The following is a 105,069-nucleotide window of genomic DNA, read 5'->3' as shown; positions in this document are numbered from 1 at the left end:
GGTTTGATTCCTAGTCAGGACACAAGCCCAGGTTGCGGGCTCAATCCCCGGTCAGGGGAGTGCAGGAGGCAGCCAATCAATGATGACTCTCTCATTGATGTTTCTCTCTCTCTCTCCCTTTTCCTTCCTCTCTCTGAAATCAATAAAGATATGTTAAAAATAAAAGTATGTGTCTATCATTTTACTTTTTATCCAACCCAGAGGTTTCCCCACTTTACTTCCTCCCACCTCCCTAATCTATCACTAATGGATTTCATGTAACCCACATGCGTCTCCTCTTTTGATTGTAAGGTATAAAATAAGGTGCAAAACTGCCATTATCAGGAGCATTATCTCAATTCATTAAAATTTTGCTTCCCAGAAACTGTTGACAGTTTGGCTCAAATAAACTCACAAAAATTCTTCCCAGGCTTGAATATTTCTTATCTTGACATTTATATAAGAAATATATTTCCATATTATACAAACAAAAGTGACATTTACTTTCTGTTGCTTGTAACTTTGTTACTTTTTACTTTACATATTTTTGAAGCTATGTAATCAGGTGGATGTAAGTTAAGAAATTTTATCTTTTTAATAAATTTTCTTTTATGATTAGAAAGTGGCCTTCTTTATTTGAAATACTACTTGATATCTATTTTGCCTGATTATAATACAAATAAACCATCTTTCTCTTAGTTTTACTGGTCATTGGTATGTTTTACCTTCACTTAATTTTTATCCATTCTGTCACATGCTACTATGCCTGCTTTATGACATGCAAAGTGCTGAAGCATGTTTATAATGCCTGCATTAGACTGTCTGGGCTACCATAACAATCATTAATGCCACAGACTAGGTGTATTAATAACAAAAATTTATTTCTCACACTTCTGGAGGCTGGAAGCCCAAAATCAAGGTGTCAGCAGGTTTGGTTTCTTCTGAGGACTCTTTCCTTGGATTGAAGATGGCCACCCTCTTGATGCTTCTTTACATGGTCATTCCTCTGTGTGTGCATACCACTGGTGGCTCTCTGTGTTCATTGCTGCTTAGTTGTGGACAGATCAGAGCTGCTTGTCTAGTCTGTTCTTTCGCACCAGTTTAGCAAGGTTTAGGATGTGGCTGTGTTCATTGGGTCTTCCATACAACAGACATGGGTGTGTGGACAACCATGTTTCTTAAGCTCATTTTTAATACCCCCAGAGAGTGAACATTCATGGGTCTGGTTCCTGATCTGTGAAATGTGGAATAGAGAATATGTTTTTTTCAGGCAGTTTTGGGGGAATGACTGTCTTAGGTCCATTCTTTTACTCAATCAGTGATAATTTTACAGATTTTTTTGATGTATGATCAGCATGCAATTAGCTATATATATTTAAATTGTGTAACTTGTTATGACATATGCAAACACCCATTATATTATAACCACTATAAGGATAATGAGCATATCAACTAACTACCCCCAAACTTCCTCATTCCCCTAATTCCTCACACTCCCTCTCGCATCCCCTCCACCATCTCCAGACAACCACTGATTTGCTTTCTGTTGCTATAAATCAGTATGCATGTTCTAGAGTTTTATATAAATGGAAGACAACAGTTCATGCTTTTTTCTTCCAGATTCTTTGATTCTGCATAATATTTTGAGATTCATCCATGTTGTTAAGCTTATCAATAGTTTGTTCTTTTTATTACAGAGTAGCACTCTATAATTCCTTTTTCCATTCACAAAGTGGTAGATGTTTAGTTGTTTCCTGTTTGGAGCTATTATGAATAAAGCTGCTACCAAGCTCATGTACAAGTCCTTGGGTGAACACATGCTTTCATTTCTCTTGGATAATCATCTAGGACTTGAAAGGATAGATTATATGGTAAACATAAGGTTAACTTTCTAAAAAGTCCCACACTGTTTTTCAAAGTGGTTGTATGATTTTACATTCTCATCCAACCAATTATTATTGAGGCTCTACTATGTTCCAGGCACTCTTCTAGATGCTGGGATATAGCATTGAACAAAGCAGACAAAGAGGCAAGTCCTCATTCAGAAGAGCTTGCGGAGGTCCCAAGGTTGGTCTCTGGGAAGAAATCTCTGAGATCGAATATAGTATACTGGATGTATATTACAGAGTTCCATAGGGATGAACACCCGTAGAATGGAGGAGAGACAAGTAGGTTTAGGCCAAGGGAAAAGTTAGTCTTTAATGCAGGCCTAGTGGTAGCTTTTGACCACCCTCTGTGGAGTTGTGGAGCTAAAATGTGCCACCAGATTTGCCAAGCATTTGGCTTAAGGGCCTGGGTCTTTATGTACTACCTCCATCAATGACAAAAACTACAGGAGAGCATGACTATGGGTGAGACAGCTCTCTGCAGCAGTAGCTACCCCTGAAACCACTGACAGCTGAAGGCTATCTGCTGATATCAATGACAACCGGGTGGGCAACTAGTCTTTCCTTGAAGGGGACATCTAGACAGCATGACTCTGCGTTCATCACAGTCTACATTTTGTTCTGATTGGATCTACTTCTCCACATACGTCCAGGGAGCAAATTCTCTAGGATCCAGGGGGTCTGTATTACATCAGGAAACTTAGAAGATTAAAGTGCCAGCCCATAACGCTGCAGCTGGTCTTGCAGCCACAACTAATATTCGTCTCTTTCTTCCACTATCCATTCTAGATGCCCTTCATCTTCAACTCCTAAGCCTGATGGTCATAATGGGTTACGAGTGGCATTATCTATAGTCTCATCCCTGGTCACCTTAACCTCCCATGGATTGGGTTTCTCCCTTGCCCTTTTGTTGTCAAATCTGGGTAGGGGTGTACCAAAAGGCACTCAAAGGATCAATTTGGAGTGAATTTTTTTTCTCCCTGTCCTCAATGTGTAATATCATCCGTTCCCTCTCCTGATGATCAGAGTCCATTACCTCTGCCAGGATGCTATCTCTTATTTCTAAAGGATGGTTGGTGGTTGATGAAGAACGAAGTGCAAAAGTGGCATTTGTAGCTTATAATTTAATATCCCAGAGTTCTAGGAACAGTGCACCCCAATATTTCCAACCTGGGCAAATGGAATGATGGCACATGTGGTCACTCCTGCTTACACCCTTATTTCTCAGACTCATGTATTATTCCCTTTGAGAACCAGAACCATACAAAAGTCTTTTACTCATGGTGTATACTGAGTCCTAGAGGATGACTTGCAATGCTACTAAAATATTGCCTCCAAACAGAACTACAACTGGGCCTTCAGGAGTCCATTACAATCCTTTCTTAGGCAGCAGTTTCTGGGTGGTACAAAATGCTATTTGACCACTGGATTCTGTGGTTATGGGTTCATTTCCACACATTGTTGCTGTAAAGCAGCTCTCCTCATCTGATATGATGTTTTTTGGGAATCCTCTGACAATGAGTCAAACACTCTGTACGCTCTCAGATAAAGGTCATGACTGAGGCCCTGCAGGCAAACAATTACCTGGAGTATGCGTATATTCCTCTCAAAAGATTGACCTTATCAGGGTGAAAAAGCCCAATCTATTCAATTAGTCCCCATATTTGGTGCTCAACATTAGTTTCTGTTGCTTAAATGTTGGCAATTCAACAGCAGCGAAGTTATATCCACTTAGATAACTCAAGGCTCATACTGTTAGGTCCAGACATAGCCTCCATCTCTCCTACATGGCCACTTTGTACATGTTCCCATCAATATGGATAAGTACAGATATAAAAGTGTATAGCCCAAGGACTTTGTGTAAACCCCTTCCAACAATCTGTAGATGAGCTCACGCTCCCAATAAAATTCTCTCTTTCCCTGGATTGAAACCAATGTGACATGCTTCCTGATGGAGCTTGCCACCATGAAGTGATTTAAGTTACCTTACAGGAAGGACATCTCTCTTGTCAGGTTGAAAAATAATTAGAGGAATTGAGAGGCGATTGAGTATATGCTTTGCTAGTACCCCTTTATTCTAAAGTTCTCTATCCTCTAATGAGGCAGTAGACAGTAAATCTTATACATGATGCCATGTGCATATGTTAGTAGAATGTTGGCTTTCTTTATATCCCAAAAACATCTCTCCAGGGAAATGTATGTGCACTTTATTCACATTCCAAACATAATTCCAAATATTTTAAGCCAAAGTGGTGAATAATTACAGGTACTTCAGATTGGTCAGATAGTTTGGGACCAGAAAGTTTTGTAGTTCCTTGGTCTGACTTCTCACTTGACCTTCTATATTGATGGCAGGCTTCTTGTCCCAAATACATTTGTATTAGAACTAGGCATTTCCCAATGGATATCCCCACCAAAGCCGAAACCTCCAAGAACTGTTCCAAACCTTGAAATGTATCTTTTACTTCTTTATATCTTTCTCTAACTCCTGTATATGCATATCCTTTTCTCTAGTGACATGATGAGCTTCATGAAGAATTCTGACAGGGATCTTAAAAGTTTTCATAACAATGTTCCATATGTTGATTGTAGTGGTTATATGTGTAAATGCATTTATCAAAACATCAAATTATAGACCTAAAATAGATGCATTATGAAACGTAAATTGTAGCTTAGTAAAGCTGATTATTAAGAGACTTTGCATCCCTTCCAAACTCTAGAGCTATGATCTGCTCTTATGTGTATTTTTCTGTTAAAATATTCTGTTAAGCTGTACAGTGGTTTTTTTGTTTGTGTTTGTTTTGTTTTTGCTATAACAAAGAATATTTTCAGCATCTCCAGAGATATGTACCCAACCACATGGCCCCACCAAGATTTTTCATAGGCTCCACAAACAACATGACCAAAAGAGAACTGTCAATTTCCTGGCATTGACCCAAACTAGCTCTCCATTCACTTCCCCATCTAATCAAACCACCCTCAACCTGCAGCAAAGATCCACGTTTCAAGAGACACTCATGATTCCTTTCTATTGTTCACCACAAATATGGACTTTGTCAGCAGGTTCAGTACTTCAAGGGCACATCTCACTTCAAACCACTCTCACCCATTCCATGGGTAAGATCCTGCTCCACGCCACAGTAACCTCTACACTCATGTCTATGGTAGACTCCTAACTTATCTCCTTGCACTTCATATTTCAATCTGTTCTCTAAAGAAGTCATTGAAAGTGAGTATTAATAAAGTAAATTATAATAACATACTTTTCTTTCTTAAAGCATTGCAATGGCTCCATCCTAATAAGAACAAAACCCAGAGTCCTTACCATGACCCACAGGCCCTCTGTGATCTGGTCCCTCCTACCACTATAACCTCATTATCTAACAATGTGCTCCCAGTGCACATTGGCATCCAACCTGCTTCCTAAACATGCCAGGCTTGTTCATACCTTAGGGTCCTTCTTCTTGATGTTCTCTCTGCCTAAAGAGCTCAGCGTCTATATCTCTACTCTGCTGACTACTTCTTTCTAATTATCAGATCAGAAAAACTTCTTCAGAAACTCTTCCCTGCCCTCCCCACCCTAGGCATTCTGTACCAAATTTCTCCATAATATTTTCTTAGTAGCACCTAACTCTTGAGTGTTATTAATTCTTCTAAAATGTAAGCTCTGTGTGAACCAGGATCTTGTCAGTCAGGTTCTGTGCTTTATCTCCAGTGCCTATCACTGCCTCTCATATCATTGGTAACCAATAACTATGTGTTGAATGAATGAGTGAATGAATGACATAGATTAAACATATGTATGCTAAACTGTGATGAGCCAGTCATAGTCTGGGGAAGGGGATTTGGAAGGATGGTGAAATGAGCTGGGGTATCACTGAAGCAGCAGTTTTGTTTGAACCCATGAAAATTGTGGGTGGAAAACTGGGTAGAAAGGACATGATAACTGAGGGTGTGCTTCTAGCTGCCTTGGGTGTACAAGTGTAGCATATATTCTATACTAATTCTCCTTCCTTCTTAATAAGAGAATCCCAAATTTATTTGGGACAATAAAGTTTCCAGTAGAAGTCCACACCTCCTTGCAGCTAGGTGTGGCCACATGACCAACTTTGCCCAATTTGCTGATTGCAGAAGTGTCATGCGGTAGTTCAAGGAAGGCAAGTAAAAGGGAGCTAAATTTCTCAGACCAATGTGTTTCTCACACCATTGCTTGTGGACTGAATTGTGTCCCACCCAAATTCATATGTCGAAGCTCTAACCTCCCATGCCTTGGAATGTGTCTGTGTGAAGATAAGGCCTTTAAAGAGGTGATTAAAAGGAGGCCATTAGGCTGGGCCCTAATCTCATCTGATTGGTGTCCTTTTAAGAGGAATTTAGCACACAAAGAAATGCCAGGAATGCATATGCCCAGAGGGATGACCATGTGAAGAAGATGTAAGAGGGCAGCCATCTGCAAGCCAAGGAGGGAGGCCTCAGAAGAAACCAAATCGTCAGACACCTGGATCTCAGACATCCAACCTCCAGAACGATGAGAAATAAATTTCTGTTGTTTAAGCCACTCAGTCTGTGCTGTCTTGTTATGGCAGACCCAGAAAACTAATACAGTATCAGGGATGGTTTTCAATTTTGACAGCTAATTGGAATCAACTGAGGAATGTTAAATATACTGACTACTGGACTTACCCCTAGAGATTCTGATTCAATTGGTTGAGTCTGGGCATTAGAAAGGATTCTAATGGATATCCAGTGTTGCAACCCACATGTCTAGGAGAATAGTTTTCTGGATCCTATAGAGCTGGATTTGAGTGATGAATCTGGCATCGCTTGCAAGATACTTTTCCTCCATGTCTTGCTCCTTTCATTGTTTTTTCCCCCAATACACATTCCCTTCTTTTTCTGCTCTATCTAGGTCCCCATAGATGGAACCAGAGATTCCCCTCATATTAGACCTGTTCCACATCCAAGATAAATCCTAATTCGAGACATGTTAAGCTCCACTTCTGCCTTCCCAGCTAGGAAAAGTGAGTCTCAAAAGGCCTCACACTCTTATTCTGCCTGTTAGCCTGAGCCAGCACAGCTCTCTAGAGCTACATCTGGCCACTTAATCCAATTTAAAATGGACCAAAAAACATGAGCCAACAACATACTGATGGTAAATAGGTACTTGAAAAGATATTCAACATCTTTAGCCATCATGGAAATTCAAATTAAAAACACAAAAAAACATTAAAGACATCTATCAGAATGGTTGAAACAATATGGACACCACCAAATATAGGCAAAGCTATGGATAGAATGTGAGTCACTCTTACATTGCTAGTGGGAATGCAAAATGGTATGGCACTCTACAAAACAATTTGGCAGTTTCTTTCAAAACTAAACATGCAATTACCATATTATACACCAATCACACAAAGTAAATTTACCCAGAGAAATGAAAATTTGTGCTCATGCAAAAACCTGTACATGAATGTTCCTAAAAATTTTATTCATAATAGTTAAAAAGTGAAAACAGCTCAGATGGCCTTCGACAGGTAAATGGTTAAACAAACCAGGGTACATGCATACCATGGTATACTACTCAGCAATAAAAAGGAACAAACTATTGATACACTTAACTTGGATGGCTCTCAGGGGAGTTATGCTGAGTGAAAGAAATCCTTTCCAAAAGGTTGCACACTAGAAGATTCCGTTTATGTGATATTTTAAAAATTACAAGTGTGAAAGAGGTTAGGATGTGGAGCCAGGGAGATGTGCTCTGGTATAAAGGGTAGCACAAGGGAAATTTGTGGTGATGGAACAGTTTTGTATTTTGTTTGTGGTGAGATTTATACAGAATCTACAGGGCTGGTAAAAGTACATGTAAAACTGGTGAAATCTCAGTAAGCTCTGTGGACTATACCAAGAGCCATTTCCTGGTTCGATATTGTACTATACTAATGCAAGATGTTGTCATTGGGAGGTGCGTGGAGGGTATATATGACCTCCTTGCACAACTTTTGAAACTTCTTTTAAATCAATAAATATTTTAAATTAAGAAGGTAAAAAACAACACAAGATTTGTGGTAAAAAATATTTAGGTACACAACACTCAAAAACTTCATCAGTGACACTAGAAACAAGACAAGAATCTAATAAAAAGGTTAGCATGGTTTTAGACCAGTGAAATGATTAAGAAATCCATAAATACTACAATGAATATGGCACTCTACTTGATAAAGGTGTTAAGTTTGTTTATAGAAGTGAGTGTCACAGCTTGTGAGTTACTCTAAGGTGATGGAGAGATTATCAGGGTACAGGGAGCAAAGCTTGGATTTTAAGGTAGTCCAGGAATGGAGTCCCTACTCTATAATTTTCAAGCACTGTGAAGCACTGTGATATAAATGCTAGAGACTGTCATGAACGAAGGAGAAGACTGGACCTTCTGGTCTTAGCCCCGTTGGCTCATGGTTGGGACAGGGGAAGAGCAATTGAAGACACAAAACATACAATGTGCAGCATAACTCTTTAATATGAAAATAAACAAGGATCATGAATGGGCAAAGTACAAACAACTGGCAGGCTTCAAGGTAAACTTTGGCTTCCTGGTCAGTCAGGCTCCAATCTTAGCCATGGATGTAGCCTCAAGTTGGAAGAGAGATACAGCAAATATGATGAGGGTGAAAAACAGAACACCTAAGGGCTCCTTTCTCGGGCTTTGTTTACAAGACCCCAGGTCACTAAATGAAGGCCTCCTCAGGGATCTTGCCCTTCATCTACAGAAAGTCAAGAGAGAACATTGGGAAGACAGTAGAGCAAGCAGTGCTGAGATTCATCCCCAGGCCACCTGACTTCTGTCCACCTAGCCTTGCTGAAAACCTGAGGACCGGTGTCCTTTCATCTCTGAATTCTCAGACTTCACTTTTTAATGAGTAAAGAATTTCAAGTTCTGGTATCATTTCGTCATTGTACTAAAAGCACCTGTGGTGGAGGAGGACCCATGACCTCTCTGAAGACCAAAGTGGAGACACTTTGACCACACAATGTCACTGCTAAATCTAGGCCACAGAAAGAGCTTCCAAATTTGCCAAGATGTATGCACTGGGATGACCAAGTGGCACTGCATGTAATGCTGAAAAAGCAATGAAAAGACAAATATCTATCAATAATAGCTTATGGCCTAATGGAATTCAACTGCTTAATATACAGACCTTAGCAGGAATAAGGTAGCTTAACATACTTAGAGTAAACTACGCTGGAGCTAATAATAAACAAAGGAAGTATCAAATAGTATGTACAGTACGAAAACTGGGTCTTACAATATATTTCAAATGTATTGGCATAAAATTAAGGTATTTTCACATGTGAACTTAATAAATAGATCTAAAATAATTACCTGCAAGTTCTCACTATTCAATCCTCCCAGCTCCCTCCTATCCCCATGCACACCCATCACTCACTTCTGAGACCACTAGAGGCTCATCTGCGACAGGCTGAAGGAAACCTGCACCATTTCCTGCTGCTCCTGAGAGAGGGTGGGCACTTGGGTGGAAAATTCACTCTGAGTCTCACTGGGGGTGGCATCCCTCAAACACAGCTCATCATTCACAATGAACATACTGGAAGGAAAATGAGCCCTCAGAAAACTGATGGATAGACAACCCCACACCCACAACAATGATCCTGCTTACACTGCCACTCAGCAAACAGATTCTTCCAACACCCCTTCTGTACCTGAGCCCCAGATTCCTTGACTGGTAGCTCTGCCACTCCCACAGACTCCACCCTTGGAGAGACTGTCTACCAGCTTCACTAGATTTGTACCTCAAACCCGCTTGCATTTACTCTATGAAACAGCCCAAGGGAGAGGGCAGTCTAATCCCATTTTCAGAGGAAAACATAGTGTCACAAAGAGGTCATGTTATTTCACTAAGAAATAAACCTAGTGAGAATTTGGGTCATGAAGAGGACCTAAAAGAAACCTGGAACACTTTCAATGTTCTAAACCCAGAGCTCATGTTCTTAACCCCTATGCAGGACTGTTTCTTGGATCAACCTGCTGGTTTCCCACAACACACTGAGAAAACCCCGAGGACATGCACTGCCACATTCCCACAGCCCTGAGCCCAGGCTGAGTTGCATGTTCCCACCCAGAGCGCAGCACTCACCTGGAATTGCTGGTAAAGGTAGCGATGAAGGTCCGGGTGAAGGCACGCACAGAACCCTGAGACCTTCCTTCCACTTCAACAACAACAAACAATACCACGTTGTAATCCCACATGCTTCACTCACTCACACAGCGTTCCCCAGTCAGGGTGGGACTCAATACTCATGCCAAGGGGACAACTGTTCCCTGGGAGTCAAGGTGTCGGGACTGGGGAGGGCAACCATAGGAGCAATCTGCTGCCACTGACAAGGACCCTACGATGTGCTGGGCCTTGGGACAACCACTTCACAAGTTCATTTGATTCATTTTTTACAGCTACCCGAGAGGTGAGCATTATTTAGCAAATAAGAAATATGAGAAGTTAGATAATGGGCCCAGGTTCGCATAGACAAGATCTGAGATGACAACCATCAAACCTCCCAGCCTCTGTCCCCAACGCCCTAGCTGTGCAGGGCTGACAAGCATAGATGCAGGTCAGACCAGGATGGTTTGGGGGCACACTGGAGGCAGGAGAACACAGAGGAAATAGTAAGGAAAGGGAAGAGATCGGGGAAGCTGAAAGTTCTGAAAGGGAACCCAGCCAGGAGGAGGGAGCAGTGGGACACCTGGGGAGGAGAGTCTATACACACTCACCTTCCTTGAATATCCCATTGACACAGAAGAAGAGCAAGCTTTTCTGAACAAAAAAAGACGATAGGTGCTCAGTCTCTACCTACACCTACAGCCACCTGTCTTTCTGGGCCCTACTCCAGGGAGGAAGTGGGTGCTCACCGACTGGAACCACATGTCCACCACAAAGGAGCTGAGGTCATGCTGTGTTTTGGGAAACACACAGAGGGAGCTCACAATGTTATGATTTGTACGTTTCAGCAGCTGAAAACGCAGGTCTGTGGAGGAAGGACAGCAAAGGTGAGGGTTGCCTCACCCTGGGCCCTATGACTGACCCTTCTTGCCCCTTTTCCCTGCCATATCTTTCCCATCCCACACGCACTGGGATCCTTGAGGTTCTTCATATTCCTGTTATCCTTGAAGTACTCAAACAAGCTGCTTCTAGGAGAAAACAAAAAAAACAAACAATAGATGTGGTGGTCCAGCCAGTGTGGTTGTTTCCGTGAGCTGACCAGTTTCTGCTGGGGAGACACAGGCTCCAGAATCAGAGTCTGAGCTGTGATACTCACGGGCCTGCATCGTCCGGAATGAAGGGTATGGTCAGGGAGAAGCAGGCCTCATCGTGATAAGCACCGAGGAGACTCTGTCTGTCTGTAGAGTCATAGATCAAGTAGTATCTGTGAGGAGACAATGAAGGCAGTCTATCTCTATGGACTGGACCTCAAAAGAGACTTGAGAAGTCTCAGGAGCATACCAGTGCTTGGGAGGCCCGGACTGTCCCAACGCCTCGCCATCCTGGTGGTCCCAGAGGTACTTACTGCTGCAGGAAATGCTGAACTTGAGTCTTCAGAACCTCAGAACCTTCACAGCTTTCCTGGAATCAAAGACATTTGAGACCATGTGGCTGATAAAACCTCCCTTACAATAGCCCAAGTATTGACCTTTCTTCCTCACCTTTATTAAGGGCTTTATTAAGTAGGGTCTGTCAATGTCAACAGTAATTGGTGGGGGTAAATCCTGGCCATCCTGGAGAAAGGAGAAATAAGTTAGCAGTATAGACCAGGGAGGTGGTCCTGGTTGACTAGGGGAAAGTTTGGGTCCAGGAGATGGTGAAAGTCAGAGTTCAAGGGTGAAAGCCCCCTGGAAATTCCATGGGCTAGATTCCAGTGGGTGTCTGCATCTTGAGGTCCTGGAAGTCTCTTGATTTTTCTTATTGTTGACTCTATTACAGGTATCCCCCATTTTCCCCACCTTTGTCTCCCTCTACCCTGTTCCAGTTATCACTAGGCCTTCACCACATTATTGTCCACATCCATGAATTATGCATACTGTTTGATGCAACTTTTGTGTATGTGTTTCTGTTTCTCTTTCCCTCCCTCCTTCTCTCCCTGTCTTTCTGTGTCTATGTGTGTGTGTGTACATTTTAAGAGATGTTATATTCATGTCTTTTTCAGAAGACCATGTCCTCCCAAATGAATAAGGCTCTGATGCAAACATGTCACCTTGGCAAGACACAAAGGGCTTGAGGGCAGGTGTGGAGATCATCAATGTTAGTAAGAGACAGTGATGAATAGAGGTACTTACCAAGCGTGACAACTCGGGGAAACATTTCCTGATGACACTGTCAAAATTCGAAAATAGAAAGAAGTGGTTGCTAGTTTAGGTTGCAATGCTTCCATTTACTTAAAACACTGATGGCATAAACAGAGACACGTGTTCTGCCCACCTAGCAGCCCCCTTTGCCTTACTCAGCCTCTGATTTCAAGAATTCTATGTCCAATTTGCTCCTCACCACTGACCATCTGCCAAATGGAATCTCTGAAACGCAACCTCCTCATCTCTCTCCACACCTCCACATTCATATTACCTCCCTTCTTCCCTCCCTGACCTTTTCCCTCCCTCTCTCTCCTCCCTCTCCCTCCTCCTGGTTAGCTTCCTCCTAGAGGGCCCTGACTCCTTCTCCAGACACAACATACGGATCCCAGACTGCCGGGCTTCTTCCCCCTCCCTGCCTCCCTTCCTTCCTCCAGGTCTCCACTGATATCTCCAAAGAGAAGAGGAAATGGGGTGGGGGCCCAGGGCTCTGTTACCTCACTGGGGGTCCAACATCCTGTCAGGAACCGGACATGCCCCAGGGATGGTTCGGAACACTTGGGCAGGGAGGTGAGTGAGGGATTAGGAGGCAGGGAAGGAAAGGAAGGGGAATGAAGACAGAAAGATAGTGAAGATAGCAGTGGAGATTAGGAAAACCTAAAAGAGTAGAGACAATGGAGAATGAGAAAAAAAATGTAAAGGGGAGAGAAAGCAGCTTTGCCATGGGGATGGGGACCAAACAAGAAAAGAGAAGAGATGGGACATGGCAACAGCCCTTTCCTTCATTTGCTCCTAGCTGGCCCTGGGTCTCCAGGTAGGAATGGAAAACATGTACCTGTTGGCCTAAGGGCCATAGGATGCTGGTTGAGCCTTTGTCACCTGTGAGACTCAATCTGAACTGGGCATGGGAAACACAGCAGCCAGGGGATCAGGAGACCTTCCCCAGAAGTTCTAAGGGTCCTCCCCAGCTCAGCTTGATGTTGGAGGGTCTGTGGTCCCCTCTTATGATCACTGCCTTCTCTCCTCATGGCCCCTATGCATCTGTGCCTGTCTTAGTTGGTTCCTTTTATGAGTAATCCTATCCATTTCAGGTTACCCAGGATCCTCTGAAGGACCAGGCAGATGATATGATGTTTGAAAGAAGGGGCAGTGCCCCTGAGAGGACTGTTCTCCCATCTACACAAGCCACTCTGCCCTCTTCCTTTCACTGATGCCTATAGAGGCCCTGTGCTCACTGCTGGTGGCTCACTTTGGGTGGCCACTCAGCAATCCCTGGGTTCTACCTAGAATGCCCCATCCCTGGTGTTGCACTAAAGAAACGGATGTCATGATGACAGCTACCTGGGGCCTGGGCCTTTGGCATCGGGCGAGAAAGTCCCCATGTCAACCTGGGACTCTAGGGAAGACCCTTTACAACCAAGGAAAAGAAAGTTCCTCCCAGAACAAGTTAGGGATACTCTGTATCCTCTCAGAAGCAGAAAAGATTGTCTCAGCATGATTCTGAGGTGGAGGATGTTTCTCAGTCCAGATCAGCAGTATCTGCCTCAAGGCTCAACACTCCTGGTCCTGGTTAGCTGGAGAGCCCTGCATCCTGGAGCACATTCTTGGTGGGCATGCTAGAGAAAACTAGATGCATAGTTGGAAACAAGACCCCAGATGATGAGAACAGGTGAGCAGGTCAGAGGAAGGGTAGGAGACATCTCAGCACAGGCAAGGGACACAGAGAAGAAAAGGTGGGGTTTCTAGAACTTTCAGAGGTCCAGGGCTGCCATTTTCTGCGGCAGGCACTATCATGGGTAGTTCAGGCTCCCAGGAGTCAAAGGACCCCAGGAAGGGTGACAGGGGTTCACACTGACCTTATGTAAGTAGACTCATCTGAGAAGGTATAGCACAAGGGATTATCTTCCAGCCATAGCTCTTCAAGCTTCAGGCCTTTGATCTTGCATAACTCCCAGGTAGAGTTAAGCTGATAAATATGGGGGGGGGGGGGGGAGACTGAAAAATAGTCCAAGGGAAAATGGACATCCAAGGCCCTGAACCCACAGCCTCCTGTCTCCCCGACTGGTACCTTCACATACCTCCTGTCATTACTCTGATGACCACTACCACCCACTCTCAACCCAACTTTGATCTGTCCCTCTTCCCACCTCATTTTTGGAGAGGTTCAGAATCTTGACTGCAGGGGCCATCTGTGTAATATCAGACAGACCATCCAGCTGGCACAGTCTGTTGTTGTGCAAGTTCAAGGAGAGCAGCTTTGGGAAAGAAGTTAGAGTGATGTTTACTATCTAGGTCGCTGGAGACAAATCTGCCCTCCATCCCATCTTTTCCACCCCCTACTATAACACCAGCACTGGGTCTAAAGCCTCACCTCAGGGAAATTCTTTCTGATGATGTGCAGGGTGGCAGCCATGCAGTTTCTTCTATTCAGGATTATATCAACATCATGGCCCACCAAGTCTTCAGAAAGCCGAGAGTAGGCAATTAGAAGACCGCAAGTGGTCTAGGACCAGCACCAAACCCTCCCTTGCCACCATCCCTAAGTCTCCCACCCAGGCAGAACCCTCTGCCTTTATCTGCCCTAGAATTACTACTGTCAACTGTACCTGGATCATAGCGGAGCAATTGGAGATCAAGAGCTTTCTGAGAGATATCATATCGTTTGCTCATGGCCAGCTGCAGAGGGAGATGGAGAGAGAGCTCTAAGGCTGTCGTTGTGACAGGGAAATCATGGCTGGAGGAGGAACAGGTGAGTCTCAGGGTCAAACATGTAACCTTGAGTCTGCATTACCTTTAGCTTTTCCATTTTTTCTGGCTCCAACTTATCCCGCACAGAGTAAGGTACAGCAGATGTATTGACAAAGAGAGCGATCTGAAGGAAAGAGAGGTGGGGTAAGCACCAGGAACTCTAGTCCTACAGGAAGGTGGCCAGTTCTGCCTGTCCTCCTGCCCAGAGACTAAGTACAGATAATGAAATCGACACACACCTTTCGGTTCTCCTTATCACAAATCTTATAGCTGACATCCTTCAATGCAGAGGCAGTGTTAGCATCCTGGACAAAGAACTGGGCCCTGTTTTTCACATAGTGAAACTACAGGGATTGAAGGCAACAACAATAATGTCAGAGGCCAATGACCCCATCTGAGCCAGGTCTCTTCCCCTTCCCTGTGTCCCCTCAACTGGCTTCACCATCCTCTCTTACATCCACTGGAGTGAAGGGGACACTGCAATGGCTCTGGATTGACTCCATTAGCCAATTCCTGTCATACTTTCTTCCACAGGCAACCTAAGGGTGAAATGAAGGGTACTGAAACAGGAGGGACACATGAAAGAAGGCTGGAGAACAGACCCAACACAGTGTTCTTTTCCTACCTTCTAATAAGCTTTAAAGGGCTTCTCAAAAGAGACCACTGGCATTATTTCTTATGTTTGTGCCAAATACGGAGTTCTTAAATCCATTATCTCTCCATTTAAAGCTCTCCTCCCAAAAATCAACTTAAGGGATTAGACATTTTCTTCCTTTTATAAAATTCCAGGATATCCTATCTAGGACACTACTTGCCCTTCTGAGAAGCTTTCCAGAGACCCGACCCCGCCCCCCCATCTCCCACACTCAGCTTGAGCCAAACAGACACCAGTGTGGACTTGCTCCATTTCCTTGGCTATAGTTTCACCTTTCCCTTAGACAGCCTCCTCTGTTTTCCATATAGTCAGCCTGTTTCCTTATATTGCTTCTCTGAATTTGCCCTTAGATGAATGATTAATAAAAGGGGCAGACTGTAAACTGTCCCCAGCAAAGTACCGAGTGTCTCTACATGAGACCAACATAGTCCACCTGAACTTTCTCTCCTGCACATTTCATACTTTTTTTCAGGACACTCACTGTGACCTTGAACCAACTCCCCAGGGATCGATCTTGTATGTTCTCCAGCATTTCACTCCTGAGATGTTTTCTATTACTCCACAGAGTAACATGGAGACCGCCTTCATTATGCCAATGCACTCTCCTCTTCTCATGTCCTATGGTATAGGGAGTGCTGCAGGGGAAAAGTGGAGAGAAAAAGGGTGGCCATGAATGTTAAGAAAGTCTTCTATATATCCTTGCATCTTTGACACCCAGACTACAATTAGGATTGTTCAACCATGATTTCACTTCTAGCATTCTTCAGTTTTCCAGCGAGACAAGAAAAAGCCCATTTGCATGGGCTGCTACATGCAAATCAGGCTTCTGGGTCACTTACTGTCTGACTTGGTACTTCTGCACTCCCCTCATCTCCACGTTTCCATCATCCTTCTGGAGGTGTGAAGGCTGAAGTTCATACCCACCATGTTGACGGCGGGTCCTCTTCCCAAAATTATCTCGAAAAGAACTCCCATCTTTCTTTGTTCCTTGAGGTGAGCTACCACCATCATTGTCCTCTGAAACAAGCAACAAAAATACAAGTTTGGAAACATGTCTGTGGCCACTTACCATGTACCACGCCTTAGGCTAACACCATGTGAGGGCAACAAAGTGCCAACCTGCTATAGAGACCAGTCCCACAAACCCCAAGAAGGAAACACCTCTGCCTGTCCAGATAGTAGAGCCTTATCTGACAGATGGTGCTAACAGGGGAAAAATCATGCAGGGTGAGGAAGGAGGATGGGAGAGGGGAGGAGAAGGAGGTCACTGTGTTGAACCCTTTAAAAATGGATCAGGATTTATAAAGAACAGAGATGTATGCATCCATGGGTTAGAGTGAACTCCAGCCATACATCAGGAAGTCATGTGAATCTTCTCTCTGTCAGGGCTCTCTAACAACCCCACCAATGCATGGGAAGCAACCTCTCTCATGCTTCCCAAACCCAGTCAGCCACCACACTGATTCCACTAACACTCAGCAAGCTGTGCTTCCTTTGCTGCTGCAGTACAAGCTTTAATGTCAGGTGGAACAGAAGTATTAGCCTCCTAAACTGTCTTCCTCCCACCTGCCATGTCCCCAAAAATACTCTATTTGAAACATCCAGAGCGAGCTTTCTCTTTGCCCACTGAAATGCCTTTGAGTTCAGGAGACAGCTCTTTCTAACCTCAGCTCTTTATAACAAGGGTCTGGACAACAAACTGGAATGATGTTTCCATTACCATTTCCAAATATCTAGGGATTCTTCTTTTCTCTTTCTATTATCGATTTCTAATTTGATCCCTCTATGGTCAGAGAACATACTCCATGTGATTTCAATTCTTTTTAAACTTGTGGAGGTTTGTTTGATGGCCCAGGAGATGACCTGTCTTGGTGAATGTTACATAGATACTAGAAAAATATTGTACTCTGCTGCTGTTAAGTGGAGTGTTCTATTTGTCACATAGATCCTGTTAGTTTATTGTGTTATTCAGATCTCCTATATGCTGATTTTCCCTGTAGTAATTCTATCATTTGCTGCGAGGGGCTGTGGAAGACCCCAACTATGGTTATGGACTTGGCTATTTCTCCTTTCAGCTCCATCAGTTTTTGCTTTGTGTACTACTTGGCTCTGTTGTTTGGTACATACATCCTTGGGATCATTATGTCTCCCTGGCAGATTGATTCTTTTATCACTATATATAATGCGGTCTCTTGTCTCTTAAGTTTCTTTGTTCTGACATCTACCTGATTGGAGATGTAGCCACAGGTATGCTCATAAAGTGTCTTGGTTATGTTGCACTGTTATTCACTCCTAGTTGTGTTGCTGCCTACCCTTCTCCCCACAAACACTCCTGTCAAGAATGTAATTCACCATGTGGAAGGATTTGGCAGTTTTTTGGAATCTATAGAAATGAGGTAGTCTCAGTTCTCTCTCCCATATGTAGATTCACTAAGAGTGTTTTATTTTTACCTCATTCAACTGAAACAGTGTACCAGCGAACAACACTAGTGGTTGGGAGTAGGGAAGATTACAGGAGTTAGACTGTTAGAAACCAGCTTCCTTTAGGGTGTAGTATTTAAGTTTTGCCAGGTTTGTGTGTTGTACATTTTTTACATTAATTACTCCATATTGCCTCAGGTCTACTTATGAGTAAAAATCCGTTCACTGCTGATTATTTCACGATGTATTGGTGATAACCAGGCCTCAGATGAACTCCTCTGAGGAGTCATTGCTGTCACTTTGTCGCCCGCTGTCTAGACAATCCTATAACTCACAGCCTTTAAGACCATCTATGTTTGGCACTGGAAGTAAAATTGAACATGGGTAGAGTGTCTGACCCAGAAATACCACTTGCTCAGTCCCCAAAACTTGGAGGGTGCCTGGAATGCTCTTTTTCTCTCACACTCCACATCCCATCAATCAGGAAATTTTCTAGGCCCCTCTCCCAAAGTATAACCAGAATCTAGCCACTTCTCACCGCCTCCATTACTACTGCCCTGGCCAAGACACCAACATCTATATCCTGGATTATACTTCCTTCCAACTAGTCCCTTTGCTTTCATCCTTGCCCCCTCACCATCTGTTTTCAACCCAGCAGCAGAGCGTAGGTCAAATCACTTTATTCTGCTGAAAACTGTATAACAATTGTTTTAGGCCCATCAACATGCTAAAAACCATGAGTTTATAATGCTAGTAAACAACGATAACAACAAAGAGGGACCTTACCAGTCACCTTTGGTGAATGCTAGGAAATCAACCCATTTTCATGAAAATCCATCAATGAGAGTAAAATATCAAATACTAAAGGGAGCAGTAAGGATATGTAGTCAACATATGGTTTATAGGAATAGCCAGAGTAATTTTTGAGAGCTGACATTACTTCAGCAATAACACTGCCAAGGAAAAAGTATAAAAGCAAGTTATCTAACAGCTTCAACAATTCTCAAAACCAACCAACTAAGCAAGTCAGGTGCATAAATAGGGCCAGAAACCTCCTCACTCATCAAGGTGATTCAGACACAGGAAATCTCAGGAATGGCCTTGTTTTGGGAATCTCAGGAGAGTCGGCATGTGGTAAAAGCCACAGAGGAACATACCCCCATACACATGCGTGCACATACACGCATACACACACACACGCACGCACACACACATGTCCACTTACTGAATATTTGCACCTCAGCACCATCCCTGTCTCACAGTCTTGCTGCCAGAAGGAAAAGTGTTAACAGGGGTATTATAAAGCAGCTAGTGCCTTTCACTTGGGATGTTTAAGCCAACTTTACTTCTTTCCAAATTACACTGAAAGCACCTGGAGAAATGCCTGTGACTTAAGCCTCATAAGCAACTTAGCTATTACTAGGTCAGGTACTTAGCACAATGTCTGGTGTTTAATAAAGGAATATGTGTTATTTGTATTCATTGTTACAAGTCCCGTGGAAAATGGAAAAGAAAACAGATGTTTGTATGGAAGAAGGTTCTGGTGTCAGATTTTAACATCTGACATGATTCAACACCCTTTCATAATTAAAAAAACACCCCTCCTCATACAAGGAATAGAGGGAAATATCACTAATCAACAGAGAAATGCAAATAAAAATCAAAATGTGATATCACCTAATACTCATTAGGATGGCTACTATAAAAACTAACAGAAAATAAATGTTGGCAAGGGTGTGAAGAAATTGGGACTCTTGTACACTGTTGGTGGGAACAAAAAATAGCATAGCCTCTATGGAAAACAGTATGGTGATTCCTAAAAATAAATAAAAAATAGAAATGCCCTATGACTCAACAATGCCAATTCTGGGTATATATACAAAAGAATTGCAAGTCGAATCTTAAAAAGATATATGCACATCTGTGTTCACAGCAGCACTATTCACAATATACAAGAGGCAGAAGCAACTAAAATGTCCATCCATGAATGAATGGATGAACAAATTATGGCAGATACATACAACAGAATTTTATTTTGCCTTTATAAAGGAAATCCTGTCACTGCTACAACATGGATGAACTAAGATGATTATGCCAAATAAAATAGACCAGAAACAAGACAAATACTCCATGCTTCCACTTATATCAAGTATCTAAAGTAGTCAAATTCATAGAAACAGACATTAGAATGGTGGGTATGATGGGCTGGGGGGAAAGGGGGTAATGGGGAGTTGCTGCAAAATGTTTCACAACAATGTGCATATACTGAACTGTACACTCAAAAATGGTTGTTAGTAAATTTTATGTTATTTTTTTACCATAATTTTTAAAAACTACAATACAGTATGACTATTCAGAAGGAAATATTAATGAACATTTATGTTTAGGTGTGTAAATACAAACATGAAGAAGTGAAGGAAAAGTAACACGTGATGTCAACTGTATTTATCAATGAGTAGTTGAAACGCAGAATATTTATACCTTCATGTCCAAGCTTTACTTGTATAAAAGGCTGGGTTGGGGTTTTGCAAGGTGCTTGGGGTGAAGCACTCACTATTCATATTGAGGTATTACACAGCATAACAGAAACAATTCATTACTGATAATCAGATCCACCTGTCTTCTCTCTGATTACACCACACTCCAAAAGGTTCCCAATTAATCTTTTCATCTCCCAGGTCCATTTAAAACTTAATTGGCTTTCTGTCACCATATATTAGTTTTGCCTGCTCTCGAATTTCATAAGAGTAACATTGTACGTCTTATATGCCTTTGTATCTGGCTTTTTAAGTCAGTATAGTGTTTCTGAGATCCATACATGTTCGTCTTTTTTATTGCTGAGTAATATCCCATTGTATTAATCTGTTTACCTTTGATAATGTTTTAATGAAGCTTCAGGAGGAAGTGAAAGTGGGTAGGTCTTTTATGTTCAGACCAGCCATCTTTCTTGAGCAGTCTTCTGTTCTTATATAATGGATATAATTTCTTCCTTTACCATTCCTTCATCTCTCTAGGGAAATATTATCTTAAGGCCTTTTTCAGCCTTTTCTACTTTTCTGTTCCTTCAGTGAAAATCATTTGATTTGTTGAGTTTGTTCTGTCCCTTCCATGCTTACCCTGGGCTGTGACTATCTCCTGCAAAGGAGGCTTCACAACTGAGTCAGCCCTGGGCTCATGGGTGCTTGGCTTTAATCCATACCTTGCTCTGGCTTCACCAGTAGATAAGTTTCCTCCCTGGCCCTACCACTGGTGACCCCTGTTTACCATTGTGTCTTCCCATTTTCTTTCTGTTTTATAAAGAGATTATTCCCTCTTTCTTACATGGGAATTATTCATGTTTCCTGGCACAGCTTGTATTTATAATTATGGGAATATTATATATTAATTATTGGAATATTATTTTCCAAAACCACAAGTGTAAAATTTTCAAATTAAGCATTATAACATGTTTGCACTTCCAACACTGAAATGTTTAATGTAGTTGTCAAACATATTCAAACAATTTAGCCACATGAGGAGACTGAAATCATCACTAGCATCAGTCTACACCCACAACAATTAAAGCAGAATGGGAGTCAGATGCTGGCAAACGCATTTTTAAACTCTCCGCGTTACTGCAGTGTGCAACCAAGGTTGAAAACCACTGTGTTAAAATATCAGTTTTTGGTTTATGCCTGCCAGAAGTTCCTAGGAATGGCTGCCACCTCATTTTGCTGACTTTCCACTGAGTGTTGTTTTGGGGCGCTAGTGACTGCAATAGCTTAGGTCAGGGACTGGCAAACTATGGCCCATGGGCCAAACCTGGCCTGTGGCCTGTTTTTGTGGAGCCTGTAAGATAAGAATAGTTTTACACGTTTGAATGGTTGAAAAATCAAAAGAATAATATTTCTTGAGAAAATTATTTGAAATTCAGACATTAGCACCCATACATAAACTTTTACTGAAATACAGCCATACTGTTTTTATTGCAGCTTTCACTCTATAATAGCAGAGTCGAGTAGTTACAAGAGAGACCAAATGACCCACAAGCCTCAAATATTTATGATCAGGCCCTTTCCAGAAGTTTGTTGAGCTCTAGCTTAGAACAAGTGTCCTTAAAGCAAGTGCACAGTAACTCTGGTAAATGACCGACAGTCCCTTTGGCAAAGCCCAGCAAGATTTATCCCTGTTACTTGTGACTTCATTATAGGGTCTTTCCTCAGTAGTCTTTCAAGGTGCTCTGGGTCAGGTGTGGGAACTGAGTAATGGACAGCCATTAGCCATCAAGGTGGCTAAAGTCACCAGGTCTAGAGTTTTATTTATTTATATTATGTTCTTCTGTTATTACAAAGAAATGTTTATGATTTGTTTATTGTTTACTAATCAAATTCAACTTTTGAGGATGTTCAGATATTCAAGATCCAAGGGATCTGTTCACTAATAAGCCACCTTCAAATGTTGCTGCAGCTCAAACCAGCATGACCACCTTTCCATCCTTGCTGCCTGTTAAGGTAAATAGCACTCACCTTGACCCGGGAGGTTAAGTGCTTCTACTTAGCCTGTGTCTCTAGGATTCCAACATCCCCGCTGAAATAAGGGGGCCATGTCAATGGCAGTATCTCCCATACCATTTCCTCTGTAGCCTACACAAGTCAGTCACTTCAGAACACTTCAAAGATGAAGATTTCCTTCTCATCAATATGTTTCTCAATGCTGTGGGGGAAAGGAGTGTCCTCTGAGTCCCTAACAGCAGCTGCTTGGTCCACTAACACACTGGCCTTAAAGACATTTCAATTCAAGTGCCTACAATTGATAAATTTTGCAACTGTTTAATCACTGAGTGCTATGGAACACCAATATATCATCTAATGTCAATTGGATCTTTAATCTCTTCACATCCACCTAGGACAGATAATCTGTTTTTAAATTCCCATTTCCTTTGGGACCCCTTAATTACAACCAATTTTGGGGTCAAGTACTCTATTAATCAATGTTCTCACTTGCTTATGACTGAGTTCATTCTAGCTATTTCATAAAAATAAGACATCTTTAATAAAATATATTACATAGCATACAGAAACACTATGAGGTCCAGGAAAGTGGGTTTAGATGCTGCACAGCCAGGGGAGGTCCAATCATGCTATGGGACTGTTATAGTTGAAACACCACTGCTGCCTGACTGCTATTTTACATATATAACAAAGACTGAATTCTAGAAACTCTGCTATAGCTGTCCCATAAAAAAACAGAGATTTCTTTCACCATACACAGCTGACCACATCATTGAGCCATATCTGGCTCCCATGTCATTCAGTTATCCCTCCAAATCTCAGGATGATGCATACGCTTCATACACAGAGATCTGTTGGGGACCCTATATGCAAGGAGCTCTAGTATATGCATGCACACACACAAGCATACACACACACAGACTCACTCACATAAGTCTCTATTTTTGTTTTAAGCTTTCCAGTCTCTAAAGTACAGGAAAGCATATGAGTGTTTACAAGTGTTGGAATACGTACCAAGTCAGCCAATTCACAGTGTATTTCACAGAACCTTTTTTTTGCTATTGTAAATGGTATATTCCCAGTGAAAATATTATTTTCTATTTGTTGCAATTATTTTGTATACATTAGTCTTCCATCCAATAAACTTGTTAAATGCTATTACTATATTTTTGTAAATTCTCCTGAGTTTTAGGTAAAGACAATTATACTTACAGTTTTGTTTCTTGTGACATTTATACAATTATTAATTTATGTATATATTTATTTTGCCTTATAGCAACGTCTAGGAGTTTCAGTTTAGATCTTGAGCAGAAGTGATTGTTTGTGAGTCATTTTTGCTGATTCTGATTTAAGATGGAATGCTTTGTCTTTCTCTGACTGATTCATTTCACTTGTATACCTGAAACCTATATAACTTTATTAACCAATGTCACCCTAAGAAACTCAGTAAAAAAGTAACAACTGCACCCTAGCTAGTTTGGTTCAGTGGTTAGAGCGTTGGCCTGCGGGCTAAAGGGTTCCAGGTTCGATTCTGGCCAAGGGCATGTATCTTGGTTGCAGGATCTATCCCCAGCCCTGGTCGGTGTGTGAGCCAGAGGCAACCAATTGATGTGTCTCTCTTACATGGATGTTTTCCCGCCCCCCCCCCCCTTCTGCTCTCTCTCTGAAAAGCAGTGGAAAAAATATACTCAAATGAGGATTAAAAAAAAAAAGTAACAACTACTAAACTACTAGGGATCTTTAATGAAAAAAATATATTAAAATAAATTAAGTTAGCAAAAGTCCTTCAAAATTTTAAATGGAATGCTTTGAATGTTTCCCTATTATATATGGCATTCATTGTGATTGTGGTGTTTTTTTAATACGTGTTATCAGTTTAAAGAAGTATTTTTGTATTCCTGGCATTAGCTGAGAGAGTTATTGGTGTTCTTGTTTAATCTTCATTGGTTGTTGAATTCTATGGTATGCCTTTTTCCCCAGAATCTTTGTGATAATCGCCCTTTTATTACTCCTTTATCTTATTAATGTGTTAAATTACATTATGGATCTCCTAACATTGCAAGTTTGGGATAAACACAATTTTGGTATGGTGTATTATCTGTTTTAGCCACTGCTACATTTAGTTTGCTATTATTTTATTTCTATTGTTTTGCATTTCTGTAACTAAGATTGGCCACTATTTATGTGATCTCATGCATTGCTTTTCAAGAATACAGTTAATATTAGTATTTTTATTTCTTCAATATAAAAATATTTTTCCTAGAATTCATCCATATAATATAAATTTTCAAATTATTACATCTTTACTGTAAGTGCAAGCAGGATGCCTTTTTCATTCAAAAGTGACTTATCTGTGCCTTCTAATTTTCTTGACCCATTATGCCAGAAGTTTATTTTCTTATATTTTGAAAGCACTAACATCTAGCACTTTATTCAATACTTTTATGTTATCAATTTCATTAATTTTTGCTCTCATTTTTATCATTTTTCCTTAACAATATGGAAAGATATGAGATTATTTTTATTAAGTACGAAACAAATGAACAGTCTTTCATCTACCATCGGGTTTTCTTTTATAACTTTTGTCCTTGAATATACATGGATATTCAAATGTGCAATACATATATTTACTTGAAAATGACATGTGGCTTACCAGTCCAAGGGATTCATGTCTATTCAATTCCACTGTTGGAGTATCAGATAAGAGAGATAGAATTGTAGTAAAAGAATTTCTATTATAAGTATATACAAACTTCATTTAAGAGGATAGCGTAAATGTACAAAGAAGAAGGAGTAGAAAGAGCACTTTGAAATATACACACACACACACATTTATCTGGAATATGATCTGTCACTTACTGCCTATGTGATTTTAAGCAACACCTAATGTCACTGAGCTTCAATTCAGTGGTGTGGTTGTCAGTAGTACTGTTTACCAAGTGTTTCCATTTCTCCACTTCCAGGCACCTAATAGAACTGCACTTCTTGACCCCATTTTTATGAGTGGGGTGGTGTATGTGACTAGTTAATGACAGTGGTTTGTGAGTGATATGTGTTATTTCTGTACTAGAACATACGGTTGTTGGTTTGAATCACTCCAGGGCCCTCTTTCCCTCAGGCACAGTGACAGACAATTTCTTAGATAGTGACTCCTCTGTCAGTTTGGGTCTCTGAGTCATTCTAATAACAAATGCTCAGACCCCCAGCATCCATCATCTTGTGATGAATGTGCACCTGCCATGGACATGTAGTATGAGTGAAGAATAAGCCACTGGCATTTGGGGATTGTCTATTACCATGGCATAACCCAGCCTTTTCTGTCTAATATACTTCATCTGTAAATTAAAATAGCACCCTCTCAGGATTTTTCTGAAAATTAAATAATTTATATGATGAAATTATCACAGTGCTTCACATAAAATAGAAACTAAAAAAATGGCAGCTATAATTATTAAATAATAACAGCTGGTTTTGCAAAGTGTGGAAAATTGGTAAAAAACGAGAGATGCATCTGCTCATCTTTACAGGTAAGTGTATCTTGCTCTAAGAGTGGGGCACTGTATTTGTTGCTATATATAAGACTTCCTAATGACTTGCACTTATGCACTTATTTCTTGTCATCATGATATCAGAAGGGTATGTAAAGAATGAACAAGTGGAAAGATTATGCACAAGAGAGACTAATGAAATAAGAAAAAATGAGTTAAAGAGAAATAAGTAGTTTCTTAATTAGAAGTATATATTATACATTGTTCTAGGTAAACACAGGTACAAGGTATTAATGTGGCAGAATTATTAGTTTGAACAGTGTCTCCTAAAATGTCTTCCACAGCACACTAGTATCTCAAATGATATGTGGAAAGGTGTTCCATTCCCATATAAGTTAAGGAAACTACCTGATTTAGGCTGAATATTTATGTTTCAACCTAACCTCTAACTTGATGATATCTGAAGATGTGGCTTTGGGAGCTGGTTAGGTCACATGGAGATGCCTCATGAATGGAATTAGTATCATTATAAAAGACACCCAGGGAGCTCCCTTGCTCTTTCTGCCATGTGAGGACACAGGAAGAAGACAGCCATTTGTGAACCAGGAAGTGGGCCCTCACCACACACTAACCCTGCCAGTGCCTTGATTTTGGACTCCTCAGCTTTCAGATCTGTGAGAAACAAGTATCTTTTGTTTATAAACCACCCAATCCATGATGTTTTGTTATAGCAGCCTGAACCAAGGAAGACACTACCCCTCTCCTTGATATATTAGCATATTAGCTTAAAAAATTCTACAATATGGAAATCCTTTTACCTTCATTTCTGTATGTCCCATATTCCTTTAGTGGAGGACCACATTTTTGTTGTTGCTGCCTCTCAGACATAGTGTCTCTTTGAAATAAACCTGGAAGTGCTGAAATGAGAGAAAAATAGATATAATAATAGCACAAGTGATAATATTCTTTAACCATCCATCAAACAATATTTAAATACCCATAAATGTAAACAATCCTTTACTTGTTGAATTTTACTCATTCAGTATCATCTACATGATGTTTATGAAATGCAAGTATCACATATAATTTCACTTAATATGTTTTCTTTTAAAAATTTATTATTGTTTCCCATATGAAGAAAAGTAGGGAGTTCCAAGGAGTGTAAGAAGCAATGGTTCAAAAACCAAAGCCAATAGTGTTTGTTTGGTTGGACTAGTTTAAACCATTTAGGGAACCCAAGCACAAAGACTATGGCAACTCGCCCCACATGCATTTTATTTATTTGTTCACTCATTCATTATTTTTTATCCTCACCTGAGGATATGTGCCCCTACTAGGGATCCAACCTGCAACCTAGGTATGTGCCCTGACTGGGAATTGAACCCACAACCCTTTGATGTATGGGACAACCCTCTAACTAACTGAGTGACACGGGCAGGGCCCACATGCATTTTAAAGAAACTACTGAGCAGCAAAGTAAATATAAGAAATAAATTCTGAATCGTCACATGAGGCTACTTTTATTGAAAAAACAACAAATTTCTTTTAAAAATTATTTCTCTTTTCTTCTCTCTCCCCTTCTCTCCTTCCCCCCCCCTCTCTCTCTCCCCCACTCTCTCAGCAAATAAGAGGCAGATATTAAAATTAGATTTGGAATATACACATTAACATCTAAGAGTTCTCTGGTGTCCTTAATAACACATGGTCAGAGGGGGACAGAGTAAGCCATCACACTGAACAGACAGTGAATGTGGCAGGGTGATAAGCAAAAGCAGGTTTTTAATTGGAAGTTTTCTTTGAACCAGAGATCATTTGATCTTCCCAAGAACCTTATAAAGCAGGTAGCATTATTATTCCCATTTTTCAGATGAGAAACTGAGTGCAAAGAGGTAAATTATTTGCCTGAAGTTGCACATCTGGTAAGTGTCAGAGTCAAGAAGACTGAAACTCGGGTCTGGCTAACTCTTAGCTACCACGAATGTTTCTTTTGTATAAATATTGAACGTGGAGCAAATGGCCACTTTCCACTTCTAAAAACCCTCATTCCTCAGTTTTATATGTACTCCCAGAGTATTCTCCAACTGCTTTCTTCTTTTATGTTGGAGCTACTTTTTAAAAAAATTTTTATTGTGAGAGTATTACAGATGTCCCCTTTTTCCCCCATTAACCCCCTCCTCGGGGTTCCCGCCCCCCACCCCAGTCCTTCACCATGGGAGAGCTACTTTTTGTTGCCCAAATGCTTCCAGTCACTGTGGAGAGAGGAGGGAAAGGGTGTAAGACTACAACGGAGAAAAAACGGGGAAGGGGTAACACAGTTGGTTTACTGCCCTCCCCTCAAGAATTTTGGCAAATTGAGAAATGAGGCCACGCAGTAGCTAATGATAATGACCCCTGCCACAGCTAGAACATCTCGCCCATTTTATTTTATATTATTTTACTTTTTAAATTTAATTTAATCTAATTTTTTCCGTCACCATTTATCCCCTCTATGCCCTCTTCCACCTCCACCTCTGCCCCAGATATCACCATACTGTTGTCCAAGTCCATGAGTTCTCTCTGTTTTTCTTTTTTGCTCAGTCTGTCCACCCTCACCCCCAACATCCACCCCCTACCAGAGCAGTCCGCCTGAAGAACAGGGCTTAGATGTGGGGACCGGAAGGGAATGGGAAGGGGAGGTCCTACCCAATTTCCTGGGCCCTGAGAGAAGTCCATAAACCCCTGTGGCGCCCTCTCTCACCGCCAATTCTCTGAGAAAACTTCTAGTACAGACTCGAGACCCTCCTACCCAGTGGCGCCCCCTCCTACCGAGCATGGACCCTCACTCACTGAGGCAGGATACGAATGGGTGGTATCTGAGCCAGTTTCATCAAAATTCCCTCTCAGCCAAGGCACGGACCACAGTTTTAAGGGTTTTCAGAATTTACAGGTCGGACTCCTCAAAAAGCTAAGCGGAGCTACAGCTGGGGAGTTACCACACACTTAAATGGCGGACATGACTACAGAGAGGTCATAAGACTGCCGGATCCATGTAAATGCGCAGGACCCTCATACACCACCGTAGCGGTTAACATGACTGACTACGGGATCCCCCTAACCCGCTGTTGTGGAGCCTTACCTGACTTGCACGACCTTTCGTGACAGGAGCCACAAAATGGAGAAATTGCGGGTTCGAAAGCCCTCAATCCTCGCGTGATTGAGAGAGCTGAGTCTCGCGTGATCATATGTGATCATAGCGTGGTACGTGGTCCTAGCGTGGTACGTGACCGTAGGATTTACATGACCCACAGTGATTGGGTAGCGGCCATGTTCAGACGAGTGCTGAGGCTTTGCCTGTCCTATGACGGTAGGAACCGCAGAGCTGCTGAGTTAAGAGTCTGCTGTCCTGTAGCCCACAATTTTCACATGATCGAAATGGCTGAGCCTGATGTGTGACCATAGGGGCATTCATGTCCATAGCATCCACTCAACCCTAAGAAGTTGTTCATTTATGTGATTTTGCGGGTTGAGGCTGCCACATGCCACTAACTAGTAAGGGCCACATGACAAGAAGAATTCACATGGTGGGCAGGGTTTTTAGGAGTCCACGATGCTCTAGTGACTTGAAGAGCTAGATCTACCTCATGACCATAGTGGCAACAGGTTCTGAGAGGACAGGTGAACTCAAGTGCTGACATGGCCAGTTCTAGGCCTGCTGCATTATTATAGTGTCCACATGATGGCAGCATCCACATGACCACAGGTTTAGGAACTCACAATGCTCACAAGCTGGGTCAGCTTCAAGAAAGTAAGGTACAATGACAGGGTTCTCCTGATCTGCATGTTTTGGGATTCCATTCTCTTCATGAGACCTGGAGATCTGAGATTGCTCACATTCTTGGGTACCCCAGTGATTGTGGTGCCTCTGAGTGACCTTCCTCAGCATACAAACTTGTACTTCACCTGCCCTTACCTGTTCTTTAATGTGCTAATTTTATGGCTATTTTCTAATACATGAAATTTAATATGTGAACTAATACCTGGCAGTGAAATAGGTCCTCCTAAGACCATAACCATCGCTACACTGTGGGGATTACTTCAAAAGACTAAGCCATGGGCAATGAAAGATAAACATGTGTCATATTAGAGAAAAACTTTAAAAGTTTATTCACCTTTAATGTCAATATCTTTGCATGTGAGAAATGTTTCTTACATTCATATTAGGTAAATATCAACAATGTTCTATATTAGTAAAAATGTTCTGTTTTAAAAATTATTTTACACAAAGTAAATAGCATTAAACCTAAAATTATATTAAGGGAGAAAAAGACTAAAAAGTTTTGGGTACAGGTATTGTTGGCTTAATTTCATGTGAGTTTAAAAGAAAATATATTTCTGGGTACACTTTATGACTTATACTGTTTCAAAGCTCTAAATGTTTTCTTTCCTTCAGCTCATTTTCAAATGCTTAGGGTAGTTTCCATTTACTTTGTGCCTGATTTTCTGGTGTGTTTGCATCCTACAAGTCTTGCCTTCCAAGGTGTTACTCTTTCCTTTAGAAGTTTATTTTGTTGTCATAATACTGTCTAGGATCACATATCTCTGGATTCTTCCCCCATCCACTACTACCTTTCTCTGGATTCTTTCCCCTTACCCTTATTCACAATGTGCCTGTTCAATTTGATTTTTGAAACTAGCAGTTTTCTTTTTGTTGTTCTGGGAGAAACTATATGCTTGATAATTCTGAAGCCCTCAAGGGCTAGTTCACTACAGCACTCTGATCTGTTGCTGATTTTGTGCAGTTTTTTTCTACTCACCGTTAATTCAGAAGCTGCATTGACTTTGCCTAATGTTTCAGTTACTTTCAAACCAATTTTTCCAGTTTGATCAACAAATAATGTTTCAGATTAGAGTGGTGGCAGTGATGATGAAAAGAATTGGAAATTAAGAGAAATATTTTGGTGAGAAGATCAAGGGGAATTGCTTATGGTCTAATGTAGGAGTGAAGAGGTGCTCCAAATGGTGTTTGGCTTGAGCAATTGAATAAACATTTTACAGAAATGGGAAAAACTAGAAGAATGATTGGTAATGGCAGAAGCAGGGGCTCTATTTGGTTATATTAAGTTTGAAGTATGTAAAGGATAGCAAGTGGATATATCAAAGAAATAGTCTTTGAACTGAGAGGGAAAAGTCTGTTTAGATGTCACTTTGGGAAGCCTTTCCTGAATGCCCACTTCCCATCCCTTTATGCTTGTTATCCTTGCTACCCACAGCATCCATCATCACTTCTATTGCAGACATTATCAAATTTACATCGCAATTTCCTGTTTATTGGTCAATTTTCTCTGTTAGTGACTATGAGCTGTTTGTGGAACAGAACCTCTGTTCTAATGTTTTTCTCAGGTTCTTTCCTGGCTCAATGCTGACAGTCACCCCTTATTTGTTCAATACATGCATATCACAAAGTAGTCAATTCACTTTTTTCTATAGCTCGTTATTAAAAATAATTTTCCAAATTCAGCCAAAATTTGCAGTCTATCTTCTATTCCTATAAAGCTAGATGCTATTAATTTACTTGTCTGAATACTGACTTCAGTAATTTGCCTTAGATCATATATGATCTTATGTCTGGATGAGTATACTCCTCTTTCAAACCAGGCATGCAATAAAATTCCCAACACTGTTTCTACTTGTAATATCTTAAATTATGTCTCCTCAAATATGTTTTTGTATTGTCTTCCATAGCTAAATGCAGGATTATATACTTATACTATAAAATTTCATCTTACTAGAGATTCAGCACTTAACTCCAGAAGTGGAGATCATTTCAGATCCTGCATATGTATTTAAATATCTTGACTTACACTTTTACCTCCAAGTGCTCAGATGCTGAAGTTGGGAGCAAAGCAAATGTGTCAAAGTGCCAGGTCTTTCTTCCCAGCTTCAAATAGAAAACAATACTTTCTGGTTAACAGAAAATGTGTTTTATGGTGGCTTAACAATGTTTTTTTTTCATCAAAATTTTTTGTCCTAAAATTTTTAAAAACCACTTTCTAGAGCAAGTCACTGGGGACTTCCTAATAAGGTAGTCAAGACCAAACCCTTATCCCTCCCTAACTTGCCAAACCACCCAATTAAAATGGTTTTAATGTTCAAAAATTGTATGATTTACCCAGTATTGATTAATATTGTGTGGCTAATTTTAATGACTCATTGATCTATTTAAGTTATTTCAAAAAGATCACAGTAATTTGGTATCTTAGTGAATATTCTTATAAGTTTTGAATTCCTAGCCTCCAGCTTAAACACAAAATGGACGTGTGCTAAATAATTTATCAATTCTAAAAATGCTTACAATTCAATTTACCTTGTCTCACGGTTTTGTTTTATGGTGTTTTGTGTGTGTGTGTGTGTGTGTGTGTGTGTGTGTGTGTGTGTGTGTGTGAAAAATAAAGTTGCTTTTTGGCATGTTCAGAAAAGAGAATTTGCCATTTTTTTTGTGGTTAATTGAGTCTATTTGTTTGACTCTGGTTCTTTTTTCCTCTTTTCCCCAGTACACTAGATGTGTTAAAAACAGGGAAAGTGATATTGTATCACTAAATAATCTTATACCAACAGTCTTGTGGAATAAAAGTTAATTTGTGGACCATTTAAATCCCTTTTAGATTATTCATTCTACCACATCTAAACCCAACCAATCATATTCTTCAGCTCATATTTACCATTGTATTCAAATCTCAGGCAAAACCAACTATTAAATGCCTTGCCTAAGTGTAGATACATCACCATCTAAATTTATTTACTTTTTGATAGGATTAACACATCAAGGCAATACGATAGCCTACTTTTTCCTGTTCCTGAGGACTTCATGTTGAATTTTGATGATATTCCCACAAGGTCACACAGAAACTTGATGGTAAAACTGAAACCAGAATCCTGAGATTTGGATTCCCAGGCTATTACTCCCTCTATACTATGGTAATACTCAAATGCCTACAGGAGGTGCTTATCATAAAAAAGGGAGCACTAGAGTAAAAAAGTAATCAAGATGAAACCCTTTAAAGGTAATGCACCCTCAAAGCCCTCTCCCAAGTATAAATTATCCCTTCTTCAATTTTAAGTATACAGTTAGTCATATTTCTCTAACAAAACTGAGCTCATCTGAATATCAGCTTCTACTAAGCAAGCCATAGGAGAAATAAAATCATTACAACTTTATAATGTGATCTCCTCAGAGGTGCAGACTGTTTAATTATTTCCTCTCTCTCAAAATAAAATCATCTTTTGGCTGGGAAATGATCATTTACATAAAACAATATGTAGAAATTAAAACACTTTAATATAATATAAACACTTCCAGAATATAGACTGATTTTGTATTGGTACTTTTAAAACTATATATCATCTAATGTTATTATAGACTGTTTCATTTTCCACCTTCAGAACTATAAAATACAAAAAATACACTGCAAATTAGATTTAATAAACAAAAAATCAGTCTAAATCTCTTCATACATTTTTCTTGGAGAAAATCAAGAAACAAACACACAACAACAAATACCACCAACACTAACACAAACCCAAACAAAGAATGGGTTTTTAATGCCTGGTAATCCTTTCACTTAAAATAAATTATCTCCCATTCGGTAAATAATTCATTATCACAGCAACCTGATGAGTAGAAACAGAGACAACTTCATGAAGGGAAACTACATTATATGTAAGAAATATGTAATGTCTCCCACTCTTTTTTTTTTAAAAGAAAATGAAGAAAAATAACGTGACAAAAAGGCATATTGAATACTTTTACTTCAATTGGTTTTGTTAGAGGTTAAAGTCACTGTCCACTTAGGAAAATTCAAATAACATGAATTTCATGAAACCAAACTATTCAATTTATTTCTTCAATTCAACCTTAAGGAAACAAAACTAAAAACTTCAAAATCCAAGAGTAGACTCATCCCAAGGAATGATTCTTTTGTCTTTTCTTCAGCAAGTTTCCTTTTCTCTTAAGTTCTTGTGTTCTTATCTTCTTCGTATGTTCTTTCTTAGAGACTAGATTTAGGCTTGTTTCTTCTTTTACTTCACTTTATTTCTATTTTTACACAAACTAAGCTTTCCTGAATCGACACTGACTATATCCACCTCTTTTTTTCTTTACTTAATGCTCATTTGTCTAAATAAATTTTCTTAACTGACTTCTTCAATTTATCTTTAGGTAAACAATATTAAAAGTTAATTCCTAGAACAGATTTATCCCAAAGCATTGACTCTTCTGTCTTTTCTTCAAAAGATTTACTTTTGTCTTATGCTCTTGTTTTCTTCTTATGTTCTTTCTCAGACTTGATTTAGGCTTGTTTGTTTCTTCTTTTAATTCAATTTTAATTTTTACATATACACAAAAGCTTTACTGAACTGACACTGATTGTATCCACCTCTTTTTTTCTTTACTGAATGTTTCTTTGCCTAAATCCTTATTCTTATGTATTCAATGTATCTTTGGGTAAATTAAACTAAAAGTTCAAAATCCAAGAATAGACTCATCCCAAAGCATTTCCTCTTCTGTCTTTTCTTCAACAGATTTCTTTTTCTCTTTCTTATGCTTACGTTCTTCTTTTGTAGAGGGTATACCATGGCTTTCTTTCTTTTTTCGGTGCTTAACCTTTCCTGAACTGACACTGACTTTATCTCCCTCTCTTTTCTTTTGTCGGATGTTCTTGTCCTTGTCTAGGTCCATATCCCCATTACTCTTTTTCTTCTTATGCTTGGACTGCTCTTTCTCTGGCTTTTCTTCACCTTCCTCCAGGTGCTTTCTCTTCTGATGTTTCTGTTTATGGTCTGCTTGAGGGTCACTGGTATTGTTTTCGGAGGAGAGGTCCTTGTAAACTTCAGATTCTACACTGTATAAGCCATAATTATTTTCTTGCTGACTAAGGCTTAGGGGTACTGGTTTTTCTGGGAAATAGTCTCTGGTGGGTTGACAATAGGTCATGGAGTCTAGTTTCTGTTTGCTGTCATGAGCTGGTAAGCAATGAGGTAACTGACTTTTCACTGCTTGTGAAATATTGTATGATTCTGGGTAGGTCTGGAAAGTCTCAAATGGGAGTCTTTGCTCAGACATTCTATGTCTGGGTCTGGAATCAACCATTTCTCTGTATTTATGGGTTTCTGTAGAGCTATCACTTACGTTTCTGAAACAAGTCTTTGGATGTAGTCCTCTGGCTTTCTGCACTTTGATGTAATCTTCAAGTTCATCTTGGAAAGAGTCATATGTCCTCTTTGAATAAGTTGGTAACCAATGATATAACTGGCTTTGCACTGGTGAAATATTATATGGTCGTTGGTAGGTATGGGAAGTCTGAACTGAAAATCTTTGCTCATATATTCTTTGTGTGGGTCCAGAATCAACTTCTCCGTACCCATGGCTTTCCACAGAGTCCTCTCTTATCTTTCTGAAACAAGTCTTTGGATGCAATCCTCTGGCTTTCTGCACTTTGATGTAATCTTCCAGTTCATCTTGGAAAGAGTCATATGTCTTCTTTGAATAAGCTGGTAGGTAATGAGGTAACTGGTTTTCCACTGTTTGCGACATTTTGTATGATTCTGGGTATGTCCAGAAAGTCTCATGGGGGTGTCTTTGTCCGCGTAGTCTACGTCTGGATCGGGAATCAACCACTTTTCTGTATGAACGGGTTTCCAAAGAACTCTCTTCCACCTTTCTGAAACAAGTCTTGGGTTCTGGTTCTATGACTTTTTGTGCTTTGATATAATCTGTACTTTCATCTTGGTAAGAGTCTTGTGTGTTCTTTGAATTCCTCACTAGATTGATGATAACAGATTCTCTGTAACAAAGACAATAGAAAGTTCTTGTTACTAGATTATTTTATTCTGAATATTTTCTGTGCTTTTAAAAAAATTAGTCTGAAAACAACAACAACAAAAGCCCAAACAAAATTTTAAAACCCACCTAAATATAAAAGCTATAAATCATAACATTTATGCCAAAAAGGAGCAGCAAGAATGGTCAGATATGTCCCAGATACTTCTCAACATTTTACACATAAAAACATTTTCAGGCCTGGGAAGATGGGTACAAAGAAGCAGACATATCTTACACTGTTATAGTACGTAAAATGAAGACATGCTGGGATGTGTGGGAAAGGACCAATAATATTTACTAACCATCAGAAGATAGTCTCATCTGAATATCACTTTGTTTTAAAAGTTTTAATTAGTCAGCTCCTGCATAAATCTTTTAAATGTGATGGCTATTTATTCTGGAACCCTTAGATTTTTTTAGAAGTCTAAATAAAGGTTAATTTGGTGAGTCGGACAATTTAGCTCCTAAGTATTCAGACTCAATAGTATAAATCTTTTCTACTAGAATAAAATAATGTAATATTATGCTTTGATTTAAAAGCAACAAGCCAATATACAATAGTTAAGTGCCCCTCTATCCTGCTGCCTAATTTATCCAGCCCTGAAACGTCTACTCAATCTTCTCCTCCTTAAAATAATAGAATAGAATGGAGTAAACCCTTATTGAACTCCTACTATGTTCCAAGCCAGGCACCTTACACATATTTTTATATTTAATTATAACCACTTTATATCAGAGCTGTCTAAAGTTACATACTTGATGGAAAGATAGACCTGGTATTCCAATCCAGGTTGCTTTAATAGCAAGACCTTTGTTATTAACCAACATACTTCATTGGAAGAACGATGACCAGATCACTGAATTCCTTGAATTAAGCCAAACTACCAAGGATTATTTGAATTTGTACCGTTAGCCACAGAATCATCCTTTAACATCTCTCCAAAGAAAAACAATGCTGTCTGGTAAGGAGGAGTGCCAGTTAGCCAGCTCTGCCAGTATACTATCATGGTTAGAGAACTTCCTGGGGGATGTTACAAGCATGAAATATGTTAAAAAAATACCACCAACCATATACAGGATTAACTCATAGGGAAATATATGCTTAGAAAATTTGTAAAATACATGTAAGGGTACTTGGCAGAATCCCTGGTCTTTGGTGTCACAGGAGCATTTTGGCAAAAAATACTTACTTAATTTGATGTTCACTTCCTTGCATATGGGACCGGAACACTTCTAATGACGTAAAGGTGATATTACAAATACGACAAACATAGGTTCTCGTACTAAATGCTGAAAAAACAGAGAGTTCAAGTTAAGAAGGTCAATATGGATACACTTCGACTCACATTCCAGGACAGGAATTCACTAGACATTATCTACTTGAACTTTCCCAATTTAAAGATAAGGCCCAGAGTGATCAAGTGACTTGGTCAAAGTTACAGAGCCAGTTAGTAATAGAGATAGCCTCTCAGAGTTCATGTCTCTTAATTTAAAGCCCAGAATTCTTTTTTAAAAAAATATATCGTTATTGATTTCAGAGAGAGGAAAGGAGAGGGAAAGAGAGAAACATCAATGATGAGAAACTGATTGATTGGCTGCCTCCTGCATGCCCCCTACTGGGGATCAAGCCCACAACCCGGGCATGTGCCCTGACCGGGAATCAAACCCAAGATCTCCTGGATCATAGGTTGATGCTCAACTGCTGAGCCACACTGGCTTGGCAAGCCCAGAATTCTTTACACGACACCACAATGCTTCTCTAACCTTGGCCTCTTTTCTAAAAATCTGTTGTCTGCCTGCTTATTGTTTCTATGTGTGAGTGCAGGAAGCACTTTAAATTTAGCACACCCAATGAACTATTGCCTCTTAACCCCTCAACCAACCTCTTTTTGTTTGTCCCTAATTCTTTACACCCAACCAAAACCTGAAACATCCCCAAAGATTCAAGACAAACTAAACCACATTTTCACTCTCTTACCTACATCCAACCAAAACCTAAAACATCCCTAAAGATTCAAGACAAACTAAACCACATTTTCACTCTCTTACCTGAAATCACTGTAGTACATTAGTTTACCAAAAGTACTTTCCACATATTTTAGAAAGGAGAGAGGTTTAGTGAGACCCACTCTCAGGACAAAAGCTGAAAGCAAAATTCTAAAACAAAACTACTAGTTACCACTTCAAAAGAGTTAAGAGCTGCAGTATAAGTATACTAGCTACCTCTCTATTATGCTACATAGGTAGAAATGTAAATGGGATAAATTTTTTATTTTCTTAATCTCATCATCCTTCCATTATCTCTTTGGTCAGAAGAAACAAGTTAATAAATTTCATAAGCCAAATAAGAATACAATTCTACCCTACAAAAGGCAATAAATTGGTGGCTGCAAAGATTTTAGGGTCAAGTAAGGTCATATTTTAAATGAAACAGCAACTTAATCATTTAAATGATGCTAAAATAATCATTACCAAGTTGATTGACCTTTCCCAATCAAAGGTTATTCATAGAAACAGGAAACTACTGTCATGGGGAAATAAAGATGCTGACTTTGAAGAACATGAGGACTCTGCTCACTCCTGACACATACTCTATAACAGGCCCAGGAGAGCTCAGCAGGTTATGCCAAAGTTTGAATGAGTGATTCCTCAAAACTATCCTCTCTCTCTGTACTCTGATTTTGTGTTTGCAAAGTTACTTTCTGATTATAATTTAGTTTCCCATATTACTTGATAGCAAAAAGAGGATACCCTGGATGATATTTTTTTAAACCCTGAGAATTGGAAATATATACAGGGTGGGGCAAAAGTGGGTTTACAGTTGTGAGTATGCAAAACAGAGATTTATTCTGGTATTATTATTTATTAATTGTTGTATTATTTTCCATATGAACAACTGAGGTATAATTAAAAATATAGATCTCCAGGCCCTTCCTCTGGAGAACATGATTTGCTGTGTCTGGAGCAGGAAATTTGTATTTTAATAATACCCCAGGATGTGGTTATCAGAGAATGTGTGAGAAAGGCACTCAGGGAATACTTTCCAGTTCCTTAGTTATTTATCAGCATCTTTCAAGTCTGTCTGTGGTTTGATGAGTCCCTGATTTGAGGCCGATGAGTTCTGAAGATTCTGGACTTCTTGCAAAGCTAAGGACTACATTCAGGACTCTTCATGCTCACAACAATGCTTTTCAGGAAATTATTACTATCCTTTTTGACAGGTGTGGAAATTAAGGCTCAGATTCGCTTGGCCAATACCATACATTTTGAGGGCATCCAAGTTATGCAAGATAAGCAGGAGTCCCAGTTTTCTGTATATCAGTGTTTCCCAATGCTAGTTACACATTAAAACCACATGGAGAACTTTAAAACTTTTCATGTTACAGTCCACATCAGACCCATGAAATCAGACTCTCTAAGAGTGGAACCAGGCTTTCTTATTTTTTGAAAGCATCCTAGATGATTTTTTGTGCAGCCATTGTTGAGCACTGCTATCCTAGATTATCGAGCCAATGATCTTCATTATGATTATAAACTCAGATTATATTTCAAAGGTTTTATATATTTGTTTAGTGCTTATAAAGTATAGGGTATATAATGTTTTCCTCAGTTCCTCCTTTGTTTCTTCAAAAATTACATCAGAAGATTATAATATAGATAATAGAAGAGTTTGGAGGAGCTGCCAGTCACAGATGAGATCCAGAGGTAGTTCTGAAACTGTGGTCTCATTACTATTAACTTAGCCATTGTCTTTTTCACACACTGATAATCCTTATCTTTTTGTAAGATATCAACATCTCAGAAAATAATATATAAAAATGGTGTAAACCCTTTGTGCGAAGATATAAAGCTTATTTATTAGCCCTGAGATCTAAATTCCTGGTCTATTACTCCTGGAACCTGCCTCCATGTCCATGTGTTTCTTATGCTCTCTATCCCCTTATCTGAACCTGCTCCTTGGCCCTGTCCAGCTTTCCTGTCCTCAGGCTTGTTTCTGACTACACCCAGAAACTCAAGTTTCTTTGCATCCTGTATCTTTCGGAATCTTCCATAACCACTTGTGGAGCCCACATTCCTCCTAACCACAGCCCAGTGTCATAACTCCCTTGATTAAGGTCTTTGTTTTCAAAGCATAGATTAGGGAAGTGCATGTCTTCATAGTCTAATATTGTGGTTCTCAATCTTGGCTCCATATTGTAATCATTTGGGGCATTAAAAAAGAGAAAACAAAACAGTAATATTTAGGTCCCAGGGATTCTAATTTAATTGATTTGAGGGATGGCCTGAGCACTGGGATTTCTAAAAGTTCCCTGCATTGTTCTAATATTTAGCCAAGGATGAGAAACATAGGCCTAATGTCTTAAATGGGGGAAAAGCAATTGAAAGTTATGTGTAAGCAAAAAATGCAACTCAATATGGGATTTAGCTTATGAAGAAAAATTTTAAAAATGTTCAGTTTACCTGTGTTTTTAATCTTATGACAGGAGAACAAAACATTTTTTAAAACTAACATTAGTTGAGGACCTATTCTATGATGGATATTGTATATAATGCTTCATTTCATGCTTTTTCAATCTTGTGAAGTAGCCCTATTTTCATTTTATATCTGAAGAATCTGAGTTGCAACTGGGCAAGTGACTTCAAACATGTCTCTGAATCTATGTTTATTCCTCTACATGACACTGCCTCTTGATAAACTATTAGCAAATATTAATTAAGCGAAAACTATATAGTCATTACCATATAAAGCACTGAGAAGGATATTGAAGAATAAAATATAATCCTTTGTCTCAAGGAGGCTAATTCAATTAAGGCATTATAGTTAACGCAATTGTCAATGAGCAGTAAAGCCTATGAGAAATCAGAAGAAGAGGATAATACCAAGAGCTAGAGCAGTGAGGGAAGTCGTAATGGATCCTGGAGGACAAAAAGGATCTGAAATGTAAGGAAATAAGATAAGGGCATTCCAGAGGATGAAAACAATATCAGGTATGGCAGAGACAGAAATGAGCATGATGTGTTGAATTCAAATAATCTGTTCAACAAACACTGAACACCAATGTGGCACTAAGCATTATACTAGATGCTAAGGATACAAGATGAATAAAATGAGCAGGTTGCTCACAAATCCAAGTCAGAAAAGATACATCAACAGAGGATTTCAATCTCATTTGGTAAAAGGTAAGAGAGGTATGCTTAATATGTACAGGAGCTCAAAAAAGCAGAGGCAATGAGAACAATATGGGAGACTGAAGAGGGCTACTGGAAGAAATGATGCCTTCGTTAAACTTGGAAGGATGAAAAATAGTTAACTTAATAAAGAGTTGAGTAGAGTACTGCAGGCAGAGGAAATAGCATTTAAAAAACAGATGTGGCACATATATGTATACAATGGAATACTACTCAGCTATAAGAAAAGATGAAATACTGCCATTTTCAACATGGATGGATCTTGAGAATATCATGCTAAGTGAAATAAGTCAGACAGAAAAAGTCAAGAACCATATATGATTTCACTCATATGTGGGATATAAAACTGGAAGGAACAAATGAACAAACAAGACAGATAAAAACTCATAGACAACAGGTGGTTACCAAAGGGAAGGGGGGTGGGGGTAGTGAAGGGTAAAGGGGGTCAAATATATGGTGACAGAAGGCAATTTAAATTTGGGTGGTAGGCACACAATGCAATATACAGATGATGTATCATAGAACTGTATACTTGAAACCAATGTCAGCCCAATAAATTCATTTTTAAACAGAAAAAAAGCACTGAAATGTCTGCAGGAACTTCTTAATATTTGGAATTGTTGTAGAAATAAATATAAGGGGATGAGATGGGAGAGGCAAAAGGCTGTCCGATCAAAGAGAGACTTGCATGCTATGGCAGGGAGCCTAGACTTTTTATTTTGTGCATTAGGAACCTTGAAGTGGTTTACGTAGAAATCTCTCCTCTAGCTACAATAGGAAGGATGAATTTGAAAGGAGCAAGCCTGAAAGTAAGGAGACCACAAGTATGTAAATATACTAGACCAGGCAAGAGATTGGAGTGGGCTAGAAAGGTCATCGTAGGGGTAGAGAAGAACAGTGAGATTGGTGAAATATTTAGCATTAAAACTGGCAAAACTTAGTAACTAATTGAATATGGACGATGAGGGGAAAAGAGGAATATTGAAGTGTCCAAAATAATTCTCAGCACCTTAGTTTGGCATCTGAGTGGGTGGTGATCCTATTAACTGAAACCGGAACTTCAGAAGGAAGTGTTCTAGAAGGTGAAGAATAAGCAATGGTGAGTTCGAGTTTGGATACACAGAGTCTGAGGTATCTATTTCCATATAAAAGTGCCCAACAGGAAGTTAGATATAGGAGTTTGAAAAGTAGAGGACAGGTCAGAGTGATTTTGGAGAAGTCAGATCATGGGGGTAGTTAAAATAATCAGAATGAATGAGATCTGAGGACAACAGAGGGGTGGGCATTGGAACAGCAACATAATAATAAAACCCTGGAAAGTGCCACTCTTTAAACTAAGATGGTAGAGAAGGAGGGGGCCATATAAAGGTCATTAAGTAAAGGACAGAGTTATAAGAATGAACAGGAGAGAGTAATGTCAAAGGAGCTAAGGAAATATAAATTTTATTTATTTATTTATAATACCCAAGGACATGCTTAGAGAGAGGAAAAGAGAGAGAGAGAGAGAGAAACATCGATCAGTTGCCTTCCCCATGTGCCCTGACCAGGGATTGAACCTGCAACCCAGGTATGTGCCCTGACCAGGGATTGAACCTGCAACCCAGGTATGTGCCCTAACCAGGAATCGAACCAGCAACCTTTCGATGTACAGGACAACAATCAACCAACTGAGCTACTCCAGCTGGGCAGGAAGTAGAGATTTTAAAAGAGGAACAATTAGTAAAAGGAGTAAAGCTGTTCATTGGATTTAGAAATCTAGAGCTCACCATGACCCTGTGAGGAACAGGTTCAGTGGGGTGGTGGAATGGTGGTGTGGAGAGCTAGGGGAATGTGTGTAAACAAATGACAGTGAGTTGAGGAATAACAGTGAGGGCACTAAAAACATACATATTTGAAAAGGGGGGAAAAACTTGGCTAAGAGGGAACAGGTAAAGTGTAGCAGTTAAAGGGGAAATCATGACTAAGGGATGATTTGGTTAAGGCAAGAGACTTAGCAATCCACATTTGATGGGCAATTTTTTCTTGATGAAATAAAGAATAAGCTTGCCTGACAGATGTGAGGAGGGGGAGAGTAGAACAGTGGAAGGGTATCTTGGAGACTGGTGTAGATTTAAAAATCATTGCTGAGAGGAAAGTAAAGGAAAAGGAAAAAGACTTGGTTGGATACAGGTTGGATAGTAAAACTGTAAAGGTACCCAATTTGCCTTATATAATTTTCTATAGCATCACTCTCAGTATCCTGAACATAAAAATAGAAATGGTGGACTGTACAACTTATCCAGGGTTGAAATCCTGCTACTAGGAAATGAGAGAATAACGATGAGGTGTAAGTAAAGCCTTTCAGAAGGTTGTTGCAGAATTAAAGTGTGATATGATGGTAGTGAGAATGTAATGGAAGGGTAAAGGAAAGAGAAATAGTTTTAAGAAGACTTGGTAAGACTAGCTGACAGGAATTAAGGGAATTAAGTAATCAAAGTCCTCAAAGATTCAAGTGTAGGTGACAAATAGTGGTACTATTGGCAAAGAGAATAAACTTGGCAAATTCAAGTTGGTTTTAGAGGAGATTATTAATTCAATTTTAGATATGTTGAGTTACAGATGAAGATGAGACACTTAAGTACAATAATGGGGCTAGAAATTAGTAAGATAAACAAGACAAATACAATAAATAGAAAATACATACATACTTTAGTTCCATATCATTATGGTAGCCATTCCTGTGCTAATAAGATCTGGGCTGGGTAAGGGACATGAAGAAACAGTGACAATGATGAAGAAAGAAGAAGGAAGGAAGGAAGGGAGGAAGGGAGGGAGGGAGGGAGGGAGGGAGGGAGGGAGGGAGGGAGGGAGGGAGGGGAAAGAGAGAGAGAGAGAGAGAGAGAGAGATATTAGATATAGTAGAAACATAAACAATAGCTGATGGAAAAGAAGGCAGAGAGGAAGGAAGAAAATGGATGGAAAGTGAAATAGTCAATGTGGCACATGTCAAACTGTTTTTGTCTTACCACGTGCTCATTTATAACATAGACTTCTGATGTTACTGTTCTTTGAAATTCTCATTAGCTAAATTAAATCCTCCAGCTACTTTTTAATCCTCAAATGGTTACTGTTCTCAAAAATGGAATAGTCAAGGCAAGGTTGAAAATCTCTTCTTTGAGCTCTAGCTTCAGGGGCTCGTGTAAAAAGACTTTAATGACTGGATTAAATTATGCTGATGATCAGCAAGCCCTCCCCAGCCAGATGAAAATATCACCCAAAACTTTTTCCTCTTATTCTAATAACCCTGAAACTTCAGAGTACTAAAATGACCCTCCCTTCAGAGTGCACATACTTCTCATAACTGACGCAGTTCCAACTTTACCTAATGCCACTAAACTAGAAGCCACTTATTTCAGAAGCCACTCAGCCCAACAATATGAAAATAAAAGAAAAAAAAACCTCTACCAAGTAGAAGTTTGTGATTTCTCCAAATATCTACTACTTTCAGAAGTCCTATGACTTCTATTTCTACACTTTCCTAAATCAACATTCTTTAAAATCCTACATAAAACCACAGATCTCTGTGTAACTTTTGGGGATACGTTGAATCACATTAAGTAAGAAACTTTACTACAAACACAGGGTTAGCACTCAATATGTAAAAATTAATAGTTCACTGGTTCATATATTAGACTAATCTCTATTGAGGTAGGCATACCCTGCCAGTTTCTATCTCTAGTACTGGAAATAGAGATGAGTTAAGTGAAGTCTCTTCCCTCAAATACCTTACATTCTAATGAGAGATAAAGATACATGGAAAGATAATTAGATACGCAGGTTAAGGAAGCACAGAAGATAAGCCTTGCCAGAAGTGAAAAGGCTTCCAAGGAAGTGACATGTTAAAGAATGAGTAGAAGTTAGCCAAGACAAGAGGGACATGGATATGTTCCAGGCAACAGGGCAACATGAACAAGGTCACAGAGACAAGAAATAGGGTAATGATTTCTGGAAACCTTAAAGAGTTTGTAGGTTCTTACCCATGTAGATCATGGCAGGAAGTAGCAGAGGATAAGCCTGTAAGAGGTAGGCAAAGACAAGATGGTAAAGAGCTATGAAGCTTATATTTTATCCTTGGAAAATAGAGAAACAATTAAGAATTTTTAAGCAGGAGAATGACATGGAAAGATGTGCACTTTAGGTGAAACATTCTAGTGGTTAAATTGAGGGAAATATTGTAGAACAATGCTTCTCAAAATTTATTGTGTATACAAATCACCTAGGGATCTTGTTAAAATGCAGATTTTAATTCATTAGGTCTACAGTGAGGCCTGAAATTCTTTTTCTCTAACATGCTCTCAAGTGATGCCAATGATGCTGTGCACAAACCATACTTTGAGTAGCAAAGCTCTAGGAAAGATGATGAGGGTCTGAACTAGTGTGGGAAGACCAGGCTGGAGATAAGGAAAAAGTAGTATTTTGGAGGTAAAACAGTTATGGCTTAGTGCTTCATTAGATATAGAAAGTGAAGAAGGTGGTATGGGGGGGATTCTCAGTTAACTACAGGTTTCTAGTTTGAATGACTGGGTGGATTTGAAATAGCTATAATGTATCCACAGGAAGTCACAGCTGCCATTTGGATTTATGAGTCTAAAGCTTGACAGAAAGGTCATAAGCATACAGAAGAGAGATGAAATCAGAGGGTAGATTAGGTCATGTTTGTAGAGTAAGGTAAAGAATGGAACCATGGGAATACCAACATTTAGGTAATGGATTTTTTTTTAAAGCCCCCCCCCCCCCCAGAAAAAACAACAACACACACACAAAAGAAGTAAAATCACAGGAGACAAAACCAGAGCATAAGGAGTTACATATTACAAAAACTAGAGCTTCAAGAAGGAAGTAATGAACATTTTCACATAAAGCAGAAAAGGTCTAGTAAGGAAAGAATTAAAAAATAATAGTGAATGGGGGGGGAAAGAAGTAGGTGGAAGAAAGAATATGAAAAGATAATAAAATATACTAGCAGTGAGAAGGTGCCTGTGTTGGGAAAATTAAAAAAATGATTAGAAGAGCAAGTGTATCAGTCCAGTCAGGATCAGAATCTTTACTGTACCTGAATTCTCATCACTCTTTCTTAGCAACTTTGTTCATCCTCTCTCCTTCCCACTCCTACCAAAATCATATATTTCCTCTAAGAAGATTTTTTGAACCATGATGTTTCACTCCTCTGGTTACCATAAATATGTACACAAAAATCCATGTCTATAGCCACTTGCAATGAAATATTAGTAACCCAACTAGTTTATACACTTGCTCCAGGAAAATGCTAAATCCATCCTCATTTGTATTCCCAAGAATGACTAGCCAAGCACCAAAGAGACACTTAAACCATACTTAGTGAATAAATGGTAAAACCACATGGTACTAATTTAAAATACTTCTTTTTGCATCTATGATATAACAAGGAATCATGAAAATACTTATATTTGATTCTGTAATTAATAGAGGTCATCTAAATCTTTTCAGGTCTTATTTCCTAGAAAACCAACAGACAGAACTAGATAGACTCTAAGTCCTTACTTAAAATCCTATGACCCCATGAGTACTATCAACCTCCTACTTAATAAGAGTAAAACTGTATATACATAGCCAGTAGTATGTGTTTAAAAATATAAACTTCCTATGAAAGAGCTTTGTGATATTTTTACTGTTTACCATTTGCATCTGATTTTGCTAGATGAGGTTTCTTTCTTATCTTGTCTACAAACTTCTTTCTAGCTTCATTTCTTTTGTGTTTTTTCCCAACATAATGTTGTTGGGCCATTAATGGACTATTAAAAGAAGCAGAGCAGAGCTTGCAATAGTTGTTTGGATTATTCAAATCCAAAGCAGTGCTGGAAGAGGAAGGCATAGTCTTGTCTTTAATCCCACCTGGAGGAGGCTTGACTGCAAGGGGCTTCAGAAAAGTTGACTCTGCAGAAGTAGTAATAGGCACACCTGCTGAAATAGTCATGAGAAGTGATCAACATGTGTTCAACTATTAGAGCTGCATTGATTATAAAGTATTAGAGAAATTTAGAATTCTTTTAAAACCCACTATCTTTTGATTTTTTCCACACTCAGGTTAAAAAGAATTGCCTTCTGTGAGCATGGAAATTTGAATACAAATCTGTCACCAAGTTTCTCCAACAAAGATACAGGAAAGAATGTTCGGCATCAGGCATTAACTAATTATATTAATTGGAAAAATCAATGAAAGCATGAGAGCTGTCTTAGGATGGTTCTTGAAATTAGTGAGGGTAAAACAGGTGGTACTGAATACTAAGTTGGTGACCCTGAGTAACAGAGTAACTCATCTATTCAGTCCAGATTTGTTGTGTCTGTATCAAAATAAAATATATGCAGGTGTTTAAGGCTATAAAATTATATGCTTTCACAATTACGGTTATTTCAGAGCTCCTTCATTTAGTATCGTTTCTGAGCCCAAATTGATGTGTTTGGGGGACTAAAGATAAGGCTTTACAAGATGCTTTCTTTTGTAGGGCACACTGATTCTGGCCCTCTTTAGACTGACAGGAAGAAAAACAAAAATATAAAAATTAGAGAGACTAGAATAAATTTTAAAATAATTCTGATATCATTTATTAAGACAATATGTTTTAGCCCAGCCGGGTGTGGCTCAGCAGTTGAGCTTCAACCTAGGATCCGGGTGATCGGGGTTCGATTCCCGGTCAGGGCACATGCCCGGGTTGTGGGTTCAATCCCCAGTCGGGGGAGTACAGGAGGCGGCCGATCAATGACTCTCTTATCGTTGATGTTTCTATCTCACTCTCTCCCTCTCCTTTCCTCTCTCTGAAATCAATAAAGATTTAAAAAAAAAAAAAAAAAGACAATATGTTTTAATGCTGGATGAGGCCTACACTATCAGTTAGAAATTAACGTTGGTGAATTTTCCTTGCCAGGCATGCCTTATTACTAAAGTGTTGAAGCTAGTGAAAATGTGGTAAATTATTTATTCCAGAGGATTAAGTATCTTGTTTTTTTGTTCAAGTGATGCCAAATTTTTCAAAGTACAAGTTAGGTTTTCCAGGGTGTACTCTGCAACCTCAGGCCAGAAGTGAGACCTTTGGGTCAGATCTATCATGTGCTCTTGGCCAAACACAGCTGGAAGGAGGAAAGAATCAATGTTTTATAGTTCACTGTATCTTTGGGATCTAGCATAAAAACTACTGATTGATATTTTTTCTTTATATTCATAGGAAGGAAGAAATTAGCTATCAGGGTAAAAGGAGATTCCATAATTTATTTTTTCCTATAGTTATAGTCAGGACATGCTGCATCATAACTCTATTATGGGGTCTGAACGCACATATGAGATAATATTCTGGAAAGTACTAAAGCAAAAAAAAAGAATGAGATAGATACCAAGGGGAAGAAATAAGGAGCTAAGATTTTATGATTTGATTAGAAAGTGGAGAACTCAGGCTGGTTATTCTTTCTTTATAGCAGCATATCAAATTGCTTGCTTTTGAATTTAATAAACTGAAAAGGAGAGGTCATAACATTTCTTAAAATTCAGCTAACAATTATAATCTCCATAGTAAATGACAAGAGCACAGAAAGAGATTAACTGAGCAGATGAAGAAAAATCAATATATTGCCCTGGAGTGAAAGTCTCTCTGAAAAAAAAAAAAAATGAATGGCAAAGTTGGGGGGAAAATAATAGAGAGACCCTGTATTGAAGCTAATGAAGTAAACGTAATCTTACCCATCTCTGGCAGAAATCCTGATGGAGAAACCTGATCATGCTCCTCTATTAATTGCTTCAATTTTTTAGCATGGACTTTCCCCACATAGTGAGACTGAGCAACAACTGGAGAGCTAAAAATCATGTTGCAGAGATCACAAAATTTGTTTCTGTCCACTACTTCATTCTTATGCACCTGAAATAAGCATAATCTTATTAGAAAGATTCAATAACTCAAAATTCAGAATTACAACATCAACATAGACCACTCACCTGAAAATTTCTAACATCCATCTTCATTTTTTCACTAGGCACTTCATTTTGTTTCCCATACATATGAAAATAAAACCTAAGATTTTGAGCATGTTTTTCACTCTGTAAAAAGATATAATATGACTTTGCTTATTCAATAACAGAGGCACTCCAAATTTATACCTCTTTGAATTTGAGGACAGCATTTGTGAGCTGTAACTTATTTGGTGTGTACCAAGTTTACAAAAGAGCTTCACATGCTTTCAAATCTCTAAATTTTAGTGAAAAATGAAAATAATGCTATAATTTAGAGGCCAATAACATTTAGGATCTTACTTTTGACAGAGACTCTTAGTTGCTACCTAATATCAAATTTCTTCTTCTTCCTTAGTTATACATCTTGAGTAATATAACCAATCGAAAAATTGCACATTCCAACCTCCCTTTCAGCAAGATATAACCAAGTGACTAGATTCTGGCCAATAAGCTGTAACCCGAAGTATTGGGTAAAATTTCTGGGAAGCCTCCTTAACAGGCTGGGAGATGAGCCCTTTTTCTAACCTTCTTTCCTCCTACTTTTGGAATTAAGATGTAAAGGTCAAAGTTCCAACAGTCATCTGGGACTATGGGGATCTTGAGGACAGAAACTAATTCATCAGAACAGAAAGACAGAAAAAGCCCGAGTCCCTAATGATGTCATGGAACTGTCATATCTGCCCTGCACTACCTACCTCTCAAACTCTTTTATGTAAGGAAATTAACCCTTCTAGGTTAAGCACATTAGAAAAATCTCTGAAAAAATGTGTAACAAAATACACAAGAATCACCAAAATGCTGGTGTAGGTAAAAGGGAAACTAACATTCCTGAGCACATACTGTGAGGCAATTAACTCTCTACAGAATTTTAAATTGTAAAATATAACCATCATATAGAAAAGCACAGAAAATAATACAGCTGAAGCCCATACCCAACATCCAGTTTTAACAGATGTTAACACTTTGTATATTTCTTTCAGATATCCTTTTTAAAAGAGGTAAAATTTTACATATACGGTCCTATCTCCTCATGCCCATAATCCTTCCTCCTTGCTCTCTGACCATAGGTAATCGCTATCTTAAAGTTATCTATGGCATTTCTTTTCATGCTTTTTTTTTACTATATATGCATGTACCCATAAACAGTTTTATATACTACTATCATTTAAAAATCTTTGTGACTATGGAATCATTCTATTCATATCCTTTTTCAACATGTTTTTTAGAACTCAAAATTATATATCTAATATTTGCCCATATTGATCTATATAGCTGTAGTTCATTCATGTTACATATTGCATAATATTCCACTTCATATGCTACTGAGGCAGTTATGTTTCTATTTATTTTGCTATTACAAGCATTTCTGCACTGAATATATGTAAACATATCTTCTAATATACATGTCAAAGAGTTTATTTAAAGTAGATACTTAGAAGTGGAATTCTTGGCTTACAAGGTATAAGGATTTTTCAACTTTAAATAAATATTATAAAATTTCTTTCCAAAGATGTTGAAGCAGTTTTCAACTCCAAATGCAATGTATATGTGTGTTTCTGTCTTCCTATATTCTCCTGAAATGTTACGTGCTATTAGATATTAATTTTTGCCAGCATTATGGTTTTGATAAGATAGTTCATTATCACTTTAACTTGCATGTCCTGTATGATTACTAGTGAAATTGAGTATCTCTTCTATATCCTATTCATATTACTTTACCAGTCTTCTCTAGGGTTGTTTCTTGTTCTAACTGATATATATATAGACCCTTATGTATTTTAGACACTAATCTTTTGTTAGTTATATGGATTATAAATATCACTCAATCTGTGGCTTGTCTTTTAACTTTTATGATGATATTTTTATCACATAAACTTTCCCCTACTAGATATCTTGACTTATTTTAAATCTACAGTAATGATGTGAAATTACTGTAGAGACAGGCAAACAGAGCAATACAAACAGAATTAATAGACTCAATACACATACACACATATATTATATATATGGAAATTAGTACATGATGGAGGTGTCACTGCGAATCAGTGGGGCAAGGATGGACTGTAAAATAAATAGAGTTGGGACACCTGGCTATTTGTATTTATAAAATGTTGTTACCATCCTCCCTATGTGAAAATTAATACCAGACAGATTAAACACTGTAACATAAAGAATAAAAATTTAAGAGTATTAGAAGAAAATATAGGGGATATCTATATGACAAAAGTACAGAGAATGGTTTCTTAAACATGTATAAGTACAACCTCATTAAAACTCAAAACTCCTGCAGAAGTGTTCTATTTTATATGTACAATACTATACTGAGATAATCTAACAGTATTAACCATGCTCAGAGAGGTAAAGTGACTTGCTCAGGGTTACGCAACAATGATGGAGTTAATACTTGATCCTAAATCCTTTCAATCCACAGCTAACACAGTTTCCCTATCTGTAAGTATACTAATTGAACCCCAATGAAGATAAGGACTTAAATATAGTTGCCGATAAGATTCACAATGGCAAAATGAGATAAGGTGTTCTAAAAAGTAGATCTGGCATTCCATTTCTTTTAAGTAAATGTATCTAGTACTTTTAGTAACCCAGATGTCAGATATGAAAAAAAAATCCAATAGCTCATCATCATATGATGTAAAAATAAGAGGCAATAGCAAATGAAAGAACACTGGATATGAAATCACAATAAATCATTTTTAAGCTTAGCCATGCCAGTGCTAGCTATGGAGAAACACTATCCCTCTGGGTCTCTAATCAATAGATTGAAAAAGTAAGAACATTAAACCTAATGTCTTCTAACTCTAGAATTCTATGGTTCTGTGCCTAAAAACATGTGGCCAAGTCAAGTGCAAGACTGGTTCATTTTGTTTTTATAGCCTTCATTTACTGTAAAGGAAGACTCTGGAGTTCTATAATATCCCTTAATTCACATTAACAGTTTCCCCTGCATTTACTACAAAGACATGAAGGATATAGTATAGTAGTGGCTTGATGAATACAAAGAGATACAGAACAGTGTGAAGAAAATAAAGCAATCTTTGTAGTAAAAAAAAAAAAAAAAAAAAGACCAAGTTTAAACTAATTCCCCACACTTAAGCTAAATTATTTTCCCTCTCTGAGCCAGTCTCCTTATCCATCAAAAGGAAATACCACCACCTGCTTCACAGAATCCAAAAAGATAACATAGGAAGTTTATCTGCTACATTTAAAAATCTACTTTAGACTCTACTCTCATTCTTTTTAACCTACCTCATAATGTGAAATCCTTTGTGATTCAAACTCTAGCACCACTCTGCATACATTACAAAAGTTATCTGTAAAAAGTTCAGCCTTTTCCTGTTCATTCCAAGTTGTATCTATAAATAAAATAAAGGGAGGTGAGACTCTATATCACATTAATGAATATTTCATTCTTCAGCTATATATTATTTCATATACCACCTCAAATAGGAGTGTTTGTGGGGCTATGGTAATAGATTTTTGCTTATGGAGTACGCAACTTAATATGGGTTTCTTAAGTCTTCCTTTAATATCTGATATGGCAAGAGTTACTTATTTAGTACGATAAGTCTAGACAATACCATTCCAAAGGAAAAACTATAGGGGTACCAGTGACTTCATGAGCTTCATGGAATGATTTGGGGCACCAATAATGACAGGCAGGATGAAAACACCCAGCCTTGGAATTCTGTTTTACAGAAGACAATCCTAAGAAAGGCATTGTTTTAAGACTGCCATTTATCTGGACCTGTTGCCCCAATATTATCTAAAAATCATGTGGATTCCCTGGCTAGGTGGCTCAGTTGACTGGAGCATCTTCCCATACACCAAAAGGTCTCGAGTTTGATTCCTGGTCAGGGCACATACCTAGGTTGCAGGTTCAATCCCCAGTCAGGGCAGGTATGGAAGGCAACCATCTATGTTTCTCTCTCACATCAATGTTTCTCTCTCTCTCCATCCACCCATCCCTCCCTTCCTCTCTCTGTCTCTAAAATCAGTAAATAATAAAATTAAATAAATAAACAAAATCACATAGAACCACCAACAAAATTTGCCCATGGTGGGCAAACATCCTCCATTGTTGTACAAACACCAGCATACTCATCTGGCCAAACAGGTCTCACACAGCTCTTCAATGCTATAAAATAATGTTGATATATAACATCTAGAAATTCTGCTATAGTGTTTCTCACTGTAATAAGTAACACATACCAAAACTTTCGGGATTTACACTTAAGGTCCATATTTCTATCTAAAGTTTTTAACAGCTGCAATGTATTCTGCCAAAATTTATTAGTTTATCTATAGGGTATAAACCACAAAACATCAAAATTTGCTTGCTATTTGGCTATTTAAATTTAAAAGCTTATACCACATATTCTTTTATGAAAAATGACAATGATATATTAAATGTATAAAAAGCTATAGGACAATAAATATAATACATCCAATTCTCAACACTAACAAGTTAAATACACACTATATATAAAAATATGAAAAAATATAAATTAAATTTAAAAGTGGTTAACTTTTAAAAGTGGGGCTAGAAAAGGAGCAAAGGGAGAAAATTTAACATTTTGTTCTCTGTACAATTGTCTTTTAATTTATTTATTTATTGAATTTATTGGGGTAACATTGGTTAACAAAATTATACAGGTTTCAGGTATACAATTCTACATCATCTGTATATATTGTATTGTGTGTTTACCACCCAAACTCAAGTCTCTTTCCATCCCCATTTATCCCCATTTACTCTTTTTTACCTCTCTCATTCCCCTTTCCCTCTGGTAGTCACTATATTGTCTGTGTCCATGAGTTTCATTTTTTTCTTTGCTTAATCCCTTCACCCTTCTCACCCAGCCCCCAAATCCCTCCCCTCTGACAGCTGTCAGTCAGTTCTCTGTACCCATCAGTCTGTCTCTACTTTGCTATTTTGTTCATTAGATTCCACATGTAAATGAAATCATATGGTACTTTTTTTCTCTGACTGGCTTATTTCACTTAGCATAACACTCTCTAGGTCCATCCATGCTGTCCCAAAAGGTAAGAGTTCCTTCTTTTTCATGGCTGAGTAGTATTCTGTTGTGTAAACATACCACAGCTTTTTTATTCACTCATCTACTGATGGACACTTGGGCTGCTTCTAAATCTTGGCTATTGTAATTAACACTGCAATGAACATAGTGGTACATATATTCATTCAAATTAGTGTTTCAGGTTTCTTTATATATATTGTCTTATAATTTTTGCAAAAAGCATGTAGGACTTTCTATTCTAAAATCTTTAAAGATACTTATTTTAAAAGTTGTATTGGATATCTTCAATTAAGCTTACATTTCGGTATCACTGTATGGACTAAAAAAAGGCTTACTTTAAAAATTTTAGTGTTCAAGAATAACTATAATTAGGAACATGTCAGAAATGACTCGATGAGCAGTTACAAATGTAGTCTTATAATATATAGTATCTCCTCTGAATTACATTTTAAATTGTTTTAAATTATATGATTTACCTAACTTTGACTCTAAAATCAACAAGGCAAAGAGTTTAAAATGTATTACGGTACTTTGTTTTAGAATTAACTACTATATGCAATGTGAGAACAGTGATAAGATCTTTAACTTACCATTAAAATATTTAATAATAAGTAAATATTATAACTTGGTAACAATATAACTTCCTACAGAGGCAAAGTTTCCTTTAAGAAGACAAGAAACTACTAATTTAGACATTCAAGAATTCCTCAAATTTTAACACTCATTTCTTTCATAGATCAACCTTTAATTCCAGATTTCCCCACTTCTAATAATCAGAGTTTGAAACTGATATTCCAGTTGGGAAATACCAAGGCTGAGTATTTTAACCCAGCCTTTCATTACTGGTGCCCCAGGTCATTTCCTGGAAGCTCAAGAAGTTACTGGTGCCCCATAATTTTTCCTTTAAAATGGTATTGCCTAGATTTATTGCCTTTGACTAATTTCTTTGAGCAAGTTCTTGGTCTCTTTTTCTTTATTAAATGGCATAATATTCCAAGCTCAAAATCACAGCCATTCTTCTCCCCAGCAAATAAGTTTCATGTCCATTCTAGCTTATAATGTTATTTCATATCCATCTCTACCTTTTCATTTCCCATTACACTACCTTAGTTCAGGTCCTCCATGCCTTTGGGCATCATTTAGCTTTATTGATATTTATTGAGGTGAGTTTAAAAGTACTATGGTAGACATTTCAGAACGAGATAAGAAAAAAGAATGAGTACCTATTGAAGGCCTTCCATATGTCAAACAAAGTAACTGTTATATCTTTAGTCCTTAAAATAAATCTGCAAGATAATTGGCATTTCCCACATTGTGAAAGTTAGGAAATTTGGATTCAGGGAAATCAAAATAATTTGTCATATGTATTATTTGGTGGCGCTGGAACTTAAACTTTGTTTTATCTTGAAACATTATCATATGGAAATGATAATGCAAGTACATGGTTCCTAATCTCAAGGAATTTAAAATTTAGTAAGGAAGATGTACATTTAAAAAAACTACTTAGGAGCTAGTTGCAGGCAAGAGGTCATAAGACTTGAACCAGATCAGGGCAGAAAGTGCATGCACACGCTCGCGCGCACACACACACACACAGAAGAGTGAATATAAGAGGCATATTTATCAAAACTAAAGGGTGTTAAAGCCTGACCTTAGAACTTGCTCTTAATACAGTAAGCTTTTAGATCTATTATATTTAACATTAAACAATGTTGTTCCTGATGCAAGAAGTGAAACTTTGACCTTCTGTGCAATAAATTCACCTACAATGACTTGTCAATGGCAAATTCTTTGTGGGTGTAATATAATGAATGTGTTGATGTTTGACTTCAGTGTATCAAAAATTAAAATACACAAAATCTGAAATTAAGAAAGAAGATATCAGAGTGATGATGCACCTAAAAATGTACATTAAAAAGATTTACCTTAATTCTCTTTAAATAGCATACTTACCTCATCAATTCAAATATGACTAAATTTACATTCAAATTTTCAGGAACAAATCACATAAATGTCATTCTTACCAAGAGTTTCACATCAAACTCACATGCATAGCTTTTCAAAATCATACATGCTGAATTAAAATAAAAATATTTATAGGTAGTTCAATCCATCCACAAGTAATTCTGATGACCAACCATGTTGGGAATCACTGCCCTAGAGAATAGGCTCAGATCCTGACACATAATGGCTGTCCAATATCTGTTTAGTGACTCAGCTAATTGATTCAAAGGTGTTGTCACCTAGAATGATATTTATCAAGCCAAATGTGTTTCAGTCTAACCAGAAGATATTTTTTTTTTTAAAGAAGAAGGAAAACAGGAAGAAAAGAAAAAAAAGAAAATAATCTTTGGCACTACCTCAAATCTATTTAAATCTCCAGGATTGAAGCCCAAGAATCTGTTTCTAAATATGGTCTCCAAGTTATCTCTTAAACTGCCAACCTAGTCATCCTCATTCAAACTTCCACCAAGGTAGTTCTAAACCTTGGCTGCACATTAAAATCACTTAGGTTGTTTTTAAAACAAACCAATGTCCAGGCCAATTAACCACAATCTCTGGGAGTGGTTCCCAGTCATCGTTTGTTGTTTTGTTTTTTTATTATTTTATTGTTGACATTACAGATGTCCCCCATTACACTCCCCCCCCCCCCATTTACCCACCTCCGCTCAGTTTCTGCATCCCCTGCCCTCTGGCCACCACCACACTGTTGTCTGTGTCCATGGGCTATGAATATATGTTCTTTGGCTAATCTCTTCATCTTTTTTCATCCAATCCCTCCCACCCTCCACCCCTCTGACATTTGTCAGTCTGTTCCATGTATCCATGCCTTTAGTTCTATTTTGTTCATAAGATTCCACATATTAGTGAGATCATATGGTATTTGTTTTTCTCTGACTCGCTTATTCCACTTAGCATCATACTCTCCAGGTCCATCCATGCTGTCACAAAAGGTAACAGTCCCCTTTTTTAACAGCTGTGTAGTATTCCATTGTGAAGATATACCTCAGCATTTTTATCCACTTCTACTGATGGGCACTTGGGCTGTTTCCAGATCTTGGCTATTGTAAATAATGCTGCTATGAACATAGGGGTGTATATATTCTTTCTGATTGGTATTTCAGGATTCTTAAGATATATTACCAGAAGTGGGATTGCTGGGTCAAAAGGCAGTTCCATTTCTGATTTTTTGAGGAAACACTACCGTTTTCCACAGTGGCTGCACCAGTCTGCATTCCTACCAACAGTGCACGAGGGTTCCTTTTTCTCTACATCCTCACCAGCACTTGTTGTTTGTTGATTTATTGATGGCAGCCACTCTGACAGGTGTGAGGTGATATCCCATTGTGGTTTTAATCTGCATTTCTCTGGCGATTAGTGACATTGAGCATCTTTTCATACGTTTATGGGCCACTAGGATTTTTTCTCCTATTCCTTGCCCTTCCTTGATTTGTTGATGGAGCCCTTCTGACATCTGTGAAGTGATACCTCATTGTGGTTTTAATTATCATTTCTCTGATACTTAGTGGCACTGAGCATTTTTTCATGCCTATTGGCCATCTGTTATGTCCTTTTGGAGAAGTGTCTATTAAGGTCCTTTGCCCATTTTTTAATTGGATTGTCTTCCTGGTGTTGAGTTGTATTTGTTGTTTTTAAAGTTTTCCAGGTGATTCTGTTGCACAGTGAAGGTTGAGAAGCACTAGTATATTTTTAGTAGTCAAATTTTCATGTGTTTTTGTTGAATTGTAATCTGATTTCCTAGAGTAGGGGGTCTCAAGCTTTAGTGTGCATCAGAATCACCTGGAGAGCATGTTAAAAGACATTGTTGGACCCCACCCCCAGAATTTCTAATTCAGTAGTTCTGTGATGGAGGCCCAAGGACACACATTTTTTAAAAGTTCTCTGGTGATGCTGATGCTGCTGATCCAAGGAAACACACATTAGTAACCACTGTCTTAAAGCTTCCACTGGTCCCAGTTCTATTCCTTGAATCATGGTAAATATAATCCCTCTTCTAATATGGCAATCCTGAAATGTTTTAAGAGAACCATTACATCTTTATTCCTTCCCTCCCTCTTTAGCCTTTTTGTGAACTGATGCCAGTTACATCATGCATCATGATTTTGAGTCCTTACTAGTTTGCCTAAATCCCTGCCATTCATAAAGTGTAACATAAACACAATCACTCTAATGGGAGCATGCAGGAGGCAGCTGATCCATGTTGCACTCTCACATAGATGTTTCTCTCTCCCTCTCCCTTCCTCTCTCTAAAAATCAATAAACTATTTTTTTTTTAAATTAAGGTTTTATGTAAATGGAATAAAGACTTAAATGTAAGACTCGAAACCATAAAGATCCTAGAAGAAAACACAAGCAGTAAAATCTCTGACATTTCTCTATGCAATATTTTTTCTGATATATATCTCTCTGGGCAAGGGAGACAAAAGGAACTATATACAAATGGGACTACATCAAACTAAAAAGTTTTTGCACAGCAAAGGAAAGCATAAACAAAATGAAAATACAACCTACTGGATGAGAGAAGATATTCATTAATCATGTAAAGGGTTAATATCCAAAATTTATAAAGAATTCATACTACTCAATAGCAAAACCCCCAAACAATCCAATTAAAAAATGGGCAGAGAGCTCAGGCCGGTTGGCTCAGTTGGTTGAAGCATCATCCTGTACACCAAAAGGTTGCGGGTTCAATTCTTGGACAGGGCACATATCTAGGCTGTGGGTTTGTTCCTTGGTCCGGGCACATGTAGGAGGCAGCTGATCAACATTTCTCTCTCACATCAATGCCTCTCTCTCTCTCTCTCCCCCCTCTCTAAAATCAATAAAAACATATCCTCGGATGAGGATTTTAAAAAAAATGGGCAGAGGACCTGAAGAGACACTTCTCCAAACAGGACATATAGATGGCCCATAGACATATGAAAAGATGCTCAATGTCACTACTTGTCAGAGAAATGCAAATTAAAACTGCAATGAGATATCACCTCACACCTGTCAGAATGACTATCATCAATAAATCCACAAATAATAAGTGCTGTCTACGACGTGGAGAAAAGTCAACGCTCACCCTAGTGCACAGTTGATGGAAATGCAGATTGGTGCAACCACTATGGAAAACAGTATGGAGTTTCCCCCCAAAATTAAAAATGAACCTGCCTCGTGACCCAGGGATTCCACTTCTGGGGATTTATCTGAAGAAACCCAAAACACTAATTTGAAAGAATATATGCACCCCTATGTTCATAGCAGCATTATTTACAATAGACAAGATATGGAAGCCACCCAAGTGCCCATAAGTGGTACATACACATAATGAAATATTACTCAGCCATTAAGAGAATTGAATCTTACCGCCTGTGACATCATGGATGGACCTAGAGGGTATTATGCTAAGTGAAATAAGTCAGAAAAACAAATATCATATGATTACACTTACCTCTGGAATCTAAAGAACAAAATAAATAAACAAAATTGAAACACATTCATAGACATAGAGAGTAGATTGGTGGTTGTCAGAGAGGAGAGGGTCTGGGGGACTTGGTGAAAGAGGAAAAGGGATTAAGAAGTAGAAATTGGTAGTTACAAAATAGTCACAGGGATGTAAAATACAACATAGGGAATATAGTCAATAATGTTGTGATGACTTTGTGGGTGCTGGAAATATTAGGGACAACACTTTGTGAAGTGTATGACTGTCTGGCCACTGAGATGTATACCTGAAACCAATAGTGTTGAAAATGAACTGTAATTTAAAAAAATTTTTTAATTAAAATTTAAAAAAATATTTAAATAATTTTTTTTAAAAAAAAGCCATATAGCTTAAGATAGCTTCACCATCCCATTTTTTGGTGGTCACATCATATGTTGACTCATGCTATGCTAACTTTTTACTAAAATATAAGCTTTTTTTTTCACCTAAGCTAGTTAAACTAGGTCCCTCCAGGACATAGTTATATAGTTAGAAACTTTTCAGACCTAATATAAACATGTATTTTTCCCACTTAACATTTACCTTGTTAGATTCTACCAATCATTCCAGCCTCTCAAGATCTTTTAAATTCTAGATCTGTCAACAGAAGGTGTGTGCAAGGTGGCTTTTTACTGAGAACAATTATATATGATGGGGTATTATTTTTCAGAGGCCACTCCACACTGTCAAAATTCTCCTCAAGCTACATTTACCCTAAATTTAACATAATTGTAATGATTTATACTTTCTAATGGTGATACCTGAGGCTTGAATAGGTCAAGCAATTTGCCCAAAGTCACACAGCTAGTACTCATCTGAGCCAGGATTCAAATCTGTCTGCCCAAGATTTCCCTGAGAGCTGCTTCTTAAAGAGGGAAAAGTCGGAGAGAAACAAGATGGTGGCGTAGGTAGCAGCTGCACCCACCGCCTCCCGCAACCACATCAAAATTACAACTAAAATACAGAACAACCATCACTCAGAACCTCCTGAAATCTAGCTGAACAGAAGTCTTACAACCAGGGAACTGAAGAAGCACCAAGACTGGTAGGAGGGGCGGAGACACAGGCGGATCAGGCCTGAATCGCAGAGATGCGGCCAGGGCCCACACCTGGTGCCACGGTTTAAACCCAGGAGGGACATCTCAACGGTGGAGGTTTCCTAGAGGAGTGAGGGGTCCAGCCCCACATCGGGCCCCCAGCCCAGGGCCCCAGGGCCGGGAAGAGAACTCCGCACAACTTCAGGCTATAAAAACCAGCGGGGTCTGTCACTGAGGGACTCGGAAGCAGTGGGAGCCCCAGGCTTTCCTTTCAAAGGGCCCTTACACGGATTCAAATGCACTCCTGAGCTCTAGCACTGGACAGCAGCTTGAAAGGAACCTAGGACATTTGGGGAGGAACTAACTTGCCTGAAATTGGGGTGAGAGGTGGAGGGACAGCTTTCTCCCAGACAAAAGAGCTGGCAGAGGCCATTGCTCCTTTGGTAAGCCCTCCCCCAACACAGCTGACAGGCAGGCACCATATTTGATTCGCCAGCATCTGACTCACACCTTTCGCACCACCCTGGTGACTCCGGGAGATCCTGCCTCTCCCTGCTTACAAGCTAACCCAAGCCATTTCCAGTGGCTTTTCTATGCAAGTGGCCTCTCAAACCCCATGCTTAGGACTTTCCTAAAATCTGTCAAAAAAGCAGCAGCATACCCCATAGGGCTTGATAAGTGGCCCCAGGCCTGGCACTAGTGGCAGCCTGCATTGGTTCATAGCTTGTCCTCTCCTGGACACCTCCAAGCCCAGCACAAGTAGCAGCCAACTACGATTTGCTGTGTAGCTCATGCTGGGTGGTCCTGGGCAAGGTACTGGCAGAGGCTGACTTTGCACCTCCCAGGAGGCCCCAGAGACAGTGTACCTGGTGGTAAGACTCAACCATGTTGGATTACAACCCTACCACATCCACGAGTGACAAACTCAAGGGGCCCACTTGGTGAACATCAAAGCTCCACAAAGAAAATCCTGCTCCATAGGGGTGTCTCCAGCACAGCAGCTCTTTGGCTGTAGCTGCAGGTGGTCCTTACAGCCGAATGGCCTGGGGGTCAATTCCTCCCAGTGACGCCAACAGCAACCAAGGATCAACTACAACAGGACAGTGCACACAGCCCACACAGGGGAGCACCTAGAACGCCCAGCTCAGGTGACTGGGGACGGTGAGTCACTGGTTCCTACAGGACACCTACTACACAAAGCCCTCTACAAACTCCAGGAGACACAGCAGATCTACCTAATACATAGAAACAAACACCTGGAAGCAGCCAAAATGTGGAGGCAAAGAAACATGTCACAAAGGAAAGAACAGAAGAAATCTCCAGAAAAGGAGCTAAATGAAACAGAACCAAGCAAGCTAACAAATATAGAATTCAGAATTTTGGTTATAAGGATGCTCAAGGATATTAGTAAGACTACTACGAAAACAAGTGAGACCATCAATGACCTAATAAAATACCTACCAGAAATGAAGGCTACACGAACTGAAATGAATAATTTACAGGGAATCAACAGTAGAGTTGAGGACACTGAGAATCAAATCAGCAATTTGGAACACGAGGAAACAAAAATCACCCAACCAGAAGAGCAAAAAGAAAAAAGAATCCAGAAATATAAAGATAGTATGAGAAATCTCTAGGACAACTTCAAGAGGCCCAACATTCGTATTATTGGGATGCCAGAAGGAGAAGAAAGAGAGCAAGGAATTGAAAACCTATTTGAAAAAATAATGACAGAAAACTTCCCCTACCTGGGAAAAGAAATAAACTTACAAGTCCAGGAAGCACAGAGAGTCCCAAACAAGAGGAACCCAAAGAGGCCCACAGCAAGACACATCAGAATTAAAATGCCAAAGATTAAAGACAAAGAGAGAATCTTAAAAGCAGCAAGAGAAAAGCAATTAGTTACCTACAAGGGAGCACCCATATGACTGTCACCTGATTTCTCAACAGAAACCTTGCAGGCCAGAAGGGAGTGGCAAGAAATATTCAAAGTGATGAAAAGCAAGAACTTACAACCAAGATTACTCTACCCAGCAAAGCCATCATTTAGGACTGAAGGTCAGGTAAAGAGCTTCATGGACAAGGAAAAGCTAAAGAAGTTCATCACCACCAGACCAGTACTACATGAAATGTTGAAGGGTCTTCTTTAAGAAGAAGCTAATGAGCCCAGCTGAGCGTGGCTCAGTGGTTGAGCTTCCACTTAGGATCCAGGAGATCGAGGTTCAATTCCCGGTCAGGGCCCATGCCTGGGTTGCCAGCTCAACCCCCAGTAGGGGGCATGCAGGAGGCAGCTGATCAATGACTCTCATCATTGATGTTTCTATCCCTCTCTCCCTCTTCCTTCCTCTCTCTGAAATTAACAAAGATATATTTTTAAAAAGAAGCTAATGAACGAAAGAATCTGATAAACTAAGTGGATCCAGAGACATTGACGCATGCAACAGATGATCATATTTCAGACGGAAGAAGGAAGAGGGGTGGAGGGTGGGAGGAGATTAACCAAAGAAGTTATATGCATATATGCATAACCCATGGACATGGACAATGACGGGGTGAAGGCCTGGGGAGGGGATGGGAGCAAGGTGGAGGGGGTCAATTGGGGGGGGGGGGAACGGGACACCTGTAGTGCTTTCAACAATAAAGATAAATTTTAAAAAATAAATTGAAATTTTAAATTTAAATATAAAAATAATAAAAGGTTTAAATGAAAAATAAATAAAAATGCAAAAGTCTTGTATGAAAAACTTCCTCTCTAGGTTTGGCACATGTAAGAAACATATGTCTGCTTCACAAGAGATGCTAAATAAGACCCCACTCTACCCCCATTACCACTATTTGGGACATGATGTTTGGACTCCCAGAAATAAATAGCCTAGAGCCAATTCTCAAAGTGGGAGAGGAAACTGGTGATAGTACAGGTGTTTTTCAGGCTGTCTCAGGGGGAAGGCCTTTAGTCATTATAGTGTCAAAAAGAAAAAAAAATATTATTTTGGTTATAATTTAGGTATAAGTACTTTAGTTTTCTTCCTCAACAATGAATACCAAATTCATGGCAAATGGCTCTGCATCTTTCAGTCTAATTTAGTTAGAAGTTAAAGAGCTAGGGTTAAAATATCTAAATAGATTACACATTAGAATAGTCATGGGGATGCAAAGTACAATATAGAGTCCTGGTCGGAGTGGCTTAGTGGTTAGAGGGTCGGCCCGCACACTGAAGGGTCTCAGATTTGATTCCCGATCGAGGGCATGTACCTGGGTTGCAGATTCAATCCCTGGCCCCTGCGCACAGGTGGCAATCAATCGATGTCTCTCTCACATCTATGCTTTTCTTTCTCTCCCTCCCTCCTTTCCTCCCTCATCCTCCCTCTCTCCCTTCCACTCTAAAAAAAAATCAATGGAAAAAATATCCTTGGGTGAGGATTAAAAAAAAAAAAAAAGTACAGCATAGGAACTATAGTCAATAATATTGTAATAACTATGTATTGTGTCAGGGGATACTAAACTTATTGGGGAATCACTTCATAATTATATAAATGTCTAACCACTATGCTGTACACCTGAAACTAATATAGAATAATATTAAAGGTCAACTGTTATTGAAAATAAGTTAAGAGAGAAATACAAAAAATAATATCTAATGACAAATTATTGAATGCTGTGAAGTGTGACTTCATCTCTCATCTGCAGTAAATGAACTTCTTTGAACATGGCACGTTGTTTTACTATTCTTAGCATAGCACTTCTTAATTGCTCTTCATTCCCTTACATATTTGAATTTTGTATGCTATCATGAACTTGGAAAAAAGATATGGACAGGGAGCAAGATTTTATAATCAGAATCAAAGCCCAGTTTAGTGCAGCTTGGTAGTGGTATCTTAATACAACAGTGACCTTTCAAATATGGATTAGGAAAAAATGTCTCTGAAACACACAGGAGTTTCTGATGCTGATACTATTACTTTCTGTTTTAACATAAAACAAAACCAGTGGGGAATAAGAAAGTGCTGTCAAAAACTAGGTTCAAAAGGGGAAAAGAACTTAAGTCTGATAATGGAATAAGGACTTAAACTAATAGGATCTGAAAAAGATAAAATAAAACCAGTATTTAATTCATGGTCTTATGATCTGTGGTCACAATAAATTGTGCTTTTTAAGGTTGTCAAATGTTAACAAATTAAATATAACATATATTTTTAAAAATTTTAAAGGTTTTAAATTTATTTTTAGAGAGAGAGGAAGGGAGAGGGAGAGAGAAAAACATGGATGTGAGATCGAAACATTGATCGGGTGCCTCCTGCATGCCCCCTACCAAAGATCAAGCAGCCACCCAGGCATGTGCCCTGAGCAGGAATTGAACTGGCAACCTTTGGGTGCACACCCCAGCCCAACCAATTGAGCTACACTGGCCAGGGCTTAAGTATAACTTTTAAATATCTGTTGTTTTCTACTAATTAGACACATCAGAAAGTTCTTTAGAGTGGAGGAATATGGTCATATAACAAAACTATGATCTACAAGTACAGAGTTTCAGTTTTGGACGAAAACTTTCTGGAGATGAATAGTGGTGATGGTTGGTCCATAACATGAATGTAATTAATGCTGAATTGAATTACTGAACTGCACACTTAAAAATGCTTAAAATGGTAATTATTGTTATGTATATTCTACCACAGTTAAAAATATACTGGGGGGGAAAACCCACAAAAGCACCCTCTTTTCCCTGAACCACTGCATGAAGGGCAGTGGCCCACATCAATCCATCACACAGAGGAAACTGCATGAACAAATAATAAACCTTTGTTTTGCTACCATGACATAGCCATCCTCTGTTGAATAACATTTTTAAGGGTTTCTGCAAACAAAAAAACTGGTTTGCAAGGGAAGGCAGAGGTGGGTAGGTGGGGAGAGATTAACCAAGAATTTATATGCATATATGCATAACCCATGGACACAGATAATAGTGTGGTGAAGGCCTGGGGTGAGGGGATGGGTGTGGGGTAGAAGGGGCCAATGGGGGAAAAAGGGGGACATTTGTAATACTTTCAACAATAAAGATAAATTTTAAAAATTATAAATGGGATCTGATAAGTTCATGTATTCAACTCTCCTACAATCTGATTATATTTATATATGGCTTTAGCCTTTGGTAAGAGAATGAATCAACCAATTTTCTATTAATGAAATTGTTTAAATTCTTTATTTCCTTCCTATGAGGAATGTTTACATGACTTGAGAAAATAAAACTTTCATAATAATTTGAAATGGGGGGAAATTATGACCTATAGAACTAGGTAGCAGGAAAAAAAATAAGCTTTTGATTTGGTCAAACAGATTGAAATCCTATCTTGATCCATAATTATATAACCCTCAGCAAATTTAATCACTGTGAGTCAGTTTTTTCATCTAAAGAGTACAGGAATACAATGACTGTCCCAGGATATGATGACTATTAAATAAAACTTTATAAAATGATTAACTCATGTAGGCACTTGGTAAAGTATGCTTGGTATGACTCCAGAAGCTTTGAAATTTTTAGTTAATATTATATATAATCATTTTATTTCAGATCAGAATACCTTAGAGATCATCTAGTCCAGAGTGTCTTGATCTCAGTACTACTGTTACTTTGGGCCAAATAATTTGTTTTTGTGAGGGGCTATTCTATGCATTATAGGATGTTTAGCAGAATCCACAGCCTCTACTAACTAGAAGGTCATAGCATTCCAGAGGTATGACAACCAAGCATATCTCTAGACACTGCCACATGTCCCTTGTGAAGCAAAATTGCCTCCATTTTATAAATGATTAAGCCTAATGTCCTATTTCAAAATGAGGAAGCTAAGGCCCAGAGAGCTTATTGGAAATAAAGGTGTGGGGAAGCTAAAATTTAAAATATATGATCCTGTATTCAGGTGGATTAGAACCACGAAAAAAATTTCAGAAGTCTGTGGAGAGACATTAGTGATAGCAGAGGGAGGTTTTTAAGTCAGTGAAATACAAATGTGACTACTAGTAATTCACATTCTATGGACTTGGACATTACTAAAACCCCCTATGTTGATATAAAAATATGCAGTTCAGCTTATACTAGAATATCTGCCTTTGATGATATAAAAAGCAAAGAGGATTCACTTGCCAGAAACTCACTTTTTAGGGGCCTTTGTTGGATTGTGCCTACTCTAAATAGTTGCATTATTGTGCTAGAGTAAAATACCTTTAGCTTCTTTATCCAAAAATGCAACTGAGTGTGAAATCTAAATTATCACAATTGAAACTTTCTTCTAATTAATATTGCTAGATAACACCAGACAATTTAAGATAAAATAGATTTTTGTGACAAAAGAATAACATTTATGGCTTGAGTCAGAATAAAATAATGAATCTGTGCCTATAATTTGGTTTACTCTCACTAATAGGATTAAGAACCTTACAAGATCTCTGAGGAAGGAATTAGCAGATTATCACATATCATCAGTTCTAGGTAACAGAACTTTCTCTGTTCACTCCAATTAAATGTTCTTCAGTTATCCTGCTAAAAAAAGTTAAGCTTACTCAAAGTAGGTGACTCTATATAGAATTGGCTATATTTAATAAATTGAATATTACTTGCATTTGTTAAATGACAGATTTAGTTGTACAAAACTCCAAATGTCTTCCTTAAGACAACTCATCAGATGTTTATGGCAATAATAGCTATTAGCTGTTTTATCTTTTAATTTTTAATCCTCACCCAAGGATATTTTTTTGTTGATCTTTAGAGAGAGAGGATAGGAAAGAGAGAAACATGGATCGGTTGCCTCCCATACACGCCCTGACTGGGGATCGAACCCGCAACCTAGGCATGTCACCTGACCAGGAATCAAACCTGCAATCTTTTGGTGCATGGAACAATGCTCCAACCAACTGAATTACCCAGCCAGGACAGCTATTAATTGTTTTAATGCTTTGCTGAAGTGAGAATTTCATAGCTCAACTGATCTTGAAGCAAAATACACACACACACACACACACACACACACACACACATCAGGAACATCAATACAGGGTGAAAATTCATTTTTGAGCCATTGAACCTTTTTTTTAAAACTTCACTGAATGAAACATGAAGTGCCCTACAAAATCTCAATACTCCCTTTGCCATGAATTCTGGGTACATGTCTTTTCATATGTCTGTTCACGGGGCACTTCTTTTGCTTGTTTTTGTTTTTAGGCTGATTGCCTTCCCATTTGTAACCTTTGAAAGCTTCTAATCTTCCCTGCTTTACAATTTCTAATCTCCACTGACATTTGCTCATTACCAACCCAGGATAGATGAGATCCTCAGGAAAGTTAGCTATCCTTGAAAATGGATCAGCAAATGCTTTATAGAAAGACACTTTTAATGGTCTTATTTGGAGTAGACTTGTAATAGTTGGAATCTTGACAATTCTTTGCCACCTTTCAGAGAATCTCCTAAGTAGGACTTAAAAAACAAGTAAAAGATATTGGCACACCATCAAGCAACATTTTTCTCTCTTTTATCTGCTATCATAAACGGCAACCATTTATGGCCTTTATAAACATCTAGCCAAAAATATTTTGAAACCTAATAGTATTTTAGACAGTGTACCATATGAAAAGGTAACAGAGTTTTATTTGGACTGAACAGTTAATGAAGGATATTTACCTAAATTCAATGATAGCTTTTAGGTAGCAATTATATTTGGTTTTTCATATCCTAGTAAATTGTCTCAACACTAACAACACAGACTTTATTACTCACTGAATATCAGGTGATAACTATTTGGGCAAGGTTTATTATGGTTTATGAATCACTGTTCTAGTGCACAGCCATGGAAATGCCATGGAAAAATACTAATGCAGAACTGCAAAATCATGGTTCATATGTTCAGATCTGAAAACCACCTCAGAATCTGGCTAGTCCAAAACCTCTACTTCAGAAATGTCAAAACTAAAATCCAGGAAGCAGGGTCACAAAATTTAGTAGATTAACAACAGAACCTAGGTTCACTGCACCAGACTCATACAGTAGGGCTCTCTTCATTTTACCAGCTAGCAATACTATAGACATGGTATTGCTGCTACTTTATGAGTTTTTATCTCTTAAAGCTATTAATACCTGCATATATTAAAAGATACTGCAACCAAGCCAGGCAAAAAGCCATTTTTTCCATGAAATACTAGTTCTAAACCTTACTGTGAAAAGGCCAGGAGAGCCAAACTGAATTGTGATTTTGACCACCTATAACACTGTTCTCTCCTCCTTTCTGGTTACAGACAGAAAGTTTGGTATAAAAACAAAAAATCCAGGAGATTTCATAGTTTCATCCCAGAACAACGATACAAATCCAAGCTGACTGAAGACATTAAACAGAGGATTTCAAAGGTTGCCTTCAATAAGTGAGTTAATAAATAAAAACATCATCATATCACAGTGTATTTCTAATTTCCATATTTAGTAAGTGGCATTTATGTAATGTGCCTATGACAAATATTGTAAGGTATTTTTTTTACTGCTTTGCTTTTCCTCCAAAGTAAAAGGTGTGAAAGGATATGGAATAGCACAGAGGGATATGTCATTTAAGAATGTGAAGAGAAAAATCATTTTTATGGGGTAATTTTAATGGTATATCCTCCTAAGAGAAAGGAACTTAAATTACTCTATTTTGGAGTCCACAACCTTTCCCTTTGGAGGCAAGTTAGCACCATAAGGCAACACAGGGAATACTGAAAATTAATACAAAGTTTACGATGATGGCAAAATGCTTTAGAGATCTCCAGTGGAATTGGTTTCAACCACCTAAGAAGCATTTCCAAAAGATGCTTTAAAACACCACGGCAAATTTTACACTTTCCTATTAGTAGGCTGTTTACAAGTATATAGTTCTTTGTGTAAACTAAATACCACTTATACTGAAAGTCAAGAAATACATTTTTCTGTTAGTAGTAATATGTGTTGTAGGTACAACAGCACTTATTAAAACCAAAAAAAGATTGGCCCATAAACCTTGCTGTACAAGGTTACATCCTCAAATAGCCAAAGAAAACTCTCCAAAGTGATTCCTGAAATCGGTGCTTCTGCCACTCTCTTCCTCTCCTTTCCTCAATACAACTCCCTCCTCCACCAGACCCTAGGATTCTAAAATCCAAGAGGACCTACTTGAAACCTCAAGTATACACTCTAATATCCCCAAATTCCTAACCTCATCTCTTCTTAGGTATCCTATGGCAAGTATCTATACTGCAGGATGCTGAATTTCACTAAAGGGGGGTTTCCTCCCTCTGATTTCTTTGGCCTTTTCTCTTTTGATCTCTGCCCTCTTTCTCCGCCAGTCTCTCTTCCCTTTCCGTGATCTCCTAGTTCCACAGCACTTCTACATTGCTTCCTTTTACCAAATCACACCTCAGCTTCCTAGAGCATAGTAAGGTGCCCTGGATGGGAGAGAAATTATATGTTTGTTTTTCCCTTCAAACTCCTGCCTTGTGAATACCTGGGGTTCCTTTTCCTGGGAGCCCCCATCCTTTTTTGGGGGGGAGAATTAGGGAAGCCCCTGTCTGTTTCAGTCCATCTTGCACACTCAGGGATATTACTGCGGGGTGGGGCGGGGCGAGCTTGGCCTTTACTGCGCCACAGCAGGTGGGGGGTGGGGCGGTGGCGAACCGCGCCCATTCCGATCTCAATCTCGGAAGGGCTGAAGTGAGGCAGCGAAAGAGATGGGGCCGCCCCCACACCCCGGGACGGGAACTCACCTTCTCTGAGGCAAGGGCGGGTGTCTACTTTAAAACTACTGTCCCCCCTCCCCGCCGCCGCCATAGTGGAGCCGCCACAGCCGCCGCCGCCGCTGTCGCCACAGCCACCGGCAGGCGAGCTGGCAGTGGTGGAGGTGGCGGAGGAGGCAGGCTCAATCACTGCAGCCGCCGCGCAGGCGGTGTAGGAGGAGGCGGCAGAGACAGTAGCTTCCCGAGGGGAAGACTCTGCCGCCAGCGGTGTGACTGTTTTCAGCGCCGCCGCCATCGCAGCGAGGCGCGGACGACCGCACTTGCGCCTCTCTCCCGTTAAATCCTTTAGCCCCGCCTTCCGTTTAGCCCCGCCCCCGTTGCCCCCATTCTCTCGCAACAGCTCGAGCCTCGTTCTAGCTCCTTCTCTCTGCCAATAAGAACGCTTTAGACCCTCGGGCCGCTTCTCCCCTCCCCCACTGCTTGGCGTCACACTTCTCCCTTCTGAGCGGAAGTGAAGCTGGCCAAGCGCAAAAAGCGCGGGATGTAAAAGCACGTGGGCCTCACAGAGTGAGGGTCTTCCCGTGGAGGAACTCATCTAAAACCAATTCAAGACGGAACATAATGACTGGAAAAAAACAATCGATTCTACCTCCAAAATATCTCTAAAATGCATCTCGTGTCATTCTTACAGCCGTCAGTACAGAGTACAGAAATAAGCAGCATCCTTGGTCAAGACATATTTTCGTCACGTCCCATAAACAACTGCTTGTCTATCAAACTACCCATCTATATTAAAAACCTGTGAATCCGGTACCCAGCCAAAGTACAAGAATATTGCTGATAACTAAATATCCTCACCATCTTTTCCTCAACTTCCCTCCCAGAGAAACCAATATCTTGATTTACATCTATTATTTCCATGTTCTTTTTATGTATATTCTTATCACATAGATGTATGCCTAAACAATATTGTTTAGTTTTGATTGTTTTCAAATTTCACTAAAATTTATATCTTTTCTATGTAGCATTTTGGGACTTGTTTCTTTCACTGAACGTTTTGTTCCTAAGATTTAATCACGTAGCTGTAGTTCATTCACTGTCAGTGCTGTACAATATCCCATCCATTTCTCTGTTGATGGGTATGTGTCCCGGTGCATCTGCAGAAAAGTTTCTTTTAGGTATGCTCTCCTTTCCAGATTCACTTTCATTGCCCTATTTCAAGTCCTCATCACCTCTTTTCAGAACTATAGCATCTGTCACACTGATCTCCTCTGATCTCAATCCCTCCAATCTATTTCCATATTGCTGTCATTTATCGCTACCTTTCTATTGCTTGTTGGGTACTCAAAGGTCACAGCTTCATGCTATTACCCCTAATCTCATCCTCTTCCATGGCCCCTACCCCACCACTTTTACTTCATGATTTAGTAATATTGAACCTTATAGATTTGCATGAAGACTATGGTTTTTTTCATGATGCAAGGTAATTGTATTTGTTTCTCTCCCTTACGGAAATGACCGTTTCCTCACATTAAGCACCTGCCTAGTGAACCCCTATATCCACCTTCAAACTCAGATCATACATCACTTCCCCCAGGCAACCTTCTCTATCTCTTCTTAAACTTAATTCCACCCTATATCTGTGCTACACCTAGATCTTGTGCATATTTGTATTATGTATCTCTCTTCTCAGTAGCTTGGGACCATTCTGAGACAAAAGATAGTTTGTTTTATTTTTGATGCCCCACGCTCCAGAACAGTAAATTCTTAAGGCAAAGTTCTCAAACCAGAGGACCTTAGACCTAGGTTCCTAAGTCCCTAGATCTGGCCCACAGATGTGTTTTGTTTAACTGCATAATTGTTTATTTACTTCCTTGTCAACCTTTGAAAGGGGCAGTTCATGCACACACACACACACACACACACACACACACACAAGTCTCTTAAAAGCATTAGAAGATTGGCAGTACTAGCTGTGCACTGGAGCTGAATAGCAAATTCAGAGATTTGGAGTGCTGGGCTCTTAAGAACATAACATATCTTTAGGTTATTTGTGGTTCAGTAATTTACCCAATATTACCTAAGTAATTAGGTGGTTTCTCTAATCTTCGATCGTGTCCTTCTGTAATTAGTGCAACATTTACTCATCAAAGAAATTATTGGATAGGTCATGCACAAGAAATATTCCACTGAAATAGCCAGTAGAACAAGGTAAGCATAAAACTGGAGTGTAATTTCATTCCTTCTAATATGGGGGGGGGGGGGGAATCCCTGGAAAGCATTGTTTCTCAAAATGTGAACCACAGTCCACTTGTAAAGGAATATTCAATCAGAATCTCTGAAGAGCGTGGGAATTGATGTTATAGAAGTATATTTTTATTGACATGAAAAGTTTTCATATATACATATATATTTTTATGAAAAGGAGGTTAATATAGAACTTTTACAGAAAACATATCTGTGTATGCCTAATGTATTTGTGTCATGGTATACACCTTTGGATATTCTCATTCTTGTTCTCTGCTCCCTACCCCCATTACACAGTCACAGAATGTTTTTATCAGCCTAGAGAGGGTCTGAAGGGAACATCCTACCAAGTGATTAGTATCCAGATATCTGCAAGAATCACTCAAAATGTGTCCTATGCTACATAAACATCTAGAAAGTTCTCATTGTTTGAGAACTATAGGAAATAGTTTTCCATGACCTAAGGTTGTCTTCTATAATTGGTTAAGGGCAGCACAAGTGTAAGTAATGGTCCCTTATTCATCCAATGGAGTTTGGAATCAGGGAACAATTTCAGCACCCCATTTCCTCATTTCATATGTACCCCTGACCTCTGATTTTTCATTTTTATGTTACTCACCCTCTTTACATTACCATGCCATCAGAGACTTTAACTGCTATCTTAGTCCTATCTAGGGTTGTTCTTTCAGCTAGAGACTGTTTGCTGCATTCAAATGACGATGAATTTAAATAAAATTGCACAAATAGTGTGTAGTATAATATTTTTTTAAATTTAGAACTAATCTTACCTCCCAGCTGATAATTATTTTCTGGAGGCAAATAATATCAGAATAAATATCACTGTAGCCATTTTTTTGGTTATTGCTAAAGAGTATATTCTACATGGGCATTTAAAAAATACTTAGCGCAGCCCAGCCAGAGTGGCTCAGTGGTTGAGCATCGACCTATGATCCAGGAGATCCCAGTTCGATTCCCAGCCAGGGCACATGCCCAGGTTGAGGTCTCAAGCCCCAGAAGGGGGCATGCAGGAGGCAGTCGGTCAATAACTGTCTCTCATCATTGATATCTCTTCTCTCTCTCCCTCTCCCGTTCTCTCTCTGAAATCAATAAAATATAATTAATTAATTAATTAATTAAAAATACTTAGTACAATTATGGAATGCAAGATTGTGTGTGTGTGTGTGTGTGTGTGTGTGTGTGTTTACAGAATAGATCCAAGTATTTGAATTCCTCTTCAACAGAACCACTCACCACAAGATTTTTCTTTATGGAAAATTTTCTTTTAAAATAGCTCTTCTCCTGGTCCTCAGAAGACATCAGAATAGAGGCTCTGGCCAAATAAATTCTCCACCCAGACAAATCTCTGGCAGATATTTTGGATCCAGACTCCAGAATGAAGACAACTATGGATCTGATGGAAGCTTTGTTTCCTCGAAATGTTAACTTGCTGAAAGAAAACAGAGTAAAGAGGAAAGCCGTGCAGAGAACTGTCAGCTGTCCAGGATATAAAGGCAAGAGGGGTGAAGACAAGGAAGCAGTGGACATGTTGGTCAACTGTCGTGCCTACTACAATGTGTCTGTTCCCAATGCAGAACTTCTGAACATAATCAAAGATATGCCAGAAGAGGTGAATACAGAAGAGGAACAAGCAGATGTCAACAGAAAAAAGGCCAAGCTGATGGGGAGCCTTGCCCACAACCTTGAGACACTCCAGGAACAGAAGGGGAGTCTTCTAATAGACATCAAGCTCAATAACACATTGGGAGAAGAGGTGGAGGCTTTGATCAGTGAGTTCTGCAAGCCCAATGAGTTTGACAAGAACAAGATATTCATTGAGGACTTGGGCAAGGTGGTAAACCTGCTGTTCTCCCAGTCAGGGCACCTAGCCAACATGGAGAACATCCTTAGTGACCTTGGTGAAGATGCCAGTAATGAAGAAAGGAGCTCTCTCAAGAAGAAGAAGGAGAAGGAGGGGGAGGAAGAGGAGGAGGAGGAAGAGGAGGAGAAGGAGGAGGAGGAGGAGAAGGAGGAGGAGGAGAAGAAGAAGAAGAGGAGGAGGAGGAGGAGAAGGAGGAGGAGGAGAAGAAGAAGAAGAGGAGGAGGAGGAGGAGGAGGAGGAAGATGATCCTGGCAAGGCAGCACAAGGATCCCTGGGAGCTCAAGGATAACCTGGACCAAGGGGAACACGTCATGTTGGACATTCTGGCCAATTACCTTTCAGAAGAACAACTCCAGGTTACCAGCATTTTGTGAAAAGGAAGTCAGCACTCTTCATTGAGCAGTGAAAGCTGGACAAGATCAAATGAGGCCAGGAGCAAGTCAAGTGTCTACTGGACAGTCTTCCCTCTGTTTTCATTCCTAAGTCAGGGGTCCTGGCTCTGCCTCCAAACTTCACCACTGTAATGACTCTTCTTAGGCAATGTACTTTCAGTGTTATTTTCCCAACATTAATCTCTCCACTTTAACCTCTTCTAAAATGCCCAACCAAAAGATCACACTTTCTTTCAATGCTATTTAATCTGAAAAAATGTATCAGTGAAAACCACTGTTTAAGTTGTATGGGGGGGGGGGGGGGGATAAAAGGAAAAGATTCTATCCAGGAAAAAAGCCTATTTTTTCCTTCTCATCCTTCATGATTGATCCTCTGAGAGCTTGAATGCTGCTCAGAACTTACCTGTTTCTATTATTACTTTCTAGTAAAATGAAAATTAATGAACCTCTGTGAATTGATTGGAGGGTGTTTGATTGTTTAGTTTTCAACAGACTGAGGTGACAGAGATCAGAGTGTGTTACTCTCAGGAATGTATCCACAGTGGTCTTCCTTACTTGTGGGCAGTGTATCCTGACGAAGGTACAAGTACTCATTAATGAAGGTCTGTGACATGAAATCTTTAAAGAGAAACAGAGAGGAAAAAATTATAAAACCTTGAACATTATTGCTATTTAAATTTTTTTTAATGAAAAAGATCATTATGTTTATGTGTTAATGACTTATTTGATTATATTTTTTGGTGGACCTAGACAATTATGTTTGAGCTTTGTATTTAATGAAAACCTTAATGAAATGAAGAATTCCAAAGATAAAAATAAAATAAATTAAATAAATAAAATAAAATAAAATAACTCTATTTAAAAAATGTTTGTGTGAGGGTCAGAATATTTTTACAGGACTGTGTATTGCAAAACTACCCAAAAGTACCACAGGACATTTACTTCATTATAATAATAAGCGTTAGCATTTATTGGGTGCTAAATATGATGATAGAGAATGTGGCTTATCTTAGGTGCTACAAAGTCTGACTCTGGGACACACACATGCTGACTCTCACTTTAGCACCCAATCCAACAGACCAACTCCCCTGAGTATTTTGTCTTGTTGGACTCCAGAGACACGACAGAAATCAGGTCCAGAGAAGGAAGGAACTTACAAGTCTATAGCAAGTTTATATAGTAATGACTCTCACAGTCCTTCCCCAAAGGGACCTATAGCCATTTACTTAGCTAATTGCACACTAAGAATAAGTTACCCAGGCATTTTAGGCTTTTGGACATGGGATTCTTGTCGACACTGATGCCTGAATACCTGAAAAATATTAATGGCCTGCTCTTGGAAAGGGAACATATGAATTAGCCCAGATTGACTCATTATGGTTTTATTGGGTTTATCTGTCCAGGTCTAGATCACTGTTGTTCTAACAAGTCCATGAAATAATCTGCTTGTCATCTCCCTGATCCACAAATATATAACTAGAATACATATATATAGCAGGTGGCAGAACCTCCACATTGGTTCCTTAGCTTATGAGGAAAAATCTATCTTTCTGGGGGAATCCAGGTGGAAGCCTCTGAAGCTGCTACCAATGCAGCCAAGATGGTAAATTAAAAAAACATACAAAATCCTGTGGGGAGTGGCATAAATTTGTGCTATCCTTAAAAGACTTAAATGAGCAAGGGCAATGATGTCCATCATTTTCCCATTTAATTCATTAGCCTGGACCATAAATAAGTCCAGGGAGATTACAGAGAAGAGTAAACTACCACAAACTCAAGCAAGTATTAACCCAAGTTGCAGCTGCTGTATTGGATGTGGTATCCTTACCAGAACAGATTAACATGGCTTCAAGTACATGGTCTGTACTTGAAGCAAATGAGCTCTTTCTGATCCTTACCATGAAGAATGTCCAGGTGAAGTTCACATTCGCATGATTTGGACAACAGAATTAATTTATCACCTTGTCTTAGGGATATGTTAACACTCCAATTCTGTCATAACATAGCTTGAAAGGTGTGAAACACAAATAAACCCATGCCTATGTGGTCAATTAATATTTGACAAAGGAGGCAAAAACATAATGGAGTGAAGGCATCTATTCAATAAATGGTGCTAGGAAAATTGGACAGATACATGCAGAAAAATGAAACTAGACCACTTTCTTACACCTTATACAAGAATAAAGTCAGAATAGATTAAAGATTTAAAGTTAAGACTCAAAACCATAAACCTCATAGAAGAAAACATAGGCATTAAAATCTCTGAAATTTATCTTAGAAATATTTTTCTGAAATATCTCCTCAAGCAAGGGAAACAAAAATATACACAAATTAGACAACATCAAACTAAAAAGGTTTTGCACAGAAAAGGAAACCATCAACAAAATGAAAAGACAACCCACTGAATGGGAGAACATATTCAACAATGATACATCTGATAAGGGGTTAATATCCAAAATTTATAAAGAACGCAGAGAACTAAACACACACACACATAAAAAACAATCCAATTTTAAAATGGGCAGAGGACCTGAATAAACACTTCTTCAAAGAGGACATATAGGTGGCCAATAGACATATGAAAAGATGCCCAACATCACTAATCATCAGAGAAATGCAAATTTAAAACACAATGAGCTATCACTTCACACCTGTCAGAATGGCTATCATCAGTAAATCAACAAACAACAAGAGTTGGTGAGGATGTAGAGAAAAGGGAGCCCTCGTGCACTGTTGGTGGGAATGCAAACTGGTACAGCTACTGTGGAAACAGTATGGAGGGTCCTCAAAAGAACTAAAAATGGAACTACTTTATGACCCAGCAATTCCACTTCTGGAGATTTATCTGAAGAAACCTAAAACACTAATGTGAAAAATATATGCATTCCTATGTTTATTGCAGAGTTATTTACAATAGCCAAGATATGGAAGCCACCCAAGTGACCGTAAAGAGACAAGTGCATAAAGAAGAAGTGGTACATAATCAGCAAGAATATATGCACCCCTATGTTCATGGCAGAGCAATTTACAATAGCTAAGATCTGGAAACAACCCAAGTGCCCATTAGTAGATGAATGGATAAAAAAAGCTGTGGGACATATACACTATGAAATACTACGCAGCTATAAAGAATGATCTTGTACCCTTTGGGACAATATGGATGGACCTGGAGAATATTATGCTAAGTGAAATAAGCCAGGCAGAGGGCGGGTGAGTGGAGGGGGAGAGATTAACCAAAGAATTTACACGCATATATGCACAACCCAAGGACATGGACAATGGCCTTCTGCACTACTTAACATCCTTGATGGAGCTGAAGCATGTCATTTATCCTATTCCTGTCCATTGCTGCAAACAATGATTTTCACAGCAGTTTGGACCAGCAGAAACTTGCTGAAGTGCAGGCCCAGTTGAAGTTGATACTACAGGAGACACAGCGGGACAACATGAACTGGACCACTTCTCCTCAGTGATTTCCACAGTACAAGGGGCTTTGTCAACACTTATGTGTGGCCATTAAAGCACCCCGTGTTTTGCCTGAAGCCCAAGTTTGTAGAGACACATATAAAATTATATTGTTCCAGGAAACTGGTTAGGAAGATTGGATATGTAACCGACCTCTGTAAAGAAGGAAATAGGGGAATTTGAAAGGTCTTACGGATCTCTTGCCCATTGCCCTCTACATCCTCTTCTTGTTGCTCATCACAGTGTTGGCTAACCCAGTCAGTGGTACATCATTTCCCTGTCTACACTTGTAGCTCCATTTATCCCCTTATGGGCACTTGGCATAAGTCAGATCAGTTGAAACTTTCTCAATGTGTTAGTTGTTGAAGCCAATAATTTTACTCTCTAGTGTCCTACAAACTTCTTGTACTTACGATCTCCTTAGCTTGCTTATGAGAAACCATATGTAAGTAAAAGGAAACAAACCAACTATGCCCAGTACTTGCTAGTGTCTTCATCAACATGTTGCTATCTGCTTTCAGAGGTCTCAGACTCCTGGTCAGTTATTCCTTATTTCACACACATTCACCCAGTATCTGTTATGATTTAAGTACTGTTTCAGGTGCTAAGATAAAGCCCCTGATCTCAAAGCACTCAGAGTACAGAGATGTTCTTATGATTTGTCAGTTTCTCCACTCCTTCTTAGGGTATTTGGGAAAATTATTTACCCATACCTCAGATTTTTTTCCCCCTTACATATTCTGCTCAATCCTGTTGCTTCTTTATGCTGCTGGGTTGCTAGCTGCTCAACCTTCAGCTCATAGTTTAAATGTTATCTTCTCAGATAGGTTTTCTCTTACTTCCCTATTTAAGTAGGCTTACTCTGCTGCTGTTCTCTCTTAATGTACCAGGTACATTTCCTTCATGTACACATCATTCATATGTACTTGCTCCCTCTGCTCTGCCACTAAAGGTGCACTGTTCAGTATGGTGCACACTAGCCATATGTGGCTATTGAGCACTAGAAATTTAGCTACTCTGAAATGTGATGTAGTCTAAGTGTTAAATGCACATTGCATATTTTAGCCTTAGTAAGAAATAAAGGATGTAGAATAACAAATTGATAATTTATGATGTTGTTTACATGTTGAAGTGATAATATACTGCATATAAAAGACAGTAAAGAAAAAGGAATGTAATTTAACTTGTTTCTGTTGTTTACATGAACTTCAAACACTTAATATGAAAAAAATATTAAAATAACTAATTAATGATCCATTTATATGTTTACATGTGAAAATGATAGGTGTACTTGTAAATTACATTTCTAAGATTTGAGAAAAAAAGTAAACTTAATTAATCGTTCCTATTGTTTACATATTGAAATGATAACATACTGAATTTCAATGACTTATTAACAAAAAAGAATGGAAAATAATTGCTACTTTGTGCATGGTATTTCCTTGTTGAAATGAAAACCAACTGCATTTTAAAGACTGTAAGAAAAGAATGTAAAAATAATTAACAAGATGCTTATATTGTTTCCAGGTTGAAATAACACACACATTTCAAAGACTCGGTAAAAAATGTTTTTAAATTGCTTGTGATTTATGATTACTCTAGTGAGAATCAAGATTGTTTTAAAGATTCAAGGTTCAGTAATTTTGAACAAAAACATTCATCTAGAATGTAACAATTGAGTAAACTATAACTGTTGAACAATTTTTAGCTTTTCTCAAGTTAGTTCTATTGTAGGATGTAATTAAGCAGTAATATATTCAGGTTAAAGCAGTTGAATTATGTTAAATGTTGTTCTTATATCACATTACATTAAACACTGGATGCATGTTGAAAGACATGCTTTTTTTTGTTAAACAATATAGGAGCTGTGTCTACAATTAAAATCAAAACATGCGGCAAGTTTGTTAGTTCTAGTTTCTTTTAATAACTTCTAAGACACATAAATCTAAGCTTTAAGTTCATAGGGAAAATTTGAAACACAATACCAATACTTTAGGTTTTTTGGTCTTGGTGTTTGTATAAAATTCTGAGGCCTTGATTTAAATCTTTCATTGCACTGTGATTTCCTTTTAGGTGTATTGTGCTAAGTGAAACTTGTCAAATAAGTGTTCTGAGAAGGGGATTAATGGGGGGGGAAGGGGATATCTGTAATACTTTCAACAATAAAGATAAATTTTTAAAAACTACAACGCCCCCCCCAAAAAAATTATTACTTACACCTTGAAATGACAACAAACTGCATTACAGAGACTTAGAGAAAGGAATACAAAAATGAATTAATAATGAACAAAAATAGTTAATAATTTGTTTTTATTTACATTTTGTGATAACACTGAATTTCTGACTTAGGCAAATATGTTATAATAACTAATAAATGAATTGTGTATATTGTTTCTTTTTTAATGGTAACCCATGACATTTCAAAGACTTTGTAAGAAAAAAGAGATTGCAAAATTAATAATTTGTTCATATTGCTTACATGTTTAAATACTACACTGCATTTCAAACACCTACTAAAAATATGAACTTAATTAACAATTTGTTTATTTTTCCATGTTGAAATCATGGTTTTTACTTTTTTCTTAAATAAAATAACTTAAAATTAAATTAATCTGTTTCTTTTTACTTTTTCTTTTTTGTTTGTTTTTTTAGTGAAATCACAGGTGATACATTTGGCACATCATGCAAGTGGTATTGACTGAGTAAAACTGAATAAATAGTAAGACTGTGTTTACATTTAAGGGAGATTTAAATACCTCTTGACACACAATTCAGGAACATTGTCACATGTGATAGTTTTTATTACATGGAGTTTAAATAATCTACTTTATTTTTCAGCCATTTCAGCATTTCCAAGATTCTCCTGCAAAATAATAAGGCTAATAAACAGCAAAACCAAAAATGTACCCTAGTTTAGAGAAGTGTGGGACATGCAAGACTGAAGGTAAATGAATTTCCATACTGTAGGAATTGTTAAGATAATATGCAATATACTATATGAATCTCAAAGAGAGGGCTAGACACAGCATCTCCTAGGCAGTACAATAAGCCAAAATACATACTTTAAAAAAAAAACATACTTACATATGTACATACATGCCTGAAAGAATAAATGCATACCAATGAAAACAAAGCTATCAGTACAATATGGTTATCTTCATAAAAATTCAAGAGAAGCTACAGAAAATTAAGATTAATAATAGAGATTAATAAATTTGTTCAGTGTAAGAATAATATACACAAAATAATTGTAAGAAACAGAAAATACCATTTACCTTCAGAATATACCATTTACAATAGCACAAATTATAACTTTCTGTGAAATAAACCATGATTCGGCTCTCTTGGCAACTATTCCAATGCTTATTAACTCTCTAATATACTTTTCTGTTCTATAAAGACTAGAAAGCTAAAATCCTGAAAAGAAACCAGTGTGTAACACACACATATACATTAACCAGAACCCTTTACAGCTAGGGTTCTAAATAGGACCTCATTTGTATCAAGCATATGCACCATCCTGAGACTTGGAAGTATAACTGAATGACATGGGAGCCACATATGATTCAATGATGTGGTCAGCTATGTATGATGGGGGAGGTCTCTGGATTTTATGAGACAGCTATAACATCATTTCTAGAATTCAGCGTCTGTCATACAAGTCAAGCAGTAGGAAGGCAGCAGTGGTGTTTCAGCTATAACAGTCCCATAGCAGGGGTGGGCCTCCCCTGGCTGTGCAGCATCTAAGCCTAGTTATCTGTGCAATATATTTTATTAAAGATGTCTTATTTTCATGAAATAGCTAGAATAAGCTCTATTATACACAAATGGGAAGCTTGATTAACAGAGTACTTGACACCAAAATTGATTACAAGCAAAGGGCCCCAAAGGAAATGGGACCTGGGATAGGTTATCTGACCTAGAGAGATCTGAAGATTGTAAGGATACAATTGACATTAGAGGATAAAATATTGGTATTCCATGGTAGGCAGTGGTAAAACAATTGCAAGTTATCACCTGTAGACACTTGAATTGAAAATTCTTTTGAAGTCAGTGTGTTGGTGGATCAAATAGCTGCTGTTAGGGAATCAAAGGACACACCTTTCCCCACAGTATTGGGGAATGTATTGGTGAAGAGGACTTTTTCATCTTTGAAAGTGTAGGCCACTAGGGAGATCCTGCTGTGACTGCATGTAGATGCTTCCTAAATACAACTCGAAGTTTTATAAGAGACTCCATTATAAATATGTGGCTCTATTTTCATACCCTGCATTTACATGTGTCACGTAAATAATTTTCCATAATTATCTAAGGAACATCCATTTGCACAAAAACAGTCACCCCCAAAATCCTGAGTTCTTTCAATAGGCTTAGAACCACAAACACACAGTCTCTTGTCCTTACTAGTATATTCAAATTTAACCATGGTGCAAAATTTGGTCTGTTGCATTTTTTTCAGCTTATTTTTTTTTAAAGTTTATTTTTAGGTTATTTATGTACCCATGCCACATAACAAGAACCGAGCAAAATAATGCCACTGCTTGTGTTATTAATTTTGCCTAATCCAGCAAACCAGAAAGACTACATCAAATTTATTTTCGATATATAAACAAAGCTTCCATTTTCCACACAAATCAGCCATAAAGGGATTCATAAATCTGCAATTTCTTTTATATTGCTGCATAATATTTTATTGTATATGTATAGCACATCTCCTTTATCCATTCATCTATTGATGGACACCTAGGTTGCTTCCATATCTTGGCTATTGTAACTAATGCTGCAATGAATATAGGGATGCAGATAAATTCATACAGTGCCAGAGGATTACTAGAACTAGTGTGGTGATCACTTTGTAAGACATAAAAATGTTGAATCACAATATTTGTATACATGAAAAGAATATAACATTATATACCAACTATACTTAAATAAAATAAAAAATAAATTCACTGTAAAGATTAAAAACTGGAATGAAAAAACTACATTGTATATTCTCTTTGCTCCTCCTCTGTCCTTTCTAGGAAGGTATAGACTAAGTATACTGCAATATCTCATTTGGATTCCACTCACTTTTCATTTTGTAATTCAAGCAAGAGCCAGGTATGATGCTTACACTCTACAATATTTTTCATTTTAATGTTTATTTAAAAGAGGGAAATGTTTTTAACAAGCATTTAGTATTTTACACCACTTCTATATACACAAATATTTCACATATTAATAAGTTTATATTTATACATTAAAATGAATCTGAGGGCCTTAAATAGCTCCAACTTTGATTTGTTCTAATTACTATTAGTACTTGAAGTTATTTGAATGGCTTTACACAGAGGTCCTCCATGCTCTCAACTTTTCAGGTACTGAGGATGGCCTTCCAGTTAGTCTGAATAAGGAAAGTTGAATTAATATTAATTAAATTTTCTTTAGGGAATCTGGTAGGTGATCAGAACACAAAGTCTGGAGCCAGAGTGCTTGGGGACATATCCTGGCTTGTCACCTATAAACTCTGAGACTTGTTAGGCAAGTGATTTAACACAGCTATGCTTCAATTTCCTCATCTGTAAACATTTTAATAATAAGAGTACCTAATCCATGGAATTGCCACTGTTAAATAAGTTAACATTTTAAACTGCTTGCCACATAGTAAACATTACACACATTTTTTCAAATTAACAACTTAAACTCACTTACTGGAATTGCTTTAATTTCCTTTAGACTCCCATGAAATTAAGTTAACAACACTTGCCTGTACCCCACTCCCTAGTCTTCTAAAGTAGTACCTACAATATGGCAATAATTATGGTTTTAAGGAGGACCTATTTCATTGTCATATATTAATTTATGTATTACATTGCATGTGTTATTAGAAAAAAACACACCATAAAATAAGCACATTAAAGAAGAGGTGGGAGCAGGTGAAGCCCAGTTTCTGTGTTGAGGAAGGGCACCTAAAGGCACCACCATCACTAGGGAGCCCAGGAATGTGGGCAGTCTTAGATCTCTAGGTCTCATGAAGAGAACAGTCTCCTGAAACAAGCAGATCAGAACTCTACTGTCATGAAGCTTACCCAGCTTGTGAACACTGTGGGCTCCTGAGGCTGTGGTCACGTGGTCATGTCGACACTATAGTTATGTGGCAGGCCCAGAACTGCTGGTCATGTCAGCACCTGAACTCACCTGGTCTCTCTGAACTTGTTGCCACTAAGGTCATGAGGTCAATCTAGCTCTTCAAGTCACTAGAGCATCGTGGACTCCTAAAAACCCTGCCCACCGTGTGAATTCTTCCTGTCACGTGGCCCTTTCTAGTTAGTGGTATGTGGAAGCCTAAGCCCCCAAACCCACATAAATGAACAGCTTCTTAGGGTTGAGTGGATGCTATGGACATGAATGCCCCTATGGTAACATGTCAGGCTCAGCCATTTCGATCATGTGAAGACTGTGGGTTACGGGACTGCAGGTTCGTAAGTCAGCAGCTCTGTGGCTCCTGCGAGCGCTGCCACTACCCAATCACTGTGGGGCGTGTGTATCCTATGATCACGTATCACGCTAGGACCACGTACCACGCTATGATCACGTATCACGCTAGGATCACGTATGATCACGCGAGAGTCAGCTCTCTCAGTCACGCGAGGATTGAGGACTCTCGAACCCTGAGTCTCTCCATTTTGTGGCTTCTATCACGAAAGGTCGTGGAAGTCAGGTAAGGCTCCACAACTGCAGGTTAGGTGGATCCAGCAGTCAGTCATTTTAACCGCTACGGTGGTGTATGAGGGTCCTGCGCATTTACATGGATCCGGCAGTCTTGTAACCCCTCTATGGTCATGTCCGCCATTTAAGTGTGTGGTAACTCCTCAACTGCAGCTCCGCTTAGCTTTCTGAGGAGGCAGACCTGTAGGTTCAGAAAACCCTTAAAACTGGTCCAAGCCCTGGCTGAGGGGGAATTTTGATGAGACTGGCTCAGACCCTAACTTTCCACCCACTCGTATCCTGCTTCAGTGAGTGAGGGGCGATACTCAGTAGGAAGGGCACCACTGGGTAGGAGGGTCTCAAGTCTGTGCTAGTTTTCTCGGAGAATTGGCGGTAAGAGAGGGCCCCGCAGGGGTTTATGGACTTCTCTCAGGGCCCAGGCTCAGGAAATCGGGTAAGACCCCCCCTTCCCATTTCCCTTCCTGCCCCCACATCAAAGCTCTTTTCTTCAAGAAGACAGCTCTGGTAGGGGGGTGGATGTTGGGAGGGGAGACAGAGGGATTGAGCAAAAAGAAAAAAAAAAATAGAACTCATGGAGTTGGACAACAGTGTGGTGATTGCAGGGTCGGGGGTGGGAGGGAGCTCGGGAGTGGAGGTGGAAGAGGGCATAGAGGAGATAAATGTTGATGGAAAAATTAAATTTAAAAAATAAAATGGCCAGGATGCTCTAACTTGTCAAGGGGTCATTATTATTAGCTACAGCCTTGGCCCCATATCTCAGTTTGCCAGAGTTTTTGAAGGGAGAGCAGTAAAAGAGCTTGTTGCTCCTTCCCCATTTCTCACAGTCATATTCCTACACCCCTTCCCTTCTCTCCCCATAGTGACTGGAAGCATTTGGGCAACAAAACATAGCTCCCCATTATAAGAAAAAAAAAAGTTGGGGAATATTCTGCTTGGGAGTGCATATACAACTGAGGAATGAGGGTTTTTAGAAGTGGAAGGTGGCCATTTGCTCCACCCTCAATATTTATACAGAAGAAACATATTCGCGGTGGTTGAGTTAGCCAGACCTGAGTTTCAGTCTCCTTGACTCTGCCACTTACCAGATGTGCCACTTCAGGCAAATAATTTACCTCTTTGTGCTCAGTACTCAGTTTCTCATTTGTAAAATGGGCATAATAATGGTACCTACCTTGTAAGGTTCTCATGAAGATTAAATGGGATGATCTCTGGTTCAAAGAAAACTTCCAAATTAAAAAAAAAAAAAAAAAGAACCCTGCTCTTGCTTACCACCCTGTCGTATTCACTGTCTGTCCAGTGGAATGGCTTACTCTGTCACCTTCTGACTGTGTTATTAAGGACACCAGAGACTTCTTAGATGCCAAATCATATAGCTGATTCCAAATTTGATTTTAATTTCCATCCCGTAATTGTTTATGCAGAGAGAGAGAAGGAAAGAGAAATAATTTGTTAAAAGAATTTGATTTTGTTTCAATAAAAGTGTGAAAGCATCATGTGAAGATTCAGAATTTATTTTTTATATTTACTTTGCTGCTCAGTTTCTTTAAAATGCATGTGAGCCCTGGCTGGGTAGCTTACTTGGTTGGAGCATTGTTCGTCCCATACACCAAAAGGTTGCAGGTTTGATTCTTGTTCAGGGCACATATCTAGGTTGAAGCTTCGATCCCTGGTAGGGGCACTTATGGGAGGCAGCCAGGAAACCAATTGATGTTTCTCACATTGATGTCTCTCTCTCTCTCCCCCTATCCCTTCCTCTCTCTCTCAAATCAATTTTTAAGAAAACACATATCCTCGGATGAGGATAATAAATAAATAAATAAATAAATAAATAAATAAATAAATAAATAGTTATGCATGTGGGGTGGGATGCCATAATCTTCTTGTGCTTGGGATCTCTAAATGGTTTAAACTAGTCCAACCAAACACTATTAGCTTTTGATTTTCTAACTATTGCTTCTTAGACTCCTTGAACAGTCCCATTTTTCTTCACATAGAAAACAATGATGAATTTATTTAAGAAAAACATGTTAAGTAAAATTATAAGGGACACATTTCATAAAAATCATATTGATGGCACAGAGTGAGTACAATGCAGCAAATAAAGAATTGTAATACATCTATGATTTAAATATTGTTTGATAAATGGTTAAAGACTTATCACTTGTGCTGTTTTTGTTATAATATATCCACTTTATTTTTCTCTCATTTCAGCACTTCCAAGTTTGTTCTACAAGTACTATGTCTGAGAGACAGAAAGACCAAAAATATGTTCTTCAATTAGAGAAATATGGGACATACAGAAATGAAGGTAAAAGGATTTCCACATTGTAGTATTTTTAAGATAATATGCTAATATGCAGTTTGAATCTCAAAGAGAGTGGTAGTGTCTTAATTCCTTCAGGCTTCTGTAATAGAACACCAAGGACTGGGTAGCTTATAAATAACAAATTTATTTCTCACAGTTCTGGAGTCTGGGAAATCCAAAATCAAGACTCAGGCAGGTTTATTTTCTGGTGAGAGCCCATTTCCTGGTTCATAGTGGCTTTTTTTTTTTTTTTTTTTTTTTTGCTGTGTGCTCACAAGGCAGAAAGGCAACAGATCTCTGGGGTCTTCTTTATAATGGGACTAATCCCATTCACCAGGCCACCTTCCGGTCACCTCCAAATACCATCACATTGGAGATTAAGTGGAAACAGGCATTCAGTCTAAAACAGGTAGTTTCCTCAACTTACAAGGGAACAAAACATTTTTCCACAGACAATGTGAGCTACTAGTGTGTTTTGGAAAACATTTTAGGAGACCCTGTTCAAACTAATTCTCTTCTACCACATTAATACCTTGTTTACTAAGAACAATGTAATGTCTGTTTACCAATATATGTAATGTATGCTTCTCATTAAGAAACTAATTATTGCTCTTTAACTCCTTTTATCTTATTAGTCAGTCTCTCTCGTACTTAAGTTTTCCACTTGTTCATTCTTTATATACCCCCAATTTATAAGTATGTTTCTGATATCATGATGGCAAGAAATAAGTGCAAGTCATTAGGAAGTCTTATATATAGCAACAAATACAATGCCCCACTCTTAGATCAAGATACAACTTACCAGTAAAGATGAACAGATGCAGAATCTCTCATTTTGTACCAAATCAGCCTTGTATCATTATTTAATAATTATAGCTGCCATCTTTTACTTCCTTTTATATGTCAAGCACTGTGATAACTTCATATAAGTTATTTAATTTTTAGAAAAAAAATGTTAAGAAGGTAATATTTAATTTACAGATGAGATATATGAGACAGAAAAGGCTGGGTTATGCTGTGGTAATAGACAATCCCCAAATGTCAGTGACTTATTCTTCACTCATACTACAGCACGTCCACCGCAGGTGCACGTCCATCACAGGATGGTGGATGTTGAGGGTCTGAACAGTTCTTATTGGAGTAACTTGGAGACCCAAACTTACAGAGGAGCCACCATCTAGAAAATTGTCAGTGACTGGCCCTGAGGGGAAGAGGGCCCTTTAGTGGGAGGATCTCAAACCAACAACCGTATGTTTTCACCCCAAATAACACATGTCAGTCCCACCCCTTAGCCAGAACTAGTCACATACACATCCCCTCCCATACAAAATGGGTGAAGCAAGAAGTGAAATTCTACCAGGTGCCTGCAACAAGTGAGAAATTGAAACACTTGGCAAACAGCATCACTGAATACGATATGATGGAATTGAAGCACAGGAACATTAAATATTCTCTAAAATCACATAGGCAGTGACAGACCACATTCCATATATATATATATATATATATTTCAAAGTCCATGCTTTTTCTACTACTTTTTTCTATATTTGTGCTATCTTCTAAAATGAAGTTCATATATATTTATAATAGAAATTCCTTTTCTTCCGCGTTACAATCCCATCTCCCTTAATCATCTGATATTCCAACAATGGACTTAAATAGATATGATGGACTTAATTTAAATCCCCAGGACTGTAAGCCACATGTCTTCTCCAAGTAAATAAGTGTACTGCATATTTGGACATCCGTGTATTCAAGGACAAAAGTTACAAAAGAAAACCCAATGGTAGATGAAAAGACTGTTCACTTGTCATATACTTAATAAAAATAATCTCATGCCTTTCCATATTGTCAAGGAATAATAACAAAAATAAGGGCAAAATTTAATGAAATTGATCAGATCTGAAAAAGTTGAAAAAAATGCTAGATGTTAGTGCTTTCAAAATAGAAGAAAATAAACCTCTAGCAAGATGAGTCAAGAAAATTAGAAGGCACAGATAAGCCCCTTTTGAATGGAAAAGGCATCCTGCCTGCACTTAGAGTAAAAATGTTGAAGATCCTGGTTGGCGTTGCTCAGTGGTTGAGCATCAACCTATGATCCAGGAGTTTGAGGTTCAATTCCCAGTTAGGCCACATGCCCAGGTTGTGGGCTCAATCCCCAGTAGGGGGCATGCAGGAGGCAGCCAATCAATGACTCTCTCATCATTAATGTTTCTGTCACTCTCCCTCTCCCTTCCTCTCTCTGAAATTAATAAGGACATATTTAAAATGTGTGTGTGTGTGTGTGTGTGTGTGTGTGTGTATATATAGTAAGACAATATTATGAAAGGTATGCTGATAATTTGAAAATTTACATTAAATGGATAAATTCTAGGAAAACATAACCTTTTTATATTGCAGAAATAAAAATACTAATATTAAATGTATTTTTGAGAAACAATGTATGAGAAGGCAAAATTACTGGTCAATCTTAGTTATAGAGAGGCAAAAAAGTAGAAATAAGATAATAGCGAGGTAAATGCAGCAATGGCTAAAACAGATAATACAGCATGACAAAGTTGTGTCTATCCCAAACTTGCAATGTTGATTTAACATTAGGAGATTCATAATGGAATATTACACATTAATAAGTTAAAGGAGTTAGAAAAGGGTGATTATTGCAAAGATTCTGGAGAAGAAAAGGCATACAATAAAATTCAACAACCAATGAAGATTAACAAGAACACCAATAACTCTCAGCCAACTGGGAATAAAATTACTTCTTTAAAATGATACCAGGTATTTAAAAAAATATTACAATGGTCACCATACATAACAGATATTGAAAACATTCCATTTTAAATAAGGAACAAGAAGACTAATAAAAAGTCACTTTTGTTCAAACTTTTACTGAGTTTCCTAAGCATTTGGGTTAAGCTGAAATAAATACATACATACATAAATTAATAAATGTGTGTAAGTGAAAAGAAACAAAAGAGTACAATTCATATAAAACTCAAGAATCCACAAAAATTATAATAACCATTAATAAGTTTATTGGATGTAAGAGTAATATATACAAAATAATTGCAACAAATAGAAAATAATATTTTCATTATGAATATGCCATTAGTAATAGCAAAAGAAAGTTGCTTCTGTGAACTATACTCTGCATTGGGTAACTTGGCAAGTAGTCCAACCCTAGTAAACACACTTAATTTCCTGTGCTATAGAGATTGGAAAGTTTAAAACAAGAATAGAGACGGGGAGGGTGGAGAACACAAACTGAAACCCCTTGCATCTACGGTCCCAAACATCTCCATGTATGAAGCATACCCACCATAGTGAGACTTGGAGTTGGAAATGAACAATGTGGGAGCCACATGCAGAGTCAGCTATGTGTAATGGAAGAGGTCTCTGGTATTTATGAGACCACCATAGCAGGGTTTCTAGAATTCAGTGTCTGTCATACATGTCAAGTAGTGGGGAGGCAGCAGTGGTGTTTCAGCTATAGAAGTCCCATAGCGTGTGTGGGCCTCCCTGGCTGTGCAGCATCCAAACCTGCTTACCTGGCCCTCACAGAATGTTTGTGTACTATGTAATATATTTTATTAAAGATGTCTTATTTTCATGAAATAGCTAGAATAAGCTCTATCCTAAGCAAATGGGAAGCTTGATTAACAGAGTACATGACACAACCAAAATTGGTTGCAAGCAAAGGGCCCCAAAGGAAATGGGATCTGGGATAGGTTATCAGACCTAGGCAGGTCTGAAGATAGTAAGGATTCATTTGACATTAGAGGATGAAATATTGGTATTCCATGGTAGGCAGTGGTAAAACAATTGCAGAAGTTATCACCTGTAGGCCTTTTAATTGAAATGCCTTTGAACTCAATTTTGCAGAGACCAAGTAGCTACTGTTAGGGACTCAGGACACTCCTTTCCCCCACAGCATTGGAGAACATATTGATGAGGGGAATATCTTCATTTTGAAGTGTTCTGAAGTGTCCAAATTGTGTAGGCCTCAGATGAGATGGGAGATACTGCCATTGACATGGCTCCCATATTTGAGTGGGATGTTGGAATCCTGGATTCACAGGTCAAGTAGAAGCACTTAACCTCCCAGGTTTAGGTGAGTGCTGTTTATCTTAATAGGCCGCAAGGATGACATTGGCTTGAGCTATAGCAACCCTTGAAGGTGGCTTATTGGTCAACAGATTCCTTGGATCTTGAAATATCTAAACATTCTCAAAAGTTGCATTTGATCAGTGTAAAGATAAATAAAATATAATTATAATAAAATATAAGAAAATAAAAAATATATGAACTCTAGATCTGGGGACTTGAGCTATCTTGATGGCAAATGATGGTCCTTTACTCAATTCCCACACCTGACCCAGAAAACCATGAACAAATAGACTACTGAGGAAAAACCCTACAATGAAGTCACAGGTATCTACAGTAAATCAGCTTCCTGGACTTTGCCAAAGGGCCCTCCAGCCATTTACCAGAATTACAGTGTATTTGCTCTAAGGACACTTTCTCTAAGCCACAGCTGAACATACTTGTTCTGGAAGGGACCAGATCATAAATATTTGAGGCTGTGTGGGTGATTTGGTCTCTCTTGTAACTATTCAACTCTTCTATTGAGAGTGAAAGCCACAATAGAAATAGTATGGCTGTATTTCAGTAAAAATGTATGTATGGGTGCTGGCATCTGAATTTCAAATAATATTCATTTGTCAAGAAATATTATTTTGATTTTGCAAAAATTCAAATATGTAAAAACCATTCATATCGTTTTTTAATGTTTTTTATTGATTTCAGAGAGAGGAAGGGAGAGGGAGAAAGAGATAGAAATATCAATGATGAGAGAAAATCATCAAACAGCTGCCTCCTGATGTCACTTACTGGGGATCTAGCCCGAAACCCCGGCATGTCTCCTGACTTGGAATTGAACCGTGACCTCCTGGTTGATGGGTTGACACTCAACCACAGAGCAACGGTAGCCAGGCAAAACCATTCTTATCTTAAAGACTCTACAAAAACAGGCCACAGGCCAGGTTTGGCCCATGAGCCATTGTTTGCCAGTTCCTGATCTAAGCTTATGGAATCACTAACGCCCCAAAACAACACTGAGTGGAAATTCAGGAAAATATTGTGGCAGCCATTCCTAGGAGCTTCTGGCAAACATAAATCAAAAGCTGATATTTTAACACAGCGGTTTTCAACCTTGGTTGCACACTGCAATCACGTGGAGAGTTTTAAAATGCATTTTACCTGGATTTGACCCCAATTCTGCTTTAAGTGTTGTGGGTGTGGACTGGTGGTAGTGATTATTTCAATCTCCTCACGTGGCTGAATTGTTTAAACAAGTTTGAGAACTACCTTAAAAAATTCAGTGTTGGATTTGACCTCAAAGGCAAGGGAAGTAAAGGAAAAACAAATGAATGTGACTATATCCAACTATAAAGTTTCTGCACAGCATAAGAAACTAACAAAAAGGCTACCAAGTGAATCTTAGATGATATTTGTAATTAACAGCTCCAACAAGGGGTTAATATCCAAAACCACATAAAGAACTCATACAACTCAACACTAAACAAACAATCCAATTAAAAAATGGGCAGAAGACCTGAATAGACACCTTACCCAAGAAGACATACAAATGGCCAACAGATATTTAAAAAGATGCTCAACTTCGCAAGCTATTAGGGAAATGCAGATCAAAACTACAATGAGATACCACCTCACACTTGTTAGAAATAGTTCCCACGGAATCTGAGAAAAGAGAAACAGTACAGAAGAACAGTGTACAATGAAGTGTCTCTGACAGACGCCTGGAGTTCAGGGCATCTTGGTCCCAGACACCGTTCCCATCACTGCCTAACAGCCTTTGAATGAGTCCCATCCCAGGGCTCACTTCAGCCCTAACACAGAGTCACTCATTACTGGTTCTGGGCACAGGATGAGGTCAGCTTGGTCAGGGTTTGAATCCTAATGATAAATCCTATGGTCTGGGTCAAGTATCTTTGATCTCATGGTGACTCGCATAAATTTTTGTCCTTAAATTGAGGACAATAATAGCCTCTATGTCATGAGGCAATTGCAAGAACTGAGTTAATATATGGAGCTACACTGAAAGCACCTGGAGAAATGCCTGTAACTTAATAAGCCTCATATGTATCTTAGCTGTTTCTAGGTTAGGTACTTAGCACAATGTCTGGTGTTTAGTGAGGGAAGGATATGTGTTATTTATATTCATTGTTACAAGTACTCTAGAAAATGAGAAAAAACGTGTGTATCAAAGAAGATTATGGAGTCAGCTGTTAACATTTGACATGATTCAGCAACACCATTTCATAATTTTAAAAACTCAACAAGGAATAGAAGGAAACATCACTAACAGAGAAATGCAAATAAATTCCAAAATGTGTCAACAAAAAAAAAAAATCACAATGTGTTTCCTAGCCCGTGTTGCTCATTTGATTGGCACGACATCCCATACAACAAAAGATTGTGGGTTCAATTCCTGGTCAGGGGGCACATACCTTGGTTGCAGGTTCAATCCCCAGTTGGGAAGTGTGCGAGAGGCAACCAACTGATGTTTTTCTCTCACATCCATATTTCTCTCTCTCTCACTCTCTCTCTCTCTTTCCCCTCCTCTAAAAAAAATCAATTAAAAATATATTTTTTAAAAGTCAACAAGGATATAAGAAATCAGAATGTCGCAAATTCACTTCCAGTGCCACCCATGGAAGGTCTCAAAGGCTGTGAGTTATAGGATTGTCCTGACAGTGGGCCACACAGTGACAGCAATGACTTCCCAGAAGAGTTCATCTGAGGCCTGGTTGTCATTTACACTGTGGAATGAACAGCAATGAAGAGATGTTTACTCATAAGTGGACCTGAGGCAGTATGGAGCAATTAATGTACAAAATGTACAACACACAAACCTAGAGAACATTAAATATGAGACCCCCATAGGAAGCTGATTTCTAACAGTTTAATTCCTATAATCTTCCTGACCCTCAAAGCACCAGTGTTGTTCTCTGCTGGTACAGTGTTTCAGTTGAATGTGGTAAAAATAAAATATCCTTAGTGAATCCACATATGAGAGAGAGAACTAAGACTACCTTATTTTTTTAGATGCCAGAAAAACTGCCAAATTCTTCCACATGGTGAATTATATATGTTGGCAGGAGTGTTTGTGGGGGGAGAGGTGGACAGCAGCACAACTCCTACGAGTGAATACACAGTGCAACATAACCAAGACACTTTATGGGCATACCTGTGGCTACGATCTCCAATAAAGTAGAAAACATACAAGAGACTTCTTAAAGAGAGGTTTTACACAGTGATAAAAGGGCCAATCCACCAGGGAGACATAATGGACCTAAGTGTGTATGCACCAAACAACAGAGCCAAAGAATACATGAAGCAAAAACTGATGGAGCTGAAAGGAGAAATAGCCAAGTCCACTGTGATAGTTGGAGCCTTCAGCACCCACTCTCAGCAAGAATGGCTAGAGAGAAAATCAGCATATAGGAGATCTGAATAACAATAACAGGATCTGTGTGACAAATAGAACACTCCACCTAACAGCAGCAGAGTACAATGTTTTTCAAGTATCTATGTAACATTCACCAAGACAGGCCATCAAACAAACCTCCACAAGTTTAAAAAGAATTGAAATCACATGGAGTATGTTCTTTGACCATAGAGGGGTCAAATTAGAAGTCAATGATAGAAAGAGAAAAGAAGAATCCCTAGATATTTGGAAATGGTAATGGAAACAACATTCCAGTTTGTCGTCCATACCCTTGTTATAGAAGAGTTGAGGTTAGAAAGAGCTGTCTCTTGAACTCAAAGGCATTTCAGTGGGTGAAGAGAAAGCTCACTCTGGCTGTTTCAAAGAGTATTGTTGGGGACAAGGCAGGAGGGAGGAAGACAGTTTATGAGGCTAGTATCTCTGTTCCACCTGATATTAAAGCTTATACTGCAGCAGCAAAGGAAGCACAGCTTGCTGAGTGTTAGTGGAATCAGTGTGGTGGCTGATTGGGTTTGGGAAGCATGAGAGGGGTTGCTTCCCATGTATTGATGGGGTTGTTAGCTCTGAGAGAGGCAAGATTTACATGCCCTCCTGATTTATGGTTGGCATCCACTCTAACTCTTGGACACATATACCTCTCTTCTTTATAAAACTTACTATATTTTTTAAAAGGTTCAACACAGTTACCTCCTTCTTCTGACCTCTCCCCTCTTCCTCCTCCACTTGCTCTTCCTTCCACACCATGTGCCATTTCTCCCCTGATAGTACCATCTGTCAAATAAGGCTCTTATATCTGAACAGGCAGAAGTGTTTCCTTTCTGGGGTTTAATGGGATTGATCTCATAGCAGGTTGGCATTTTGTTGCCCTGCCATGGTGTTAGCCTAAGACGTGGTACATGGTAAGTGGCCACAGATGTGTCTCCAAAGTTTATTTTTGTTCCTTGTTTCAGAAGACAATGGTGTCTGTTCACCTCAAGGAAGAAAGAAAGGTTGGAGTTCTTTTCGAGGTAATTTTGACAAGAAGACCCATTGTTATCAACATGTTGGATATGAACTTCAGCCTTCACACCTCCAGAAGGATGATGGAAAGGTGAAGATGAGGGGAGTGCGGAAGTACCAACTCAGACAGTAAGTGACCCTGCAGCCTGGTTTGCATGTAGCAGCCCAAGGGACTGTGTAACTCTTTCTCTGTCCATGGTTTTCTTTTTTTCTCTCACTGGAAAACTGAAGAATGCTAGAAGTGAAATCATGGTTGAACAATCCTAACTGTAGTCCGGGTGTCAGAGATGCAAGGATATATAGAAGACTTTCTTAACATTCATGGCCACCCTTTTTCTTTCCACTTGTCCCCTGCCAGCACTCCCTATACCATGGGACAGAACAAGAGGAGAGTGCAATGGCATAATGAAGGCCGTCTCCGCGTTACTCTGTGGACTAATAGAAAACATCTCAGGAGTGAAATGGGGGAGAACACACAAGATCAAACCCTGGGTAGCTGGTTCAAGGTCACAGTGAGTGTCCTGAAAAAAATGTATGGAATGTTCTGGAGAGAAAGAAAGGTCAGGTGGACTATGTTGGTCTCATGTGGAGACACTTGGTAGTTTGCTGTGGACAGTTTACAATATGTCTTTTTATTATTTCTCTAAGAGCAAATTCATTGAAGCAATATAAGGAAACAGGGTGACTGTATGGAAAACAGGAGGCTATCTAAAGGGAAAGGTGAAACTACTGCCAAGGAAATGGAGCAAGTCCACACTGGATGTCTCAGTTTGGCTCAAGCTGAGTGCGGGAGATGGGGGGTCAAGTCTCTGGAATACTTCTCAGAGGGGCAAGCAGTGTCCTAAATAGCATCTCCTGGAACTCTATAAAAAGAAGAAAATGTCTAACCCCTTAAGTTGACTTTGGGGAGGAGAGCTTTAAAAGGAAAGATAATAGAATTAGGAACTCTGTATTTGGCACAAACATGAGAAATCATGCCAGTGGTCCCTTCTTTAGAAGCCTTTGAAAATTCAGTAGAGGTAGGAAAAGAACACTGTGTTGGGTCTGTTCTCTAGCCTTCTTTCATGTTGTTCCTCTTGTCTCTGTGCCCTTATTTTCACCCTTAGGTTCCCTGTGGAAGGAAGTATGACAAGACATGGCTAATGGAGTCAATCCAGAGACATTGCACTGTCCCCTTCACTCCAGTGGATGTAAGTGAGGATGGTGAAGCCAGATGAGGAGACACAAGTAAGGGAGAGAACCTGGTTCAGGTTGGGCCATGGGCCTCTGACACAATTGTTGTTGCCTTCAATCCCTATAGTTTCACTATGTGAAAAAGAGGGTCGGGTTCTTTGTCCAGGATGCTAGTGCTGCCTCTGCGTTGAAGGATGTCAGCTACAAGATTTGTGATGATGAGAACCGAAAGGTGTGTCGAATTCATTCTCGTACTTAGTCCCTGGGCAGGAGAACAGGCAGAGCTGGTCACCTTCCTGTAGGACTAGAGTTTCTGGTGCTTACCCCACCTCTTCTTCCTGCAGATACCAGTCTATGTCAATTCATCTGCTGTACCTTACTCTGTGCGGGATAAGTTGGAGCCAGAAAAAATGGAAAAGCTAAAGGTAATGCAGACTCAAGGGTACTTGGTTGCCCCCAGACCCACATTTTCCTCCTCCAGCCATGATTTTCTTGCCACCACAACAGCCTCAGAGCTCTCTCTCCATCTCCCTCTGCAGCTGGCCATGAGCAAACGATATGATATCTCTCAGAAAGCTCTTGATCTCCAGTTGCTCCGCTATGACTCAGGTACAACTAACAGTAGTAATTCTAGAGCAGATGAGGGCAGAGGTTTCTGCCTGAGTGGGAGACTTAGGGATGGTGACAAGGGAGGGTTTGGTGTTGGTCCTAGACCACTCTCAGCCTTCTTATTGCCTACTCTTGGCTTCCTGAAGACTTGGTGGGCCATGATGTTGATATAATCCTGAATAGAAGAAACTGCATGACTGCCACCCTGGAGATCATCAAAAAGAATTTCCCTGAGGTGAGGCCTTAGGCTCAGTGCTGGTGTTATAGTAGGGGGTGGAACAGAGGGGATGGAGGGCAGATTTGTCTCCAAGGTCCTAGATAGTAACTGTCACTCTAACTCTTCTTCCCCAAAGCTGCTCTCCTTGAACTTGCACAACAACAGACTGTGCCAGCTTGATGGCCTGTCTGATATTACACAGATGGCCCCCACAGTAAAGATTCTGAACCTCTCCAAAAATGAGGTGAGAAGAGGGACAGAAAGTTGGGTTGAAAGTGGGTGGTAGTGTTCATCAGAGTGATGATGGTAGGCAGGCAAAGGTACCTGTGGGGGAGGGAGGGAGGGCACTGTGGGTTCAGTGGCTTGGGTGTCCCTCTTTCCCTGGGACTATTTTTCAGTTTCCTCCCTGTATTTCTCAGCTGAAATCAACCTGGGAGTTAAGCAAGATCAAAGGTCTGAAGCTGGAACAGCTGTGGCTGGAAGATAACCCCTTGTGCCGCAACTTCTCAGACCATTCCACTTATGTAAGGTCAGTGTGAACCCCTCTCACCAGTTCTGGTGTCCTTTGACCCCTGGGAGCCTGAACTACCCCTGACAGTGCCTTGCCTCAGAAAGGTGGCAACCCTGACCTCTAGGAGGACTATAGGTCCCACCTTTTTTTTTTTTTTGGTCTGTATCCCTCCCCTGTGCTTCAAGGTTTCCTACCCTTCCTCTCAACTCACCTGCTCATAAGGTCTGGGGTCTGGTTCCAGACTATGCATCTAGTTTTTTCTATCATGCCCACCAAAGAATGTGCTCCAGGATGCAGTTCCCCTCCCCCCCTCCCACCAGGACTAGGAGTGTTGAGTCTCGAGGCAGATATTGCTGATCTGGGCTGAGAAACATCCTCCACCCCAGACTCAGACAGTCCTTCCTGCTACTGAGATGATACAGAGTATCCCCAATCTATTCTGGAAGGAACGTTTTTTCCCTTGCATGTAAAGGGTCTCCCCTAGAATCTCGGGTTAACATGGGGACTTTCCCTCCCATGCCAAAGGCCCAGGCTCTGGGTGGCTGTCATCATGACATCTGTTTCTTTAGTGCAATACCAGGGAGGGGCATTCCTTGGTAGAATCCAGGGTTTCAAGAGTAAGGGACCAGAATTGAGCCACTGACAGTGAGCAAAGGCCTTCCGAGGCAGCGGTGGAAGGCAGAGGGCAGAGAGGTTTGAGGAGACAGAAAAGTCCTCTCAGGGGCACTGCCCCTCCCTGCACACATTACATCATCTGCCAGGTCCTTCAGAGGAGCCCTGGGTGGCCTGAAATGGATAGGGTTCCTCATGCAAGGAACCAACTAAGACAAGCACAGGTACACAGGAGCCATGAAGAGAGAAGGCAGTGATTATAAAAGGGGGCCACAGACACCCAACCCCAAGCTTAGCTGGTGCCTGACCCTTTACTCTTTCTGGGGAAGGTATCCTGATCCCATGGCTTGTTCATTTCCCATGCTCAGTTCAGAATGAGTCCATAGGTGACAAAGACTCAGCCAACATCTCATGGCCCTGTGGCCAACAGGTGCATGCTTTCCATTCCTACCTGGAGACCCAAGGCCAGCCAGGGGCAGATGAAGGAAAGGACTGCTGCAGGGGGAGCCATGTCCCCATTCTTCTCTCTTCTTCCCTGACCCCACTCCCACTGCCAGAGCAGAGCTTCTTTCTCTTCCCTTTACTTTTCTTTCTCTTTCTCCTTTGTCTTTACTCCTATATCTTTCCAATCTCCACTCCTATCTTCACTCCATTTTTGTCTTCATCTCCCTCCTTTTCCCTCCCAGCCTTCTAATCCTTCAGTCACTCACCTCACTGCCCCAGAGTCCTGGGCCATCCATCCTTGGGGCATGTCCTATTCCTGGCAGGATGCTGGACTGCCAATGGGGTAACAGAGGCCAGAGCACCCACCCCATTCCTTCTTCTCTCTGGAGCCATCGGTGGGGACTTGGCAGATGAAAGGAAGGCAGGGAAAGGGAAGAAGCCCCGCAGTCTGGGATCCAAATGCTGTGTCTTGGGGCACTGGAGAAGAAGTCAGCGCCCTCTAGGCAGGAGTGAACCAGGAGGATGGAGAGAGAGAGAATGAGGGAGATGGAGGAAAAGGGGGAGGGAGGAAGGGAAGAAAGGAGGTAATATAAATGGGAAGGTGTGGAGAGAGATGAGGACTCTCTGCCTTTTGGAGATTCCATATGGCAGATGATCAGTGCTCAGCAGGGAAGTGGATCCAGAAACCTTGAAATCAGAGACTGAGGAAGCTAAAGGGGGCTGCTGGGTGGGCAGAACAGCTGTCTCTGTTTATGTCATTAGTGTTTTCAGTAAATGGAAGCTTTGCAGTCCAAACTATCAACCACTTCTTTCTATTTTTGGATTTGAACAGTGCCATCAGGAAATGTTTCCCCAAGTTGTTACGCTTGGTAAGTGCCTACATTCATCATCATCTCTTACGGTCTCCACAACTGCTCTCAAGCCCTTTGTGTCTTGCCAAAATGTCATGTTTGCATCAGAGCCTTATCCATTTGGGGGGACATGGTCTTATGAAAAAGACATGAATGTGATCTCTGTGAAACATGTCCAAACAGAGAGAAAGAGAGCCAGAGAGAGAAGGAATGAGGGAAGGAGAGAGGGGTAGAAAGAGAGAAAGAGAAACAGACATAAAACACACACACACACAAGTTGTATTAAACAGTAGAGTCTTCCAGGACCTTATGATGCAGGTGTCCACTGGAATCTGGCCCACGGAATTTCCAGGGCCCTTTCACTCCTGATGTCTGACCTTCCTGGGCCCACCCTTTCCTCTAATCACCCAGGATCACCTCCCTGGTCTGCACTGCTAACTTGCCTTCCGTTCTCTAGGATGGCCAGGATTTAGTTCTACCAAATACTGCTGACATTGACAGACCTGACTTAATAAAGCCCTTATTAAAGGTGAGGAAAAAATATCAACACTTGGGCTCTTGTAAGGGAGGCTTTATCAGCCACATGGTCTCAAATGTCTTTGATTCCAGGAAAACTGTGAAGGATCTGATGTTCTGAAGACTCAAGTCCAACATTTCCTACAGCAGTAAGTACCCTGGGGACCACCAGGAATGGGGAAGGCTGGGACAGTCAGGACCACCCAAGCACAGGTCAGCTCCTAAGAGTTTTCAAGTCCCCTTTGAGGTCTAGTCCATAGAGATAGACTGCCTTCATTGTCCCCTCACAGATATTACTTGATCTATGACTCTGGAGACAGACAGAGTCTCCTTGGTGCTTATCACAATGAGGCCTGCTTCTCCCTGACCATTCCTTTCATCCCAGACGATCCAGCCCCGTGAGTATCGCAGCTCAAAGTCTTATTCTGGGGCATGTGTCTCCCCAGCAGAAACTGGTCAGCTCATGGAAACACCCACACTGGCCAGACCACCACATCCTGTTCCTCTTTTTCTCCTAGAAGCAGCTTGTTTGAGTACTTCAAGGATAACAGGAATATGAAGAACCCGAAGGACCCCAGTGCGCGTGGGATGGGGAAGATATGGCAGGGAAAGGGGGCATGAAGGGTCAGTCATAGGGCCCAGGGTGTGGCAACCCTGACCTTTGCTGTCCTTCCCCACAGACCTGAATTTTCAGCTGCTGAAACATACAAATCATGACATTGTGAGCTCCCTCTGTGTGTTGCCCAAAACTCAGCATGACCTCAGCTCATTCGTGGTGGACATGTGGTTCCAGTTGGTAAGCACCCACTTCCTCTCTGGGGCAGAGCCCAGAAAGGTGTGTGGGAGGTATAGGTACAGACTGAGCACCTGTTCTCTTTCCTTTCAGGAAAACCTCCTCTTCTTCTGTGTCAATGGGGTGTTCAAGGAAGGTGAGTATATGTAGAATCTCCTCCCCAGATGCCCCATTGCTCCCTCCTTCTGGCTGGGCTCCCTCTCAGAACTCTCTCAGCTTCCCTGATCCCTTCCCTTTCTTTGCTGTTCTGTCTCTGTTCTTCTGCCTCAAGTCTGCCGCCAAACCATCCTGGTCTGACCTGTATCCATGCCTGCCAGTCCCGCACAGCTAGGGTGTTGGGGACACAGGTGTGGGGTTTGATGGCTGTCAACCCAGATCCTGACTGTGAGAACTTGGGCCCATTATCTTACCTCTCATTTTTCTCATTTGCAAAATGGAGCTAATAAAGCCCACCTATTGGGTAGCTGAAAAAATGAATCAAATGAACTTTGTGAAGTGGTTGTCCCAGGGTCCAGCACATAGTAGGGTCCTTGTCAGTGGGAGCTGATTGCTCCTGTGGTTGCCTTCCCCATTACCGACACCCTGACTCCCAGTGAACAGTTATCCCCTTGGCATGAGTCTCAAGTCCCACTCTGACTGAAGAACACTGTGTGAGCAAGTGCAGCTTGTGGGACTCCAAGGTGGTTTTGTTGTTTGTTGTTGTTGAAGTGGAAGGAAGGTCTCAGGGTTCTGTGCGTGCCTTCACCCGGACCTTCATCGCTACCCTTGCCAGCAGTTCCAGGTGAGTGCTGTGCTCTGGGTGGACACACGCAGCCCAACCTGGGCTCAGGGCTGTGGGAATGCGGCAGTGCATGTCCTCGGGGTTTTCTCAGTGTGTTGTGGGAAACCAGCAGGTTGATCCAGGAACAGTCCCTCATAGGGATTAAGAGCATGGGCTCTGGAGTTAGAACATGAAAAGTGTTTCAAGTTTCTGTTAAGTCGGGTTTGTCACCCCAACACTCACTAGATTTATACCTTAGTGAAATAACATGACCTTGCTGTGACACTATGTTTTCCTTTAAAAATGGGATTAGACTGTCCTCTCCCTTAGGCTGTTTCACAGAGTAAATGCATTGGAGTTTGAGATACAAATCTAGTGGAACTGGTAGACAGTCTATCCAAGGGTGGTGTCTGTTGGAGTGGCAGAGCTATCAGGCAAGGAATTGGGGGCTGGGTAGCTACAGTCGGGGTGTGGGGGAATCTGGTTGCTGAGTGGAAGTGGAAACAGGATCATTGTTTGAGGGTGTGGGTTGTCCATCCATAAGTTGTCTGAAGGTTCATTTTTCTCCAGTCTATGCATCATGAATGATGAACTGTTTGTGAGGGATGCTACCCCTGACAAGACTCAGAGTGCATTTTCCACCCAAGTGCCCACACCCTCCTCCAGCACTGGGACCATCCTCTCTCAGGAGCAGCAGGAAATGGAGGTTTCCTCCACCCTATCTGAGATGAGCCTCTAGTGGTCTCAGAAGTGAGTGACAGGTGTGCACGGGGATAGGAGGGAGCTGGGAGGATTGAATAGTGGGAACTTGCAGGTAATTATTTTAGACATATTATTTTTTTACAAAATTTCTCATGTGAAAGATACCTTAATTTTATGCTAATATACTGAAATATATTTTAAAACCCAGTTTCCCTACTGTATATACTATTTGATACTTCCTTTGTTTATTATTAGCACCAGCATAATTTCCTCTAAGTATGTTATGCTACCTTATTCCTGCTAAGATCTATATATTAAGCAATTGAATTCCATTAGGCCATAAGCTATTATTGATAGATATTTGTCTTTTCACTGCTTTTTCAGCATTACATGCAGTGCCACTTGGTCATTCCAGTGCATACAGCTTGGTAAACTTGCAGGATTCTTTTTGTGGCCTAGATTTAGCAGTGACATTGTGTGGTCAAAGTGTCTCCACTTTGGTCTTCAGAGAGGTCATGGGTCCTCCTCCACCACATGTGCTTTTAGTACAATGATGAAATGATACCAGAACTTGAAATTCTTTACTCATTAAAAAGTGAAGTCTGAGAATTCAGAGATGAAAGGACACCGGTCCTCAGGTTTTCAGCAAGGCTAAGTGGATAGAAGTCAGGTGGCCTGGGGATGAATCTCAGCACTGCTTGCTCTACTGTCTTCCCAATGCTCTCTCTTGACTTTCTCTAGATGAAGGGCAAGATCCCAGAGGAGGCCTTCATGCAGTGACCTAGGGTCTTGTAAACAAAGCCCGAGAAAGGAGCCCTTAGGTGTTCTATTTTCCACCCTCATCATATTTGCTGTATCTCTCTTCCAACCTGAGGCCACATCCATGGCTAAGATTGGAGCCTGACTGACCAGGAAGCCAAAGTTTACCTTGAAGCCTGCCAGTTGTTTGTACTTTGCCCATTCATGATCCTTGTTTATTTTCATATTAAAGAGTTATGCTGCACATTGTATGTTTTGTGTCTTCGATTGCTCTTCCCCTGTCCCAACCATGAGCCAACGGGGCTAAGACCAGAAGGTCCAGTCTTCCCCTTCATTCATGACAGTCTAGCATTTATATCAGCCTTCACAGTGCTTGAAAATTATAGAGTAGGGACTCCATTCCTGGACTACCTTAAAATCCAAGCTTTGCTCCCTGTACCCTGATAACCTTCTCTCCACCACTTCAGAGTAACTCACAAGCTGTGACACTCACTTTTATAAACGACTGCCATATTCATTGTAGTATTTATGGATTTTTTAATCATTCCACTGATCCAAAACTATGCTAACCTTTTTATTAGCTTCTTGTCTTGAAATAAAGTCACTGACAATGTTTTTGAGAGTTGTGTACCTAACACTACATTTCCCCACAAATCTTGTGTTGTTTTTTGAACTTTTGTATTTTGAAATATTTATTGATTTACCAGAAGTTTCAAAAATTGTGCAGGGAGGTCATGTATACCCTGCATTTACCTTCTCCCAATGATAACATCTTGCATTACTATAGTACAATATCAAACCAGGAAATGGCTCTTGGTGCAGTCCACAAAGCTTACTGAGATTTCACCAGTTTTACATGCACTCATTTCCATGCACTTTTACCAGCTGTGTAGATTCTGTAACTCTCACTACACACAAGATACAAAACTCTTCCATCACCACAAGTTTCCCTCATGCTAACCTTTATACCAGAGAACAGCTTCTCCCTGGCCCCACATCCTAACCTCTTTCAAACACTCTTGTAATTTTTAAAATGTCACATAAATGGAATCCTCTATTGTGCAACATTTTGGAAGGGATTTCTTTCACTCAGCATAACTTCACTGTGAGCCATCTAAGTTAAGTGTATTGATAGTCTGTTCCTTTTTATTGCTGATTTGTTTAACCATTCACCTGTTGAAGGCCATCTGGATTGTTTTCTCTTTTTAACTATTATGAA

At 39.3% G+C, this 105,069-nt stretch overlaps 3 protein-coding genes across 9 annotated transcripts; 1 reads left to right on the top strand and 2 right to left on the bottom strand.

Moving 5' to 3' along the window:
* Window positions 1–11,185: 11,185 nt before the first annotated feature.
* LOC308551755 (nuclear RNA export factor 2-like) lies at window positions 11,186–17,189 on the bottom strand (the record flags this gene model as incomplete). The annotated part of the gene is made up of 11 exons (XM_081126374.1): window positions 11,186–11,297; window positions 14,070–14,179; window positions 14,361–14,468; window positions 14,585–14,673; window positions 14,820–14,889; window positions 15,005–15,085; window positions 15,201–15,305; window positions 15,417–15,500; window positions 16,098–16,251; window positions 16,456–16,633; window positions 17,183–17,189. The coding sequence occupies 11 exons, from the start codon at window positions 17,187–17,189 to the stop codon at window positions 11,186–11,188; spliced, it is 1,098 nt and encodes a 365-aa protein (XP_080982500.1).
* Window positions 17,190–33,318: 16,129 nt separating this feature from the next.
* ZMAT1 (zinc finger matrin-type 1) lies at window positions 33,319–70,743 on the bottom strand (the record flags this gene model as incomplete). 7 transcript variants are annotated; one of them, XM_081125741.1, is made up of 7 exons in its annotated part: window positions 33,319–35,833; window positions 37,062–37,161; window positions 46,972–47,037; window positions 48,809–48,983; window positions 49,061–49,162; window positions 52,340–52,446; window positions 70,405–70,743. In XM_081125741.1, the coding sequence occupies 7 exons, from the start codon at window positions 70,667–70,669 to the stop codon at window positions 34,513–34,515; spliced, it is 2,136 nt and encodes a 711-aa protein (XP_080981867.1). In that variant the 3' UTR covers window positions 33,319–34,512. The 7 variants fall into 7 exon arrangements, with proteins under 7 accessions (XP_080981867.1, XP_080981864.1, XP_080981866.1 ...); XM_081125738.1 differs by having other exon boundaries at window positions 46,756–47,040; window positions 70,405–70,721; XM_081125740.1 differs by having other exon boundaries at window positions 46,972–47,040; window positions 70,405–70,669.
* A 3,283-nt stretch (window positions 70,744–74,026) lies between these two features.
* On the top strand, window positions 74,027–103,128 carry LOC308551754 (nuclear RNA export factor 2-like; the record flags this gene model as incomplete). Its single annotated transcript, XM_081126373.1, has 18 exons — window positions 74,027–74,549; window positions 95,855–96,032; window positions 96,262–96,415; window positions 97,010–97,093; window positions 97,204–97,308; window positions 97,421–97,501; window positions 97,616–97,685; window positions 97,832–97,920; window positions 98,039–98,146; window positions 98,301–98,431; window positions 100,302–100,338; window positions 100,930–100,985; window positions 101,127–101,234; window positions 101,355–101,413; window positions 101,517–101,632; window positions 101,723–101,765; window positions 102,338–102,410; window positions 102,960–103,128. The coding sequence occupies 18 exons, from the start codon at window positions 74,027–74,029 to the stop codon at window positions 103,126–103,128; spliced, it is 2,184 nt and encodes a 727-aa protein (XP_080982499.1).
* Between the last annotated feature and the right edge of the window lie 1,941 nt (window positions 103,129–105,069).

This window comes from Miniopterus schreibersii (assembly GCF_964146895.1).
Source record: "Miniopterus schreibersii genome assembly, chromosome: X".
Taxonomy (NCBI): domain Eukaryota; kingdom Metazoa; phylum Chordata; class Mammalia; order Chiroptera; family Miniopteridae; genus Miniopterus; species Miniopterus schreibersii.
This window is presented reverse-complemented; position numbering and strand designations above follow the sequence as displayed.